Genomic DNA, 144,179 nt, shown 5'->3' with positions numbered 1-144,179 from the left:
CTTCTGGTTGTCTAAAAAACAGTCTCATTCATAAAACAAAAATGTTTTTCTTGGCAGGGTTCTGACTTTATTGAATTGCTGAGCAGAAAAATGAAATGAAGTATGTTAGTAATATTTGCATTTTTTGGTACCAAGCATATGAGCTTCTTCACTACATTTAAAAAGTTTATTTCTTTGTGGTTCTTTTTTTTTCTTTTTTCTTTTTCTTTGTGGTTCTTGTTGGAAAGCTAAGCTCCCTGCACACAGTATAGTAGTTAAAAATGATAGATTTTCACATCCCAAGTCTCCCTAACATCTCTGGTATAAACATGTGACCCACGTGGGCTACACAGGGGCACTAACCCAGGGACCACACACGGTCCCTTTTAAAATTAACATCTAGATGTATTTTTCAGATTTCATTGAAAGGGCACTCAGGATTTATGCATTTAATCGTAAATTAATTTCACCTCAAAAATAACAACAAAAAAGCACTAACGCCAAATATTAAACACTAGTTAATAATATGCATGTTGAAGTTTTTGTGGGAAAATACTGATTTTGTAACTTTGTTTGAAATGCATCAAAAAATGAGATAGTTGAATCGATGATCATGGGGATGTGTAAATGAATATGGATGAATAGATAGATACATGATAAAGCAAATATAGGAACATGTTAATTTCAGCACCAACATAGTGTTAATATGAATTTTTATTGTGAAATTCTTTCAAATTTCTGTATGTTTAAAATTATCCTAATGAAATGCCAGAAAAAAATAAACATCTAGTGAATCAGTACCTCATAATATAAAAAATTTATTCTCAAGTAATATTTCTATGCATTTGAGAATCCAAAAGAATCTCTATTCCTACCACCTCCATGATAGTATTTTTCATTGCTTTAAACTAATTTACCTTTGAGGTTTTCTAAGTTCAATGTGTCCCAGGCTTGCTGTTTACAATGGGTCATCTTAATTATTCCTTTCAAGTTTTTAACTCAGCAATGAATAATTACGTCTTTCAGAAATACGTAAGAGCAAAATCCAGAAATATAAATTATCTGTGTACTCACCACTCAGAGATATTTGGTGTATATTTTTCTAGAATTTGCTTTAATAAATGCCCTTTAAAAAGTTGGAGAGACTAAAGCAAATAGATGGGAAGCATGTATTATCTTTGTCATTTAATAGATCTGGCCAGAAACCTGGCTTCTTAAAATCCAAATTTATCATTTCCCACCTGCACCGTATCATGACAAATATTTGTTTTTATCCTTCAGATTTCTCATTGACCTATTCCATGAGTATTTTATGTTCTATTGATTTTCTCAGCTAGTACAATATTGTACATGTATTTCATAATACAATATTATTGGATTGTACTGTCTCAATAGCTTAGGGACTGAGATGTTTATCAAGTACTGACTAATAGGCACCACCATGAATAGTGCCACAAAAATAATATAAAGGAAATAAAACCCACTTTAAGAAATATTAAACAGGTCATTTTGTTGAATGGTTAAGATAGGTAACTTCTCTGAGTCTTACTTCTTGAACTTTAATGGCTTTAAAAGAAGTAATATAACATGCTTGCAGCATATCATCCAAAACCTGCTGTATGCTTGGTAAATGTAAGAGATAATTTCAATTTGTTTATTACTTTTGAATTCTACTGTTAGCATATTGACAGAATAAAATGTGCAAAAATCATTTGTACTCAAAAGAAGTTTCAACATTTTTCCCACAGTATTTTTTACATTATAGATATTTTTATTATGCCCCTTTTTCATGAATAATGCAGTCCTATCTGTAGCTTAGACAAATTCTGACACCACAAAGTCTGGATATTTTTGAGCCTCGTAAATGAGATTTGGTTATTTAAGAATCTAAGATAATAAACCTCATCTGGTGTTTTGTAGTCTTTGGTAAGACATCATTCTTTCACCCCTATTCGGGACTAGTGACTCTGGTACTCCATTTGTGTGTAATGAGTCATTAAAAAAAATAAAGACTTTGACCCTAAAATTATATAATATTTTTTCTTTTTGAAATAAAAGTTTCCCATTTGTTATGTAATAGCCACTACTAATCTCTTCAAATCATCTATAAAATTCTCACTTTCTATCAATGCTTGCTATAGTTTTTCATTCACAAAGAACAAATGATATATTAATTGTACTAGCTTCCTTATCTAGTGGAATTTCTCTTCCAACCCACCTTATGTGAATCAACTGACATGTGGCAAATACCAGTCTCACAGATGGATCAGTAATGACAATCACACGATTGCTGCATTTTGCAACACAGGTGCTTTGCCTACTGGCCAGCAATTTACAGGTTTTTGGCAGATCCCCATGGTTGTAAAAAGGAGCAAAGAGAGAGCACATACTCATTCGACTGGCACTCATCCTTCTCTGCAATGGGCCCTATGGTTGAGCCAGACTCACTGCTACCATTGTTTCTTAGTCTCCGGATCACTGTCATATTCTTGACCCCCTATCTGCAACTTGCAAGGAAACCATTTTGGTGTAATTACAAATGTGCAGACTTAGTATGGAAATAATGTGTTCCTTCATGCAATATATGCTACAAAAAAAAAAAAAAAAAAAAAAGAGTAGATACTGAGACACTTGAAGACAGTATTTTTTCTTCCCAATCCAAAATGAAACGTTTTTACAGCAAACATAAAAAAACACTTAAAAAGAGATTTTCTTTAATAAAAGGTCATGTACTTGCTATTAATTTTCAAGTTTAACCTTTGATTTTCCAATCATACCTTTGACCTTCAATCTTGAAGCTGTATCTAGACAGAGTGACTGCTATTTATATGTATGTGGGTGAGTATGAAAATAGTACTTGTGAGCCATTTTTCAGCATGAGTGCATATGAAAATTTGTCTTTAGTGAGAATTTATGCACTGGGCTGGTTTCCAGGAATCTTAATATGAATTGGAGTTAGACTCACCCTTGAGGAACTCATGGTAGAGTTGATGAGTATGTCAGTGTGACACCTTTCTCTGAAGGGTATGAATAAAGTGAAGCAGTACTGCTGGGGGAGAGGCAATTGTGCCTGAAGTGGGTCAAGGAAATAATAGAAAGAAGCTGACGTATACTTAGGGCTTACAGGATGTGTAGCTCTTCATTAGGAAAGTATGCAGATGTAGGTAGTTCGAGCAAAAGGAAATGGAGAAGCAGGTTTGTTCTGGAAAATGAGATTTCTGTATGTTGGGAATAGCTAGAGTAGTGGTTGGACAGTCTTGGATGAAGCGTGAAGATCTAGGGATTTATCCTAAGGAGTATATGGGGTTCATTTAAATACAGGCTGTGCAAATGATAAGCATGTCCAGAACAGAACATTTGAATTACACCCTCCACTAATAAACTTGTTCCACTTCCTGAGCTCAACCCTCTCAGCTGTCCCATCTCATTGCGCCACAGTACACTGTGTGAATCTAATCAAAATCTAGAGTCAGGGGATCCCTCGGTGGCTCAGCGGTTTGGCACCTGCCTTTGGCCCAAGGCACAATCCTGGAATCCCTTGATCAAGTCCCACGTCAGGCTCCCGGCATGGAGCCTGCTTCTCCCTCCTCCTGCGTCTCTGCCTCTCTCTTTCTATGTCTATCATAAATAAATAAATCTTTAAAAAAAAAATCTAGAGTCATTCTGAAGTCTCTCTATTCCTTCATACCCCATATAAAAACGTTAAAAAGTTTTGATTTCCTCTTCAAACCATGTTCCATCTTCTTATCTGAACCTTCATTTCCTCTCTGGACTATTATAAGAGCCTCCTTTTTTCAGTCTTCCTGCTTCTGTTTGGATTACCTTTCCTGGAAATCCATTTGTCGCACAACACAATGATCTTCCAAAATTGAAATCAAATCATGTCACTCTGCTTCTTACCTTCCTAATAGTTCTCCATCTAGGAATTTAGAATAAAATGCAAAGTCCTAATGTTCTTAGGAGACCCTGCATGGTTCAACTTCATCTCCTGTAGCTTGTGCTATCTTTTCTTAACTCATAGTCTTTTCCTCAAACACAATAAACTTATTTTTGCCTTCAGGTCTTTGCCCTAGCCTAGAATGTTCTTTCTCAGATATTTTCATGACAGTGCCATTCTTGTTATTTTCATCTCAGATTTAGACATCACTGACTTGTGGGACGATTTTTGACCACACAAACTAAGTCATACTCCAAATGTACCAATCAGTGCTCTTCTAAGTAAAATCTTCTGAAGGTTTGAAATGGGAATAAAGAAACTGCAATAAGATTTCAAATAATGTACTGCTTTTAAAAAAAAGATTTTATTTAATTATTCATGAAAGACACAGAGAGAAAGGCAGAGACATAGGCAGAGGGAGAAGCAAGCTTCAGGCAGGGCGCCTGATGTGGGACTTGTTCCCTAGACCACGGATCACACCCAAGCCAGGGGCAGGTGCTCAACCACTGAGCCACCCAGGCATCCCACTTCTTTTTTTTTTTTTTAACCAGGAAACTTGTGTAGGAGTCATACTTACTTTATTCAGCAACTACAGCCATTATGTTGGAAATTCTAGGAAGAAGTAGCTTTATTTTGAACAGAGAACAGATCTAATGGGGAACAACTGGGTTGTTGGTTAAGTGACTGACTCTTGATTTCAGTTCAGGTCATGGTCTCAGGGTTGTGAGATTGAACTCAGCACTGGGCATGAAGCCTACTTAAGATTGTCTCTCCCCCTCTGTCTGTCTCTTAAAAAAAAAAAAAGACCTGATGATCTGACAAAGAACCCATCTGGGCAGGTATTCTGGTTTTTTTCCTTTGCTACTCTCTTCTAGATGAGGTTATGATACCAAAATGTTGGTGCTACTTTCCTTTATCTTGTGAGAGAAATGGGAAATGGAAGGGGGCAGGCAGGTCTTCCTATTTTTATCTATTCCAACAGCATAGGATGTGGATACATTCTGATATTGATTGAAGGAAACTGTAAGTGCCCATTTAAACATTCTATTATGGAAATTAAAAACTATAAATTGTATTTTTATTTAAAGAGTTCATTGGCTTTTTTTCCCCTGTAGAAGAATCAATACTTTGGTTGAGTCCAGAACTCTGTACCACAGAGCGTGGAAGAGCCATTTTGTCATGGCTCAATTGTGTCATGTCACAATTAAAGTTGTATGTTAAAGGTGGTTGTTACTACTTATTCATAGATATTGAGGACCATTAGTAAATCTCTTGCCTAAAGTAGAATTTTGAATAGCATTGTCTTCATGGGTCCTCCAGGGTTAGCTTGCAGCAAAATGACGTTCTAAGTAGGGGAAGATATTAACAAGTCAGATGGGATTATTTAATATCTTTCATTATATTGCTGAACAATGCCAGCCAAAAGCAACACTATGGGCATTTAATTGTGGTTGCATTCTCTTCCCTGACAGTAATTAAATGACAGGGTTGGCTATGTTTTTAAAAGTACATGTTATTATTTGTTTTCAGTAGCTAATATATGCACATGCTGCAAGGTATAAAAGGCACTCAGAGATAGAAGATACAAACTGATTCTCAGTCCCACATATTTATCACAGCCAGCCAGTTCCCTCCTCAGAGGCATTCACTGATATACTGTTTAGATGTGCTTTCAGAGATAACCTACGTACATTCAAGCAGACATCCCATGCGTATTGTCTTTAGATATAAATCACACTTCATCTATAATATTGTGCATCTTGATTTCTTTCAATTAAAAAAAAAATCTTGGAGGGGTGCCTGGGTAGCTCAGTCAGTTGGGTGTGCCTTCTGCTCAAGTCATTATCCTGAGGTTCTGGGATCGAAGTCTACGTCGGCTCTCTGCTCGGAGGGGTGGGGGTAGTCTGTTTCTCCCTCTGCTTCTGCTCCTCCTTCTCAGACTCTTTCATGCACTCACTCACTCTCAAATAAATAAATAGAGTCTTAAAAAAGTCTTGGAGATTTTTCCATATTCTCACCTAAAAAGTTACTGTTCTGACTGCTAAATGGTATTCCATCTTATGGTTAAACCAAATTAGCTTTAATACTTTCCTTTTATTGGGAATTTAAGTTGTATTCTTATCTGTCTTCTAAGAAATATTTTTTTAAAGTCCTTTAGAATTCCTAGGATATGTGAGCTACTCTTTTTTTGCCCCTGAGAAATAGTGTCCTTTCTCAATTTACACACAAAATGTTGTATTTAACAAACTTCTTGAATTACATTAATTCTCTTTTTCCATCTATTTTCAAGCTTAGCAAGGTGATTGTGTTAGATTTTCTTTTTAAATTTTTCCTGTGGGGATCCCTGGGTGGCGCAGCGGTTTGGCGCCTGCCTTTGGCCCAGGGCGCGATCCTGGAGACCCGGGATCGAATCCCACATCGGGATCCCGGTGCATGGAGCCTGCTTCTTCCTCTGCCTGTGTCTCTGCCTCTCTCTCTCTCTCTCTGTGACTATCATAAATAAATAAAAATTAAAAAAAAAATTTAGAAAAAAAAATAAATAAATTTTTCCTGTGAACCTTTGTCTTTTTTACTTATTTTTATTTGATTTCACTTACTTTTCAATTCCAAATTTTCTTGTGTTTTCAGCTGAGATAGTTTTTTGTTTGTTTGTTTTGTTGTTGTTTTCTGTGTTGCTTCTACTATGGGCTTTATATCTGAGATTTTATTTTTTCCTCCTACTTCTTTCCTGTGCATTGCTAACTTATATGTTATCTTTCTCTGTTATCCACACATCTGCCCTGGATTCTTGTATCTTTGCTTTGAACTATAGCAATAGTTCAATTAGTTTTAATTTAATGGCAATATATTTGATCAAAATTTTTATCTGCTCCATGAGGTCTTTTTTTTTCCCTAGTGTTTTTTTTTTTTTTTGTCCATTTTCCCACTTTTTTCCCTCTTATTCTAGCATTTTCTTTTAAGTGCTGTGTTGGTTTCTTAACTTCAATGAGTTCAGATCTGGGACCAACAATTTGCAGACGTTTTATGTGAGGCAGGAGTTTTTCTTAGGATATTATTAAATTGGAGTAATATTTCCTTAGTTTATCATCAAAATAAATTATTTTCAAAATAAATTTTGATATTTAATGATGGTATTTCAAACCTCTTGGCTTAATGGTCCCACATGTTCATCTTGCCTTTTATAAACAAAGGTCATCCTAAAATATTGGAAAGAAGAAGCATTGGGTGAATTTAAGATGTCTGGGCAAAAAGAGTTGATTTATTCCAGTTCGAGGTTAGCAACACCAGGCCCCCTGACTCTTAATTGAAAAAAGACACCTCAGTGAAAAATAATTGGGGGTCTTTAAATACTACTGAATATATAAGCATATAATATATTGTGTTCTGAGAGCTATGGAAGCCTATTGTGAAGAAAAAAAAATCATTAGTAGAAGTGCTACTCACACTGAAAATTACAGTGCTGTGATTCGGTAAAAATAATTTTATATTCTTACCTGATGGTGTTGATATTCATTTTTTAATAGAACAATTCATATCAATGCTGTGATCACCAGCTGATGTCATTAAAACTGAGTTGCTTTTCTAGGGCTGTCTGCCTCCTTGAGACCCCAATGAAAGGTCTTGATACATTGATCTCCCTATAATTTTTGAGGATGTATCTTTTTTCCTCTTTTTTTAGCATAGGAAATTCTGCTCTGGTGTCACACAGAATTCTAATCTATACTTTTACATTTTCAGGATTTTTAAAAATCTTTATCTCTGTAAGTCAGCAGCATTTGGACTCTATCATTTAAACTAATCATATTTCAAGTACTGAAAACTGAGCCAGGCAAAGAGTAAACAGACCTCTGAAGGAAAATCCTGGGACATCCCAAGCCACAGAAGGCTAAAATAATGGAAAATAAAACAAACAAATAAAATGAAAAATAAATTGGAGTGGGGCATTATTAGTAAGGCAATTTTCTATCACACCTATCTTGGAGAAGAAACTCTCTGGAACCCAGATAAATATCCCTTCTGTGGCAGGTCGCTGCACTAGAATTTCTTCTAGGTGCTACTAGATGTCAGATTTCCACACTGATAAGTTAAAGTTATATTAAATATAATTTGTCTCCTCTTTCTTATCTATCTAAAGGGTTAGACCTGGAATACCTACCTATTTCTGCCAAAATTTATCTCAACATTTATATCACATAATACTGTGTTGGCATAGACTTATGGAAACATAATTCATCTAAAAATGTTTATAACCAAAAATAACCTGCTTTTGAAATTCTGTGAGTAAAAAAATAAGAATTTTTAGGATATTTATGAATATAAAAATCTGTTTTTAAAACACCAAAGGGATTTCTTGCATTTATGAAATTATAACAATGAAAATCATGAAGAAAGAAAATAGGCAAAATAAGAAAAACTATATGGGTTGCAAAACAAAAGTTATAAAATTTAATGAAAATAATGGTGGTAATAAAAATAACCAATTAGCTGTAGAAGACAAATCTGGGAGAAGGAACAAACTGTGGAGGGAAAATGTCCCAAATCAGAGTATTTATAAGGAGAGGAATCAAGAAAAATGAAAGTGAGTCTGCAGTAGGGCAGGTCAGGTCATCAGACCTTTGGGCGACATACTGTGGTTGTGGTTGAGGACAGAGTGCACAGAGTACAAATGACAAGGACACGTGTCTGAAAACTTCCACCAGATAAGATGTATGTCACCTGGAAGGCTGAAAATACCTTTGAAAACCTAGGGCAAACTATGTTAGATAATATTTAGATATATCATGGTGAAATTTTATGGAAATGTGTTTGTTTCTTACAGCTGTTGTAACTGACTAACACTGATTTGCTGGCTTAAATGGTGGAAATGTATAGTCTCAAGAAATAGGAAATATAGTTCAAGAAATAGGAAATATAGTTCAAGAAATAGGAATATAGTTCAAGAAATAGGAAATTTGAGATCAGTTTCACCATGTCAAAACCAAAGTGACAATGGGGCCACCTTCCCTCCAGAGGCTCCAGGGAAGAATTCATTCTTTGTCTTTTCTAGCTTCTGGTGGCTGTTGGCATTCTTGGGCTTGTGGCTGAATCACTCCAGTCTCTGCATGTGTGGCCACACTGCATTTCTTCTCTGTGTCAACTTTCCCTCTGCCTCTCTCTTACAAGGATTCATGTGATTGCATTTAGTGCCCTCCTGGATTATCAATTATCTCTCCCTCTCAAGATTTTCAAGTTTGTCATTTTTGCAAAGTTTCTTCATGCAATATAAGGCAACATTTATAAATTCCAGGGATTAGGAAATGGTTGTCTTTTAGGAGGTCGTTACTGAGCCTGTGAATTATATGTTTGTATGTATATATAAATCTTGCAAGCATCCAAACGCAAGACACAGATTACATGCATGGAAACAAAATTCTCATTGTCCTTAGATTTATTCTGTAGAGAATGGGATGGAGTTGAGAAAGATGTATTTAAATGGTGGTACTACAGATTCAACCAAATATTTGTTCATTTGCAAAGGCAACCAAAAGATTTTCTCTACTATATAAAAAAAAAATCTTGGTTTAGTTTTCCTGGAGAAAAATTTTGTTGAATTACAGATAGATGGGAGAGGATTCAAGGTTAGAAAGTTAAAAAGAGGAAAGTTTTTTTTTTTTTCTTTTATAAAAGTCTGGCAATAAGCACTGTAGCTTAACAGAGACATAAACACCAAATGAAGTCTCCATGCTGGAGTGCTGCTCTGCTCAGGCCAGATTCACACTCAGTTTCTAGGTAGCCTCGTCAGCCCTGTGACTTTGCATCCCATCGGTATGCCGGACACCACCTGATTTCTATTTCAATCTTGGCATCTCCCTGCAAGTCTCCTCTTGCTTAACAATGTCTCCTCTCAAAAACAAAACAAAACAAAACAAAATAAAAAACAAACAAACAAAAAACCAATGTCTCCTCTCTTTCTTAGGTACCTGATGGGCATCTGAAAGCTAACACACCCTGAACCAGACTCTTGTTTCTCTATTTAGAACTGCTGAACCTATAGCTCTCCCTGTCTCAGAATATGATGCATCCACGTGACCAATAATATAAGCAAAAAATCTTATATTCATGGCTTATTCCTCCCTGTATTTTGGCAAATCCTATTGGCTGCTGCCTAGAGATATAAAAACTGAGACACCTCTCACTCCTCTCCAGATCCTACCTAGCTGTGTAAAAGTGTCGGATTTCAGTTTAGAGCATTAAAGTAAAAATTGCATGGACAAAATACAACAGGCAAGCAAGCTCCTATCTCTTGTGCCTTGAATAATTAAACAGCCTGCTTCGCACCCACTCTTGCCTTTGTGTAGTCTAGTCTCCAAGGAACCAGAGTGACCTTCTAAACTAAAGTGTGATCATGACTATGTGATTTATCTGCTCAGAGCTCTACAGACGCTTCCAATCTGCCCCTCTCACTTCCTGACTCGTTTCCTGCCATCCTCTCATTTCCTCAGCAGCTTCGGCTTCCTGGTTGTTGCCTACATACATAACTTAGGAGATGGCCTTCCCTGGGCCTTGGCATTGTTCCTTCTGAATTGTTCTTCCCCCAGATACTCGCAGGGCTGCCTGCGTCACCTGCTTCAGGATGGCCTCACATGCCCATTGTTGTCCTGGCCCCATCATCAATCTCTTTCCTTTCGCTGCCGTATTTTATTCCTGACGCAGGCATTATGCAATTGTATATTTATTTATTGTTTCATTGTGTATCTCACACCACTCAAATGTGAGCTTCATGAGATCAGAGGCTTTTTCTGTTTTGACCACTGCTGTATCCCCTGGGCCTGAAAGTATACATGACAAGTAATAATAATAGCTCTTAATATTTTTGAAAAAACACATTAAGTGAATAAATAGTGAATAAAAATTTATCTCAATATATTCTGAGACTCATTTTGAGATATTTATATTTGTCATGCAAGTATATATACGCTTTTTATATATGTACTATGTAAAAATTCATGAATATATGAATATGGAAGTACACCAAAAATATTATCTTTGGTCAGTATGATCACAGGTTTTTTTACTCTTCCATATTTTCTAAGATTTGTTTTCAATGAACATATATTTTTAAAATTAAGACTTATACTGTTAACATTTTTTACAAGTGAATAAGACAAAAAAAAAGATGATAATTAATTAAGATGTGGATATGCAATCATCAAAATGTTTTGAAGACGAAGATAACGTGCCTTTTTATAGGGCGAGGAATCCACCCCTAAAGCTACCTTTAAAACTTGTCTAGTAAGAATACTTTAAATGGGAAAATGTCCCAAAACATTCCACCATGGAATTTCTTTACTTGAATCCGAGCCAGACTCACTCAAATTGACACTGATGATAGTAATGGGATCAGTCAAATGTTTTGCATTAGGACTTTACCATGTAGTAAATTTTTGCTCTTTTGTCATGGTGTGAAATGGTTAAAAGATAATTAAAAGACATCATAGAAAAAGAATATTTTTCAGATAATGAAAAAATGTATACGGAATAGTGGAATTCCAAATAACCATACCAACCAATGGTCGAGAAACTTAGGTGCTCTGGAATTTGATGAATTTTTTGGTAGCCTTCAATCTATTTTAACATTATTGCTTCTGTAACTGACTGTAATACCAGGTAAACAGAGAGAGGACATGGTACCCATTCTCTTCCTTTAAAAGCTTCACAAATCTTCAAGAAGGAATGGTGTTCTATTAGAATTCTAACTTAATATTTTGCGCATGACTTCAAAGGGACAACTCCAAGGGAGATTATTAAAATTTTATCTTTCATGGTTATGTGAAAATGTTAATTCACTTACCAAAGAGAATATTATACACACATTTGGTTTAAAATTGAAATGCCACAGCAGATGTTAGCATTTGAGTTTTTCACTCACATATTACCTTGCACAAAGATAGTAACTTCAAAATTAGCATATTACAATGTTGTAAAACAAAGATAACACATTTCAGCTAAAGAAAACCAAGGAAATATCTCTAAGAACAGTGGGCGAAGAAGAGTCCTTTTGGACTAAAAAATGTTGTTTTGTGCCTGTGACTATAGACTAAAGGCTCATTTCTGTTGATGGTGAAAAACAAAAGCTAAACTAAGTTTCATTCCTCTCAAAACTCTTATCTTTCTGGCAATCCCTTTAAAAATGATACAAAATTACAAATACAAAATCACATATAGTGCCTTCAAAGGAGTCCTTGCAAGTGAAGATTCCTAAGGTTTAAGTTATATCAGCTTCATGATAAATCTTTCTCTATGAAAATGCTATTTGTTATTTGTTCCCAAAAGTCTAAGAATATAATGGAAATTTGCATTACAGATGTAAATGTAGTCCTTTATATCACTAGTGACTTCTAGACCACAGCACAAAGATCTGTAGTTATTCCTTTGCATTAATGAAGAGGAAAAGGAAAGAGGAAAAAAAAGGAAAAGAAAGTAAATTCTATATACAAAATGAGACAATCCATTTGTTCATGGTCATTCTAACAGGAAAACAGTATGACCATGAAAACTTAAATTTGATATAGAAGGAAAGAAAAATAGCAGAACATTAAGAAGCACTAAAAATGAAAAAAACTCCAAAAACTTGAGATTAACACAGGAATGCAAATTATTATCTGCCTAAGCTTTCAAAGACTTAGGGGAAAAAAAAATCACCAAAACATAGGTACTCAACACGTCATGAAACCAAGTTCTGCTATTATATTCATTAGGTTGTTGGGGGATCACCCTTTCTGAAGGATATCTGCTATAAGAAAATATTTGTGTTTTCCTGATGTGGTCATAGAAAATTGGTGGAAATGTGTGTGGGCTCCAGGCACTTTAAAAAAAGTGTTGGGTTTTGCTTTAGACTATTAGAGTAAAAATTTCACCTATCTAAATATAATAGGTGAGCAAATTTCATTCAAGACTATTGCAATAGTGGAGAGAGCTTGACCTCAACTCTGCTGAAACAAAAGAAGTTAAGGGTTTTGACATGCTGATGTGAACTCACAGAAAAGTACTGGGGAAACATTTAGGAATGGTGGGCCAATGGGAGGCATTCAGCACACTGAATTATTCTGGAATTTGCAAATGTTATTTGTGGTGAAGGCATCTGTGTTTGGTACTTTGTTCTCAGTGAAGTTGAAGAGACTGGGAGATGGAGGCAGTCTGTCCTTTACTGTTGATTTTTAAAGTACTAACTTCCTGGTCCCTCAAAAAGGCACTTCCTGAGAAGCAAAACTGGCAAGAGTAGCAAGATTTGCATATGCTTCAAAAGGGCAGAGAATGAATTTACAGTTGCAAGATTTTTCATGTACATGCTCTAAGAAACAGGAGGTAGGAGGCCTATAGTCAGGAAAAAAAATCTGCCTAAAGTTTAGTCAAGCCGAGGGGAACATTAGGCCATCTTGCTCTAAACAGGGACTTTTAATTTATATTTCAAGTTAGATGAGATATAGTAGTCACATTCCTCTGGTTACCACTGCCCACATTTGCTAAAATTGGGAGTGGTAATTTTAGATGGATGATACATAAACACATAATAGATGATAGATAGATAGATAGATAGATAGATAGATAGATAGATAGATGAAAGATAGATAGAAGATATCATTTTCTTGGCATTTTCATTTCCAAAGATTTTAGAATGCTTACCATTATGAGATACATTTTATAGTTTATTCTCCAGAGATGTTTTTAATAATTTTTCCCCTTTTCTCTCTAAACTGATAAAGGGAATCGACATGATTAGAATGGGAGGTCTCACTTAAGAAAAACAAGGTAATGCAATAATAGCATCCAGCAAAATCTTCTGCAGATTCTTCTGAGAGGAAAAAAAACTCTTAGTACTCACCTACCTAGTTTAATAATCATTAAGTCATTAATCCTAACAACATCTTTTTATGAGTCTGGCAGGAATGAAAACCTACTTGCAGTTTTGAGAGTTCACAAGATCACTGAAATACTTTTTACATGAACAGTGCACTAGAAAATGAGAATCAAAATTTTGATTCCTTATCTTGAATCTAAATTACTGTTATCAGTTATTGTCAAGTGAGCCAAAATGGGTTACCTCAATACAAACAATGATCTTCTGTAATAACTACTATTCTATATACCACCATAAAATATTATATATATTTCTTTTATGCGTCTTATTTTTCAAACATATCTCTCCCCACATTCTGTATTTTTTGGTAAAAATGATGTCTAGTGTAGAGGAAGAAAATATGCCCCCCCTAAATTTATTCCATAAATTCATTAATCTCTGGTAGAGCTCCTTCTTCAGAGAAAAATCTTAGTTTTCAGATGTCACTAGCGGGTACATTCATTTGTTGCATAAAATTGCAAGTTCTACAGTCACCTGCTTCTCAGTACTAAAACAATATGAATATCCTTCCTGTTCTTTAAATTAACCATCTGGAATAGGCCATTGGGTCCTAGCCTTTGCTGTATATTGGTACCAGTCAGGAATCATTATCAGGGGCGCCGGTGGCACAGACAGTTGGGCTCTGATTCTTGGTTTCAGCTCAGGTCGTGATCTAAAGTCATGAGATTGAGCCTCACATGGGGTTCTGCTTTCAGTTAATAGTCTGCTTGGGTTTCTCTCTCCCTCTACCCCTCACACTTGTGCTCTCTCTCTCTCTTTAAAATAAATGAATAGCTAAAATAAATAATAAATAATAAATGGATAAATCGTGGAAGAAGGAAGGAAGGAAGGAAGGAAGGAAGGAAGGAAGGAAGGAAGGAAGGAAGGGAGGAAGGGAAGGAAGGAAGAAAGAACCTGTTTAAAAAAAAAAAAAAGAAATACTAGTTCCTAGCTACCAACCTCACATTGTGATTTAATTGTTATCGGGTGGGACGTAGATACTGGGATTTTTAAAAATAACTTCTGAGGTGAATCTAATATGTAACAATTTGGGGATTACTGACCTAGGACCCATGTTCCCCCCTACCCCTGGAGAAAGCATTGCCCTTAAATCTGTCAAGACAAATAGTGTCATCATAGAAAAATAAATCAGTGTATTTGAACTTGATAAAATCAGAATCACGTAAGAAAATTTTTAAAATATTGATGTCTAGACTCTCAGAAATTCTAGTTCGCTTGATGTGGTGTGTGCAGGCTACAGTTATTGCCAGAGATTCCAATGTGTAGCTGAGGATGAAGGTTGAAAATCATTTAATTAAATACCCTATAAATCAGTGTAAAAATATCTAATAAATTATATCTATCTTCAGCAATTTCTTTTATAGTCTTTTCTGCCTTGAAACTCTCCAGTGTTTAGACAAATCATTTGCATAAATTCAATTTCAAGTGCAGGTTTTCTCATTTTGCTCCTCCTTCTTGTCTTCCATTTTTCTTTTTTCATGCTTTCTCTTGGCTCCCTAAAGATCCTCACTACAATTTTTCTCCTGTGAAGCGGAACTCAACCCTACTGTAACTTATCCTCTTATTCATCCACTCAGTCAACAAGGACCATATACAGTGTGGCAGCATTGTGCAAGCAGTTCCTAGCTGGAAATCCACACACAGATGAATCTCACAATATTGAGGCATTGGCAGTTAATTGCCTTGGAAATTCAGATTTTTCTGCCTTTCAGGGTAGTCATAAAGGGTTAACTAGGCAATGAAAATGGGCTATGCCTAGAAAAGAAACCAGACTTTTCTTGTGAGATAAATGAATTCTGTGTTGTGTGTGTATGGCTATTTGTGTTAAAATTCACCTCTAAAATCACTATGCCACTTCTCTTGCCTTATTATCTCATCAACTGGTAACTCTAATGGTGAGATTTTGGACCAGGGATAAGACAGAGCAAATTAGCTGAACTCTTGGAAGCTAGGGCCTACCTGAGGAAGGGATTTGCTTGCCTGCCTTCCTTCTTTCCTTCCTTCCTTCCTTCTTTCCTTCCTTTCTTCCTTCTTTCCTTCCTTCCTTCCTTCCTTCCTTCCTTCCTTCCTTCCTTCCTTCCTTCCCTTTCTTTCTTTCTTTCTTTCTTTCTTTCTTTCTTTCTTTCTTTCTTTCTTTCTTCTTTCTTTCTTTCTTTCTTTCTTTCTTTCTTTCTTTCTTTCTTTCTTTCTTTCTTTCTTTCTTTCTTTCTTTCTTTCTTTCTTTCTTTCTCTTTAAGGAAAATTGGAATTTTAGATGTTCACATTTTGGATATAGTATTAGACTTGTGCCTTGGCTACATAAAGGTTTTACCTTTTCTGGCCCCTACAACCTGTAATGCCTTCTCTGCATTTTGATTGACAACATTCCTTACTTAGTAACTGGTTTACTATGTGTCTTTTCAATCAATTTATAAGTAAAATACTTTCCAGTTATGGCAGCTCTTGTCAATGACACATCAAAGTGACTGTTGCATTTTTTTTAGAATTGGCCTTAATACAATCTATATTATCTTATATAATTTAATAATGTTCTTATAATTATACATTAATACATAATAAATATATTAATAATATATAGATTCTATTTCACATTAGTGTCTAATGTGTGATTAGATGACCATCATGACTATCATGCATTCTCCTTTTCTAATACTGATCTTTCATGACTTATCATGCATGTGATTGCATCCCAGAAAGCCGATTATAAGTTGAAAATATCATAAGTCAAAAAATGCATTAAATGCACTTAATTACTGGACTTCATAGCTTAGCCTATCCTATTTTAAATGTGCTCAGAACACTTACATTAGCTTACAGTTGGGTATGATAGTTGAACAGAAAGTTTACTTTATAATAAAGTGCTAAATATCTCATGTAGCTTACTGAATACTGTTCTGAAAGTGAAAAAGGGAATGACTGGCTGTACGAGTACAGAATGGTTGCAATGGACAGATTGTTTACCCTCCAGATTGGAGGACTTATTGGGAGCTGGGGGTTCGAGGCCACTGCCTAACGTCACAAGGGAGGATCATACCTATTTTTACATTCACATTAAGTACATTTGTGGTATGTAACTAGCCTGGGAGAAGATCTAAATCCAAAACTTGAGGGATCCCTGGGTGGCTTGGCAGTTTAGCTCCTGCCTTCGGCCCAGGGCGTGATCCTGGAGTACCGGGATGGAGTCCCACGTCAGGCTCCTTGCATGGAGCCTGCTTCTCCCTCTGCCTGTGTCTCTGCCCCTCTCCCTCTCTCTGTGTCTCTCATGAATAAATAAATAAACAAACAAACAAATAAATAAATCTTTAAAAAAATTTCAAAACTTGAGCTATGGTTTCTACTGAATTCCCACTGTTTTCCATACCATTGTAAAGTCAAAAAAATCCTAAGTGGCACTATTGTAAATCAGGGACTGTCTATACTCCAAAGCCCCTGTTTTTCCCCTCTCTTGGAACTCTTTAGTGAATTCTTCAATGTGATCACCTGCTGGACATTAACAGAGTAGTTCTGTGTGTATAAATGCATGTATGTATGCCTGTACTTCTGTGTGTGTGTGTGTGTGTGTGTGTGTGTGTATTTTAAAAACTGGCTTATTCTTTAACAATCTGAAGTTTCCACCAAGATTGTATTAATAAATAGCACTGTGCATTTATATTGACATGAAATACATTTAAAGTATATATATGTCTTATTTTTCTTACCATCCTAATTTTAAAACGAACTCTTTGTAAAGAGAACAACTTTTGTTGAATTCAATAAGGCTGCAGACACAACAGGAAATTTTACTAGCTGCTGAGTTTGTCATCCTTCAGCAATGTCAGAGAGGTTCCATTTATTTGAATATTCTGCTAAAAATGTCACAGTTGCAATTATGTTAAGGTAAATTCATTTACCCATGAATTTTAATTTCTGATTGGCCAGAAATTACTTACCTTGCCTTCACGCTAATAGTTTTCAGCAGCCAATTTATAACTGGTCTTGAAAAACAAGACCAGGTATAATGGCATTTTTTTAAAGGCATGTGACTTGTTACCTGAATCCTTATACATATCAAATGGATATCAAACCATAAATGAGAATCAATTTCCAATAAACTCAATAATGCAAAGTCTTATGGAGAGTGCCACACCACAAGAAATAATGTTTTCACTTAAATAATTGATCAAGCTAAGTGTTGTGATACTGGCTGAACTAATTCCACTTGTTCTATTGTAAATGTAGACCTAATTTTCCCTCCTACTTTTGAGAAATGTGCCTTAAAAATTTACCAGAATTAAGTATGTATGCTAATATCTCCCTATACCCTGCTATCTTGGATAGGTTTCACACCATTTTGACGTTTTAATACTTCCCTACTGCTAGTATCTCAGACAACTGAAAGTTCCTTCATCTATGAGGCTGATGAAAGGCAAATCTCTGAGAAGTATCCAGAGATACTAAATTTCCATCACTTTATGCACAAGTTTCTCTCTTGGCATGAGGTTCCTGAATTAAAGTCTGGCACTAAAACTGCCTCTTAAATGGTAATCATAGTAAGAGAAACTGTGTAGACTGTTATATAGTATTTTCTTGAAAAGCCTTAAGCTATCTTCCTGCAATGGTGCTGGACACGGTGGATTCATAATAATTTATTTACAAAACAAATGCAGAGGGGTTTATGTGCTGGCTGTCACTGCTTGTTGGATTTGGCTAAAAGCTTCAGGGTAAGTCAAGGGCTGTTGCGGTAGAAGTCAAGAACAAACCTACTGGTTGTCCAAGGTGGGACAAAGTCAATCATGGGATCTTTTCAGATGACTGGTGCCTGTCATTTAAGGTAGGTTACAGGTATTCTATAAACATAATCATGTTTTCCTAATTATTGGGCTCATGAAGAGTATCTCTAAGGGGTCTGGAATACTGTTGAAGAGGTATCATCCCGTTTCATATTTCAGAGGGTTCTACATCAAAAGGAGGCTTGAATGATTCAGAAAAACACAGTGGATCCCAGAAGAATGGCTCTTGAAACAAAGATGGTGGTGTAGAATGGGATGTCTGCTCATTCGCCTATCATTTGTGGAGGTTTTTAAATTTTTTTTCGAGGGGGGGAGGGGCCAGATGGCGGAAGAGTAGGGTCTCCAAGTCACCTGTCCTCAACAAATTACCTGGAAAACCTTCCAATCATCCTGAAAATCTACGAATTTGGCCTGAGATTAAAGAGAGACCAGCTGGAACGCTACAGTAAGAGGAGGTCGCGCTTCTATCAAGGTAGGAAGACGGGGAAAAGGAAATAAAGAAACAAAAGGCCTCCAAGGGGGAGGGGCCCCTCGAGGAGCCGGGCTGAGGCCGGGGCGAGTGTCCCCAGGACAGGAGAGCCCCGTCCCGGAGGAGCAGGAGCTGCACCAACCTTCCCGGGCGGAAAGGGGCCTGCAGGGAGGTGGAGCAGGACCCAGGAGGGCGGGGATGCCCTCGGGCTCCCTGGGACACTAACAGGCACCTGCACCCCGGGGAGAGCGCCCCGAGCTCCCTAAGGGCTGCAGCGCGCACGGCGGGACCCGGAGCAGCTCGGAGGGGCTCGGGCGGCGGCTCCGCGGAGGGGGCTGCACCGCCGGGAGCGAATCCAACAGCGCAGGCCCCGGAGCACAGGGCGCCGGGACACAGCCCAGGATCCGGCCTCCCCCCGGGACAGGCAGAGGCCGGGAGGGCCCAGGACAGCGAGGACGCTCCTGCCTGGAACTGAGCAGATCAGCGGCCCCGCCCCACAGCCCCCAGGCCCTGCAGACGGAGAGCCCCGGAGCTACTGCGGGGGCTGACTCCAGGGCTGCAGAGCTGGCCCCGCCACTGCGGTTGTTCCTCCTGGGGCCTCCCGGGGTGAACACCCCCACTGAGCCCTGCAGCAGGCAGGGGCAGAGCAGCTCCCCCAAGTGCTAACACCTGAGAATCAGCACAGCAGGCCCCTCCCCCAGAAGACCAGCGACACGGACCAGTTCCAGGGGAAGTCAAGGGACTTAAAGTATACAGAATCGGAAGATGCTCCCCCGTGTTTTTTTTTTTGTTTGTTTGTTTTGTTTTGTGCTTTTTTTTCTTTCTTTCTTCTTGATTTCTGATTGCTTCCCCCACCCCACCCCCCTTTTTTTCTCCTTTCTTTCTTTTTCTTTCTCTTTTTCTTCTCTTCCCCCCCCCTTTTTTCCCTTCTTTCTTTTTTCTTTTTCTCTTTTCTTTCCTTCTCTCTCTTTTTCTATTTATTTTTTATTTTTTAAATTTTTATTTATTTATGATAGTCACAGAGAGAGAGAGAGAGAGAGGCAGAGATACAGGCAGAGCGAGAAGCAGGCTCCATGCACCGGGAGCCTGACGTGGGATTCGATCCCAGGTCTCCAGGATCGCGCCCTGGGCCAAAGGCAGGCGCCAAACCGCTGCGCCACCCAGGGATCCCTCTTTTTCTCCTTTTCCCAATACAACTTGTTTTTGGCCACTCTGCACTGAACAAAATGACTAGAAGGAAAACCTCACCTCAATAAAAAGAATCAGAAACAGCCCTCTCTCCCACAGAGTTACAAAATCTGGATTACAATTCAATGTCAGAAAGCCAACTCAGAAGCACTATTCTACAGCTACTGGTGGCTCTAGAAAAAACCATAAAGGACTCAAGAGACTTCATGACTGCAGAATTTAGATCCAAAGAGGCAGAAATTAAAAATCAATTAAATGAGATGCAATCCAAGCTAGAAGTCCTAACCACGAGACTTAACGAGGTGGAAGAACGAGTGAGTGACATAGAAGACAAGTTGATGGCAAAGAGGGAAACTGAGGAAAAAAGAGACAGACAATTAAAAGACCATGAGGATAGATTAAGGGAAATAAATGACAGCCTGAGGAAGAAAAACCTACTTTTAATTGGGGTTCCTGAGGGCCCCAAAAGGGACAGAGGGCCAGAATATGTATTTCAACAAATCCTAGCTGAAAACTTTCCTAATCTGGGAAGGGAAACAGGCATTCAGATCCAGGAAATAGAGAAATCCCCCCCTAAAATCAACAAAGACCGTTCAACACCTCGAAATTTAATAGTGAAGCTTGCAAATTCCAAAGATAAGGAGAAGATCCTTAAAGCAGCAAGAGAAAAAAAGTCCCTGACTTTTATGGGGAGGAATATTAGGGTAACAGCAGACCTCTCCACAGAGACCTGGCAGGCCAGAAAGGGCTGGCAGGATATATTCAGGGTCCTAATTGAAAAGAACATGCAACCAAGAATACTTTATCCAGCAAGACTCTCATTCAAAATGGAAGGAGAGATAAAGAGCTTCCAAGACAGGCAGGAACTGAAAGAATATGTGACCTCCAAACCAGCTCTGCAATAAATTTTAAGGGGGACTCTTAAAATTCCCCTTTAAGAAGAAGTTCAGTGGAACAATCCACAAAAACAAGGACTGAATAGATATGATGACACTAAACTCATATCTATCAATAGTAACTCTGAACGTGAACGGGCTTAATGACCCCATCAAAATGTGCAGGGTTTCAGAGTGGATAAAAAATCAGGACCCATCTATTTGCTGTCTACAAGAGACTCATTTTAGACAGAAGGACACATACAACCTGAAAATAAAAGGTTGGAGAACCATTTACCATTCAAATGGTCCTCAAAAGAAAGCAGGGGTAGCCATCCTTATATCAGATAAATTAAAATTTACCCCGAAGACTATAGTGAGAGATGAAGAGGGACACTATCTCATACTCAAAGGATCTATCCAACAAGAGGACTTAACAATCCTCAATATATATGCCCCGAATGTGGGAGCTGCCAAATATTTAAACCAATTAATAACCAAACTGAAGAAATACTTTGATAATAATACACTTATACTTGGTGACTTCAATCTAGCTCTTTCTACCCTGGATAGGTCTTCTAAGCACAACATATCCAAAGAAACGAGAGCTTTAAATGATACACTGGACCAGATGGATTTCACAGATATCTACAGAACTTTACATCCAAACTCAACTGAATACACATTCTTCTCAAGTGCACATGGAACTTTCTCCAGAATAGACCACATACTGGGCCACAAATCGGGTCTGAACCGATACCAAAAGATCGGGATAGTCCCCTGTATATTCTCAGACCATAATGCCTTGAAATTAGAACTTAATCACAACAAGAAGTTTGGAAGGACCACAAACACGTGGAGGTTAAGGACCATCCTGCTAAAAGATGAAAAGGTCAACCAGGAAATTAAGGAAGAATTAAAAAGATTCATGGAAACTAATGAGAATGAAGATACAACCGTTCAAAATCTTTGAGATGCAGCAAAAGCAGTCCTGAGGGGGAAATACATCGCAAAACAAGCATCCATTCAAAAACTGGAAAGAACTCAAATTCAAAAGCTCACCTTACACATAAAGGAACTAGAGAAAAAGCAACAAATAGACCCCACCCCCAGCAGAAGAAGACAGTTAATTAAAATTCGAGCAGAACTAAATGAAATCGAGACCAAAAGAACTGTGGAACAGATCAACAGAACCAGGAGTTGGTTCTTTGAAGGAATTAATAAGATAGATAAACCATTAGCCAACCTCATTAAAAAGAAGAGAGAGAAGACTCAAATTAATAAAATCATGAATGAGAAAGGAGAGATCACTACCAACACCAAGGAAATACAAACGATTTTAAAAACATATTATGAACAGCTGTACGCCAATAAATTAGGAAATCTAGAAGAAATGGACGCATTCCTGGAAACCCACAAACTACCAAAACTGGAACAGGAAGAAATAGAAAACCTGAACAGGCCAATAACCAGGGAGGAAATTGAAGCAGTCATCAAAAACCTCCCAAGACACAAGAGTCCAGGGCCAGATGGCTTCCCAGGGGAATTCTATCAAACGTTTAAAGAAGAAATCATACCTATTCTACTAAAGCTGTTTGGAAAGATAGAAAGAGCTGGAGTACTTCCAAATTCGTTCTATGAGGCCAGCATCACCTTAATTCCGAAACCAGACAAAGATCCCACCAAAAAGGAGAATTACAGACCAATATCCCTGATGAACATGAATGCAAAAATTCTCAACAAGATACTAGCCAATAGGATCCAACAACACATTAAGAAAATTATTCACCATGACCAAGTAGGATTTATCCCCGGGGCACAAGGCTGGTTCAACACTCGTAAAACCATCAATGTGATTCATCATATCAGCAAGAGAAAAACCAAGAACCATATGATCCTCTCATTAGATGCAGAGAAAGCATTTGACAAAATACAGCATCCATTCCTGATCAAAACCCTTCAGAGTGTTGGGATAGAGGGAACTTTCCTCGACATCTTAAAAGCCATTTACGAAAAGCCCACAGCAAATATCATTCTCAATGGGGAAGCACTGGGAGCCTTTCCCCTAAGATCAGGAACAAGACAGGGATGTCCACTCTCACCACTGCTGTTCAACATAGTTCTGGAAGTCCTCGCCTCAGGAATCAGACAACAAAAAGACATTAAAGGCATTCAAATTGGCAAAGAAGAAGTCAAACTCTCCCTCTTCACTGATGACATGATACTCTACATAGAAAACCCAAAAGCCTCCACCCCAAGATTGCTAGAACTCATACAGCAATTTGGTAGCGTGGCAGGATACAAAATCAATGCCCAGAAATCAATGGCATTTCTATACACTAACAATGAGACTGAAGAAAGAGAAATTAAGGAGTCAATCCCATTTACAATTGCACCCAAAAGCATAAGATACCTAGGAATAAACCTAACCAAAGAGGTAAAAGATCTATACCCTAAAAGCTATAGAACACTTCTGAAAGAAATTGAGGAAGACACAAAGAGATGGAAAAATATTCCATGCTCATGGATTGGCAGAATTAATACTGTAAAAATGTCAATGTTACCCAGGGCAATTTACACGTTTAATGCAATCCCTATCAAAATACCATGAACTTTCTTCAGAGAGTTAGAACAAATTATTTTAAGATTTGTGTGGAATCAGAAAAGACCCCGAATAGCCAGGGGAATTTTAAAAAAGAAAACCATAGCTGGGGGCATCACAATGCCAGATTTCAGGTTGTACTACAAAGCTGTGGTCATCAAGACAGTGTGGTACTGGCACAAAAACAGACACATAGATCAATGGAACAGAATAGAGAACCCAGAAGTGGACCCTGAAATGTATGGTCATCTAATATTCGATAAAGGAGGAAAGACTATCCATTGGAAGAAAGACAGTCTCTTCAATAAATGGTGCTGGGAAAATTGGACATCCACATGCAGAAGAATGAAACTGGACCACTCTCTTTCACCATACACAAAGATAAACTCAAAATGGATGAGAGATCTAAATGTGAGACAAGAGTCCATCAAAATCATAGAAGAGAACACAGGCAACACCCTCTTTGAACTCGGCCACAGTAACTTCTTGCAAGATACATCCACAAAGGCAAAAGAAACAAAAGCAAAAATGAACTATTGGGACTTCATCAAGATAAGAAGCTTTTGCACAGCAAAGGATACAGTCAACAAAACTAAAAGACAACCTACAGAATGGGAGAAGATACTTGCAAATGACATATCAGATAAAGGGCTAGTTTCCAAGATCTATAAAGAACTTATTAAACTCAACACCAAAGAAACAAACAATCCAATCATGAAATGGGCAAAAGACATGAACAGAAATCTCACAGAGGAAGACATGGACATGACCAACACGCACATGAGAAAATGCTCTGCATCACTTGCCATCAGGGAAATACAAATCAAAACCACAATGAGATACCACCTCACACCAGTGAGAATGGGGAAAATTAACAAGGAAGGAAACCACAAATGTTGGAGAGGATGCGGAGAAAAGGGAACCCTCTTACACTGTTGGTGGGAATGTGAACTGGTGCAGCCACTCTGGAAAACTGTGTGGAGGTTCCTCAAAGAGTTAAAAATAGACCTGCCCTAGGACCCAGCAATTGCACTGTTGGGGATTTACCCCAAAGATTCAGATGCAATGAAACGCCGGGACACCTGCACCCCAATGTTTCTAGCAGCAATGGCCACAATAGCCAAACTGTGGAAGGAGCCTCGGTGTCCATTGAAAGATGAATGGATAAAGAAGATGTGGTTTATGTATACAATGGAATATTACTCAGCCATTAGAAATGACAAATACCCACCATTTGCTTCAACGTGGACGGAACTGGAGGGTATTATGCTGAGTGAAATAAGTCAATCGGAGAAGGACAAACAGTGTATGTTCTCATTCATTTGGGGAATATAAATAATAGTGAAAGGGAATGTAAAGGAAGGGAAAAGAAATGTTGGGAAATATCAGGAAGGGAGACAGAACATAAAGACTCCTAACTCGGGGAAACGAACTAGGGGTGGTGGAAGGGGAGGAGGGCAGGGGGTGGGGGTGAATGCGTGACGGGGACTGGGGGGGGGGCACTTGACCAGATGAGCACTGGGTGTTATTCTGTATGTTGGTAAATTGAACACCAATAAAAATTAATTTAAAAAAAATGAAAAATAAATTTTTTTTCATCATAGGATGGGGAAAGAACTCTAAAGCAAAAATGTCCATTTATAGCAACATTGAAGTGATATCAAAACTGACTTGATTTGTATAATAAATTCTCTAACTGGCTGAAGCTTGTAAAGTAGCCTGAACCCTGAATGATGTTTGAGTGAGCACAGCAGACCCATACTAGATCTAACTATGAACATCCTTATGACCAATGATCAGTGAGACATGTTTTAACCAACAGTCCACAGACCTATATACTAAATACTTTGTCCTATGCTGGGTGCTGGTTTTCAATATGTAATTAACATATTCAGAATGCACCGCCCTTTTCTGGAACTTGACATCTCTGACTTTGTCTCTTTAATGAACTACACATTTAATTTATTCAATGGAAAAAAAAATAATTTATTCAATGGATGTGTTTAGTTGCCATGCCAGTTAGTAAATTCAGTTTTGTAAATTTTTTAAATTATAAAAATCACATCACTTGTCTGCAGAAAGTATAACAGTTTCTTTCCTGGAGTCAAATGATTTCTTTATCAAAATCCTATATTTCTGGGTCCAGGCAAGAGTTCCCCTATCCCAGATGGTATATGACTTCTGACTTTAGACTTCTGCTCATCTGCACTCTTTATTTTTGAGTTACAGGAAGAGTAATTTACACATGTACACTTTGGGGGTGGGGAGTCAGGGAGTGGGGACGTGAGGAATGGCAAGGGTTGTAAGAATGAGGAATAGAATTTGAGGACCCGAAGCATGCATATTCTAAGAAATAAAACCAGAAATAATTATATACTTTTACATTTTTGTCTCTTGGGAGCAATGTTTTGTTTAGTCATTAGGTGTTGCAAAGTGACCAAGCCTTTTACTTTACAATTCCCTTTTGCCTTCATATAAAAAACAAAAGGAACCAATTATTTTCCATTTTTGTTTTGACAAAGTATGTTGACATTAAATTCATAAATTATTTAAAGGAAATAGTACTGTGAATCAGTGTCCAATGTTTCAAGACCTGGCTCATTTTAAAAAGATACCTTTAAAAAAAAAAAAGATACCTTTTTATGAGTGGCAATGAGAATACACAAATAAAAATAGGATACAGGTATTTTTTAGCAGAAAAAAAATTCATAAATTTACTCAGGAAAGAAAGTTTGAAGCTGCAAAATCATTTTAATATGCATATAATTAATTGTCAAACTTTATATTGTGAAATTTAATTAAACATGTTCTAGCCATTTGGATTTCGAAATGCTAGGTACAATACTAAGTGGAAGATGTGAGGAATCGATATTATCCTTCTGGCATTTTTGTTTCAGCTGTATAATAGCTTTCTTATGAGGTGTGTAAGAGAGCTACTGATATTTTTACCTTGATCTACAGGAAAACGAACATTCTATAAAGGGTAAATCTATTAATTAGAGACCCGCACAGCTTTCTTTCTTGCTAGTATAATCGTTAAATTGATTTTTCCAGTCCATCATGTAATTGTTCCAGCGATAGAATCCTGCTCTCCATTCTCGTTCTGCTTCATCAATATTTCCTGTAAAACATGCAATAAGTTGTATAATCTAAATTTTAATCTGTTTACATTAATTGAAAAATAATTTTGGTTACAGATGCCATTTTCTCCAAGAACATGGCACAGTAATTTTTAATTTTTTATTATTTATTATCAGCTTCTTTCACTACTTGGAAACCTTTTAATAAAATTTTATACATTATATGAAATTGCAAATAATATACATGTATAAATTGCATATATCATAAAAATATGGAAATACATTGATATATCATATCTAACTAGGTTACATAACATGTATTTAGTTTCTAAGAAGATGCGTAGATATTAATACCTTTTCTTGAGCTTTTTTACGTAACAGAAATCTCACTTAATGTCTTATTTACATATGTAATTCTATAGCAAACTATTATTCCCGATGAAAATATTTATATATAGGTATTAATGCATAAGGGTAACTATGTATACCCTCCATATATATTTTTCTCTCACTCTGTATCAGTATACTTTAGTTCTGAAAAATGCCTAGTCATTGAAAGCAGTTTATTGAAATTACTACATGAAAGCAATTTATTAATTGCTTTGCAAATTAGAAAGATGACTAAGACAATCTCTGCTTTCCAGTAGTTTGTAAAGTGTATACATGTGTCAGGGGAGGGGAGTGTTGATGCCAGGAATAATGTGAGGCAATGAACCAAAAATGGTCTATGTGCTACAAGCACCTTGAAATCTTGATTAATTTGAAAATGTGTTACACTAAAGAATAAAGTTTATGAAAAACAGAAACTCTTACATTACAGCCTCTAAAATCATATATTCATGTTCCTAATATAAATACACATGATAAAGCTGGAAGATAGTTTAAATTATTCAAATCTATTAGTATTTTACACACTTGTAGTTCTCACACTTTTAGGATTCTGTGCAATCGTCATTGAATTAAAAAACATTTTGCGGTATTTTGGCTATTCTGAAAATAAGGAATTGACAATTTTTTGAATACATACTTTTCTGTTAGGAATTTTTTAAATTAATTACAACTGTGAGGTATTGATTTGGGGAAGACAGTTCATGTGATCTCACTACATTATACATGAAAATGTGTCTTTTCACTCATACTGTTAACAATGGAGCACACTCAGTGACTGATTTTTAATTTATGAAAATCAAAATGCATAAAATATTTTTATAGCTATTATAATATCCCCTGTAATTTAGGATATATTTAAGTTTAAAATGTTCATACTGCTTGGACTTTGGACAAGTATTTGCAAATATATACAAAAATGTCTTGTTTTAAAAATGTCTTTTAAAAGGTCAATGACTGTACTTATTTTGTGAATAATAGAACTTTTCTAAAAAACATTAGATGTGAAAGACATTAAATATCATACAAATAATCTAGTCTTATGGTGTTTTTTAGAATTAAATGCTTTTTAAAATGTTATGCAAAATAAGGGCTCTAAAGTTCAGAAAGAAAAAAACTTATGTTATAACAAATAAATGATTGGTAATTTACAACTTACACCATGAATTTTAATACTCAGAGAAAACCTTTTAGATTTGATTTTTTTCTTGTTCATAGAATGATATCAAATTCATTGATTCATATAAATAAAAATTTATTTCCTTTTGTACCATAATCAAACACTATACAAGTTAGTGTACTGAAATACTTTGCTTTCTAGTGTACAAATGTTTTGTAATCCTGAGTATTTTTTTCTTCAATAATACTGAACATTGCTTGAGATAATAAAATATAAAACTTGATTGTTTTTAATACAATGTCGACTGAATACACCATAATAAAAAGATAACAAAGATTTTTAGTCCCATGACATAAATAAAAACCAAAATTAGAAGTTTTTATTTCTTCCCACACTTCTCTTCTTCCTCCATACTGGAATACTACTTAGATGGCTAGAGATTTATATTCTGTGAGATGTAGATCTATTATCTATTTGTTTTGCAGTTAGTGAGGTACTACAATGTGAAGTAAAGGACATTATATAGGTTTTGGGGTGACATGGGTTAGATTCCAGTTTGACTACTTATTCTGTTAGTGACATAGAAAAAAATCTTACTTTTGAAACTAGTTTTCCAGCTGTAAATGGGGTCAGTGATCACTATTTTGCCTTGTTACTTACCATGAAGGATAAATCAGTTGGTTTGTACATTATGAAATCAAGCTCTATAGACCTATTGGGAGCTCCACTAACAAATTTACTGCCCTGTTACAAAAATTTATTCTTAACTTTGCTCTTTATTGAATCCATGTATAGCTAGATCAATACCAGTAGTTTATAAACATATTGACACAACTTTTTCAGGACTTTTGTGATGTTTGATTTGTTCACATCGTTGTCTCATTTGGAAAAGAAAAAGTCAGGCTTTCTTCTCTACAGAAAGAGTAATACTAATAAGGCTACTCTTTGACTTGTCAATTAAAAAAGAGTGAGCAATATTTCACCAGTGGAATCTATCAAGTCTGAGGTGTTAAGAAAGAATACAGGAGAGGTGAGTCAACTCAAAATTAGTCATGAAGGTAAGATAGGAGAAAAGATTAAATTGGATATGAATTGTGCTAATCATTATAATAAAAAAAAATCACGTACTTTGAGATTTCATTGAAAATCTCTTTTGTTCCCATTACTTGCTTATTTTCCTGTTATCCAATTATTAAAGCTACCAAGGAATGCATAATTCTTTACGTTCTCTTACGTTCTTACGTTGCAGATCAGAAACGTATTAGTCGTCCTGTTATATCTCTGAGTGTGGGATGACAGTGAACTATGACTAATACTGTCGAGTGAACTACTATAAATTCAGGCAAAACTTTGTGAAGGCTTCACATATAGAGATAATTATTCTATTGCACTTCACTATATTGTGCCTTGCAGATACTGCATGTTTTATAAATTGAAGGTTTGTGGCAACCCTGCATCAAGTAAGTCTATCCACACAACTTTTTCCAAGTGAGCATTTGCTCACTTCTTGTCTCTGTGTCCCATTTTGTTTGGTAATTCTTGCAATGTTTCAGACTTTTCATTATTATTATCTGAATTGCTGCAGTCTCATGATAAAATTTTAAAGGATAAGGAATTGCTTCTTTTGGATGAGCAAAGAAAGTAGTTTCTTGAGCTAGAAGCTACTCCCAGTAAATGCTGTGAAGACTGTTGAAATGACAATAAAGAATTTAAAATATTACATAAACTCTGTTGATAAAGCAGCAGCAGAGTTTGAGAAGATTGACCCCAGTTTTGAAAGAAGTTCTACTGTAGGTCAAATTCTACCAAACAGTAACACATGCTACAGCAAAATCATTCGTGAAAGGAAAAGTCACTCAATTGTGCAACTTCATTGATGTCTTATTTGAAGAAATTGCCACAGCCACCTACCTCAGCCTTCAGCAACCATCAACCCTGAACATTGAAGCAAGACTCTCCACCAACAGCAAAAAGATGATGTCTCATTGAAAATTCAGATGGTGGTTAGCATTTTTAGCCATAAAGTGCCTTTTTTTTAAAAGACTTTTTTATTTATTCATGAAAGACAGAGACATAGGCAGAGGGAGAAGCAAGCTCCCTATTGAGAGCCGATGCAGGACTCAATCCCAGGACCCTGGGATCACGATCTGAGCCAAAGGCAGATGCTCAGCCACTGAGCCACCCAGGCACCCAGCTATCAAGTGTTTTTATTTTATTTATTTTATTTTTTTAAAAAGGTTTTACTTATTCATGAGAGACACCGAACAGAGGCAAAGACATAGGCAAAGGGAGAAGCAGGTTCCCTGTAGAAAGCCCTGTGTAGGACTGACTCCATCTTGGGGCCCAGGGATCAAGACCTTGAGCCCAAAAAACCCAAAAAATCCTGAGCCAAAGGCAGAAGCTCAACCACTGAGCCACCTAGGTGCCCCCATAAAGTGTTTTTAAATTAAGATGTGTTCATTGTTTTTTAAAGATAATGCTCTTAAACACTTAATAGACTATAGCACAGTATAAATATAACTTTTATATGCATTGGGAAACCAAAACATTCATTGACTCACTATATTGCCATAATTGCTTTATTGCTGTGGTCTGGAACCAAACTGGCAATATCTTCCAAGTATGCTTATAGTTTTAAAATAAAACAAAGGAAAAACCACTGAGCTAATATTATTCTTTATTGGGAGGATTTAAAGGTCAAAGTGGTTTTTCCTTTAAGTAAATTTACTCTTCCACTTTTAGCGAAAAATGCTGATATCTTATTGGCATCAAATTGGTCATTTCTCTCTTTTCTTTTTCAAACAATTGTTAAATATTATACAGTTACATTTTTAGGGAAAATTTTGAATTTGGTAATATTTAAAACAAATATCGCACATTTTATTTCTTGCAGGTGCACGCACTAATAGCACAGGCATATGCTGAAGTGTAGTCTGAAAGTTAAGTGCTAGAATTCCTGTGTTTAAACAAGTCTTAAGGATCATTTTATTTGAGAACATTTATTGCTCAAATGTAAACTACTGCTCAAGTGGTACTTATAAAGCTCATTGGGTTTCCATCTTGAGTGAGGTAAACATCTCTCCCTTTCAGAAACCCCGTCAGTAGCTTTTCTTTGAAATGTTCCTTTACATATAGAGTTGCTTTTTTAAAACGTAATATTTCCATAGGAACTTCAGTCCAGGTCATGGGAATAACTCCAATTTTTAAAATACCAAATACTGAAATGTGTGAGGTTTTGCAACTTGAAATACACAAAATATGGTAAGAATGTGTGTTCTTAATCTTTTTTAATCCCCCTACATTATTCATTTATAAAATCCAAAAAACATATAATTTCAAAGTGGTTTTGTTTAAGTGTAAAAAAAAAAGAGGATGTTGATGTTACCACAGTCATATCATGCATTTACTTTACATCTTATAAAGTATATTTTATATAACTTTTACAGGGGAATTATCTGAAAAAAAATGCTAAAGCATAAAATGATGTTTTTAAGGGGCTTTGGAACTATCCCAGAGCACAATACTACCCCGGAGCAAGACCTGCTATGTCCATACAGCTCAATGTTGCTCAAACTAGAAAATCGTTCGGCACTGCACAGGCAGGAGTGGCAGCTAGCCAAAAACTTAGGAGTTTGTTTATTCAACCTGCTTTATGGCAGCTGAGTATTTAGAGACAGAGATTTTGAAGTAACATCTTCAAAAATTGCTGATACTTAAATCGACAAATAAATTGCAGGAGGCCACAGACGCTCGAACCAGAACAAATCAGTTTGGCTTGTAATAATAAGTTAATCATTTAAAATCCTCCCCATTCCCTCTCATTGTCCCTCGATTACGACCTTCACATTTAAAAATATTTTAAGTAAAGATTAAGAATGTGTAGTCTGTGTTATGTTAAATGGTACCTCTTTTGGTCTCTTGGCAGATTAAACATGTTACCTCATTGTTATTCACACCCGGAGGACACAAGGGCAGCACTGTAGCTTTGCCAAGGGATGCAGAAACCCATCTCTGGATATATATTATGTCACAGAACATTTGGTAATACACAGAGCACTGGTATATCAGAAACATCTCCCAAACAGATGGAGTACATAATTATAATTTTGGTGAGTAATGTCTGATCATTAAAAAGCATATTAAACAAGCAAATATAGCTCTGAGATGCCCATGTTTGCCTGAAACTAACCCCCACCTCTCTAAACAGGAAACTAGGGCATCTACTATATTGTGATACTGAACAGGGCCTGAAAAATCACAGAGAGTATTACGATGAACGGAGTGGTAAAGTCTAAGGAAACTGGGCAGCAATCTGTCTGATGGTTGAGATTCGATTACTTTTCCTTTGAAAAATAAAGGCCTGAGGAGTCACAGGAGTTAGAAACAGCTGGGCTTTTAAAAACTGGCAAGTGAGTGAGATATGTATGTCATTTTCCTCACAGAAGAGGCGATCATTCAAGCTGATGGTTCAAGTTGATTTAAATATTTTCTTTCTAATGAAGTTTGAAATAACACAATGATCTGAACCAACTTTCCTAGTGTTTCCTTATATAAGCTTAAGGATTCCCTTCCCAAAGTTAGGTAACTAAATCACTGTCTGGTTATTGTATTGTGTATTATATGTATGTGTTCATGATAAATGTCTCTAAGCTCAGAATATTTAGAAATATCTGGACTGCATCTTTAAATATTCATATTCTGGAGGTTTTTTTTTTTTTTTCCTCTTAGAAATCAAGAGTTCTATTTATCAATAAATTTGTGTTTACCTCTCTTTGAGTATAAATTATATTCATTCTATATTTTAGTAATTATATTTTTAGTTCTATTCACTGCTTATTTTGTATGTGTATTTATTCATTTATCCATTAGTTAATTCCAGAAAGATGAGCTGAAGAGCAAGTAGTGCCCTATTTTAGTTCCCCTACTAGGTTTTATGTTCCTCTGGGGGAAAATTTCTACTTTAGTTTTCTTTATTTAACTACTAAAGTGCTGCTCATATAGCAAGCCCTCAAATATGCCTAAACTTGCTGGAAGAAAGTTGTGAAAGTGATGCACTCACTGCAATCAAGTAATTGTAAACTCATAGATTAACACCATCACTGTGCCTTGGACAATCTAGCGTTTCTTCCTTTTACATAATTCACAACCAATTATTTGACCAAATACTAAAAATACACACACCTGTCATTTCCAAGACTTTGGGAAAAAATAGTGTCCAGAATCGGCATTGTTGAGCACGCAGTTTAGTGTATACTCGTGGTGAATCTGTATTCAAGGTTAAATATTTTTGGTCAGTGTTTTCAAAGGCAGGCCATCTTGTGCTATTGTTCTGGGTTCCATCTGGATGTCTAAAAAAATTAAAAAGAGATGTTATAGTTCTACTGAAATCATTTTTATTTTTAATTTTTTAAAAAGATTTTATTTATTTATTTATTCATGAGAGACACAGAGAGAGGCAGACACATAGGCAGAGGGAGAAGCAGGGAGCCTGATGAGGGTACTCGATCCCAGGACACTGGGATCATACACTGAGCCAAAGGCAGACGCTTAACCACAGAGCCAACTCAGGTGTCCCTGAAATCATTTTTAGATAGAAAGAATATTGTTCTAAAAAACCAACAACAATTTTTAAAAAGTCAGAAAAAATGTGGATTTGTTTTGAAGATGTCAAGTAAAAATGAACTGGGTGGAATGTTTTCAGTAACTCAAAACACTAAATTAAAAGAATAGGAATGAAAATTTAAAGAATAACTTTCACATGCATTTGTGTTTACCATACAGGGAGAAAAAAATATTTCCTATTTCAAGAGTGCTGATGTTTTCTTCACACTTAAACATGCTCGAAGGGCAGTGTTCCTTTTGTTTCCTTTTCTCCCTTTACGTCAGACCCAATCTCACAGCAAACATTAATGCCATCTACTCCATATCTTGCATCCATGTCATTCCATATGTTCTTGCCATTACTGCCTGAGCTTGTGACCGATTACACAACTTATTATGTAATAACCATTACTGTAGGAAACTGCCTTCTGTCTCCCTTTCAAGTTGATCCTACATTCTTACAGATCTGCTCACCAATGAAAATTGTTTCAATAATTCCCCAATGAGTTCAGGTAAATTTACTAAATGTGGTGCCTCCCATATTTCCAAGCTTACTTTCAGATAGTCTTTGTATGAGTCGACCAACAGGAATTAGAGACAGTTCCCTAGGAATTCCCTCCTCTGTTTCACCTCTTTGCCTTTGTGCAGCTATTCTGCTTAGAATCCCTTCTTTTCCCAAAGGTAATTCAGATTCTCTTTTTCATATTCTCTTTTTGTGCTGATATTTCCCATATCTTTCATTGTGATTTTTGTATCAATAACACTTGGTTCTAATTTTTAGAAATGTATAGTTTGGGGTTTGTTTACATCTTTGTGGCACTCAATAATGTCTTACCTAGATCACACAAACATAAACTCAAAGAGTAAACATTTTGCAAGTGGCTCCAGATAGTTTAGTCCCTGGCAATTCTATAGATTTCCCTCTAATCTATTTTTATGCTATGATTATGAGTTAAGCACTGCCCTAGGATTTGGAAATACAAATAAATATGGGAAACATATTTTCCCTCAGAGAATTTACAAGGAAGAACATTCATGAAAACAAAGAACCTGGTAGCCTAAACCAAACATAAACAAAGGGATACAAATTATCAGAAGAGGAAACAATCACTACCTGTTTAAAAGGTAATTACCTGAAGGAAGGAGATTCTAGCTTGAAGGAAGGAGAGTAAATAAGGAACCGAACCAGAAAGAGAAGTTGGGAAAGCTAGAGAAAGGGAACAGAACGAACATCGTTATAAATAATGAGTGTTTATCTCAGGTCAAAACACAATGAAAAAACTAGTTTCCTGGAATATAAGATAGAGGAGATTCTATTAAAGTCATAGATTTAGGACATTAGTGTTATCACATTAAGATCTAACAGCCCAGGAAAATGGTTTAGACTTTAACTGTAGGCATTTACCATTCTTGAGGCATTTTTGACTAAATGGCTTATTTTGAACATAACATTTTAGAAATGTTGACCTGGAGACTATCCAGAATAACCAAGAAGCCTATAAAATAGTCACAGCTTCTTCTATCATAAACGGAAGACTAAAGTGATAAGGATACGTAATTCGTTCCTTTCTTAGATTCATCCTACCTTAAAGTAAAATCATGTAAGAAAAACTCTTGGTTGACCTCTTCTAAAAGTTCAGCACGTGACTTTCTTCATCATTCAGATAGCTCTGTGGATTGGTAACAGAAAGTTGGGAGCAGTGACAGGAGATACAAGATTTCTTTTTGCCACAGGCCTGTGAATCCAGTAGATTTTGGAAAGAGAAGCAAGCATTCACTGAGCATGGTTATCTAGAGCAGGTTTTGCCATCAAGAACTTGTATCGAATAAGCACCACAAATTCATATTTTATCGTAGAAGCAGACACATCCAACCATGAATTCAGGAGCTTTGGAGATAAATAGCTTCTTGATGGACTAGTTGATTTTATGTAGGAATTGGATGATTAAAAAAGAGTTATTAATAACCAGAGCTATTCAAGCTAAACCAATATCATAACAGGATTGAAACCTCCTGCTTTAGGGTATTATTTGAGAGAGGTCATGAAGAAAATTTCTCCAGATCACAGATGGCACACTTGTCTAGGTGAATTATGTCGTCTTTTCCCTTTCTTTTAAAGCTTTAGAAACTAACAAGTACAGCTGCTGGAGGCTGGATATGAAACCAGGAAAACCATTGGTCTGATTCGGTACAGCAATTCTTATGTTCCTAAATTGCCCACTTTCCTTCTAATTCCACTCTAATTAACTTATGGCACCATTTTAACTGCTCATTCATGTCTGGCTTCTGCAAATGGTGACTTGAACAAAGCTGACTCGTACTTGAGTTCAAGAGCAAAGCACTATTGGCACTGCCCGTGTTCATTTGACAAACTTTGTTCTGTGAAGTATCTGATGACATTCCAAAACGCAATTCAGAGATAATAAAATCCCTTTGCCTATGGATGCAGATACAGTTTTCAAAAAGTTATTGAAATAGCTATTGAAGTGATGGAGCATTTTACTGTATAATTTGAAGAAATCTTCAAAGACTTTAAAACTTAACAAGAGTTATAATTCTCTTTCTATCTGCATCAATTAAAGCCTGTGAAATACAACTTATTTCCCAGATACACAATTCTGAAACACTATATGAATTTAATCCCCAAATTATAAGGTATATTTAAACATCTTGGCTGTGTTATTTTTCAAAAATATTTCCTGCTCTTGTCACAAAATAAAGACTTTGAAAGGATAATACCTAAAATTTTCCATGAAACAGAGAAATCTTGCTCTATTTTTACTATGAGATTTTTGTTCTACTTTGTGGTATGCAAAAGTCGTCTAAAGATCATCTACTACACTTTTTCTCTTCAGTAGATTTGAAAAGTTTTCAAATGTAGCTTATTTAACAAAAAAAGGCAGAGTATTTTCCTAACATCCATATTTCAGGAAATTACTTGCTTGTCATCGATATTTGAGCACAGATTTGATCTTATTTCATGAGTAGATTTATAAAAAAAGACATTAATTGACCCAGGATGTCAGATATGAAAAACTCGCATGTATTTAACTCCATATGTTTTCTTGGGGTTATAAATCTCAGGGTTGCCCATCAATTCTAACATAGGAATTAAGATTCTTTTTGAGTAAGAATTCAGAGACAATGATGTCTAGGCAAGCTATACAATGATTTTAAAGTAAATATATTTCAGTGTGCCTTACAATCTAATAAAATAAAGCCAGGATTAGTACTTGTAAATTAAACGGATATCCAAAATTTTCTACCGTCATGAGAGGGCAAAGGGAATACAGATTATATTGGATAATTTCTCAAATATACAAGTATCCATAGATTTATATTTTATGCCAAGTCACACTTTAATAATATTGTATTTTAACTTAAAGAATAGAGGGGCTATAAGAGAATCTGAATTAGAAAAACAAAATTCATCTATTCATTCAACCAATATTAATTGAGTGCATATTATGTCAGGCTTATTTAAATCACAGACAATCAACAAAGACAAAAATGGAAATTCTTGCCCGTTGCAGTTTTCTTTCTTTGAGGAAGATAGACAATAAAAAATATAAATAAGGAAAATATATAATATATTAGATTGTAAGAGTTGCTAGAGAGGGAACAGTGATGAAGGAATATGTAATAATGAATTTCCTTGGCCTTTGCCCATAGTGCCTGTGAGATGACCTCTAAATCTTTGGAATTTTGCACTATATCTAATGGTTTACGCTAACAAAGCAACTCATGGTGAGCACCTTACAGCTTTTAATAAAGGCATGACTCAGGATGGGCCTGCTCACACTGATGATCTTGTGGAAGGAACAGCCATGCCAGGAGACCAACCGTGTGATTAGAAGGGTGGGACTTTGAGTCTGGTGATATCAACCTGACCTCCAGGAAGGGAGGGGGCTGAAGATCGAGTGCAACCACAATGGCTAATGATTTAATTCATTATGCCTATATAATGAAACTACAATGACACTCTGGACCTCAAGCTCAGGTGAGCTTCCTTCCTCCATGCACACATTGACACAGTTAATGCCCTGAAGGTAATGCATCTCTGAGGTGACAGAAGCTTTACCTTTGGAATTCAGTGAGTAGTACCAGATGCTACTTATGTGTTCTTCTTTTGACTGGTTCTGATATATACCCTTTTATTATATAAAAATCAGAATTATAAATATAGCACCCTCTCTGAGTTCTGTGAGTCATTCTAGGGCATGATTAAATCTGAGGAAGTCCTTAGGGATCTCAAATGTATAGCCAGCTAGTCTGAAGTGAGGGTGGCCCTGGTGACCTTGAACTTGCAACTGGTGTCAGAAATCTTGGGCCAACTTGGAAGTCTGAAGGCCTAAGCCCTTAACCTTGATTTTGGCTACCTCTGGGTAGAGAAACTCTGCAATATTTGATAAGAAAGGAACTTTTAAGTGGAGATTTGAAGGAGAGGAGTGAGATATACAGTGTTTTGGAGGAAGAGCATTTCAACAGAAGGAATAGAAAGCAAAGGGTGTAAGACAGATGAGCATCTGGAGTTTAACATGAAAAGTGAGTGAGGGAGTCTGGCTAGAGTGGAGCCAGCTAGGGAGGGAGTAGTCTGAGGCAAGACTGGAGAGGTGACAGGAGGCCACATTATTTAGTGACCTGTAGGTCCTTGTAAGCTTTTTATGTCTACTCTCAAGGAAGAAGTAATTGGAGGTTTTGCACAAAGAAAGGACAAGGTCTCACTTAATATTTTTCAAAAGATCATCTAGCTGGAGTTCTGGGAATAGTCTGCAGAGAATCCAAAGCCAGAGGCAGGAACACCAGCTAGGAGACTACTGGAATAATTTAGGTGAGAGATGATGGTTGCATGAACCAGGGAGGTAGGAGTAGAAATTGAGAGAAGTGTTTAGATCTTGAATGTATTTTGAAGGTATCTAACACCCTTGCAATTAGGCAATGGAGTAGAAATAGAGAGAAGGCAAGGATGACACTAAGGATTCTGGCCAGAGAAATTGGAAGGATGAATGGAGTTGCCATTACTGAGATAGAAACTGCTGCAAGAACATGTTTGAAGGAAAATATTGAGAATTCAGCTCTTCACATATTAAATTTGAGATCCAAATACAGATTGGAATTTAGTAGTAACTTTTATTTTACTGAGGGAATCCCTGCCTTCCAAATGGATTCACAAGCTCTTTAATGTAGTATTTCTCAGGAACACCAAAATTGTGATGCAATTTCCAAATTTCAATATAGAAATGACTTCTAGAAATATGTACATTGCAATATATTAATTCATAGCATACATAGCACGTGTCCCTTCCTGGATCGTAGCTCTTTGTCCTATGCTTATCCTACCATCTCTTTAGATCTTCCCTTGATGACTCCATTAAAATAGCCGATCTTAATTTCCTCATGTTACTTTTTTTTCCCCCAATTTTTATTTAAATTCCAATTAGTTAACATACAGGGTAATATTAGTTTCAAGTGTACAATATAGTGTTTCAACACTTGCATCCAACACCCAGTACTTACTACAGCAAGTGCCCTCCTTAGTCCCTATCACCTATTTTACCCAACACTCCACCCACCTCCTCTCTGGGTTTGTTCTCAGTTTGTTCTCTAGAGTTAAGAGTCTATTTCTTGGTTTGCCTCCCTCTCTTTTTTCTTTTCCTTTTGTTCATTTGTTTGTCTCTTGAATTCCACATATGAATGAAATCATATGGTATTTGTCTTTCTCTGTCTGACTTATTTCACTTAGCATAGTAATTTCTAGCTCCAACCATGTTGTGACCAATGGCAAGATTTCATTATTTTTTATGGCTGAGAAATATTCAAAACTGATTTTAACTGTATTTTTTTTCTCTTCCCTTATTACAGAGTGCTATGGTCTGAATGGTTGTCTGCTCCTGAAATAAGGTGATGGTACTAGGAGCTAGAGACTTTGGGAGATGTTTCAGCTGTAAGGGCAGGCCCTCATGAATGGGATTGGGGCCTTTATCTAAGAGGCTTCAGAAGGACTCTTTGTCCCTTCCACTATATGAGGACACAGTGAGAAGGAGCTGGCTATCCATTGGGTCCTCCCCAGAAGGAGACCATGCTAGTGACTTAATCTTGGACTTCTAGTCTCCAGAACTGTCAACAATAAATTTCTGTCATTTATAAACTAACACATCTATGATATTTTGTTATAGCAGCCCGAATGGATCAAAACAGAGGGTAAGTTCCATGCAGAACATCATTTGGCTGTTTTGTTTACAACCTGGAATTATGCCTGTCTTATAGTATCTAGACAAGAAATATGAATAGAAAAATAAGAAACATCACAACGGATAGTTCAAGTTAGCTCATTTTTGTTTAACTATTGTGAATCTTCACATTTAGAAACTACCACCACATCCCTGGGTGGCGCAGTGGTTTGGCGCCTGCCTTTGGCCCAGGGTGCGATCCTGGAGACCCGGGATCGAATCCCACGTCGGGCTCCCGGTGCATGGAGCCTGCTTCTCCCTCTGCCTGTGTCTCTGCCTCTCTCTCTCTCTCTGTGACTATCATAAGTAAATAATAAAAAAAAAAATTTAGAAACTACCACCACGTGAGAAATTATACTCAAAGATGATCTTTTCTTCAATTTTAGTAAAATCAGTATCTGGATCCAAATAATATCAAATTATTCTTCAAATAAGTTTTTAATATGGCTATAAGAGACCATGGGATAGTTTTAACACATGCCTTACACATAAACTATTTTTATTATGATAGTTTAACATGTAAATAAGATAACTGATAACATAAACTTGTGCCTAGAAGATTGACATTTAACAAGGGAGATGTGCAGATTTAGTATTATTAGAAAAAGAATTAGGAACCAATTGAGCAAAAAGAAAATAAAAAGGAGACATTTATTTGGTATGATTAATAGTCGTAGCAACAATGAAAATTTCACAAGTTGCTTCTATTATTTTGACATATTTATATAAAGAACAGGCAAAGAAATTTTCAAATAGTAAACAAACTTTCATATTTAAGTATATGATGATGAATATGAATCCATAATATAATCTTTCAGAAAAATATGAAGACACTGGTAAAACAGTGGTGCTGACAAATAGCAAAGGATAAAATCCTGTTTCTCTCAAGATCATATTTTTTGCTTCATTTTGTATAGGAAACTCCTTAGGATAAATACAGACATTAAAGACATTTTGAAGTAGTTTTTGATTCCCTCTAGAGGAATTTTATGTGACTATATTATATCTATAAATTTGACCAAGTGCCATTGCTGATTTCATTTAAGTGTTTTAGAATCTCTTCAGTCTTTAAAACTGACCCAACAATAGTTTTCTTAAATGAAAAAAAGTATGTGTACACTTATTCTTAATTATATAACTGACTAAATATCACTGAATTCTATTCAAGGCAACTTAGTATTAATTCATGAATGCATTCTCAATAATTTATTCATATTGGCTCCATTTGATTGGTTTCATAAAACTTATACTGAATTTTCTGGTTTCCGATCAGCTTCTAAGATGAATCTTTAAAGACAAATATAATCATTTAAATAATTTTTTTGCAAAAATAGACACATAACACACAGGCATGCATATTTCCATGTATCTGAATCCCAACATCGCGTGTATATGTGTATGTGTGTCTGTATGGATTCTGCAGCTTGAATATTAGAGGCAAAACAATTGAACAAATATCACTCACATACAAATTTAATTTATATCATCCTATTGAAACTCACAATAGATATACCATGTTATATAAGAGATTCTTTTTCTTTTTTTAAAGATTTTATTTATTTATTCATGAGAGACACAGAGAGAGAGAGGCAGAGACAGAGGCAGAGGGAGAAGCAAGCTCCATGCAGGGAGCCCAATGTGGGACTCCATCCCGGGTCTCCAAGGTCATGCCCTGGACTGAAGGCGGCGCTAAGCCGCTGAGCCACCGGGGCTGCCCTATACCATGTTATATAGATTTTGGGTTTTAGAGCAAATCACATCTTATTTACTTTTGCATATTCAGCATCTGTCATAAGGCTGCACAGAAAGTACATACTCTATAAATGAATGCTAAAATACCTAACTGAATAGCCTTCAGAATTTTGGATATATTTTAGATTAATTCAGTATCAGTTATAAAATACTAATTTTCACTGTATTAGAAGAGAGGAATTAAATTTAATCTCATGAGTTAAGATGACAAAAAAGGCTTGTAAATAATACTATTTTCAGGTTGAAAACTTGAAAACTCATTGATTCTTCAGTGTCGGAAGTAATAATCCATTTGATGTCAAAGTCCTACATCAACTGAAGTGGAGTCACAATATGCTTGAGTTTCTTGTAAGCCTTATTTACAAACTGAAACTCGATTCTTTTCCAAGGCTCATTTATGCCCCTCATCTGCCCTCACTGCAGTTCGTTAGAAAGATTTTTATGATTGTACTGTTTTCCCTCTGTAGGCAATCAGGGCAAAAATATTAGTTACTAAAGCAATATGTAGTGTATAATAATATAATTGTGCATAGAAAGATTTTTATAAGTAGATTATTTGCAATTTATATTTAATGCAAATATTTAAATCTAGTTCACTTTTGTTATTTGCTTCCTTCTGCCTCCTGACATTTCCATTGCAAACTGTGGAGATGAGAGAAGTAATGATTGAAGAACAATTCCCTAGATTCATTGGTTTGTTAAGTTTCCTCCTTACTTCAACAGGTTTGTTTTTCTAGGTAGGAACCTGGGTACCCAGAGGGGCAGGATTGTATTAGTACCAGAGAAGTTGTCCGTGATTCAGAAGTGCTCTAACAAGGACTTCTTGCATCTGCACCTTTTGCGTGGGTAGAGTCCATGGTCAAGTTGGTTATTAAATTTTTATTATTTCATCATCCCTAAGTAGAGGATTGGGATACATTCTCAACCTCACCAAGAAATAGGGATACGGATCTTTATGAGAGAAAGAGACAACGGAAGAAGGGGAAGAGAGAGGAAGAGAAGGGAAGAAAAGAAAAGAATCCTAAAGGAAATATGTAAACTGTATGATCCTGCGACCGAATCTGCTCAAAAGGCAAAACATATCAATGGGGTAAACCTTCTAGGGAAGAAAAAAAAAAAAAGAGATTTATTTTCACTCAACATTAATAAAAAGAAACAGATGACATTTCCTTAAATAAACCCCATTAGGGAAGTGAGATATGTTTAATTGCAGATCATCTTCTAACTTTGAGAATAATTAGCAACTGCTGTAACTGAAGGTATGCAGATTCTAGGCTGAGGTGTCAGTCCCGGCAATAAGCAAAGGCCAATTATGATATAAGGTAGCTAGAAATGTGCTATGAAAGTAGATGCCTGGGAAGTAAGAAAGAAACATCCTATTTAAAGGATAATCCTAAAAAGCCAAGCTGGTGAATATTGCGTATAAAGTGAGAGCTCTTGAGTACGTCCTGGTATCAGGAGCCTTCTCTAAACCTTTTTTTTATTATTATTTTTTTAACTAATACCTAACAAAGAACCTGGCACTGATTATCAATCAGTATTGTTGGACTTAATTATATTTAAGAAAATAATAGAGAGTAAATAAATATCCCAAATACACATAACTTGTTTCTCATTTAAATCCAAATCTAGATCTCCCCACACATCTCCACCTTTGCTGAGGTGTAGTATTTTTTTTTTCTATATTTGTAAGTAGAAAGAAGATGCTCACTTTAAGGCACATTTTCTGTTTCATAAGAACTTCTACACCTTAATTAGTATTTAAAAGTTCCTATTGTACTTAACCTACTTTCCTAAATACTTCACCGGAATAGTTGGATAGAGTCATGCAAATAAATTGTTTCCCAATGCTCAGTTCCCATTTAGCAATTGGGTTGCCCTGCACATCTTCAGTTGTTCATCAGCTGAAAGGGCAAAAGGTTGCCAAACAAAAGATCTCTAAGATCTTTACTATTCTGGCAAAGTATGGTATGATGGATGAACAAAGCTTTCATGGTCTGGAAGATTATTCTTTCTTCTTTCCTCTGCATTGTTTGGACAGAAGGATTTGCTTATCTGGCCAGTTAAAGAGGAATAGCAGACAATGTGTAGTGTCTTCCAAGCCTCCAGAAAATGAAAGAGGCTCCAGAAAATGAACTGGGCTGAGCACTAGACTGATTTATTAACTTATTTAGCATTTTAAAAAGTTTTTATTTAAATTCCAGTTAGTTAACCTACAGGGTAATATAAGCTTCAGGTGCACAATACAGTGATTCAACACTTCCATAGGATCCCCAGTGCTAACCACAGGAAATGCCCTCCTTAATCCCCATCATCTATTGTACCCAACCTCCCACCCATCTGTCTTCTGGTAGCCATCAGTTTGTTCTCTATGGTTAGGAGTCTATTTCTTGGTTGGCCTCCACTTCTCTTTCTTTCCCCCCTTTGTCTATTTCCTGAATTCCATATATGAATGAAATAATATGTATTTGTCTTTCTCTATCTGACTTATTCCTTAGCAGGATAATTTCTAGCTCCATCCACACTGTTGCAAATGACAAGAGTTCATTATTTTTTTATGGCGGAGTAATATTCCATTATATGAATACATCACCACTTCTTTACCCATTTATCAGACAATGGATTTTTGGGCTCTTTCTATAGTTTGGCTATTGTTGTTGCTGCTATAAACATCAGGGTGCATGTGCCCCTTTGAATCAATATTTTTATATCCTCTGGGTAAAGACCTACCAGTGCAATTGCTGGATTCTTTACTGAGGAAACTTCATATTGTTTTCCAGAATGGCTGTGCCAGTTTGCATTCCCATCAACAGTGTAAGAGGGTTCCCCTTTCTCCACATCCTCACCAACCCCTGTTGTGTAGTGTGTTGTTGATTTTAGCCATTCTCACAGGTGTGAAGTGATATCTCATGGTAGCTTTGATTTGTATTTTGTTGATGATCAGTGATGTTGAACATCTTTTCATGTGTTTCATGTATTCATGTTTCCAAGTGTTTTCTTCGGAGAAATGTCTGTTCATGTTCTGCCCATTTTTAAACTGGCTATTCATGTTTGGGTGTTGAGTTTTATAAGTTCTTTGTATGTTTTAGGTAGCAACTCTTTATCAAATATCTTCTTCCAACCTGTAGGTTGCCTTTTAGTTTCATTGACTATTTCCTCCACTGTGCAGAAGCTTAGAGAGAAGCAGAAACCTGTTCTTCCTGTCTTTCTCTCCTCTTCCGTTCTTTTCTTTCTTCTTTTTTATTAGCTTGGCAAGTGCATCCAGATATCTTGCCTAATTTCCAAGCGTCAAAATGCACCATATTGTACCTATTTTGTTTTCTAGTGACAGTAGAGCAACCGTTATCATTTGGATATGCTTACATGATTAGAGGCTACAGTCCAAGGGTCTGTAGAAAGTTCAAAGTCACTTTCACATAATGGCATCAATTACGGATAAGAACATAATCCCAAACTTGAAACAAATTGGCTTCTCTTTTGAGTCTTCAAATTCTACCAGTTTTGCTCTTCTTCGTGTTCATTTGCTCTAGTCTCTGCCATAAAATTAATGGCAGTGAGCCCACAGTTTCAGGAATAAGCCTAGGAAGTGCCAAGAAAAAGTCCTGGAAACTTAGTTTTGTAGTAGCATATATAAGTCTTAAAATAGCTGGATTTTAAGGGAACACTTAAACATTAGAAGGGACTTGGGAAATCAAATGCTCTAAGAAAATTATACAAAATTGTAATTATTGCCATTTTTTTCCTTAATGGGTAGTTTGAGCTTATCAAATAATTCTCCTTGAATTCCAAGTTATTTTCCTTATATCACTATTCACTGGAGGTCCCTATATTTGAGTAATCACTTCCATTAGACTGAAAAGCTCCATGAGAGCAGAGAACGTGACTGTTCATTCCAGTGCCTAATAAAGTCAGTGCTCAGTAAAGCTACTTGGTAAAGGTTTTACCTACTAGAACTTGCTTAAGTAAGCAAACCATTAAACTGATTGTACTGGAACTTGGTGTAATTTTATGTATAGATATGCAAATATAAATTTTTAATGTGCAAAGAAAGATTTAGCTAAATGATGGATATATTGCAAAAGAAAATTTAAAACATATGTGTATGTGATTTTATTTATATACATATACAAGGCATTGTTTCTAGGGAAAATAAAGTAAAAGAAACAAATTGCCACATTAAGGTACATGGAGAGCAATTAATATCATTTTTGGAGAAAACTGTCAGCATGAGAAATAATTTAAGTATAATTTATTGTAATATGCATACATACGGAGCTTCAAAATATGCTTAATGACTTTTCCAAAGTGAGTACCCAAGCATATTGAATTTCAAAAACATTAAAATAGTTATACATACAAAATAGTCTTATTTTATTTTAATGAAAGGTGAAAACATGTGATCTAAGTGATATGAAATCTCTGTGAACATTGGAGAGATAACAGTACTTATGTGTTTGCTACCTACCATATAAAATATGATATTGTTATTCAAGAATTTTTGTATTACCTTAATCATTTACCCAATAATTAGTAAATTAAATTTTTTCCTGTCCACATTTTCCATTATTTAAAACTTTTTTCCTATCCACAGTTTCCATTATTTAAAACTTTTAAAACTTTTAAAACCCCTTTCAGCCTCCAATTATTTCTTATTAAAGTATTACATTTTACTATTTATTAGCATGGAGTTGGAAATATTTCATAATCAATGATTTTGCCATTTTAACTCTTTTCTGGATATTTTTTCTAACTTTTCTGTTACTTAAATATCTTTTTTCTTTTTACTCAAAGAAGAATAAGTTTCTTGAAATAATGCTGTCTAATCTCCTGTGCAGTGTTTGATTTTTTTCTAAATCTGCATAAAGCACTTTCCATAATAGGATGTGCCTCACATTCTGGTGAAGGTCATTCCAATCCCTGAGAATTTTATTCACTATTAACTCTACCTGATAGAACAGAACTGTATTCAGGTTCTACTAGAATTCCAGGCATGGGGGCTATTTTTCAGTCTTTCTCAAAGAGAAATAAGTGTTTTTTTTTAAATACTAAGCTAAAAAATATCTCTATATGAATTTTGCCCAAAGGTTTTCTGCTTTGTGTCTACATAGAATATACCTAAACTGTCTTTAATAATGCAATTTTTATTTTACTTAAAGCCAGATACACTCACCCCGTCAGCAAACACCTTTTTGTTGACCTTCAGAAGAAACATAAGCTTTTCATTTGTGAGACAATGAGGTTATTCTTAATCAAAGATGTATCACATTGATAGTGTTCTGTTGAATTTTTTAATCCACAAAAAATATCAAACTAGTTTTTCTTCAGGAAGCTGTCATTTATTCATTGAATTATATTGCATAGCATGTGCCAGGAACTCCTCTCTAGACAATGGATATGGTAGTGAGTAGGACTGAGAAGGTCCATGATCACAGAGATCCATTATTTTAATTTGTGGAGATAGAGAATATATAAACAAACTGATAGATATTAAAATAGATATTAAACATTCAGATAGTAATATTGTCTATGAAAGAAACAAGTAGTATAACCAACATTTTTGGGAAGCATGTACTAATTCAGAACTGGTTATTTACTGAGTCATAGAAAAGAGTCTGAGGTGAACTGAAGGATATTGTAAGCAAACCTTCCTTTATGTGCTGCATCTTGACTCTAGCTTCCCGGCCTTTCCTTACAAAAGGAAATGTGGGAAGGATGAACAGAGTGGACTGTGCAGTTCTCATAGATGCTAAATACAGCTCAGACAATTCCTTCCAGACTCTTCCTTAGTGACGATGATGAATGTAACTTCTGAATGACTTGCAAATTGCAGTCAAGTCAGTCACAGGATTTTATTTCTTATATCCAAAGCAGATGTACCATAATAAGAGCTAAAAAGATAATTATTTTATACTGGCAAGTAGGGTTTAATAACTTATGAATATAAAGGAAGTGTTCCTTGGACACTTCTTCATGAATTTCATGCAAAAATATCTGAGGTAATGCTGAAGAATTAAAAATATTTTCTCTATTAAATTGTGTACTATTTTATGATTAAAGCTAAAGAAATAATTATCTTGCTATGATCAGATATATTTTTGATATTTTATATGAATATATAATTATGAAGTAAATGTAAATTGTGAAATATAGCATCTAAAATTAATAAATATATGTATTTGAAATGAGAAATCCTAAAATGTCCTTAATCTGAGAGGTGGGATTAGAAGTTTATTTTTTTACATAGAAATAGTAGCTATTTAAGAAGATAAGGAGTATCCCTGCCAACAATATACTTATCTCACCATTTATAGTTTTCTAAACTGTTATTTCAGGTACCATAATTTAGAAACAATTTTAGTATCAAGAAATGAGGCAGAAGAAGTATTTATTGAAAATGTTATAGACTGTGTGACCTTGGGCACTTTGCCTAAACCCTCCAATCATCAACTTATTTGTAAAATAGGAATATGAATGCATTTTGCATAGGTTAGTTGTAAAGAATGCATGAAATTCCTATGCAAGACACTTAAAGTCATATCAGTGTCTTGATAAAATATTTAATAAATGACAAGAGTGATGATGAAGTGGATGACAACAGCAACAGTAAAGATAACAGTGTTCTGCAACCACCAAAACCATTCTGGCTATTTCTTGCAGGCTTTCCACAGTAGGTTACATATGACTCACTGGACAAGTTTTCCCAATAAAGATGTGGTAGGTTTATTAGGGAAACAGAGACCCAGAAGAACTAATCACCTTGGAAACTGTATGGCAAGCATGGACTTCAGTATCAAATGTAACTTCACTAATGACCATATCCTTTCTGGTCCATCATAGTTGAAAACTGAACAACAAAGCCAAAGGTACTTTTTGTTGGAGGTGAGAGAAAAACCAATAAATACGCAGTTCAGCTCTTGTTTGAAATTTCAATTTTTTAAGAAAGATTTTATTTATTTATTCATGAGAGACACAGAGAGAGGAGGCAGAGACATAGGCAGAGGGCGAAGCTGGCTCCCTGTAGTGTGCTTGATGTGGGACTCGATTCCACGACCCCAGAATCACACCCTGAGCTAAAGACAGATGCTCAACCACTGAGCCACCCAGGTGCCCCTAGATTTTCACCTTTTAATGTAATTTATTTCAATATTTTTAAAATTAAAAATTAAATAGCGTTTCATCTTTTAAACGTACTTGTAATTTTAAAAAATCTTCATTCCAGCTTTTTTAGAAAACACAGTCCTTCAGACGTGCATTTCCAGTAATTTATCTTATCTGCTCATCGAAGAGAATATTATTCATGATAGAATTTTTTTAAAGATTTATATATTTATTTATTTGAGAGACAGAGAGGGAGAGAAAGCACGAGTGGGGAGGGTACGCAAGAGGGAGAGGGAAAGGGAGAAAGTCTCCAGCAGACCCCTGCTGAGGGTGGAGTCCCACAGGGTCAATCTCAGGACCCTGAGATCATGACTTCAGCTGAAATCAGGTGTTAGATCTTACCCACTAGCCCTTTCCCCGCCAGCACCCATGTGACATAGCTTTTAATTTAAATACATATCTTTATGCTATGTCTCTTTTCCTACTACCATAATTTTTTTCTTATATTAACCAACTTTTTGTCGGTGTGGCTTGAGAAAATATTTTAAATGTGCTTCCGTTTCCTATGCTGTAAAGCAGTGATTCTTAATGGGCAGAGAAATAAGAGAGGAGAAATCAGTGGTGATAACTCTATTTAAGGGTTGTTCAGATTTATTCGCAGGACTTTTAAAAATTGCCCATGCTCACCTAGAGATTTTTATCAAGGTGTATGTTCTCTTCCCTATCTTTACAGTCACTGTCATTGTGCCCTAATATTCCAGAAGCAAGTTGTTATTCAAATGTTTGCAATAAACTAAAAATCAAACTGCCCTTTGGTTCTGGATTTGCAAGGGATAACTTTGACTCAAAAAAACTTTTTTAAGATTTTGTTTATTTATTCATGAGAAACACAGAGAGAGAGGCAGAGACAGAGGCAGAGGGAGAAACAGACTCCCTGTGGGGTGCCCCATTCAGGACTCGATCTCAGGACCCCAGGATCACCCCCTGAGCTGAAGGGAGATGCTCCACCACTGAGCCACCCCGGAGTCCCAACTTTGACTCAAATTTTCTTTCTGCCTCTGTCTGTTCCCTTGACAAACGTATCCATTCTCAGTCGTAACTATTCTTGTCCATGATGTCTCTCTCCAGATTCAGTTCCTACAAACACTGTGCCGGGCTCTAGTCATGAAATCCCAGCCACCGCATATACACCTACATGCATCATTCTGCTTTTCCTCTAACTCTATGGGACCACACCATATTTAACCTCCACAAAAGCACTTTCTGTGTTCTCAGATTCAATTAATGTCCCCAACTTGCTCCCAGTATCACATTATACCCCGAGGGGCTGCAAAGTACGTGGTTGGAAATCACAAGCTTTGAAAACCAGACACTACTACTAAAAACTGCTTGAACTTGCATGATGTTATACAATGTCTCAGAGCCTGTTTATCCATACATTTTTAATAAGTGATCTCAAGAGGACCACAAGGTTGGCTGGAGCATAGTGAGCAGGGAGAGGATCTTAATAGAGATAGCCAAAGAACATGTCTTATAGGCCCTTTTAGATAATGATAAGAAATTTAGATTTTATTCTAGATAAAATGAGAAATCACTAGAGAGCTATTATCTAGGCAGTGACAAGATCTGGCTAACATTTTAAAAAGATAACAGCAACTATAAAGAAGGAAAATAAACTATAAAGAGACAACGGAGGGACCAGGGAGACTGGCTATTGTACTAAACCAGAAGAGCTACAACGGTGGCATAGAAAAGGCTTATCTCTGAAAACAGTGAGACCTACGTTATATTTAGATCATTTTTGAAGATTGAGCTGATAGAATTTGCTGATATAGAATGGAGGAACTAAGGATTTAAAAAGAGGGAAGGTTTAAGTTCTAAACAACTTATAAATGGATGAAACATTTCCAGACCTATAAGTAGAATTAATGAACATATACAGTGTTTAGCATCATAGAAATAGATAAGATTACTTAGGGAAGAGTATAGAGAACGAAAAGGGAAGAGATCTAAGAACTGAGCTCTGGAGAGCTTTAGACCTAGGGAAGTTGAGAAGAATCCATTTGATTACTTATTTACTCCTTGACTACCTATTATGTGCCCAACAATGTTACATGTCCTGGATATACAGTTCTGAGCCAAATAAACAAAATCTCTATTTTTTCTGGGTCTCATATTTTGATGGAGACTGAGATGATGAATAAGATTAACCTGCTAAATAATACATGTTAAGAGGACAAACATACGTAGAGAAGGAAAATGTTAAACCCATAGAAAATTGAGAGTGTGTTAAGGCAGCCGGGAAAGGCTCCAATGAAAAGGTGACTTTTGAGTGACCTGAAGAAAATGGAGGGGATATTCATGCAAATATCTGGAGAAGGAGGCAAAGAGATCAGTGAGGAACACTCTGCAGAAGTTCTGAGCATAAGTGTGTGAGTGTGCCTTCAAGAAACATCAAGGAAACATCAAGGTGTGGAATGGAGATGCCCTGTTGAGAACAGATGAAAGTTGGAGTGAACCCAAGAAAACAAATACCAGCAGAAAGCTGGTGAAAAAAATACATATGGGACACGATGGTGGTTTGAACCCATGTAGTAGCAGTGAAGGAGTCAAGAGCCTTCCATCAACTCCTTCCACTCATTTATTTGTTTTATGCTGTAGTACAGACACTACATTCTTCACCTAAGTGATTTATTTATTTATTTATTTTTAAAGATTTTATTTATTTATTAATGAGAGACAGAGAGAGACAGAGACAGAGACACAGGCAAGAAGGAGAAGCGCTCCATGCGGTCCCGATGTGGGACTCGATCCCGGGCTCCAAGATCAGGCCCTGGGCCAAAGTCTGCGCTAAACCACTGAGCCACTCGGGCTGCCCCACCTAAGTGATTTAGCATGCATTTCCCTCTCCCTAAAATGGATATATTCCTACTTAGCTAAAACAACACCGTCACACCTAATAAATTTAACAACAATTTCTTAATATCCCTGAATGCCCAGCCTCTCCTGATGACTATTTTAGATTCAAAGATATGTAATGGGCATTAATCATTATAAGCAACACGTACTCTTTAAGAGAATTCTGGCTTGGTTATTTTCTGAAAGGTCAAGTTGACATAATTTACTGACAAACTGGATGTGAAGAAGGTTAAAAAGGGAGACAGCAACATTGTCCTGAGGTTTTGGGCTTAGGCAAATGGAAGAATGGAGTTGTTCTTAACTGAGATGAGAAAGCCTGTGAGGAGAATATGACAAGAAAAGTATGGCTCTTAGTTTACGATACTAACTATCTAAACAGACACAGACGTAAGGTCTGGAGTTCAGGGAGAGATCTGGTCTGCAGATACAACTTTGGGAGTCATTAGTATATTGATGGTAGTTCAAGAGATGAAGCTGGATGGGATCACCTATGGGATGAAAATGAACAGAAAAGAGAACACATCCAAGGACTAAGGTTGGGAATGCTCCAACATGCAGAGGTGAGAAGAGGAGAAACACCGAAGGGGACAAAAGTAATTTTGGAAAGGTTAGACAAAGCCTGGTGATGGCTGGGTTTGTAGGACCCAACGGGAGAGGATGCTTCCAGGGGGAGAGGATGCATGAAGACCAAACACTGGTGACAAGTTAAGCAAGAAGATTGAGAAATGGTTATATAATTTACTGACCATTATGAGCCTGGTCAATTTGGGGTGACTGGGGTAATGGAATAGTTTAAATATACAATGAGTGAAGAAAAGTAGGCAATTGTTAGAGATAACTCAGAGAGTTTTGCTGTCAAAGAAAATAAGAAAATGAGAAAGTACCCATTGAACAATGTGAAGGCTTTTTTTAAAGATAAGAGATATTATATATTAATAAATAATAGGAATGATACGTAGAGAAAAATGATGATGAAAGGGAGAAGGAAAACAATTTAAAACCGAGTTCTTGCATAGTTAGGAGTGGAGGAGCTCTACGGAATCCCACTCACTGTGGGGATGGGAGACAGAATGTTAACTACAGAAGGAGGAAGGGAGGGTGCACAGGCATGAGTTCTGATAGGCTGATTGATTCGGTGAGCTGACTGAGTCTGGGTTTATTTGTTTGTGTGTTCATTTGGTGTTACATGCAAGTTTTTAACTGAAAGTGTGACTGGAGGAGATATTTTTAAGCTTTGAAGGGTGAGAAAAATATACATATTCGCTAGAGAAGCTGGAGAAATAAATTGGCTAGCGACACTAAACACCAGGTGACATTAAAGATCTTGATTTTTAAGGTCTTGAATTTATTAGCTCAGTGTGTGTGTGTGTGTGTGTGTGTGTGTGTGTGTGTTTACAGCCACATTAAACTGTTTGGTTGCAATTATATATTTAGACATAAATAAAGCTGTGTTTCCTGCAGGTGAAAAAGATTGAAAAGTGTCAAATCATTGGATGGATTATTGTTATGAACACTAAGATAATTAAAAATGCTTGCAGGATTTATGGTAGAGAGAGGGCAAGTAGGCTAGATGCTAGAAATCTCCAGTGAATGAGTAGGATTCACCAGGGTTTATGCCGATGACTACGGCAAAAATGGGGGAATGGGTAGCATAGTCTGAGAGTGTTTCATAGACTTTGTTTCAGAATTGACTTATTCCGAGGGAAATGGGAGGAAAGATGTTTTGGAAACGGTGATGAGCACTCAGGTAGATATTTGTACAATTCTGTGCTACATGAATACTGGCATAAAAACACCCTCACTTGAATGGGCTGAAGGCTAAATGAAATCTTCAGGATCAGCCAGGTATCACTGAACACCAAAGAAAAGTTTAAAAACTGAAACTGCCATGAATTTTGTTGCCAGACAGGGGATCCCAGAAGAGAGAGTTGGAGAGGTTTGGAAGCTTAGAAAAAGTGGACATTTGATTAGTGCATATTTCAGTATAGGTTCCAAAAGAACATACAAATATATTTCCAAAGGGATTTTCAGTAAATACAAGATTGTTGCATAGTGGTATAAGATGTTTTATTACATATTTTGAATATTTAACTCGGTGTTTACACACTCATATGTATATAGGCAGAAGAAGAGACATTTATATTTTTTCATAGGATTCTAAGTTACAGCACAGATGAACGACACCAATGGCCTAGATCATTAAATATATAAAGGGCATTTTTGGGTGCTTATTTTGCTCATTTTTTTTACCTTTCTTTAAAAAAAATGTACCCCCATTGTCTTTAGAAATGCCATAAATTTATTTTCCTTTTTCTTTCTAATTTTCTAGCCACTTCTTTCTACTCTGAATTTTAGCTTCCTTTTCCTTTGCTTCCTAACATTGGTTATTGTCAAGTATCATAGGCCCATTAGGCTTCTCACTGTACATAAAATATCTTACTGATTACCCTCATTTTAGTTGATTAAATCACTATTTATATCCAAGTACCTATCAACCTATTTCCTTGGTTGTTTCATAGGCACTAACTCAATGTATGAAGGACTGAACTCATTAATTTTTTTCTATTTTATTTAAATTTAATTTGCCAACATATAGTGTAACACTCAGTGCTCATATCATCATGTGAACTCATTAATTTAGTCCTTTTATCCACATGTACCTAACTCTGGAAGAGGCCCTGACTACTTAAGTCTGAAAACTAGGTAACATTCATTGATTTCCCCTTCTTTTCAAATGCCCGATTTATCTAAGTAATAATCACCAAACCCTATGGCTTATCTCCACTGAACTTCACAAATCCGGTATCTGATTGGTCTTTTCATTCTCACCAGAATCCTTCTAATATAGGTTTATTATTGCTGCCCTGAATGATTGAAACACATCTCTAAATCATATTTCCTGTCACCTCTCTTGCTCATCTCTAGGCCATCCTTTACCCAGCAGACAGGATGATCTTAGTAAAATGCTAATTTATAGTAATTCTACCCAGACTTAAACAAGCAGAGAAACAACAAGACAAAATGTTTCCACATAGTACCCTTCTGATATAATCCCAAGCTACTAGGGTGGACACAATTATGATATCTCTGGTTTCTGTATATCTCTCCAGACTCATGTCCCTCCACATCAGCCTGCCTTCTTTTTTTCACTTCTTTTGCTCTATCATCTTTGGGTCTTTGCAAATACTATTTCATCTTCCCAAAGGACTCTCTCCTTGAGAAAGGTTTCCTTAAGACTCTAGGACAGTCTTGAGGTTCTTCTAAGTTTTATTCCCCAGAAGTCTATTTTTCATACATAGTATAACCCTTATCACTGGGCATGGTAAATTGCTATTTGCTGCTCTCTTTCAGCAGTAAGTGGCGCCTCCTCGATGGTAGGTCTGCATTTTTTTCTGCAGTGTATTTCTACTGACTCTACAGCCTTTAGCAGTGCCTGGCTTATAATTAGTGCTCAATAGTTTCTTCAATGAATAAAATTATAAAATATTATAGAGATGTGGGGTAAAATTTAATACAAAATATTTGATTTTTTATAATCATAATTTTGGTTCATAATATTGCATGAAGCAAAAAGAGACTAGAACCAGATGCCCAAATAATGGTATAATCGTATCTTGACAATCATGATTATGTAGTTTATTTTAATCTGCCTGAATAATAGTCAAAATGGATGAAATATTGTTCTGATTATTTTAATGACCAAACTAGGTTCTTCCCATGGCTGTGTTGCTTGAATATGCAAAACTCATTCGTTAAATCAGAGAAGAATAGTGTGACTAGAACACTGTAGTCTTATAGAAACAACTGTTATTTTATGTGGGCTATTTGGGGAGTTAGATGGATAACATTAAGCCAATATAACTGAAAATAGGTACAAAAAATAACTAAACCCAATTTCTACCTGGTTTTAATTTTAAAAATTTGAATTTTTTTCAACTTTTAGGTTGAGACCAAATTTGAATATTCATAGACCTCTTGTGTGGCATACTAAATACAACTCAAATACAGGACGCTTTTAACATTTTTTTTAATTGTTATATAATAAGAACATATGATGAATGAGTAGATTTTAGAGAATTTTTTTGACATTCAAGAAGCTTTAAATGACATTCAAGAGGTAAGTTACTTCCCTACCTCTGAAACTAATAAGACACTCTATGTTAATTAATTGAATTTAAATAAAATAAAATAAAATAAAAAATAAATACTAATAAAAAATATCTTACTTCCCATTATATATGTATCTATATAATCACACATGCATAACTGTTTAGATCCAATGCTTATATTTAGCATAAGTTTAGCAGGGTTAGGGAAGGCCAATATTTGTTAGGTATATTTTCTTCTATCTCATTCATATTATGATGCATTTTTATAATTCAGGTACACCATACTTTCATATTACAGTATCTTCTAAAGTAAAGTGCGTAATATGATGATGTTAATAGAAGTTCTCTAAGAAAAGTGATATGGTTTTTCTGATAATTATTATTATTATTTTTTTAAATTTTATTTATTTATTCATGATAGTCACAGAGAGAGAGAGAGAGGCAGAGACACAGGCAGAGGGAGAAGCAGGCTCCATGCACCGGGAGCCCGACGTGGGATTCGATCCCGGGTCTCCAGGATCGCGCCCTGGGCCAAAGGCAGGCGCCAAATCGCTGCGCCATCCAGGGATCCCTGGTTTTTCTGATAATTAAATGAATAACAGTAAAGGGTGCCTTTAAGCACGTCTAGTGAGCATGGCCCTTAGTTAAGTTTCCTGAACTGTTAAGCTTTAAAAACAAAAAGTGTTACCAAGCCAATTCTTTTATTATAATTTATTGGAAAATGCTCCCTATTTCTTTGGTATTTTAAAGAAGTCACTAGAGTTTTACATTCCTAGGATGCACTTGTATTTATGATTATCAATAATATTAAAAATTATTGTTCTTAGTCATGCTTACTATATGATAGACATTGTATTAGATGACTTTGAAAAAAATATCTCTATTTTCACATCAATTACAGAAATTGATATTTATTTCAGAGACAAATATAGTAAGTTTCAGGCAGGCTATATTCTTGCATGCTGAGTTTTTAAAAATAAATCTCTGATAATAACAGTTTTATTATCTATAGTTATACTGAGTATGAGTTGAGGATAATATTTTTCTGTTCAAGTTGTGATTTTCTAGCAGCTGATTCCAATTCACAGAGCAAATATGTATGACATTTTGCATACTGATGCTACTAGGAAGATTATGTCCCCCTCAAAATATCCGAATATATTTAGTGTCCTGGGAGCCTGCTGTTTTCTAGTACTTACACCTCCTTTTCTTTATTCTTGTGCTAATGTTGTATTTGGAAGGAGTCTCTGTATACTTTGCATAGCTTTCTCACTTTATAACATTTGTTTCCATTTTTTTCCTTGGGTGTGTTTTTTTGTTGCCGGTTTTTCAGTTTTGAGACGACCCTGTGATATTGTGACAAATACCACTAACCTGTGGGATTAAGGATGCATGGTGCCATCAGCTCTGTCTGGGTAGACATTTGGAGAATCACGTCCCTCCACTTGAAATTGATAGTAAATTGCTGGATATTGGTTTCCTTAGCAGCATTTGAAGCAAGCTGTTATTCCTTTTATCTCTTTTAAGAAGTTTTCTTCTTTAGTATACCATTAAAAGAATTGATGTGGAGCTCTTATCTCAAAGGACAGACTGTGGCAAGATTAGAAGATAAAACTAAGGGGAAATTTTTGGAAGAATAGAAATATCTAACTCAGTGTTAATGCATTAAAACATGCAGTTAGCAAGCACCTCTTTCTTGAAAAAAATTGCTTAAGAGCTATATGTTAAATTGACTAAAATTTACTTCACAGTGGTGATAAAAATAAAGGTACACAATAACCTAAGATACAATAAATCATTAATTTAAAAAATCAGTCATAACAGCCATGATGTTAAATGTTAATTAGTACAATACAGCAACTCAAGAAATGAAACAATCTCGCTCTAAAGTGGAAGAAGACCCAAATTGCAAATGAATCTAAAGTTGAGAGATTTAGAATTCCATTTAATATTTAATATGCAATGAAGAGGTGAAAATTAGAAATGACTCTGCATATATAAATGGAGGTCTAATTCTTCTTTTAACCAAATTTTCTTTTAATACCAAAGGACAACAGTCTGAAATAAAAGTGAAGACATATCTACCTATATATTCATGAATGGATGCCCACCTTGTGCAAACATGCTTAACAGAGGAGTATACGTGTGTGAGGGTGTAGAGAGCAAAATGGAGTCTCTCATGTCAAGCAGGCACCTGGGTCAAGCAGTGATGCAAGCAGTGAAAAGGGACTACGGTTGAGACATCGCCAGGACCAGCCTCAGCTGGCACCCAGAACTGATAACAAGCAGAACCAGAAGAGGTCTGCAGTGACCTAAGACTGATTAAATCCCTTTCAAAAGGGGAGAATTTTGGCAGCAAACTGTCAGACTCTTCAGACTTGACCTCTCTGAATCTGATCACTTAAAAAAAAAAAAAAAAGGCAACTACTGCCAAAGGCTCTGCCCTATTGATCCCCAAACAATTGAGATCCTTCATTGCTTGAACACAAGAAGTAGTAAGTGTGGACAGCTGACCTAGACAGACAGGACCTTATCTCAGCTGAGCCCCCTCAGATGGACTTCGTATTTGGTTTGTTAACTTCCTACACCCTTCTGATACCTTGTTTGTTGTGTGGTTTGTCTTCTGTCCTGCTCTGTGTGCTGAGTAAGAAGTCAAGTTGTGTTTTTTTTTTTTTTTTTAAGATTTTATTTATTTATTTACGAGAGACAGAGAGAGAGAGAGAGAGACAGAGACACAGGCAGAGGGAGAAGCAGGCTCCATGCAGGGAGCCTGACATGGGACTCTATCCCAGGTCTCCAGGATCAGGCCCTGGGCTGAAGGCGGCACTAAACCGTGAGCCACCTGGGCTGCCCAAGAAGCCAAGTTTTATCACATGGTGAAATGTCATTGAGTTTGGAATTCTGAACCTGCTTTGTAATTGTGATCGACTTTATAATTGAATAAAGCTGACATTGTGGAAAGACCCATCTCGTGTGTACGTCTTCAGAGCATGTTCATGATGGGGAGATTCAAGAATGTGGCATAAGGGAAAAAATTACAAAATCATTTTACTGATGAGAGAGAAGTCTTGCATGAACGAACAGATGATGATAATATTTCAGGAATAACTGAATTTTCTGCACCTACCAAAATCAAAACAAAACAAAACTCTTCAACTGACCAAAGACATTAATTTGATTTGCTCTTCAAAAATTCCCTTTTTGTATTTCTACTTTTAACATTAAAATTTTAATTTGTAAATCTGAAATAAAGATAATTTAATCCAATAATTCATACATTATTTCCTCAGTAAGATGGGAGGGCATATAGATAGCCATTGTTTTACCTTCCTATTGCATGGAGTGCCAGTCTCAGCCCAGAATTATAAGTACTGAGCAGAATGGGGGTTAGCAAATCATAGTTAAAATAATAGAATCTAGAGTGATGAGATGGTTAGATGATCTACTGGCAAGAAATGGGCTTCGATGTCAAAACAGCTTCCATAAGCTTTTTATTTCAAATCATGACTTTGCTCAACTTAAGTCACCCTACATCTTCAATTTAATCAGTAGAGACAATAATTTCTTAGCAAATTTGTTATGGAAATTAAGTGGGTTAATATGTGAGTCCAAAGCTAGAAAACCGATAAAGTTTCCTCTTTTCATTTATTTCCTTTCTTCTTTTTCTCATCATTCTCTTTTTAATGCAGATTGGCTCAAGAGTTCAAAGTATCTTCAGGCTGGATCCTGAAGACTGTGAATATTGACTTTCAATAACAGATAAGTGACCACTTCAATTTATCAGGAACAAACAGAAATTTAATAAATAAACAGTTTTGATTTTATCCATTCTCAACACTTTGGTACCACATCTTAAATATGCAACTTTACAATAGTAAAACAGTTGAAAAAGAAAAAAAAAAACAAAACACCAAAATATCCTCATCCCAAGATTTCTTAGATATGAATCCATAACTGGAGAAAAGTTGGATCTCATAAGTCTTTTACTTTTTTGTTCTGCTACAAATCTGAAAATGCAAGCATATTTAACACCATTTATATTTTATGTTCAAGTTTTAGTTATTAATTTGCTCTTATTGGAATGATAATATGGCCACAATTATTTCACATGCTAGACATGAGAAAACTATAAAGCTATTATAGTTTCAAATAAACAGCATGTTCAAATTTTAAACTGTGTTTAGATACACCTTTCTAATTTTGTGGATTATAATACTTTTATTTCTTTTTAATTTATCTCTTGCATTATATTTATAACTCAGCTAATCTAGAGCGCCAGGGAAATAAAAAGAAAATTAAATATTTTCCATATGTATTTGTTTACTAGTTACTAGTAATATAATTGTTACTTATTTGTGCTCTCTTTAATGTGGTATTTTCCCATGATGAAAAATGTTTAACTAATATTCCATAAAAGAAACACGACACCATGAAGGCATACAGTCTAATAGTGTGGGACGGCATGCCCTCTTAAATAGGGATGAATATAATCTAATCATTACAGACTATATGCTCCAAAGCATTAAAAATTAATATTAGTTCCTCCAGATTTCGTCTAGATCTCTTTCTGTATTGTCTGTCATTTCAAGCTATTAAAAACCTTCCAATGTCTTTCATAATGTCATATGATTTCCACAATTCTCTAATTGCCAGACCATCTTTACTTCTCATTCTCAACTATTCAATAGGGATCATCTGCATACATTTTTTGTATGGTTTGGGTACAGTTTTTTTTTTTTTTAAACCAGGAAAAAAAAATGACAGGAAGAGAAACTACTGTGAATTAAACAATACAAACTACAAAATTATAACAAATCAGTGCTCTTTGGCATGTTGATAAATAAGAAATTAAAGTTCATTGTGATGATTTACCAATAGAATTTTAAAGATATTTTGTAGGTAGAATCTTTTTGATGTTGAAATAAGTTTAATATTTTTGTAGGTATTGAATTATCAAATATTTTTGTTGATCATTTTACTACAATTATCCTTTATGGCCTTTGGTTTTCTTCCTTATTAAGTAAATAATTTTCAGTTCCTAATCACTAAAAATTGAAGATCAATTCTGATTTTTCCATCTTATTTTCCATTTGTAGATATCTAATTATATCAAGAGTAGATTCACAATGAAAGAACTTAAATATGTATACCAATATTTGGTAAAGTCAATACTGCTTTACAAAATAAAAATAATTGATCTTTAATCAGGTGGAAAGTTGGTGGAGAGCATATTCTGTTTATAACGTAATTGATTCACCATTTAGATTCACTATTTACACAAAATATCTCCCTAGTCCAAAAGATGAAGAAGAAAAGCATGTTAAAACACAATGTTGAAATAAATTTCTAAGCCCAAAATGGGAGTAGTTTCTGCTTGGGGTGCTAGGTCAGCAAAACAAACTCAGATAACTATTGTGTTCCTGTAAATGCTCCACTTGATCAGAAACATCCAGTCGGCTAATCACCAAATGCCAAGCTAACTCTTTGCTCTATACTTATTTCTTTTGTTCCTTGATCTTTTTAAATAAAGTCAGATACGCAAACCCAGTCAGTAAAGTCCAATCTCCATGTTGCTGTATCTAAAGCTCTAGAAAACTTGCTCTTGTCCAAGCATACCTGGGGAAAAATGCTCCACTGCTTGGTAGGCACTATATACTCCACCAATCTAAGGATTGTTTTCCCCCTAAATAAAGGACATCAAACTTGCTACTACATTGTTTTATTTTTATCATTTGATAATAAATCTAAATTCATAAATTTTAAGCGAATTCTGTAATTGTTTTAACATTAGAAAGGCCAATTGTAAAGACGATGTTCAATTTAATGTTAAAAGTTAATAATTTTTCTCACTGTAACATTATTTATTCATTACATATAAATGCTCTCCATTGTACTAATAGTAGGAAAAGAATGTAATTAAATAGAGAAGCTATAAAACAATCAATGTAGCTCAGTGTAACAATTTAGGTAGAGGTCAAAAAGCCAGTCTTAATTTACACACAGTCTGTCATAAGTCTAAGTAATAGAATATCTGAACCCAAATTTGATGGAGAAGACAAGATTAGGACTTGTACTCCCTTGAGTTTTAATCATTTTTACAACTGTTAGGTTTCTTTGACTTTCACAATGTTTACTTTGCAATAAAACCCTTTATATAATTACAAGGTCTGAATAATTTATTTTCTAATAACTCAAATTTATAAGTAAGCAGAGCATTATAAATAGTTATCTTTAGTAATAAATAACATGAAAATGAAATTTGAGATTGCGAAGTCCAGTGTTACAAGTAGAATTAGTTTGAAAATCCTGCAAATAATGTGCTTTCTGGTTTATGCTATTTTTCCCTCATTCTTTATTTCAGGGTTCATTGATATGATTCAAAAGTCTTCAAAAAAAAAAAAAAAGAAAAAGTCTTCACAAGTACATGTTATGAAACACTCATTTCCCAGAGGTTACCTTTTCTGAGGTGGAAAAGGAGAGTAAAAGATTCAAAAATAATAAAATAAATTCAAATGCATACTCAGAGCTTTGGAGATTTTAGGTTGCAGGCTACAGGAGAAGAAAACCTTACCTCTTTTTAATTTAATTTTATTTATTTATTGTGTAGATGTTATTTAAACTCAATTGGCCAACATATAGTGTGATGCCCAGGGCTCATCTCATCAGGTGCCCTCCTTAACGTCCATCACCCAGTCACCCCCTGCCCCCATCCGCCTCGGCTTCTGTAACTTTTGTTTCCCAGAGTTAGGAGTCTCTCATGATTTGTCTTCCTTTCTAATTTTTTGCCACTGAGTTTCCCCCCTTCCCTCATGGTCCCTTTCACTAATCCTTATTTCTGCTATGATGTTAATATTTAGATGAACTTTTGCCTTTACGATGTTAATCTTTACTTATGTCAGCTCTAGACACTTTAAGTCCTAAACTTGCAAACCAAGCCCCGCCTCGCCCCAGAGCTAATCTTGAGAAATGTAGCCAGACTCCAGAAAAGCAGGGTGTCCCTTGAGAGCCCCATTCTGCAATTCCTGCGAGCCTGATACAGTCCTGAGGGCCAGCTCTCAACTCAATGCTCTGTATTTCCTTCTATTTTTCCTACCGACTTAAGGAGTCGGTACTTTTACCAAACTTTTCTCCTACACCTTGCTCAGCTTTTGCCAAATCCTGCTCCAACTGGGAACACTTTCTGTAGGCCATCTGACTCCCAGTCACACCAGATTTAGCAAAAATGAGAAAAAAAAGCGACAGCAAACAGAACTCCCAGTTAAATATTAATATGTTGTTAAGCTAAACAACACGTAATTTAATTATTTTAGTATAGTATGCCCCATGCAAATTTATGGGATGTATTTAAACTTGGAAAAAATTATTTGCTGTTTAGTTAAAAATCACATTTACCTAGGTATCCTCTAATCTGGCAATGCTACCTGTAGTATGTGTTTGGAAATATGTTCGCTTTTGTGCACAAAGTTTTTTTTTTTTTTTTTAATTTCCATGCCAACTCAGGAGATAGGTATTAGTATTCCCATATTAGAGGAAATATGGGCAAAAGGGATTCAATTATCTGCTCTTTCTCTTTCCCAATGGCACACACAAATTCTAACAGAGAGGGAACAAAGTATAGGGAAGAGAGAGGTACCTGCATTCTCCCATCAGACCCCAGGATTCAAATTGGAGCTCTGGTTTTTATTAATACCTGTAGGATTTGGGGCAGCTGAAGCTCTGTAAGCTTCAGTGCTCCATCATATCCCCTGTTGATGATGCCCATACTTCCTTAGAGAGTTGCACAATGGAAGTGAAGTTCTGAGCAGACAGCTAGTCACATGTTAGCAGGCAATATATTTTAATTGATGCTAGTAATACAAACAATACTATGGACTTCAAATTATTAATCTGGAAGTGAGTCAGTACTTTCTTAAATGGATTCTGACCACACAATACGGATGACTTGTTATTCCTTACAGGTTATGTGCAAAGCACAGTCCTTAAGGCCTCAGTTATTTTAATTATAACCACATTCATCTTATTTTGACAAATTAATTTTCCTAACAAGCATCACGCAATATTTCCTTGAATGTTAAAGGACACCTAGAAGGTACGACATAGCATGTGACTCGGTGTCAGCGTCAATTTTGTGTTACTACTGGCACTAGTTGAATAGGGAAAGGATGGACTTTAGGTAGGGAAAGGTTAGGGGCCCCATCTAGGCTCTGGGGCTATTTCAGGTATACAGATATTGGGACAGAACAAAAATTAAGAGAAGGAAGAAAAATCAGGTGCCCTATCCCAAATGCTAGGGTCAACATGGTTTTCGAATAATCAAATTGTAACCACAGAAAATAGGAAATAAGCACAAAAAAAAAAAAAAATGACCAGGCTTCAAAGGAGAAGTTAACTCTAAAGATTAACCAGACCTAGCAAAACCTATCTCTAGATCATAGATGTCACAGAAACAAAGACTCTCACGCAATGTATAAGCGACATGTCTGGTTCCAGATCACTGACCTAAGCACTGGGAAATTCCTGGTAAGGTTCTAATAAGAGGCCAGACATAATCACCCTTTGGTGATCCCTCTCATTCTTGAGAGCTTTTTCTGTATCTTTGCTTAATAAAACTCCACGCTCTACTCACTCTCCTCTATCCTGGAAACTCGTTTTTGGACTTCGAGAGACAAGAACCTTGCTCCCCTGCTTCCTAGCTAGCATATCAGAGGTTATTCCCCCCCGCCCCAGTTGCTTCTCTTCCTGTTCCCATGATCTCTCAGACTGTTGCAAACTTGCTTGCTTTCTGCCTCAGCTCTCAGAAAACAACTGCCTCTGATTTGTCTCTCATTTTAAAAAAATAAAGGAAGGACTCTTTTAGAATCTAGGGCACATTACAAACCAAAAGATTCCAAATGATGAAATAACCACCTTTCTGGTGGAACAAATCTCAAAGGAATATTTCATGATAGCTTTTTTTTTTTGTTTTTTTTTTTTTGATGTTTAGAATATTTGGGTGGGGGTTTTGTTTATTTTCTCTTTGGTTCTCATCTCTTGGTTCCCTTCCTTTGTGCTCTGCAAAATCCAAGTTAGTGACAGCCTGACTTGGAACTAAGTGGTTTGCCTTATATGGAGATGCATTGTTTTCTAAAACAGAAAATAAATACATGAATACCATTAGGTAGATGATGCTGCTGCTGACGCAAAACCAAATTAGTCACATTAATCACTCACTGTACGAGACCCATCAGCACACAGACATGTTGCATATCGCCCATAAAAAAGCAAAAATGATTGTGGAAAAAATGCACATGACCGGATCCACTTTAAAACAGAGCCTGAGCAGCCACTGCAGAGAAACTGCCTTCTGTGCCTTTCTCTGCACTGGGCCCTAACTTTTGTACTGAGTCGAAAAGCAAGTGTTTAAGGCAATTGTTTCAAAATCAGAGGGACAACAGATACCCGGGTCACAGGACTGAGACTTGTGGACTTTCAGAAGATAAAATCTGCATCTGTTAATGGATAACCCGGAGTAGTTTGTGACTTAACACCCACAGAAAGTTTGTTAACACCCATAGAAAAAGTTTGTCTTTCCTTCAATTCCTGTGATTGCCTCCCTCCCTTTCCTCATATAACTGTCCTGGTTTCACCTGTATTTGAAACACTATTTGGGTCTCCACCTGAGTGTGTGCTTCCCAAATTGCCATTCTTTGATCTCAAATAAATGCTCCTCTGCTTCTCATCCTGGCTTTTTTTTTTTTTTTTTTAAGATTTTTTTTTATTCATGAGAGACACAGAGAGGCAGAGACACAGCAGAGGGAGAAGCAGGCCCCCTGTGCGGAGCCTCATGCGGGACTTGATCCCAAAACCCAGGGATCACAACCTGAGCCAAAGGCAGATGCTCAACCACTGAGCCACCCATGTGCCCCTCTCACCCTGGCTCTTAATTTTAAGTTGACACAGTCCAAAAGGCTCCTGCCCTCTGTTTTTCCCTACATCAATGAATTTGATTTCCCTGCTTCAGCTTCAGAGCAAGCCTCTCACATGTCTTTGCCACCAATATCTTCCACGTTTCCAAACCCACAGGGCTTTGTACACGGTTTCATGTCATTTTCACTGTCCTTCTTCTATATGTGATACTTAGATGACCCCTGCCTTGGGATGTTTACCTCACTTGCTCTTGGGGAGGTAATTTGTTCTCCCAGTTGCCTTTCTAACTCATTGGCTACTCATTGGTTGCTCTTTCCCTCCTGACCCCTGGCCTAGGAGTGTTCAGAAATCTGCTCTGTCCACAACCTCTGTCGCCCTATCTTGTGCCTTTAAGTACCACCCTCATGCTGTTAGATACCAGGTTTATATCTCTAACCCCTACCCTTCCCTTGAGTTCTAGACTGCAGTGTCAGAATTACTATTTTATTGCTCCAAGAGTCTATAAAATAGGCACCCTGCACTTAAAATGTTTAAAATACCACTACTGGTTACCAAATCCACACCACCTCCTCCCAGAGGCATCTCTCTCTCTCAGAAAATGGTACCTCTGGTGGCCTGGGTCAGACACTTTGGGGCATCCTTGCCATCCCTTATTCCCTCATATCCCACATCCAATCTATTAGCAAGTCCTACCAAATCTTCCTTCCCAGCACAAGCATATCTTGTTTTATTACACTTCTCTATATTGGCCTTCACAGATGCTGCAATTTTTACAATTGAAGGTTTGTGGCAACCCTGCCTCGAGCAAGGCTACCGACATATTTTTTCAAATAGCATTTGGTCACTTTGTGTCTCTCTTGTCACATTTTGGTAATTCTCACTATATGGCAATTTTTTTTCACTATTATTATATTTTTTTATGGTGATCTATGATCAGTGACCTTTGACGTTACTATTGGAATCGTTTTGGGCCACCACAAACCATGCTCGCATAAGACAGAGAACTTAATCAACAAATGTATTTATTTTGACTGCTCTATTATTCTTCCAACTTTATAAGAAATGCAGATTTTTATATCAAGGAGTTTTATGAAATGTCTAATTTTCATACCTCCAGAAACATTATGAAACCAGTCAAAGCATGATTTGAATTATGGCTTTTAAACAAAACATGGAATCCAAACACTTGTGACATCATTGGGCTGTTACGTTGGTTTGTACTGGTTTATCAGATAAAATATATCTTTGTAGTTAATATTTTAACTCTAGTCATAAAAACAATTACTTGGGTATCAATCCTTAGGGACGGATACACCAAAAGTAATGTTATTTGTATAAGAAAAAGACTCAATTGCTATTATATAACAGAGGCTATGGACAAGTTAACACTGACATGTCACTCACAATAAATCTACAGATTATCCTACCAGGTTAATAGGAACTGTCATCCAATATGAAGGAGTGTAGGTAAAATATTAACATATAAAAAATAAGGATAGGGTAAAGTTATGCTTTTTAGCACTCATATCTTGAGTGTTATTGACAAGGAAGGAAAATTGGAGCAAGAATGGTTCCTTGGAACTCATAAGTCTGACTAAACACATTTTAGTTATATCTGATGGTGAAACAGTCAGAAAAATAGTATTATATACAGTAAAATATTTAAAATCACATTTCGGCTACAGCATTTTGTTACCTAGTGAAATATGACATATTGTTGTATCTGAAGCCCTTTTGAAGTATTGCATTTGTATGTTACTGAAATAATGACTTTAAATTTTTTTTTTTAAAAAGTGATTCATTCTAATTTCAGAATCAACTTCAGATTTACAAGTTCACTGAATGTTATTTTTTCCAAATACAGAAAACATTTGGAAAAACATACAGAACAAATCACATCGTTATTTCCAAGTAAATGGATCCTATTATGTGATTTTTCCATTTTTTAATGAGCCCCTTTATACTATAAAAGCAAGAGTTTTCCCCTATTTTACTGTATTGAAGTATTTCAAAACAGTCAGATGTATTTTACTTTTATAGCTGCTTCATAGATGCAGCCCCTTGGGGGCATCTGGTTTCTCCTTCTCGTTCCACTGTCATGGAGGGTAAAATATTGCTGCATCCTGAAGTGGTTTTGCAAGTGATCTCATGTACACTTCAAACTGTCCCATAATGTAATTCCTCCTTTTCAAATAGGTTGCACTAATGCATGCACATTTTTTTAAACCTACATTTATATTCTTTCTGTTAAACTCAGGGTACTTTACAGGAACACTGCATCTCCTATTCATTGTTTTATTCCTTACTGGGTAATTTCTCACCTAATTCCTGAAGCGGGGGCAGAATTTGAAGTGAAAGAACACTGATGCTGTCATGATAGCAATAAAATAAATCCAAGGGGATTGGAACCCTGACCCTTTTGCAAAGTCATCAAAATGTTTCAGTTAGGTTAATTATGATAATGTACCACAAATAATTACAGAATCAGAGGGTACGGATTTTTTTCTTCACTCCGGAAACCACATGAACTATTATCTGTCAGAAAATCTAATTATAAGCCTGATAATAATTGCACTAGATGGCCAGATGACAGTCTTTGACAAACTTAAACGTGTCTCTACATCTCATGATGTCTAATTTTAGTCTGTTCTCTGCCCTTACCCCTGTAGCATTAACCAGGCAGGTATCAGCATGCTAACATGTTAAAATTATTAGTTTGCAACCAAATGCATTTCCTAAGGCTGTTTAATGACTGCTTTCAATAATTCATGGTGAAGGCAGCCCGGTGAATGGATAATACAAGGAAATGAAAGTTAATAGTCTTGAGTCATAGTTAATCTTTGTTCTGTCACCTATTAGCTCCAATTCACTTTTCTTCTATGGACCACACTCTTCTCATCTGAAATGTTAGACAGCGTCATCATCTCAGCATTTTTTCATTCTAATAATAGAACCTATATACTTCATACCTTACCAGTGTAACGGTATCATTCACAATAACACAACTGCTATCCTTTTGCTATACTCAAGGCAACGCTTGTTAAGAAACGTGTTTTAATGAAGTCCTAGACTATATATTTGGTTCAGCTGGAACAGAAAATAAAAATAATTCCAAGTGCAATTTGAAAATTATTTTTTTGGTGAAGGGATTCATACAAACTTTACATAACCAGTAGGGACACATATTAATTCCTACACTGAGATTTAGAAAGAAGCAGCACTGGTTCTCTACTTATGCTTTCTCTGATTTTCCTCAGTTTTTCTATTATCTTTTGAAAACAAAACGATGGCAGGAGGTTAAAAAAAAACACACACACTAAGAAAATACACTCACTTGAAAAATAAGGGGGGGTTGAAATATTGTTCTTTCAATCACTTTATTTCCTGTGTCAAATATAAGTAAACAAGATAGAATTCTACCTATTAAACCCTACTATTATTAAATCCACTTCACATTATGAATAGTAGTAAATACATTATTAACATGTGCGTTCTACTAGTATAGTGAAGTTATAGCCATGTATATGAAGGACCCATCCCTAATGTGTGTGTGTGTGTGTATATATATATATTCCAAATCAGAAACAAAGGTCATTGCATTAGAAATCTGGCAAATCTGAAATTTGTAATCATTATAATTACAATTTAGTACATGGAAGCATGCCTATTTTTAAATTGTCTCAATTATTGAAAAAAGTCTTGTGCACTAAGAAATTATGGCTTAGCTTTTAATTTAATCACACCTACTCCCCAGTACAGAAATCAGGAACTGTTCTCATTTTTTTAATAGATTGGTGAATCATGCAACCAAGAGTTTAGTAGTGAATTTTTATTTCCACTTAATAATTGTTTCATCTGTGATAAGGTTTCTTCCAGTGCAAAAGAATAAATAAATAAATAAAATACATGAGAGTAGCAGCAGATAAGCTGCAGTCAAGTTACAAATACTTTGTCAAGTAGTCTTTTTTTGGTTTCATGATGTCAAAATAGGACAAAAGAAAAGTGTGCCATAACATTTATTTCTGGCAAAAAAAAAAAAAATGTTAGGAAATGTTAACCACTTTAGAGGGATTCTGAATACATGGATCATTTCCAAACAAACAGAAGTGAGTTAACTGCCTAAATTTTATTTATTTGAAAACGTGGATCTGGGAAGTCAAACAATTGTACATTTTTGGGGGAAAGGCAAGTTTGATCTTAGATAAGAATAGATTGAAGTGGTTTGTGCCTGGAAGAGGAAAAATAATTTTTTTTTTTAATGGCAGGGAGGAATGCAATTAACTGTAAATAATTAGGTAATATTTAAATATGAGGGATAAGAGGGATATATTTATAGCACCATTTTGCAGAAAGGGAAAAACAGTAGGGAGTTTTAAGTAACTAAAGTGATATAAACATAAGATCTGTAGGAAGATTAACACTGGACCCATCAGAGCTGTCCCATACAATTGGGACACCTGTGTAACTAGGCCATGAATGGCTCCCCTTGAAGCTGTACATGGGAGGAGCTCTGAATATAGCACCTGGAGAGGACAGAGTAAACAAAAGATGATCTGAAATAGTAGGAAGCAACTGGAAAGGTCCTGGAACAATGATCCTCCACTATCTTACATTCTGCTACTAATTATATTTTGGCTATTTACTTTCTTTAGCTGCTCTGGTTTCTCTGATAAATCAAGTTTGATTTCACCAATTTCCTGTATAATTGGAATAGTGCTGAATGGATGTCATTAAATTTTGCTTAATTTAGTTTCTTGGCCATCAAGTTATTGCTTGGATGAATGATTGATGGATATATATGTGAATTTATATTTCAACATGTATTAGTATAGGGTATTGGATGTAATGCATATACGGACCTGTGTGCTATTTGGGTAAGGTTTTAAATTCATTTTCAAAGATGGGATTGAGGGAAAAGCAGGAGTAAGCAAAGTACATACAGGTGGTAATTACAACTAGCAAAAGCTTACATGATATTTTGGCTTCTGTTTTATAAGGAATTTAAAACACTACAACTAAAGATACTAAATTTGATTACAATTTAGTGCTACCACAGAATAACGTTCTCTTACTTTTGCCAAGAAGTCAAACTAAAAAGGCTTTTATATGTCTTGGAAACTAATATGATATTCTAAAGTAACTGCAAAAAAGGAATTTCATATAACTGAATGAGAAATATAAAGGTTAAGGTTCCCTTAAAATACAAACGTGGGGAGTTCGGGCCTTTATGTTCATCTATGATGAAGTGGTTTGAACTGGATTAGCTTTTCCACCATAAACGATTATAAAAGTAGACAAAAACAAACAAAACAAAAACACAAGGCAGTGGGTTTCAGGAACTGGATAACAGGCAGCACAAGTCTGTGTTATTTGAGAGCAGGGAAATCCAAAGTGAGCCCATGTTTACCCTGGTTATCCCATAAGGAGAATTTCTTGTCCAAGATGCAGGGAGCTTGAACCTAAGCAGTGGAGTAGCTCCAGCGAGGTTAAGACAGAAATAAGAGCTCCTGGATACAGAAGCTGGAGTCTGTGGGGCAGGACTTCAGAAAAAGAAGGAGTGAGGCTCAAAGTCTCTGCAGGGATTCCCTACAGATCTTTAGCTGAGTCTTGGGCTGAATATATACAGGGAGAGAGTCTAAAGAGGCTGATCAGAGAAGATGCTGCAGGGCTGAGAGCAGAAGAGAGATGGGGAAAGTTGGAGAGCGAATAACTATCATAATGTTGTCAGCATTCGGGCAGCCCCGGTGGCTCAGTGGTTTAGCGCCACCTTCAGCCCGGGGCGTGATCCTGGAGACCTGGGATCGAGTCCCAAGTCAGACATCCGGCATGGATGGAGCCTGCTTCTCCCTCTGCCTGTGCCTCTCTCTGTGTCTCTCATGAATAAATAAATAAGATCGTAAAAAAAAAATGTTGTCAGCATTCATTTATATCTCACTAATACCTCTTTAATACTTAGTGTCCACCTGGATGGAGGGCCAAGCCTTAGAAGTAAGGAACACAATAAGACCTAGGCTACCCCATCCTAGCAGACCCTTAAACCAAGTACTTGCCATACCCTCAGTGAAGACGACTTTTGTGTTTAAGTTCTGCCAAGTTAGAGGATCTATATAATATCTTGGACCTCCTCTGGATCCACTCTAACAAAATATAAAAACATGCCTGTTACACATTTGAGACAAACTCAAACCTACACACACCCTTTAATTGAATGGCCTGGTAAAATAGAAAAGCATTCTCAAATGCAAGCATACATTCTTCAAAAAATGATACAATAATATAGGATTTTTGCTGCGTATAATCCACAAAGTCCAGTATAAATCCATAAATTACTAACCATGCAAATAAATAGGAAAATGGAAACTGAATCTATGAACAAGATATTCGATGAGCAAACAAAAATTTAAAGCTATTTTAAATATATTCAAGAACTCAAAAAAATAATATCTTTTTAAATAGGAGACAGGAAGGGACTCTTGGCAAATAAATGAAATTATTTTTAAAAAAGAGAAATTTTTATCTGAAAACTAAAATTAAATAAAGAATTCGTTGGATAGTTTCAGCCACAAATTGGAGAAGATTAGAAGGGTAGTGATCTTGCAGAGAAATCAATTAAGAGTATTAATTTGAAAAACAGAAGCAAAACTGAAGAAATGGGAACAGAAATTTAGTGACCTATGAAATTTTAAACAACGTAGTATACATATAATTGGAGTTTTAGAAGGAGATGAGAATGGGAAAGAGGCAGAAAGAATATTCAATGAAATGTTGACCCAAAATATCTCAAATATGACATTAAAAATCAACAAGAAGAATCTAAGTGAACCTCAGACCGAAAAAAAATTACACTTAATGTCATGGACAAACTATTGAAAATTCAAGATAAAGAGAAAAATTTAAAATCAACCCAAAGGGGTGAGAAAAAAAAAAGATATTGCATACAGGGGGAAAGTACTTTGCATCAGTACTAGAGAGACAAGAAGATAATGGAAAAGAAAAAAAATCAACTCAGAATTCTATATTCTTAAAAAATATCCTTCAATGGAAGTAAAAAAAAAAAACAACACAAACAGCATTTCCAGATAATGGAAAGTGATGAATTTGTAACTAGCCAACCTACACAATGAGAAATCCTAAAGAATGTTCCTCAGCATGAAGGGAAGGATAACACATGAAAACTGGAATCCATAGGTAAGAATAAAGGTTAGAAATGGCAATCCTTTGGGTACATAGACCATTTTTTCTTTTATTAATTTACACAAATATAACTGATGGTTCATTTTTAAAAAATTTTCAAAAAGATTTTATTTATTCATGAGATACAAAGAGAGAGAGGAGAGAGAAATGAGAGAGAGAGAGAGAGAGAGGCAGAGACACAGGCAGAGGGAGAAGCAGGCTCCATGCAGGGAGCCCAATGTGGGACTCGATCCCGGGACTCTAGGATCACACCCTAAGCTGAAGGCAGACGCTTTACCTGCTGAGCCACCTAGGCATCCCATAACTGATGGTTTAAAGCAAGTAATATATTAAGAGAGATTTTGTACTACACATTGCCTAAACATACGACAGCAATACAAAAAACATTGAGAATACATGGAACAGTATTGTTAGTTTCTTGCATTTGTGAAGTAGTAAGGGGAACAGGGAAAATGGGAAACGAGAATTGTGAAAAAGTGGGAAATGCCAGTAGCAAAATGCAAAATGTTTCAGTATTAACTCTAGGTTGACTTCACAAGTTAAACAATTGCTAGCCCTAAGCAGCCACTGGAAAAAAATACTAAGGGCAAATTAAAATGTCTTTATACAAATAAAATGGAATAATAAAAAACATTTTAATTAATGCAAAAAAAAAAAAAGAAAGCTGCAAAGGAGCAACAGGAAAAATGAATTTAAAAAAACAGGATGATATACTTAAAATCATATTGAAAAATACATTAAATATTAAGTGAATCAATCATACCAACTCAACTGTAAGGAAGATTTCTTTAAAAATACAAGTGGGATAAAATATGTAAACTCAAGTATGAGAAACTTGGCATGTCTATCTTGATATTACACAAAGCCAACTTTGGGATGAAAAGAGACATTTCATAATGATAAAAATAATCAGGACTAAATAATCCTAAATATGCATGGAAATTAATAGCATGGATTTAAAATTAATACCACAGTTTGAAAATATTAAAAGAAATTAGCAGAGCCAAATGGATAAATGATTAATACCACAATTACAGTTGAAGATGTCAATACCTCTCTCTCAGTATTTGAAACAAAAATATTAGGGAGAATATCAGAAGACCTGAGTGACCATCAACTAATAAATTTACAGAACACACCATACCAGGTAATGGAAGAGCACATAAAATAATCACCGATATAGCTCATATGCTGGGTTATTAAATAGTTTTTAATATATTTCAATGATGAAAATCTTACAGAGTATTGCCTATTACTAAAATGGAATTAATTTAGAAATCAACAACAAAACATCTAGAAATTATCCAAATAATTGGGAGTTAAATAATGGTTTACTAAAGGAGCCACTGGCAAAATAATACAAATCACCAAGAAAAATTCAAAATTATTTTGAATTAAAAATTTTTTTAAAGTAGGCTCCACTCCCAGTGTGGAGCCCAACAGGAGGGGTTTGAACTAATGACCTTAAGGCCAAGACAGGAGCTGAGGCGAAGATTCAGACACTCAATCAACTGAGCCACCCAGGCACCCCTTATTTTGAATTTAATTGCAACAAAAACCACAATGCATACTAGACAGGATTTAAGAAGGAGAATTTGCTAAAACATTTTATGAACCATGAACTTGAAAACTCGTTTTCCTGAGTAATTTATTACAGATCCTAGTTCTGCTTTTTCACTTTCTTAATGTGTCATTTTGGGCTTATGAAGAAGCCGAAACCTGCAGTTTCTCAAGTTTGGTATTACTAACATTTGGAATGAATAATTTTTTGTTGGTGTGGGGGCTATTTTGTGTTTTGAGGAGGTGTAGGAGCATCCCTGGACTCTACCTTGCTAGGATCAGCCTCACTCTCCGTTGTGACGCTCAAATCCAGCTCCAGACATCATTGCATGTTCCCAGGGGTGGGAAGGTGAGGGGCTAGGGGATTAATCTCCCTGCATTGATAACCACGGAGTTAGAATATATCACTTTTGTGGTCAGATAGATGTGGATGGATTTACAAACTGTACATTTACCACCTTTGCTTCCACTGGAGTTTACTCGACCATTCTAAGCTTCTATTTTTATTCACAGTTGTGCTTTGAAGACAGATAATGTATACCAGGAGATTAACATCATGTTTGCCATCAACTCTCAACACATAAGAAGTATTATTATTTCTGTTGGACTATGCAAATATGGACTGTAAAGTAACTTCCCAGCTAAAATGACCTCTTGTGATAACTAAACTGCTTTAAAAAATTTCCCCTAATCTTTATAGTTTATAATCTTATTTATATGAATTTATCATTATAATTGAAATATGTCAACCTCCATGTATTTCCCACGAAAATATGTTAATCACAGAAGTAGATTAGGGTTAGACAATCTATTCTACTAAGTGTCAAAGACTGTCTTCAAAGACATGTAAAATTTAAAGTCTTTTAAAAATTACAGGCATCAATAATTTTAAGAAACATATCTCCTTAAATTCTTTATAATATCTAGAATCGTAAGAATTTAAAACATATTAAAATGATTTAATATAGATCTAGCCTTTAGGGTGAGAACAAAATGAGTTAGAAATAACTCTACCGCTGCTCTAGAAATGATGATCCTTCTTTAGCAGAAATTGAAGCTGATGTGGAGAAGTCATAAGACATTGCACAACTACAGATAAATTAATAGTCTGCATATCTTGAACATAGGTCCATTTTTGCTCATTCTAGCCTTTACTTGTTTTTGTTCAATCATTTGATAACCAGATGTCTGATGAATTTGTCATATGCCTATGCCAGTACTTCCATGAGTTTCCAGTAAAACCAGTTTCTCTTTTCAGAAGCTACTTCATTATAGTCTGGGAGGCTCAGCATACAGTGAGAAAACACACAGAGACAAGTTACAGTCAATAACTTCTGTTGAGAAGGAAAAAGAGGTCCAAAGCAATTACCACTCTAGGAATTAAAGATACACTTGGCGACACGTGGGTGCTCAGGACCTCAAAAAAAGTAGGACTTGTGTCATTAAAAGGGAGAGGGGAACATGTTCTCAGCAGGGTGCAGAGCAAGAGCAGGCTCCAAGGTATATTAAGCTTACAATCTTCGGCTTTCATGAGATCATTGGAAGCCAGGCACTGTTGGGGAAACTGAGCCGCAGTAAGATTATAGAGGTCTCTTAATGACAGACAAAAGAATTTTCGGTTTAGACGCAGTGGATAAGCACTAAAAAACGTTTGAGAAGAATTATATCATACAAGTACTTTGTAGAAGATTTATATAGTGACACGAAGAGATAATGAATTTCAAATGGAGGTTGGAAGAGAAAACCAGAAAGCAATAATATCACTATCAACATTCTTTTCAATTATAAAAGATAATATGACAGATTGGATTAAAGCATCTATCAAGTTGTGAGTTTCTGTCAGGACTCCTTTTAAAAACAGATGTATGTCTGAACTTCTCTTTCTTTTGTTTTTCTCACTGATACAAATGATCCCAATGCATAAAATTATTTTGGGGGTTGCAAAAAAAAAACCCTTATTTTCTCTACCATGCGTTTGTATATTTAAGAGATACAATTTAGAAAATATATTTGAACAGATTATTTTCTTCTGACTCTTGGGGACATAATATCACAATATTTGTGACATAGGAAGAAAAATAGTTTCTTCTAACATACTCCTGATTATCTAATGCCGGCCATATAGCTGTTCAAGGGGGAGGCAGCTTAGCTAATGCGAGAACACTCGTAGCTTCTCCTGTCCAATACACATCACCTGAAAGCTCTGAACAAACCTATTAGGGAAAAAAATCGATAAAATGCGGAATTCTGCATTTGTTTTTGAAGTAATCTGAGGGCCAACTCCACCACCATCCTGTGCTTTGATTTTCCTGAATGGCAATGTTTTTCTACCTATCGGTTACCACTATATCTGCTTATGAGCATGAAAGAAGATATATTCCTACTCTTCCCTAAACTGGAAACTCTATAAACTTTCAAGTTAAAAAGTGTGGTCATAATAAATTTAGTTTTCAAGGCAAACATCTATTAGCATATAAACTTTGGCTAATATTACGAAAGTACTTTGCAGTCCTTTGGAAATGATATCAGAAAATATTTTTCATAATAGTTCTTCGCTGATTTCTTTTAGCACCTTGATGCAAGAAATTGAAATCCATTATATTAATAAAACCCCAAAGTAGCCTATGGTACAAAAAAGAATAAATAATAAAATAGTAAAATAAAATAATAAAACATTTCTGTGCCTTTAATGAAGTCTATACCAGAGAGCAAGCCGAACTAAGCAAAACCAAATAAAAATCAAACAAGAACAATTACAAAAAAGCAGCACTTACCCATATTTTGCAAAAGTTGCCCAGTATTTCATTATGGATCTACTCAAAATTTCCTCAGCTTTTGTGTAATTAGCTCTTCTTTCCAGAGGTAAACCAAAGACAAATTCAATTTCATAACCATGCATCACTCCCATCCATTCTGGCCAAGGAAGTTGGGAGGATCGGTGTTCAAAATAGTAGAAAAAGGCATTATTTCCCAATTCTGAGAACTTTTTGGTGAACTCCAAGGCAGGGCATATGATATTGTAATCGCCAAGAACATCGTCCAATGCGTCACGGTATTTTTCATCCCTCTGATCATCTAACAAGTCTACATAATAAAAAAGGATCGATTCCCTTCCAAATTCACTCACTCCTGGAAAATACATTTTTAAGCCTTCTTGAAATTCTTTTCTAGTTATGATACTGTCGTTATCTTTGCTGAAACCAGGAGCACGATATACTAAAAATGCTGTCCCTTCATCTTTGTTAACACCCACCAAGATCTGGGCTTTTTTGAACTGTCCAAGTTGGAGTAGTGTGTCGGGCATGTCAGTGAGAAAATCCCCATCCACAATTGGACCAAAGTTTACCGACAAAAGAGTATCAGAGGGGACAACCAATACTTCATTCAGTAGAATTTCCTGGGGATCTTTGTTTCGAAGGCATCTGATTATCTCCGTCTCATTTTCTCTAGAGCAACCAATAAATTTAGCCAAGGTCAACGTTCTGTTCCTGGCTTCTTCAAGAGACATTACTGCCCAAGGGGCATTAGAGGATCCACTTTGCAGGATGGCTCTGGTAAACAGCGGTTGGCTTCCAGGAGAAAGTAGGTGAAGGCCAACCGAACCTGCCCCTGCACTTTCTCCAAAGAGAGTTACACTTTTAGGATTTCCACCAAAGGCTGCTATGTTCTTTTGCACCCACTGAAGTGCCAGTTGTTGGTCAAATAAGCCCAGGTTCCCTGGGGCCTCGGGATTTCCTGGTAAAGCTAAGAATCCTAGGGCCCCCACCCTATAGTTCATTGAGACGACAATAACTCTTTCAACCCGAGCCAGAAATTTGCCATCATAAACAGGTAAAGATGATGTTCCTGTTTGAAAACCACCACCATAGATCCATATCATTACAGTGGCGTTTTTTGGTTTAGGTGTTGGAATCCACACATTCAGATATAAACAGTCTTCGCTGAGATCAGTGTTTGGGTTCCACATCTCGGATCCAGGGAAACCTGGGAAACTTTGATCTGTGTTCTGATAGCAAGAATTTGCATATTTTGTGGCATTCCAAATATCGGACCATTTGGTCAAGAATTGCGGCTTTTTGAATCGAAGTCTACCAAGAGGTGGCTGTGCATAGGGAATTCCAAGAAAGGCTGTGACTGTGCCACCAAGAACCGGCAAGTTCATCCCTCGGACTTTTCCATTCTTGGTTGTAATTACGATGTCTTCTTCGGTGTGTGACTTCCCGATAAGCACCCAGAGCAGAAGAAACCACAAGAGAAGTCGGATGCTTAGGATTGTACCCTTGCTCTGCATATTGATTTCTGAAAGAGAGGTAATTAGGAAGTTTTAAAAGCCTCATGCATCAAATATTATATTTTATTTATGATAATTAGCCCAAATACAGTAGTTCTTATTAATCCTACCAATTACGAAAACTAATAAATCTGCTAGTATGAAACAGGTTTTGTAAACATACACACACACACATACACACAGAAAATGCTTGGAAATATTTCACTTTTCAATTTAGAATAGAAATAAGTGGAATGGGAGAGTAGAAATTATTTCATTTTAGAAAGATTCATTATTAAGTCTCTGTAAGGAAGATTAAGTATTTTATTTTATTTTATTTTATTTTATTATTTTATTTTATTTTTTGGAAGATTAAGTATTTTAAAGCAGAAGTTTGTCCCAGGCATGTAGATTTATACTTTTTTTACTGTACACAGACATGCCAAAAGGGGCATTAAGTGGAAGACAACTTATGACAGTTATAATTTCTACCTCAGTTAGAGGAGGAAACATAAGGTCATGTATTGTCGGAAATGTGTGCGGTGCTATTCCTGGTCACCCAGCTCTTGACAGAAGTGTGAAGTAGATTGAGAACCTTTAAGGATCCCCAGACTTGACTTCTGTTACTGGCTTTTTCTGTTTCCATGGTCCCTTCTGTGGTCCTTTTTGCTTCGTGGTTTCTTCCTCTCCACAACCCAGAAGAGAATTTGGATGATCTATTCATAGGATATTAAGTAACAAAAATACAGCAGTGGTCATTTCTCCTAAAAACTGTGAAAATTAACATATCTGCTACCACAAATCTGCTACCACTTTAAAGAACTATGGGGGAAAACTGGAAGAGAGGGCTGTGGGTGTATACCAGACAATTTCTTTGGAAGTGAGTAACAAAGAAAGCCTTCTCCACCTGAATTACAATGTCAGTGGAGAGAAGCAGCAGCTGATAATATGATGTGTGAGAGGAGATACTTTGAAGGAATTTTACACTCAGGGATTACTCAATGTTATTTGTTAATTGATTAAAGTATATGCGACTGGTGAGGTTAAATGTGTCAACATGGTTGGATCACTTGTGTTTTGATAGTGGACAAAATAAGTGAGATTAAGAGGACAAGGCTAAGGAACTACTGGGAAGAGTAGAGGAAGAAAAAGGAATCTTGGAGACCTACCAAATCATAACTTTTGACATTTTATTAAATAATATTTATTGATGACATAAAAAGATTGCTGGTGGAAATCAGTTTTATTAAAAATTCATAATGTGGGGCACCTGGGTGGCTCAGTGGGGTGGGCATTCTACTCTTGGTTTCAGCTCAGGCCATGATTTCATGGGTCCTGTGATCTAGCAGCATGGGGCTCCACGCTCCCTCTCCCTTATCGGCCCCTGTCCCCACTTGCACTAGTGCTTGCTCTCTGTCAAATAAATCAATCCATTGTCTAAAAAATTCATAATGCACACCGAGTTGCCTTAAAGTTGGTAACACTTAAAAATCAGATACTGAAACTTCACATGACACAGAGGGACACAGAAATGTAATGCCCATATTATTTTAAAGAACTAACATCTTTATATAACTGGAATAAAACCTGATTGAAACAGTCAAATACAAACACCGATTCTCCTCCACACAATAATACCAAAGGTCCGCAAATGTACACAACCTTTTCTGTATTATTTTTTCATACTGTAATTGTAAATACAATCTATGTGCCTAAGAAGCTAATCCTGTGAGCTTTGAGAATTTGTATTAGTGGTTTTTTTTTTTTAATTTAGGTTGTCTCAGAAGGTAGAGAAAATAAAGTATTATCCTGAAAACTGTCACAAGATTAGGATTCTCAAATGTTAAATCAACCTCATTTGCCACCGCTAATGATATAGCTAGTGATCAGCCAGTATGTTTTGAGCCCCCAAAAGATCTGGATAAATTGATCAACTGTGTACAGTATTTTGTTAGTGTACTTACAGATATCTCTACCTCTGTTTCTATCTATATATCTAGATTTAATTATATCAATGTCTATATATTTATGCATATATATACACATATATGTCTATCTATAATGATTATTAAGCTAATAAGTTTTTTTAAAAAACTGATTATTTTATACTGTCAATTTTGATACAACTGAACCTGTAAAGACCATTAAAATGTTATTGAAGTATATAATACTTTAATACTATTTCTGTACTCTTATATTTATGATTTCTATACTATTATGATATGCTATAATATTTATGATAAATTATGATAACTCTAATATATGATATCATAACATTGTGATAATGTAGTAATAATGTGAAGCTTCTGGTAGACTTAGCACTTACTACTGAAATTTTATATTTCTGACAGTTCAGGAGTTTTAGAGGCATACCAACCGCAGTCTTACTTTTTAAGTCCTTCTGATAATTTCTAAACCCTTTCTCTTAAATAGATGGAGGGGACATTTGAAGAAAAAAGTGCAGCAATGGATTTTTTTTTCTTTTTTAAAAACCTGCTTTGCAAAGAAAATAGGAATTAAGACGCAAATCGGGTTAACTCTAACCTACATTTCAACAGATTCATTGCAGCATGTCTGGTTGTACTCATTCCTCCCTGTGGCCCCGCTCAAGCAATGTTCTTCTGAGTGTAAAGATTGTCTGTTTTTTTTTTTTTTCTTGGTTTTATATAAACATTATTTTACCTTTATAAACCAAACACTTAATGCTATGTGATTTTTGGTCTCTGATAATTTTCAAATGTTTGTTGTATGCTTTAATAATTATATTGCACAGCAAGTATAATATACTACCGAAACATTTTGGTTTTGTATGTAATTAATAAATGCAATAATTTTCCTTGAATACTAAAAAAAATATCTATTATAACACTTAAAAGGTTATAGTATCATTCCATGTCACTTAGCTTGGTTTACATAGCTGTGTCTTGTATGTTTTTATTTATGCTTGTGCTGAATAGATGTTAATGTTATATAGTATGATTTAGGCAAGTAATTATCTTGCTTTCTCAAGGATGATCTGTGAGTCATCAGCTCACAAATAATGTAATTAGTAACATTCAAAAAAATCATTGTAAGCATGCATTCACTGTGAGAATGGCAATATAATTCCAACTCACCACCATGCTACCTGTTGGAGCGCTTATATACCATATTATTAAGTTTAGACTTTAACATGAAAATATGTATTGCTAGGTTAGTGTAGGCTAATATTTTCATAGTTAGCTGTAGCCCTTATTTAAATAAGCATTATGTTGTCCTTTTCATAATCCAGTATTCTCTATTTTAACAGGTTGCTTCATGTTTTTAGTATATGTTATCACATGATTAAATAATCAAAGGAGGAATAAAGGAGACTGAGAAAATATAATTAGCCTATATATCCAAATCTTTATTAATAATTAAAACATTAACGAAAACTTCATTTGTCTTTCTTCAATAAATTCTGGTGCAAGTTGAATAATGTCACATTAAATAAACAATTTAAACTTCGGGAATATATAATCCATTTATCATAAAGAATGGGGAAATTTTCCATACCAACTACAAGTGAGTATTGGAATTTAATTCACTTACTGCCATAGTTTTTGAAAGAAAGGCAGGAGTCCTCCTTTGGAATTGCAAAAGAAAATGAATGAAGGGAGTGGGAAGAGGGAAAAACCTAAGATAATGAAGACTACAGTATCCCTAGTTTGTCAAGTGCTTCAGGATATCAAAATCTACTGGCAATTTTTGGAAAATATTCCAAACTTTTAACAATGTAACTTTGAAAATTAAAAAAATGCAAAAAAAAAAACCATTATTTTTTCATTTTTGAATTAATTTTGAAAGTAGTATCAATTTTAAGAAATATATGTTATGCCCTAAGATACGGATGTAATAAAATGATTGATAGAGCTACTTATTTGCCATAGCTAATTGTCAACCACCTTTTCAAAATAATTGGCCACCCTAGGACTTCTTAAAAGATGGTCGAGCAAATATTGATAATAGTTTTCTCCGAGTGTAATTTTCCTGTTTTTTTTAAAGTTATAAGATTCATTTCTATATAAAAATAAGCCTTCTTAAAATAGTGGGGCAAGAGCCATCTAGATAATATGATCTAGAACAAGCGCCTATAAATGTATTTGGTCAAAATAAAACAACTAAGCCTTTATACCAAATCTAAAAAGCTTGTTTTGTTGTAGGCTATCTGAAGTGGGGAACTGAGGAAGTCTGTTTATAAATAGACTATAGCACTGTCTTTCAGGGATCCTTCGGGTACCCTAGGCACTGAGAGAATGTGTACAGATATAAGACACTATATTAGGTATGAGAAGCGTAAGATCCGAATCTGCCCTCAATCAGGAAGAAGATAGTTGAAGTAATTCTTTTTTTTTTTTTTTTTTAGTTGAAGTAATTCAAACATTTACTATTAGAGAGATATCTTGGGTCTTTGAAAGTTGAATCTGGTGTTTGATTGATGTCTATTCAATTACGACCCTCTAACAACCTGCAGTGTCTCTAAGAATGAGCAGATTTTGGCATGAAAGCATTAATTTAAATATGTTATTATTAATTATTATCAAAAAACGACTCAAAGCAGAAACTAAATTTATAAACAAGAAGTGACTTGCCAAAACATTATTAGTTTATATTTTAAAAAGTGAAAAAATAAAGTGAAATGTGGATCTCAAGACATTTTCTTACAGTTAAAGAAGCAGGTCATTAAAAATAAACAAGAATAAAAATAAATCTAGGATGCTGAAACAACTTTGCTAATCCAATTAGCAATTTTATTTGTCATTCAAAGGTGATGTTATTTCAAATTCACAGAGAATTCTAAAGATTTTCATTTAAAGTCACTCTTCAAAAACTCATGCTCATCCCCTAATAAGTAACTATTTACATAAGTGAAATACAATTATGTTTATCATAAGTATGAGATAGTTTTTATTATGGAAAGCATAGACAGACTAGTGATGGTAACTCCTCGCTGAGTTTATTATTGTGTAATATATTTATACAAATTTGGAAGGCCTACTTTTGAAATAAAAAATAAATTATAAATAGAGATCCTAAACCATGGAATAATTTGGGTCACATTTCAGTTTAATTTAATCATTCACACATTTTATATTCAATGCTTAATCCTCTGATTAAACAAGAACTGATGTCACTAAAACAAAGGCAGATTTACAAGACTGTAGGATGAGCAGAAAAATCTAAATTTGCTAGTTGTTTCTATAATCACAGAAATAATAGCAAATCCACAATATATTGCTATACTTTAAATGCAAATTTTCTTTTTCCTAAAGGACACACAGGACACAGGGAGAAAAGTTTGCAAACCAAATTAGGAAACAGAATTTTCTTTTAGATACAAGAAACCTAGACCTCATTCTTTGCCAATGATACTGTTAAAGTTTCAGATGACAAAATGATGATTAGGTACAGTGTCAAGCCAGACAGTAAGAGAACTATTCTTTCATGCCACTTAAAGAAAAAAAAAAAAAAGAAAAAGAAAAAGAAAAAAGGAAAAAAAAAAAAATAGAGTAAGACTGGCCAGGGACCACTTTTGTCACTCTTTTCAGGAGAGATTCCCTGCATCATGCATTTAAGGGTAAAACACAGCGCAGAAGTGTCCCCGCGCAGGGAGGGCGCTCAGAGCGCGCATCCCAGGGATTCCACAAGTGCTGCCACGGTCCTTCGCACAGAGCTGAATACATCTCGCTATTTCCTCCGCAGGCAAATGACTCGGTTTAGGTCCCTTGAATAACGGGCAGATGGGATGCATGTGTCCGCTCGCTGGCTGCATCTGTCCCACTTGCAATAACCGTGCTCCACGGAGCACCCAGGGGCACAGCACACAAGTGCAGGGGTGACGCTCCTCCTGCCGGGCGAGCCTCGCCGTAAGGTGCCCCTGGACACCCGCAGCTTACCTGACGCGCTGCGACGCGGCGCAGAAGTTTGCAGGGAGCGGCGAGCGTGCAACTCCTCGGGAGCGCGGTTTGCAGCGGCGGCTCCAGCCTGCAAAGTGGGCTGCCCTGACATCGCGATCCCCTCCCCCGGACAAAGCTCGCGAGAGTTGGCAGCCGCCCCGGCCCTGGACGCAGCCAATCTGGACCTCCCGACATCTGTTCCGAGGCTCAGGGTTCCAGCGCCGTGGGGATCGGTCACCCGAGTAGGACCCGACTCCTGCTTCGGGCGCGGGCGCGGGCGCTGGCTGCGGGGCGGGGGGGGGGGGGGGGGGGGGGGGGGTGCAGAGCCTTCAGCTACCAGCAGCTGAAACGAATAGGAAATGCACGTGTTTTCCCTTTTAAATACTACCAGAACTTTTAAGGTGTTTTCCCCCCTTAAAAAAAAAGGAAAAAAGAAAAAAATATATATTTGAAACTGTTTGAAATATATATAATATTGAAAAATCTATATATTTGAAACTGTTTGAAAAAATATATATTGAAATATATATATATTTGAAACTGAAAAATATATAATATTGAAAAAATATATATTTGAAACTGAAAAATATATATATAATATTGAAAAATATATATTTTTGAAACTGAAAAATACATATAATATTGAAATATATATATATATTTGAAACTGTTTGAAAAATATATATAATATTGAAAAATATATATATTTGAAACTGTTTGAAAAATATATATAATATTGAAAAATATATATATTTGAAACTGAAAAAAATATTGAAATATATATATATTTGAAACTGTTTGAAAAATATATAATATTGAAAATATATATATTTGAAACTGAAAAATATATATATAATATTGAAAAATATATATTTTTGAAACTGGAAAATATATATGATATTGAAATATATATATATTTGAAACTGTTTGAAAAATATATATAATATTAAATATATATATTGAAACTGAAAAAATATATATAATATTGAAAAAATATATATTTGAAACTAAAAAAAATATATTAAAAATATATATATTTGAAACTGAAAAATATATAATATTGATTTGAAACTGAAAAATATATATTATATTGAAAAAAATATATATTTGAAACTGAAAAATATATATATAATATTAAAAATATATATATTTGAGGGATCCCTGGGTGGCGCAGCAGTTTGGCGCCTGCCTTTGGCCCAGGGCGCGATCCTGGAGACCCGGGATCGAATCCCACATCGGGCTCCCGGTGCATGGAGCCTGCTTCTCCCTCTGCCTGTGTCTCTGCCTCTCTCTCTCTCTCTCTCTGTGTGACTACCATAAATAAATAAAAAATTAAAAAAAAATATATATATATTTGAAACTGAAAAATATATATAATACTGAAATAGATATATATTTGAAACTGTTTGAAAAATATATATAATATTGAAATATATATATATATATTGAAACTGTTTGAAATTCTCCCCTCTCTTTCTAAAATAAGTAAATCTTTAAAAAAAAAAGAAAATGTCATTCTGATGACAGTTCCTTGGTTTAATAAGTGTGATTTTGTATGCAAATGTCAAATGTGCTCATTTTAAGATTTAAAGACCTAACGCATAGTTCTAAAGAAATTTGGTATTGAAATTCTTTGCACCTTCAATCTGTGCCTTTCATGTGGTTACAAAGGAGTGTGAAAGAGAAACTTGGAAACAAAGTAACTACTCTGGATAAAGGCCTGCAGATCGCTGCTCAGTTAGGTTAGCTGCCTGCAGGGCTCAGATCCCTGGGCCCTGGCAAGCGCGGTGCCCCGGGGGCATTCCAGGTCTAGGAGGGTCAGCACTGCTGATTTCCGACCAGGAGCCCCGCAGGCAGGCGGTCAAGTGTGATGAGAAGCCACAATTTTCTGGTCAAGACCAAAAAAGTACAATGGACGATCTCCACCAAACTTTTAAAAAGATACACTTGTCAGCTGGAAGAGTGTGAATTCTCAGGGATACATTTATCCCTTTCAGGCTTAGGGTCTTTGAAACCTTATGTTTGGGAAAATGGAAAAAAAAAAAAAAAAAAAAGACTTTTAATGCTTGATCTCTCAACGCAATTGCATTCTTTATCTCTTGCAAATGATAGCTTTCACTTTTAAATCTGTCACTTTTTGGTTCCCTATGGACCAATCATTAGGCATGTAAGTGTAGGTGAACCCATTTTTGTTTTTAATATTGTGCTAAAATTTCAAATAGGCACATATAAGAACTGCCATTTATTATTGATACTACCTTGTGCCAGTCATTATAATTGACAGTTACGTCTATTATTTTACTTTATTCCAAAAATACATTAATTAAATAGTACTAACCATGTTTTTCAGAGGGAGAAGCTAAGACTTATAAAGATAAGAAGCTTATATATTCCACCACTAGTAGTGGTTGGAATCAAAATTTTAACTTACATCTGTCTGATGTCTTTTCATGTTAATTGTTTCCAGGATAATCAATAGCCACTTGGGTCTTAAAAAATATATTTTCCGCAAAGATTGCTACGGAGGAGGTATTGGTACGGAGGGAGATAAAAAACCTCCCAACTACAATGATTTGTAATGTATTTAGAATATAGTTTAGATGATGACAACCTAGTCACATAAAAGTTACAAAATACATGGTCCACCTAAAGGCTTTTTAAAAGGTAGTACAGTGACAATTAAGCAATGCTTTATAAAGTGATAGTATTTCTAATGAAAACGTAGTCATTCTGGGGTGCCTGAGTGGCTCAGTGGGTTGGTTAATCATCTGACTTAGTTTTCGGCTTACATCGTGGTCTCAGGGTGGTGAACTTGGAGCTCTGCCTCAGTTTCCACACTGGGCGTGGAACCTGTTTGAGATTCTCTCTCCCTCTCTTTCTAAAATAAATAAATCTTAAAAAAAAAAAAAAGAAAGAAAATGTCATTCTGATGACAGTTCCTTGGTTTAATAAGTGTGATTTTGTATGCAAATGTCTTAATTCTCTCCAACACAGCTCTGCTGCAGTGTTTTCTGTGCTGGTGTGGCTTATTCTCAAATCCAGCAATTGTCAAGGGATGTGTTTGATGTTAGTGAATTTTGGCAGAGCATTTTGCATACTCCTAATATCAACTGCCCACCAGGTAAAATACATCACATATATACACAGATTTTCTTTTCATCAGTAAATAAGAAGCTAAAGAGTAAAAGTAATCTGCGACAAGTAGATTTTTATTTTAAACACAACATCGTGTTAAATGTGACGTGGCTGGCTGGCAATACCAACTGACTACAACACCTGGCAGTTTTTCCTCAGCTCAGCATTTGTGCCTCAGCGGACCACCTTTCGCTACTACAGCCCCTTTAGTTTGTTCTCTCTGATTTCTCAGCTATGCTACATTACCTGATGCATTATGTCAGTGCATTTCTTTCCTCTCAATTTATTTGAGGGTCTCTTTCTTTGTGGCTTGATATACAACAGCTGTTTTGCTCCTGTGACATCACCATTTAAAAAAAAAAAACAACATATATCCAGCAGACCTTGTAGGTCAAAGGTTGTTTGAGAGTCATGTTTCAGGGTTAGGGAAATGTTATTTTGCTACTAGTCACTCTGGATGATTAAGATCATGCTGTTACCTGTCAAGGATGCCTTGTAAGCGACACTGCTAAAATACCATAAGACTCTTGACACAGCATTAAACTGCTCAGATTTTGCAGCCATCTATGCTGGAGCTCAGGCCACACATGGTCTTATGGTCTCATTATGGTCTGGAGTCTATGCTCATTGTCAGCCTATCACAGTGGCTTTTTGCTTTTAAGCTTTTATTGTGACTTAGTTACCATTGGGCTGGTTGTTTTCTAGACAGCAACATTCAAGGAGATTTGAAAAGAATGAGAAATACTAATCCCATATTACAATTAGTCTTCCTTAGGCTTACTGATGTCACGAGATGCCCTAATCTTTTATTAATCCTTTGGGTTTTCTTGAAAAGAACAAGACCTCCTCCTAAGAAAATATGGATTGACATTTTACATATCACAGAGATGAAAAAGATCATTTGATGTATTTCATCCAGCCTTCTACAAAATATATGTACATAATTACAGTTATGTATAGTAATAGTCAGGAGGTATCATAATTTTGTTTCCTGTTTTAAAATGTATTTCGTTGGGATCCCTGGGTGGCGCAGCGGTTTGGCGCCTGCCTTTGGCCCAGGGCGCGATCCTGGAGACCCGGGATCGAATCCCACGTTGGGCTCCCGGTGCATGGAGCCTGCTTCTCCCTCTGCCTGTGTCTCTGCCTCTCTCTCTCTCTCTATGACTATCATAAATAAAGAATAAAAAAAAATTAAAAAAAAATAAAATGTATTTCGTGATATTAATTTTTACTAAATATTTAATGACTGAGTGATGTATTACAATGAGTATACCATAATTTATTGCACCATTTGTTATTTTTATGATAATTTTAGCTAACAACTACTATTCGCATACATTGTGCCAGGCACTTTAAATATGTTGGCTCATTTAAAACTCAGAACCACCTTTTGAATGAGAACAATTGTTATTCTTATTTTATAGTTGAAGAAATTCAACCACAAATGGTTTAAGTAACTTGCCAAAAATCATACAGGCAATAAAAATACTTTCTATTTTTTTTTTATATAAACACTATGGCAACTGGCATTTTTGTGTATGGATATTTAGGTGTAACTTTTGCTTATTTTCTTAATTTATTTTCCCAGAAGTGGAATAATTGAATATGACTAGTACAAAGTAGATTTTTTATTTTGCAATCTTCTGAGGCCCTCCATAGACCGTTTCCAATACTTCTGGCCAAAAGGGGAAATGTTCTTAATCAGAATAAATCTGATGAAGTCTCTGGAGCTGAGACTGTACATTCACACATGGATGTGACAGGTGTTTAAAAGTGGATTTCTGGACAGATTTTCAAGTGGGCCAGCACTGAATACAATGGAATTAAAGTGTGATGCCAGCTATATGGAAGTGCCTGCGGGTGATTAGAGATGCAACAAAGATCTTTTGAAGTTAAGGAAGACTGAATGATGAGGAGTCTGCAGTAACCCTGTGCTATTTATTTGGATATACAGGTAGTTTGTATAAAGGAGTTCTGGAGAGAAATTTATAGGCACCAACAATTTGGTTAGAGTCTCAAACACCAGACGCCAAGAAGATAATTAAAATCAAGAAAAAAACGTGGCTTCTGATGATATGTGGTACCAAACTGATTTTCATGGAAATCAAAGGAAATACACTCTGAAACTAAATCACACAGTGCTTGAGCAAAGAAAGGAAGAGAAACTCATTGTTTTAAACAGACACACAAAAAAAGAGAGCGAAAAGAAGCAGCACCCTTCTTTGTTTATAATTTCATTTATTGATATGGCTTAAATTTACTCTTGCCAAACATTTGATTAATCTTCTAAGATTAGGAGTAGGACTCTAGTCCTACTTTCAGAAAAGCTGTACATGAACATGTCACAGAATCAATCCAAGTGCTCTTTCAAAATCCTGATTCCTGGACCACATCATGGGCTTTGGCTTGAATAGATCTGCAGTGGGATCTTCTAAACAAGCCTCCTACTATCCATAAGAGACGCTGAACTCTAGGAAACAAAATGAGGATTGCTGGAGGAGGTGGTTTGGGGGGATGGGGTAACTGGGTGATGGGCCTTAAGGAGGGCATGGGATGTAATGAGCCCCGGGTGTTATATATAACTGATGAACCACTAAACTCTACCCCTGAAAGTAATAATACACCATATGTTAACTACGTTGAATTTAAATAAATAATTAAAAAATAATTAAATAAACTAGCCTCCTATATGAGGCTTATTAGGGAAGTTCCCAGGCCACACTCTAAGAGGCAGAGTCCCAGGGCTGGGCTCCTCAGGAAATTGTTATTCTATCATATGTATGGTTTATCTTTTTTTTCTATCTACTCATATGCAATTATACCTTTAAATTTAGGCTAATTTGGAAACATGCCAAATATAATATTTTGTAATATGCTTTCATGTAACTGATGCTATCAAATATTTCTCTTCAACTTCATTTTATTGCCTGTATTTTAATCATTTCTATGGATGGACTATTATTTTATTAACTCGTCTTTGTTGTACAGGTAGCTTGCTTTAAATTTATGATGGGAATAGTCATATAAAAATGGGCATTACAATTGTAACTATTTTTATACATTTCTTATATTTCATAGGATAATTACTTAAATCAGAATTGTTCAAAAGCTATGTAGATGGGAATCCCCAAGTGGCTCAATGGTTTAGCACATGCCTCGGCCCAGGACATGATTCCAGAGTCCCAGGACTGAGTCCCACATCGGGCTCCCTGAATGGAGCCTGCTTCTCCCTCTGCCTGTGTCTCTGCCTCTCTCTCTCTCTCTCTGGTCTTTCATGAATAAATAAATAAAATCTTTTAAAACAAACAAACAAACCACAAAAGCAATGTAGACTTATGACTAAGGCATATATGACCACTTACCTCCACAAAAATATTACCAATTTATATCACAAAATGTATTAATTTATATTTCCACTGCAATTAAGAAAATGTTTCTTTTCTAATGCTCAAAAGAAAATCAATTATTTTCCCTTTTCACTTGATAAAATATTACTATGTTTAATTCATATGCTTATTGCTATGATCAACTGTATATTTTCTTTTTTTTTAAAGATTGATTTGAGATAGAGACTATAGAGAGGGACAGAGCGAGAGGGAGAGAGAGAATTTTGAGCAGACTCCCCATTGAGCGTAGAGTCTGACACTGAGCTCGATTCTGCAACTCTGAGATCATGACCTAAGCTGAAATCAAGAGTTGGATGCTGAACTGACTGAGTCACCCAGATGCCCCACAACTGTATATTTTCATGAGTTTATTAGTTTTCTGAAATGTAACTTTAGATTACTTTCAAATATAGGAAAAGTTTCAAAACTGTGTAACGAACTCTTAGATACCTTTACCCAGATTCACATGTTAGTATTTTGATCCATTTTGAACATCATTTTCCCTTTCTTCATACATATATGAAGAAAGGGAAAATTATATTCATTAAATATATATATATTTATATATATACACGCATACATATATATATGATAATATGCATATATATGTATAGACACATAGGGGCCTATTATTTTTTCTGAATTATTTCAGTATTATTTGCAATCTCACCATTACTTATCCCTAAACACTCCTGTAAGATCTTTGGAAATATACCTGCTCTCTGGCTGTGTATATAACTGAGTTCAATCAGCAGTCTGACAAATAGAACACAGGCTAAACAGCCCTCTTACTGAGAGACAACTCTAACTTTAAAAAGGACAACCAATCAATGTAGAAGGAATCATATTCTAGAAGCAACAAGAGTTTGGCAAACCCTGATGAATATATTGAGTCAGGCACGGATGAACAATTGATATCAAAATCATTAGGTGTATGCTTGATGAAGAACTGGATATTTGATATTCCTGAGAAACCACACGGGTTACATTCAGAATTTCATAATTTAAGCAGGGGGGTCAAATTTAGCATCATGGACGGTGGGATCAATGGAATATGAGGCATAGAACAGTATCTAGTCTACCTAAAAAATAATTAAATTGAGTGTTTTATCAAGTTTTAAGATACGGCTTATAGTTTATATGAAATAAAGAAAATAAATGAAAAAATAAACTATATCACAATGAAGTAACCAGATAATCCCCACAAGTGGGATATTCAGGTCTGGTCATTTCAATAAAACAGTGAAGAAAGCTTGAGTTATGTAAGACTGGGTAACACTTAACTGACTTAATCAGATGCAGTGCATGGTGCATGCTAGGAATGGGTTCGAATATCAGAAACGATATCTGGGAGGTTGGTTTTGAAAATCTGAATAATTACTGGTGTTACATTAGATGAGAAAACTGTGGTGGAAATTCTTGATTGAAAGAAGTGAGTCGGGGCAGCCAGGGTGGCTCAGCGGTTTAGCGCCGCCTTCAGCCCAGGGTGTGATCCTGGAGACCCGGGATCGAGTCTCACGTTGGGCTCCCTGCATGGGGCCTGCTTCTGTCTCTGCCTGTGTCTCTGCCTCTCTCTCTGTGTGTGTGTGTGTCTCATGAATAAATAAATAAAATATTTAAAAAAAGAAGTGAGTAACAGAAGACTATGAAAATATGATGCTATTGTGGTTTGTGCACACACACATACACAAAGATTTGAAAGCCTAAGCATGTGGTGGTTGTTGCTGTATAGTGAGCATATATAATATTTACTTATAAATGTTTGCTTCTCTCTCTTTTCAAGTTTTCTGTAATGCAAAACTATCATTCCTATAATCCTATAATCATTATTTATATATAATCAGAAAGAGAGAGAGAGAGAGTCAAATTCAAATAAATAACAGTTAAAAAAAATTCTGCCCTGGACCTCATGCTCAGGTGATCTAACGAAATTTTAGCTTGCGTTAACTGGTTCAGCATATTGGAAAGGGGAAAGATTCCCATTTGATATTATTAAAATAATATAAACTTTGTGGCAAAATAAGTTAAAGGCAAAAAAAGAGAAAGAAAGAAGCTGCAGTTTGAAGCAAGGAGATTTTAGGGTAGATACAGGGAAAGCGCTAACAAGAGGGGAGCAATTTGGGGAACTGTCCTAGAGAGCACAAGTGCTGGGGAGTTGTGTGCATAAGAAAGACATTAAGGAAGGGATGATGTTTGTAGTGAGGTGTAAATCCCTCCCGAAAATCCTTGAGCTTGTTAGGACAAACTAACATTATTTTTCAATGATTCTGGAACAAATGTGTGTGTGAGTGCGTGTGTGTGTGTGTATGTGTGTGTGTGTGTGAGCAGTAGAGAGACACAGGCTGCAAAATATGCAGAGCGAGACCTGAGATGGAAAAGATAGAGATTTAAATCTCTAGGGTCAAATTGTTACACTTATTGGGGCACCTGGGTGGCTCAGTGGCTGAGCATCTGCCTTCAGCTCAGGTCATGAGCCCAGAGGCCTGGGATCAAGTCCCACATCGGGCTCCCCACAGGAAGCCTGCCTCTCCCTCTGCCTGTCTCTGCCTCTTTCTCTGTGTCTTTCATGAATAAATAAATAAAATCTTTTTTAAAAAAGGAAATGGGGTGGGAAATTGTAACTTTTGTTTTCTTCATTTCCATAATTTGACAAATTCCCTAATTTGCATATAACATGTTTAAATAAAAAATAAACTTCTTAAAGAAATTTGAGAAGCAGGAAGAAAATAAATGGAAGAAATAATGAAATACTACCTTTCTTCAGACTGGCCTAAAGAGATGTGAAAAGGAGTACACTCAAGTTAGTGTTCCTTCTGTACGCCCAGGTGTCCACATCTGCATCGATGTCTCCCCTCCCGGAGGTTGACCATGTGTCTGTGCAGGTGTGGTAAGATCACACCATGGCTCTGGTTCATGTAGAGAAGTGTCCATCTCCTGTTGGCCTCACATGCTGCATGTTCCATTGGTTATAACATGACATTCTCCTGCCTCTCTGGGCTCTGCATTTTCAGTCCTCTGTATTCTATATCTTCAAATCAGTTTGCCCCCACCCCCACACCTGAACTCATCATCCCATTAGTAAAAGAAGTGTTTTTATGAAGCATGACGGGAAATTATCTGGATGACACCAGAAGATTCTTCCTTCCTGTTTGGGGCTCCAAGAATTCACATCCTTTGCCCTGGAAGCCAAAAATGTGTTGGATCATGGAAAACCATAAATAAACAATGAAGGAGGTTTGCTTGGAAGTGCATTGTCCTGGAAGCTTTCATTGGTCAATGGCACCCACCATGTCAAGCAATGGTCCTACTCAAATCCTGCTCAGAGACAAAGTTCACAAAGATTTTATAGCCTGAAATGTTGTGAAGTTTTCCCAATCCCCTCCCATCAGGCTTCTGTTTTGCGTAGGGTTCTTGCCTCTTTTTAACCCATCACTAATGTTGACATCACATTAAAATCCAAAATTATTGTAACATGAGAGACTCCTAACTCTGGGAAATGAACAAGGGGTAGTGGAAAGGGAGGTGGGCGGGGGGGGTTGGGATGATTGGGTGACGAGCACCGAGTGGAGCACTTGACAGGATGAGCACAGGGTGTTATGCTATATGTTGGCAAATAGAACTCCAATAAAAGAGTATACAAAAAACCCCACAAAAAAATAAACTTCTTATAAAATAATTTTGATCATCATTAAAGCACATTTCGTACACTGACCTCTGAGACAATAGTTAGAAGAAAGCAACTGGTGGCACCTTCCCTGGCAGGATCTTCCTTTATTCCCAGGGTAATCTCTCCTCAGTTTTCCCCCCTAACTTCTGTCTCCTATGTCTTCTTTCCCTTCATCCTTTTTGCAATATGTCCCGATTCCTCTTTCTGCTTTTTAGAAAAAAAAAACCTTTATTTTTAATTTTTATCATCTCAGGATGACTTTTCAAGTGCCAGTATTTAAATCTGATTTTTTTGGAGAGAGGAGGGAGAAATAGAGGCGAGAGCCACAATGCAGGAACTGTAAATTGCTGAGATTTACCTTTGTTGTGCAACTGGAGTACGAATGTAATGCCAAAATAGCCTGACATTTAGCAAAGTGCTGGATTGCTGGGCCATTACTGCAGTTACTAAATATACTCAAGCAAACAATAATTAATCTTCCCATGTCTTAGTACCGTCTGCATCTTAATATTGTTTTTCAGTCTGTTCATTTTGGTGATCACATTCACAGAATAATTTGACCATATACAGGAAATGTATTCAGAGTATATTCTTAAATATGAGGGAGCTTATTTTGGCCACGAAGAGGCTTAAGATAATTTGCTGTCTTCCAACAATGGTTCTACCTTTGATTTTTTTCCCCTAAACCCATCAGATGGCACTTTAATTCGTTTCTGTGTAATCATTCCTCTGATGTGAAATTTCTGGCTCTGTTTAAAATAATCAACATGTCATAAAACATAAGTTAGTGCTGCAAATCCCAAAAAACATAATATGAAAGGGTGACCTATTTATAACCTTACAAAATATTCTTCTACAAATAGATTATACATATCTAAATTATCTGTATGCAGTAATTTGTAAATTTAAAGACATAAATTTATGTCCATCTGTATCACTAGGCATAGAAGAGACTTGAAGAGGCCCCAGCGGAGACTGTGTACTTCTGTTTAACTACTTTACTCAATTTTGGGGGGAAAATCACATGAAGTGATGCATAGAAAGCATGTAATAAATTATGTTGTTACATAGCTTCATTTTATAGCTTATACAGGTAAATAACCAGAAAATATTTTTATTTCTATTGCTAATCATACTCTGCTTCCTAAAGCACATAAAATTGTAGCACCAGGCATGATCCAGGCCATTTTTCACACTTGGTCTTACAAAAGTGAGAAATGTCCCTGCCTCTGTTATAGTACCTGCCAGTGGAGGATTTCCAGGAGTTGCCACGTCAAAGTACAAGAAGGAACACAAGCACATTGGAGGGCAGTCACCATGACCTTGAAGAAGGATGGCCATATCACAAGAACATATCACTTTTGGAGCGAGGATGTGAAAATCAAAGGATGGGGCTGGGTCTATTTTTATTTCTCCTCCCTTTGGCATTCTTCAGTCATTTTCGAAGCAAACGTTGTACTCATTGATGACTTCAGTTAAAACATCTGAGTAGGCCAGGGTAAGTGGTCAGAGAAAAAAAGAGAGGGCCTGTTTTTAGAGCAAATACCTTCCTGTAGTTTCTTAATTTCCTTGGGTCACCTTCTTGCATTTGAGTTTATAAAATGGACACAATGTTATCTTTGTATCCTCAGCACCTTGCAAATTCCTTGGCACATGGTAAATACCATATAAAAACGTGGTGGTTGTTTGAATGTATAGATGAATGTATGAAATGTATAGAACAATTTGCTCAAAACCATTTAAACGTACAGGGTGCCTATCTCAGAGTTTCATTGCTAGAAAGAGAAACTACACTTTTTTTTTTTTTTTTTAAGCAAGAAATGTTTCCCATCGCTGGGGATATCTTTGAAACCTTCAACTATTGCAGGTGGTACCTACTACAGGAATTTGTCAGTCCCTTCCCGATGATGATTTCTGAACACCCTCTATTGCGCCTGGATACACTCAATGAAGCAGTTTATTTGAAGGTCAGTCATGTGTCTTTTGTCTAAGGAATCCAATAGGAGATTTGGAATATCAAATTCAGGATGCTCTTGAACTAGCCGTGCATATTCCTAGGGTGGCAGGAATGGTGACTGTGGTATCATGAAACATATTGCAAAGAGAGACTTCCTGGAATGGTATAGGTACAACATGACTATTGATCTTACGTATGAGTAATTATCACTGAAATCAACACCTTACTTATCATTGCTTCGAGGCAGGTGTGTGTAAAATTTCATCAGTCCAAGCTGAAACAACACCTGATTATTTATGATTTTCTGAAAGCAAACCATTAGTAGTATTTTGAAGACATTTTGATAAGAACTGAAGCCTTTACTTGAATGTTACAATATTTAATGGGACTCCATTGCCTCGAATTACAGACTTTTATTACATTTGTCTGGGACACTCCTGGTATATGCCCGTTTTCTCTGCATGCTGTCTTCTACTCTCCGAAGTTTAAAAGAAGTTATATAGGCCCCTACTGATAGGTAAAAAATGGATCAGATATATTAAACATAACTAAGTGGTAAAGAAGCAGGTATGAACTCAGGTTTTCCAGTAACATCTTTTTATGGAGTGATATAAACATTAATAAGTTTTATATATTCAATCCCAAGTAAAGAACAGTATCCTTTCTTAGAGGTCACTCAATAAACAAAGCAAGATCTTCAAAATCTCATTGGAATGATTACTTTTCGTCATATTTTCTGCAATGTATTGCCAAGGCATTTCTTCACTTGGTGGGATAAGCCTGGCATACCAAGGATTTATTGACTGTGGAATCTGGACTGTGATATCGTGATAAACACAAACCCTGCTTCTTGCCACTCACACTTCACCTTACAGTGTTGCAGCTGTGCTTAGCAGCAAAATGCCAGATGGCACGGAGACATCAATTGATTAGTACTCAAGAACAATGTCACCTACCAGAATGGACTACAGACAAATTGACAAAGACAATGCTATGTTTGCAGGCCTGAATGAAGAAGCCATTAAGTAGATTTATGGCTGCATGCTCTCAATGTGTGCTGTTTGGAAATAGTTGTTTGTAGGCTGAGGCTACAATCTTAATTATATAACCATGCAATGCATGTTTTGCTGAAACTTTTTTTTTTTAGTGCCTAATCCTCTTGTCTACACTTTTAGAAGGATAATATAACCTAGTAAAGCTCCTAGTCACCACTGAAAATCCCAAATTATCCACACTCCTTTTAAAATGCATTCCTAGTCACCTTTGTGTGATAATCAGTTAACATTGTAAACTTGGGCCAGAGAGAAGAGCCAATAGAAGTATTGCTTGAAGAATTCTGGAATTCACAAGCTGTTAGCATGGGTTATCTGTCCACAAAGAATGTCTTTTAGGAATAAGTCTTGTTTTTATAGAGGCATTTATTATCATTTTTGGCATCACTTTATATAGCATGTCTTGAATTGTTTGCACTTAAACTTTGGCTATAAGCTATATCTGATGGCCTTAGAATGGATGCCAATATTTGAAAAACACACATGTCAGATTTCTCATCTTAGCTTTGGTAAATAAGCCATATTGATTTTTCAAAAATGTTCCTGGGAAACTTTTCAGTTGCTATAGCTTCTTAAATTTATTTTAAGAGATGTTAACATGACAGTGAAATTCTACTTCAATAAACACAATTAGCTATTATTTAAGATGCATGGGTTGCCTATAATTTTTTTTTTCAGTTAAAGAAAGTGCATTTTTAACTGCAACTATAATACCACTTTGGACATGGAATTGATCTATTTATCTGAGATGTTACCAAAATATCTCACTGGCTGCAAGGGAAGGCTTTACTTGGAAGATCTAAGAAGATTGTTGGAAAAGACAAACCATGAATCCTGGCTCCTGTGTTTAGTTACACATTTTACCTCCGAAGTTAGGACTTTATTATCTGTACCTGAGACCTCTGGTCTCTTGGCGCATATATAAGAGACCTCTGGTCTCTTGGCACATATATTCCTGCTGATGGTGACAAGAGACCTCTGGTCCCTTGGCGCATATATTCCTGCTGATGGTGACAGAGGAGTGGCCCCTTCTTTGCTTATTAAATGTAATCTAATCTCTTCTGCTTTGAAATACTGGCTTTCCTTTAGATATTCAGTCAATAAAATGTTTAAGAACCTATCAGGGGTATTTCCTCCAGAAAGTCCCTTCTCACTATGACTTCCTGTTTTGATAATGTGGTTCAAAGTGAAGCTTTCTAATCTCCACAGAAGGCATTGTCTGTGCATTCCTTCTTGTCCTCCCTGACCTCTGCCCTGATGGTCACCCAAAACGGATGACTGCTCAAGTGCATCTGGTTTGGCCTGGCTTTTGACCATCAGGCTGATACTCACTGATGATGACTGGGTAGCTGTCCATTGCCTCACTTCACGTGGTTACCAGATTCCTCTGCTCCCCTATTCCAACTTGAAGCACCTGGCAGCTCACAAATTCTCAGAATTACCTCATGTTTGCATGCTCAGAGAATGATTGAAGAGCTCTGTAACTCTTCATGCTTCAAGAAAGCTCCGGGATGCATCCCTGTGGCACCATCTCTAGCTCTCCTTCTGCCTACGAATGTCAAGCTGCTACTTCTATTTTCTGTGGTTATAACATGTCCCAGGTTCCAGGTCTTTGCTTTCAGCTTGCTCTGTGCCTTATCTTGTGTCTATTTTATCTTTTCCTCACCCCCAACTGGGGGCTTTGGTCCCTTATCAGAGACCTACTCCATATCTTAACAAGCCTTCTCTTCTATATGTTTATACTCCTGTTACTTCTGCACACATTTATTTCCTTTCAAAGTCACAGTAAAGCTGTCCTGATATCATTTATATACTCTGTTTTCTCTACACTTTGGTTTTGGCAAAAAAACTATGCTCAGACCTCTAAATTTTATATTGATATTTGGAAAGGAGCTCTTAAGATGTAGGAAAAAATTAACAGTAAAGTCTATTATCTTCTGGTAGATTAAAAAAATGTCTAAATTGAAACTCAAAATTAACCTATAAATATTTAGGCTAAATGTAAACTTCCTCTGATACAACGCATAATCAATGCATGTGGAAGCCAGGGGTTATTGGGAATAAGATTCTATTGCTTTTTCTGCCAAAATGTAACCTCGGTTTCATCCTACCCCAGTAAAACACTGTTTCCTTGGAAAAGACACTTAATCTTATGCCATTTTGTACTAGCAGTTGAAAGCGAAGTATTGCCCAAATTGTTTTTCTATCACTTGTCATTTCTCTCTCTGAACACTAGAGGCCATTAGTCTTACCCTAAGAATGGTGATTTTCAGTGATTTTCAACTTGCATCAGAATCACCTGCAGAGCTTAGTGAAAGCAAATTCCTGGGACTTGGTTTCAAAGTTTCTGATTCAGTAGGTCCTCAGTAGGCTCGAGCACATTTATTTCCTTCACTAGTATCCATGCCACCAGCACAAGCAAAGCTTTCTTTGAGTACTTATGCATCATTTTTCAGTTATGAGTCGCAATTGCATCTTATTCAAGAGGAAGGAAGGTGTCTTCATTCTTCTCTGACTTCCCAAGACATCTCCAGAGTGACTTAGTGTCCACCTTACCAGCAGCACATTTCTTTGTATTCCGGTTATAGAGACCAATCATTGCCTACAAAATCCAACCTCTTTAAATATTCTCTTGGCCAAAACATTTAGGGATTGAGCTGTGGAAATTTGTATTCTGTACCTGACTTTTGGGTTCAAATAACTAGGCTATGTTTTTTATTCCCCTCAGGAACTAGTAATGCCTCTGTGGTGCCAACATAAATCCCCACAAGTAACAGGTCTGGGATGTTTACACCTCTATAGTCCAGAAGTAGCTAAGGTCTTTCCCTTCATATCATTCTAACTTCATAAATTCTTTTATGTTATTCAAAAGGCTTACACGAAGTCTGAAAGTAAATACTGGAACACCATGTTGGTCATTTTGGATGGAACTCTGAACAATTGTGCAACATAGTTGAGGATCACTTCCCTGAGATGATTCATGAGCAACCTGCAGGAAATTTTTGATGAAGGCCCTTAACAGGCAATGATAAGAAAGGTAACTACACGACTCCTCAGCCCAACACATTTGAAGCACATGCTCATGGGAACTGATGTGCTTCAAGCATTGATGTGAATCCCATGTAGTTCTATGATGGTGGTGTGACCCATGCTGGCCAGGCTTACGATGCTGTATTTGCTTCTCCGTACATGGCCTCCATTAAGTCTCATCTCTGATAGCAGTGTCTCCTAAACCTCATTCCATGACAGATAAGTTACATCTTCCTGGGGCCAAGTCGTGTCTTCCATCATCTCTTCAATTCTTGTTGTGACATAAGCTAACATTCTATTAAGGTAAGTGCCTTCATTTTTGTTTTTCAAGAATATTTTTTTTCTCTTAACAAAGCCAAGCCTTTATAAATCAAAAGCTTGAACTTTAAAATAAACTCTCAAAAGTCCATATTGTGAGGAGATTTTTCTTTCTTTCTTTCTCTATTCCTGCCATAATAAAGTCTCTCAAGGCGGTGTGTTTAGCCCAGGTGTGGTCTGGATTTTCTGTAACTAAGGCAACATTGCCTTAGGTATAGGAGGGCATGATTCATTGCATAATAATTAATGTAAAAATACAAAAAGCATTAGTCTAAACAATGCTTTATATCAGATGCATGCTACAATTTCACAAGAGGACACCTCTTAGTTGTAAGAACATGATAATCCACAACACAGTTTCCTTCTGTGATAGACATAGGATCTTACTGATCATTCTAGACCTAGTGCTTAGCATCGTGATTTTAATATTAAAAAAAAATCTTAATTTGTTAAAAATTAAGTAAATTACCAGAAAATTAAGTAAATTACCAGAAGAGATAGATTCTAGGGCCACTTTAGTTGTTTACATGTGTGGAAAATGGCAATAATCTCAGGCATTTGAGATTCATTTATGGTAGAGGTTCTTACAGTTTTGGAATTCTGCATTCCTTTATATATTTAAAGATAATTGAAGATTTTAAATAGCTTTTTAAGGTGAGTTATATCTATTAATAGTCACAGTGTTAAAATGTAAAATAGAGAAATGCTTATAATATGTATTCATTTAAAATAGTAATAAATCCATCATATGTTCATTTAAGTACATTCTTAAACAAAATAACTTGACTTTGTAGACTGCGAAACAATTCAGTCAAAAGAGTAGCATTGACATTTTTGAAAATATTTTTAATGTCTGTGTTAATAGAAGACAGTAGGATTCTCACATCTGCTTCAACATTCAATCTGTTGTGACATCATGTGCCATCTAGCTTCTGGAAAACTCCATAGTACACTTAAGAGACAAAGGGTATGAAAAAAATAAATGAAGCCTCAGTGTTAAGAAATAGTTTTGATATTATAAGACCCCTGAGAAAGTCTCCTAGAACCCCAGGAATCCCCAGACCTTATTTTGAAAATGTTGGCCTGGGTATTTCATGATAGTTTTCTTATTTTGTTATAGCCACTAAACACAATATCTGGACATAAGAAGAATAAATAAAAGTAAAGAGTGCAGAGAGGAAAGTTGAGAAAATACAATGAGCTTAAAGAATTAAAAAAATAGCTTCTACATTTTTCTACTGACTCAGTAAGGGACTATTATATTCTTAATCAAAAAATGGCAATTTATCTTCCACATAAGAGATATCAAAATATTGTGAATTTGTAGGTTCCAGTTTTAATACTTTCTCAATGAAAGTCCCTGATACTATTTAAATTTTTTTGTAATAGAGACATAGAGTTATTGCACATCAATCAAATGTATACCCTGTTCAAGAAATTCTCAAGTGTGCCTAGATAAAAAGTGGTCACAATTTAGTCAAGACATACACAACTGAAAGACAGGTGGCACTTAATTTAGCTTGTTTTCATCACAATTGGTTTCTAGATGTAAAGCTCAATAAAGACTGCCAATATGATAAAGATGTGGACATATGAGAATTTCTCATGTATAATTTAGAAGTATCAAGTTTAAAATAAGTTAAAATAATTAGTAATATTGGTGCAAGTTCCTTATGGTCCTGTATCTGATACGTGGAAATCTTAGAAAACATGTTTGTATGTACATGTGGTATGTAAAGGAGAGACACACACAAAGAAAGAAAGACACAGAGACGGAGAGTAAATATAGATAAATGAGGGCCTAGAATATGCTAGGACCCATGTGTTTTTCTCCATATATAAATCAGAGAAAGTCAGAATTTGTGTTTGGAGTTGAGACTCGGCTACTAGAATATTAGCGACTTAAATATTTCAGTAGCAGAGAACCAATGAATAGATTGCTATGATCCGTGTTTCTGCCAGTTATTTGTATTCATATTATGTCAAGTGATTTATCTGTCTTCCTTGGGAATCATCACTCAACATTCCAAGTCACTAGCTCCCTATTAATATCATCTTAAAGTCCTTTACAACTCAAGTTGAGTGGCTCTGTGCCTTTGCAATAAAAGATTTTTTTTTTTCGGAGTAGTTCAGCTAACCTGCTATTCTATGACCTGTATTTCAAGGAGAATTAACATAACATCATAATTCATATATCTTGATAGCAACATTTTATTCTTCACTTGAAACAATATTTTCTCCATATAACAAATTGAAGTTTTTCTCTTGACAGCCTGGAGAGCACTATGGTTGAAAATTAAAATTGTATTGAGATCTGGAAAGCTGGCCTTGTAAACTCCTTTAAGCCAGAGTATTTTCAACCCCTTTTATTAAAATAAATAATGTCTAAATTGATCTTTTCCATCAAAAATTTCTCTTTAAATTATTTGCCTGAAAGATTGAGACCACTAAACATACTTACTTCCTAGGGAACACAACACCCTTAAAGCAAAGCAGCATCACTAAACATTACTGAAAGAAACCTCACCACATAAATGTCTTTCACAACAGAAGGCTCTGTCATTCTCTGAATGTGCAAGTGGTATGCGATCATGAACATCTCATTATAAGCATCTGTGCAAAGCTTCCAGATTCATGCCATGATTTCTACATATCGGAAAATTTATCATAGTGCCATCTGTTTAAAAAACATAGTTGCCAACGTGGATGGATTATCAAGAAAATAAATTATTTTGTGTCTTTATGTAAATGCTCTTGATGATATATGCATGCGAAGTCTGCATAGATCATTAGTTTTTAAAGGCCAAATAACACTGCAAAGATGGAGTAACCGCTGAAAATAAACATCATTTCAATCAAAGCAATAACTCTTAACTAAAATGATAACCAAGTGTTAGTTGGTTTGGTCAGTTCATGAAAAAAAAAACAGTATAAAAAGTAACAAAGTGGTAATATTTTGGGAAAAATCTCTATGTAGCTCTCTCTCTCTTGCATTTGTGCTGGTATCCTATGGGCATGACTGATTTCCTTAGGAACAGGGTATATCCACATGATTATTTAGTTTGTATATAATTATAACTTTTGCTTCTAAGCATATTGTGAAAATAGAATGCAGCTCATCCAAAATCTCATCTGTCACAATTCTTTTAGAATATGACCTCAAATTGTAGCTCATAGAAAGTCTGGCTATACAGAATTTTGAAATCATGTGGTCTGTTTTTTTTCTTTCATGGATGGGGAACTTATTATTCAGGGTGATTAAGTATTCACTGGGACAGAAACAGTTGTATTAATCTAGGTGAGATCAGAGAGAAATGGAGAATCGGAAAATTTATTTTAAGATTTTAGGAAATCAGGGCGGCCCAGGTGGCTCAGCAGTTTAGTGCCACCTTCAGCCCAGGGTGTGATCCTGGATACCCGGGATCGAGTCCCACATCAGGCTCCCTGCATGGATCCTGCTTCTCCCTCTGCCTGTATCTCTGCCTCTCTCTCTCTCTCTCTGTGTCTCTCATTAATAAATAAATAAATAAAAAGGATTTTAAGAAATCAGCTCACATAATTGTGGAGGTGCAAGTCTAGGGTCTGCAGGGTAGGCCAGCATGCCGAGACCCAGGGAGGAACTGCAGCCTCAATCCAAAGGCAATGTACAGAGAGAATTCTTTCTTGCTCAGGAATGGTCAGTCTTTGTTCCTTTAAGTCCTTCATCTGATTGGACCATATCATAAAGTAATCTGCTGTACTCAAAATTTAATGAGTTAAATATTAATCTCATCAAAGAACCACCCCTTCCTGAAACTTCCAGAATAATGTTTGACCAAACATCTAGGCATCATCACCGAAGCAACTTGACACATAAAAATTAACCATCATGCCAATGTATGTGCTGCATCTTCAATGCTTTATTAACAATGATTTGGGAATGGTTTGGGTTTTCACATATTTTCTCCCACAAGTATTTGTGGCAAAACACCCTCCCTTTTGGGAATTCCGTATGAACCTGCCATTGCAAAGTATGTTTTTTAAAAAAGTCCTAATTACATGACTTCCCTATCAACTGGACTAAGATGGCTACTTAAGTTAAATAACCGGTTTTCGGACATTATATAAATACTAGGTAATGCTTTTGTCTAGAAATTTTTACAGTGGTTGTAAATCTGTATGTGATGTTTACTCTAGATCTGTTGTGAAAGAAAGGAGACATTAGTTAATATTAAGTAGAATATTCCTAAAACATTTGCACCATAAATCACAGATGTTGAAAGAAACCTTCTCAAGTAGACTCGGTGAGAACATAGTTTAATTAAAGGTACATGTCAGCCCTTAATAGACCCTCCTTTTCTATTTCTGTGCCTACTTCTGCTATCCCTTCTCTGCTTTTCAACTGAAGCTTATCCTCCAAAACAAAATTTCACCATCTCCTGCTCTTCTATTTTCTGTGGGCCCCTTTTCTCCCTGTTCCCGGGTAGTGATCCTGCCAATCTCCTGTGACATCATTTACAAGTTTAAATGGATCCATATTCTCTCAACAAATAGTTTAACACACTTAGTTCCCTATGAAAAGTATTTATATTATCAAAGTACTAAGGCAACAATGTCTGGAACTAGGAAAGGAAACTTCTCCATCATTTAGGACTGGTCTTGGGGAATTTATTAACTGAAACAGACAATTCAACCTTCTGATGAGAGTTAAGTGTAGATTTCACTATGCCAGCTACATTTGTTCTGTCTCCCTTCCTTCTTTATTAAAAAAGTAATGTTTATCCAATGTTATATTTTGAGATACAATATTAAAGTTTCCCTCACGTTTCTCTCAGTAATAATTGAAACATGTGGTGTTTGATTTCAACAATTTTATTAAGGGTTGAGCAAAACGTGTTTGAAATATATAATGTTTATTATTCTAGGTGTAAAATATTTGATGAAGTGCATTGTGTCTCATTCATCCCTTTCTCAGTGGCACCTGTCATCTGCTATCATTGGCACTACGGAACAGCTGATATTTTAAAAACACTAAAAAATCAGATATACTATGTGACTGCTATTAGGAAGACTTGATTTTGAATTTCTACCAAGACTAACTATAATAAAATTACAAATTTACTTTTCTATACCCTCAGCACTTTTTAAACACTCATTTTTCCACTAGCAATTTTTCATACATCACTAAATTTGGGGGCCCCATGATATTTTTGTTTCTACCCATAAAAAAAGATTCTGATTTAAATATCTCTCACTAGCAAGTGTTTAATTATATAAGTGGATTCATTACCAAGGACTTTTTAAGAATATGTCTAATATAGAAATAGCAACACAAGTTGGTAGAGACAAATGTAAATTTGTATCGATTATGAAGGCTATATTTGACATTTAGTTGCCTCTTACTTTGAAAATTATGAGAATAAAATACCAATATCTTATATGTGGAAGGAACTGCATATTGTAGTACACACATTCACTTATGTTCTCGAATGTATTCCTCCTCCCCAAAATCTATGAGACACTTAGGGTGCTACTTAGTGTTAGCTGTGTGAAGAAAATCTAATAGGCATTGTTCTGTTTTCAAGAAGGATTACCAAAGTTACATCTTTTAGTTTAGGAACTAGTAGTTGGCCAATCCTAGTATGGTAAAATGTGGCTTGGAAAGTAGAGAAAATGGCTAACTTTGGTAAAAATCACAGAAGACTTTGGCATGATGGCAGCCTTTTGTGTTTTACCATGGGTAAATGACCAGGGATTGCAAATTCAGTGTACTAGCTACCTGCTGTGTATCAAATTACCATAAACTTAGGGGCTTATAACAACACGTATTTATCATCTTAAAGTTTCTGTGGGTCAGAAGTCTGGGTCCATCTTAGCTGTCTTATTTGCTTATAAGTTACAAACTATTTGCTTGCAATGATATAATAAGTATCACAGTCTCATAAGGCTGCAAAAAAGGTAAGCTTGAGGTGCAGTCTCATCTGGAGGCTTGATTGGGGAAAATTGTGTTTTCAGACACACACAGGTTTTTGGTAGAATTCATTTCTTTGCAGCTGTAGCATTGAGGGTCCTTCTCATTCTAGCTGGCTAAAGGTTGGAGGTCATTTTGCTAGAGGTTTCTGTAGTTCCTAGAGGTTGCCACAGTTCCTAGTCATGTTGGCTTTCCCAACATGTTGTTTAACTTTGTCAAGCCAAGAGGAAGAGCCTAGAACAAGTGTGCTAGCAAAATGGAGTTTTATTTAATGTAACATAACCACAGGAGTGACATCCATCAGCTACCTTTGCCAGTTTTTATTGATGAGAAGCAAGTCACTGGTCCTATCCACTTTCAGAAGGAGAGATTTCCACAAAAGCATGAACTGTACTTGCCTGGGATCACAGTGCAGGAGCACAGGGCCCTTAGAGAAGGTCAGTTGGATTCCATCGAGATAGGTTTTATCAGCCCCAGATGAAAAGATCTAAAGAGCTGAATATTCTCTCAAGTCTTACACGACCAGCAAATGAAGACTCTAAGATTTAAAAAAATAAATCTTTCTTGTTCCCGGAATGAAAACCTGAGTATGGTGAAAAGTTTATATCTGGATCTTTTCCTCAGCCCTGTGACTTCTAGTCCACATTTTAGCATCATAAGTCTCTTTCACTCTGGCTCTAACCCCCACCGCAGCTTCATCCCTGGCCCCACTCAGTATTCACCCCGGCACCTTGTTGGTGGATGATGTGTTTCAGATGCCTGTACTCCACACCTGCTTCTGAGATTCAACATACAGAGAGGCAAGCTATGGAAAATAGGCCCCTAGGATACTGTCTGGGATGAGAGACCTCAAGGCAAGCAGAAAATAAAATAGCTCAATAGAGAGCAGAGGAAAATTGAAGAACAGAGAAAATAATATGATTAAAAGGAAAAAGAAGGCTCTTTTCCTTATGTTCTGCGTGTTATATCTGGGATTTTAAAAATTACAGACATGGCTATAAGTACAAAATTGTAGGTGGCAAATTACTACCCTGAGGGCTGAATATTTGAAAAATGCAACAATTAAGGAGCTGCTTTCTATTTCTACCCCTTTGTGCAGAATGAGAGATGCCACTGGGTGCAGGTGAGCATGGAAATAATATAAAGATCTGGATGAGAGGGCAAGAAGTCCAACTGAAGCCCAAACCAACTGTCAACATGAAGGGAGCAGAAGCTGAGGTGCAGGCCTGAAGTATGAAGCCAGGGACCAAAAAGACAGGTTCAGAGACGTAGCTAAGCACTAGGTCCTTTGTAGTGTCACCCTGGGAAAATACCTAACCACTGGGTTGTGCTTATGGATGATTCCACCGCTCGAGGGGCCAGCTGCATGCAGCAGGGGTAAAGCAGCATGGCAGACAGAAGATATGTATCCTGTTGCACCAGGGAATCCTGAATGCCCTTTGCTTTTGTCTTCCTACATGTGACTACACATTCATTCATCAGATATAGCGGTGACTAACAGAGACAAAAATATATTCTCTACTGGAGTTTCTACTCCAGTCAGGGGACTCAAACTCTCACATAATAAACATGTACGTTATATAGTGTTGGTGATGCACTCCATGGGAAACAAACAAGTAAGAGGCCAAAGGGTCCAGGAGTATTGAGCTAATTATTAGGCTTCACTGAGAAGGTGACATTTAAAAAAACTCTTGATGGAAGTGAAGGTATGAGCTAAACAGATACACTCTGAAGTGAGGTCCCAGCTGCTGTGTCTGAGGAATAGCAAGGAGGCATGTGTGTCTGGAGTGGAATGAACAACAGGGTAAGTAGTGTTAGATTAGGATAAAAAGGTGATAGGAGGCCTTATCACACAGGATCTTGTAGGCCACTAGCAGGATTTGGGCTTTTACCCTGAGTGAAATGAGAAGCTGTTGGAAAGTTTCAACATGCAACAAGAAGCCCGAAGGTTCCATTAGTCATGTTATACCCAAAGGAGACTTCAGTGAACTCCCCTGTCACTGATTTCTGTCTCTACCCCTTTTGACCTCCAAGTAACCATAATCCTATCAGATATACAGAAGTCTTCTGACCTTGCATTGGCCCTTAATTCCAGCAGCAGATAGCCACAGGTGTCCTTTAAAATGGTTTGAAAAATAATGTACAGCGATTGACAAGAGACCTTTTTAGCCAATCATTACTGGACAAATCGCTTTATGATTTTATTTATTTCTCATGCTGATATTTGGCATTGTAATAACATTTTAAAAGTCTGCCTAAGTCTGCAAAGAACTCTTTTGATGAATCTGTACATCACTGAAATCCAATGAGAGTGATCCAGGGTACGTAAGACTGAAGTCAGCCCTGCCTATAATTCATATCCTGATCTCACATATTTTCTGCTTATGTATTTTATCTCTTTTGAGGGACCCTCTTTGGCACTCCTGATTTCATTGTTCCCTGAATATTTCTATCTTCTTCTTCTCCCACTTTTACTCACACAAGTAGAGCCAGTTGTCTGGTTGCTGGGTGAAAGGCAGTATTTTGAATTTTTTGTTTTGACCTATCAAAAGATAGGGGCCCTGGGAATTTTATCATCTCTCCCATCTTCATCTTCAAACCAGTGTAATACAGACACAGAATGAGGATGTTTCCCTCTACAGACTTTACCCTTTCCCAGCTCGAATTGAGATTGGTCCTTTCAACTCCAAAGTAGCCTTGAAAAGCTGACATATTGACCTTTTTTGGTCTTTTTCTCAATGTTAGCAATGTTGAAGGTTGGTCAGAGATGTTTACTACATTTCTTTGAATCCAAGATACCCTTTTTAGATTAAAATCTTACATTGGTCTCAAGATACAAAATATTTGGAACTATGGTAACTAAAAGAGGATATTTTTGAGAAGCCATGATTTTCCATTATTTGTAGCTATGTGCTGCGATTTTCCTTGTAAATCTCATTTTTGCAATGGTAATATGCTGCTACTGGGTGACAATATTGCCACAGGATCTAGACTTCAATGCTTCATCTCTTTTAATCGAGCTAGAAGAAGTAGGCATGTAATTCATGACACGAAAAAAATAATCAGTGTAGAACTCTATCTTAAAAGGCAAACAAAAGACATCAACACAGATCCTTCTATTTTTAATTGATGAAAATTTATACATGGGAATTTATGCAAATACTTATTTGTGTAACCTGTGAGTTTTTTTACCAATGCATACACCCATAAAGCCGACACCCCAAATGAGATGCATAACATTTCCATCACCTCAGGAATTTTGAGGTAACTTTTACATTATACATTTTTCATATTATCTGATTTTTTAAGGGGCTACAGTATACATGAAAGTGTATTTCTTATTTATATAACCTGAGAATATCCAGTGTTATGTGTAGTTCAAAAAGCATCCCTCCTCACAAATCACATGCAGCGGAGGAGGATTATATTTCCTAGCTCTGCTTGTGTAGTGTCAATTATGAGACTATTGTTGTTCAAATGAATGCTCTGAATGGAAAAAAAATGGATGAAAAAAGTAGAACATTTAATGAAATAATAAGCCTCCAGAAACAATGTGACACTTTGGTGTTTCCCAATGACTATCTCTTGTTGAAACATTAATCTTAAGCACAAATAGACTCTATTTATGGTTTAAAGGGAGAAATCCCCCCTGGGATCTTTAGCCTTGTTGGTAGACCCAACTGCAGGACAGATGCAGTTTGGCTAAGTAACAGGGTGTCTCTCCATCTTATCAGTTGTTTCCCACATGTGGCACAAGTGAGTAAAGAGCTAGCTGTGTGGAAGCATCCTCTCCACAGAAGAGCTTCTACTAGCCTTGGGATATTTGCTCCCCCTCCCAGCTTTTTTGAGATATAAATGACATATAATGTTGTGTAAGTTAAAGGCATAGAAGGTGATGATTTGATACAAGTATATATTGTAAAATGACTACCACAGAATTAGTTAACACCTTTTATCATCTCACATAACTACCATTTGGCGTGTGTGTGTGTGTGTGTGTGATCAGAATATTTAAGATGTATTCTCTTAGCAACTTTCTTGTATATGATATAATATTGTTTACTATAATCAGCATACTATACCTGAGATCCCTAGAACTTACTCATCTTATAATTGGAAGTATGTACCCTCTGACCAACATTCCCTCATTTCTTGCAACTTCCAGTGCCTGGCAACTATTCTGTTCTCTGTTTCTGTGAATTTGTCTTTTTAGATTCCACATATAAGTGATATCATACAGTATTTGTCTTACTCTGTCTGAGTTATTTCACTTAGCATAATGTGTGCTTTCATCAAAAGGAAAGAGATATAAATTCACTCTTGAAGATTAACAAATTACTCTTTCTAGACATTTCAGCTGAATTTTTCCAGCTAGATATATTTTGATATTTATTTTTTGCTCCCCTGAAATGGCTTAGCAATCTGCAATATTTACAAAAATGTAAATTGCTTTCATAAAATAGCTCTAAAGATTTTATATGTTAAGAAAATGATCAACCAAGAAACAAAACAAAACTCAAACAACTCAAACAAACAAAGTTTAAATAATATACTATCAAAAGAAATAGTAAGCATTACGAGAAGCTGCTTCCGAGTATCTTTATTAATATAAAGTGCTATTCTACACCTGTTAGGTGATGATGAGGATGACTGCAGAACTTAATGACACCCTCCTAGTGCCAGACTTTGAGTTAAATACTTTGCATGAATCACCTCATTGCATCCTCACTTAGAAATAGGCACTATTATTATTCCAATTTTGTGGTTAAATAAGCGGAGGGTAGCTGTATTAAATAAGTAATGCCTGAGGTGGCTTAACTGAAAAGTGGCAGACCCAGTAAACAAAACTAACCAGTATGTCTCCAAAGACCTTGATCTCAACTCTCATGGCAATCTTTCTCCATATATGAGCCAAGAACCATTTGCACCAGTGTTAGTGAAAACTGGAGGCGGGGGTGGGGGGGTGGGGGCGGGTTTGGCCTCAAACAAACTCTTCCATGTATATGTTCAAAGCTAACAGTTGAAATTGGCCAAGTTCACAGTAATTCTTAAAACACAATTTCAGTGCATATGCTCTCATAGTAGCCAATGTATCTGCAAAGACGAAGAATGAATAACAGGAACCATTTTATCTATTACATCAGTTTTTCGAAGGGGGTAGAAACGATTTGTGTCTACTTTCCTTATCTCTGAAAATTACCTAACTATGATGCCATTAGAAGAACTGAATTGTTTTTACTCAATATAGACTTCTTTTTAATGTATTTTAATGGTTATCAAATATTTGCCTCCACACACCTAAGTAACAAATGTATTGTTAATAAGAGTGGCTGGCTGAAGCAGGGGGATGGAATACGGTATGTATAAAAAAAGAACACTTTTGGTGTGGGGGAGTCTAATTAATTAAAATGACCTCCCTAGATCATTCTGATATAACCCCTAGTTTGGCTGAGAACCCTTGATGTCATTTTTGTCAATGTCTACTACTGCTAATTTCAATACTGTGATATTTTGAATCTTGGTAAAAAAAAAATCACAGACTGTATCATTGGCAATATTCATAAAAGTATTTATTTGTAAAACAAACATCCTATATGCAGTAACTGAACTGCAAGACTTTCAGAAACTAGCCAAGAGGAGAATTCAATTTATCTTGTTTCATTAAAGGAAGATCAAAAATTATTTGTGATTCAATGACAGGGAAATCTCATGTGTTGCTTCAACACAAAATTGTAGTTAATAAATTTTGTGATGTAAATTATATTTATAAGAAAAAGAGATGTATACAATATTGTCCATGCAGACAGCATATTCTGTGTGATGTGAATATATAATTTGTAAAAAAAAGTTCAATTATTTCACAGATCATATTGTACTCCATCAGTATAACTTCTGAATATTTTGATGCTGAAAAATTAATGATCAGTTCTAGTTCAGAACTGACAGATATCCCCAAATGACATCGTCAGACACTTGAGTTATTTATTCTGAATAAAACCACGATGACAGAGTGTAGAGGAAAGTGTCATATCAACTAAGATGAAATCAGTAATGATCCATATGTTAAAAAGCCATAATTGTCAAAGCTGAGTCATTACTTAGGAACTTGAGTTTTATATGTACATGAATATATCAGTGACATAGTAATTATTTTTGGATGTATAGAGAAGAGTGATACAAAAAAAAAAACAATTACTTTTTTGTCACCAAATTTCAAGCATTTTTTTCAAGCAGTTTTTGAATTAAAAACAAAACTTCTTGCAAATGGATGCCCATCACGTATGTCTCTATAATCATAGCTCTACATTTCCACAGGGATATGGGTATTGTCACACGAGAGTGTCAGAAATCATTTTCTTTGTACCTTTTACATGGCACATTGCCTCTTGAAATCTTGTCTGTGTCGCAGCTCTCTGTGAGCATCTTTTATCAATCCTACGGAAATATAAGCTCTTTGAAGGTAGAGTCATAGTGTTATCTTTGTTTCCATGTTTGTAGCATAGAGACTTGACAGTGGTAGATTCTGAGTAAAAAATTGTGTTTTCCTGTATTTGTTCTTCCCATGAGTGACCTGAGCAGAGAGGTTATGAAAACAACTCTTCCGTTTCCATGATGTAAACCATGGGAGAGCCAGGACCTGTGGTTTCTACAAGCCGTTATCACAGAATGAGGCTATTTATAGTTGTCATAAACACTCATCTCAACAACACAGAAATTTAAAAAGCACTTTCTCATGTGGATATGACTGCATTAAGATTTTTGAAGTTTATTCTTCTCTCTGATACATTGTAAGAATTATTTAATATACTTATTCACCATCTGCTCCATGCCAGGCAGTGAAGAAGCAGGAGAGGAAAATGTAAGCATGTTCCCGCAGCACCTACAGACCTTCCTGAGCATCTCAGAGCTATCCCAATCAGGATTCAGCCTGAGATTTCCCAGTGAGGAGCATTGCAATGTAGGACAGAGGGAGTGAGAAGTGGAGCCCAGACACCCGAGTGAGCCCACTAGAGCTGCAGAAACACAGTGCGTTGTTTCAAAATATGTTTCCAACAGAGGATTCTGGGTCATGCATCTAATAGGAAGTCAGCTCCTCCTTCTTGAACATTTTCAAAGTCTGAATGGGATTTCAGTTTTATTAAGGACCTAATAGGGATTTTATGATCGAGCGTTAGGGTTGATGTGCAAGGTTAGGTGTGATGGGAGGAGAGAAGAAGCTGAAGTAGTGAATCTTCCCATACCTCACCTAACCATGTTTCTATGTCTCTGGAATCAGGTTGCCACACCAAAGTCAGAAAATATGGATAAGATTCACATATCTAAACTCAGGTCAGAGACAAAGGATATGGAAGTACAAAGATGGATTAAGTAAAGTCCTAAGTTAAATAGATATTCTCAAGTATTATTAATTTAGCTCTATAATTATGTTTATTAAACCCAAATTAGACTAACATTTTATATATTAGTGATCTTATATTATAACTTCCATTCTATGTAAATAATTGATAGCACATAAATCATTAATATCTTCCTATATTAATTGAAAATTGTGAATCAAAGTATATCTTCTGTTAGCATTTGTATTTTGATTATTAAACCTCAACAGCTGGAACTTTTGGCTAAATAATTTTTTTCTCTTACTAAAAGAGAGCTGTGAACAAACATATAATAAAAAAGATTTTTAATTCTGAACTAAAACTATTTTTGCATTTAACCAATCCTTCAATACAGAGTGTAATCTTAACAACTGTTCAAGAACGTGAATCTGAGATACTTCTATAATATAAATTACAAACAAATTTTTATTAACTTTTACCTGCAGGCATGGAAATGCAGTTTGATATAATTTAAAAATATATTCAATAAGAGCTAGAACAATAAAGAAAAAAACAACATTTTAATATATTATGTTTCCAGAAAAAAAAAGGAGCAGGAATTATTTTCTTTCATTAGTAGAAAAATGAGAGAATGTTCTAGTGCTGGTTCTTAGGCAGGAGCTTACCTCATTTGTACAGTAAATTTCCTGCATTACTTATCACACATGTTCTATCTGAATACAAGAAAAGATGAACATATTATGGAAGTTTGAAACAAAATTACTACTGTTAAAAAAAATTTCCCATCTACTTAGATTATAATTCATTCCTCCTTTTGTTCCCATGACCTATTTAATTTATTCAACACTTAATACTTTCTGTTTTTTTGCTGAAATAAATCATCCTTTATACTAGTATCTAAATATAATAACATGAGTCGAAAAGTTAGACTAAGAGAATGTCTAATCTTCCCTTATTTTTCCTACATAACCTATTTGGGGCTCACAAAGGACCTCATAATTGTTAACACTAATTCAGTGATTTCCCAATAGTTGGCTGGTGTAGGAAAAAGTGTAGGAAGTAAAGAAAATAATGCTCTTGTGCATTGAATATTGTCATTATCTGAAATGATCCACAATTTTCAAAGAATTAAGAATAAAACAGTTACTAATAAAAAGAAATTGAATGTAATCTTCTCCTTATTCAGAGGCAGAATCTGAGAATCAACTAAACAGAACCTCCTGATTCTGTTAATCTTGCATTAATCATCAGGATGACCTTAGAGAGAAGTTTCTGTGACTCTAGTGGTGAGTCAGACAATTTTACCAATAAAGATTTAGTCGTTCTTTGGACTATTTTAAGGTATTTGCATTGTGGATAAACTTATGCATTCCAGTGTTTCACCAATAGCAGCCCAATCTGCTAGAGTGAAGAAAATGTGTTCAAGCTTTTAGTCACTTCACAAAAGGTTGATTTAAAATTTAGGTGATACCATACACAAAGATAAACTCAAAATGGATGAGAGATCTAAATGTGAGACAAGATTCCATCAAAATCCTAGAGGAGAACACAGGCAACACCCTTTTTGAACTCGGCCACAGTAACTTCTTGCAAGATACATCCACGAAGGCAAAAGAAACAAAAGCAAAAATGAACTATTGGGACTTCATCAAGATAAGAAGCTTTTGCACAGCAAAGGATACAGTCAACAAAACTAAAAGACAACCTGCAGAATGGGAGAAGATATTTGCAAATGACATATCAGATAAAGGGCTAGTTTCCAAAATCTATAAAGAACTTATTAAACTCAACACCAAAGAAACAAACAATCCTATCATGAAATGGGCAAAAGACATGAAGAGAAATCTCACAGAGGAAGACATGGACATGGCCAACAAGCACATGAGAAAATGCTCTGCACCACTTGCCATCAGGGAAATACAAATCAAAACCACAATGAGATACCACCTCACACCAGTGAGAATGGGGAAAATTAACAAGGCAGGAAACCACAAATGTTGGAGAGGATGCGGAGAAAAGGGAACCCTCTTACACTGTTGGTGGGAATGTGAACTGGTGCAGCCACTCTGGAAAACTGTGTGGAGGTTCCTCAAAGAGGTAAAAATAGACCTGCCCTACGACCCAGCAATTGCACTGTTGGGGATTTACCCCAAAGATTCAGATGCAATGAAACGTCGGGACACCTGCACCCCGATGTTTCTATCAGCAATGGCCACAATAGCCAAACTGTGGAAGGAGCCTCGGTGTCCATCGAAAGATGATGGATAAAGAAGATGTGGTCTATGTATACAATGGAATATTACTCAGCAATTAGAAACGACAAATACCCACCATTTGCTTCAAAGTGGATGGAACTGGAGGGTATTATGCTGAGTGAAATAAGTCAATCGGAGAAGGACAAACAGTGTATGTTCTCATTCATTTGGGGAATATGAATAATAGTGAAAGGGAATATAAAGGAAGGGAAAAGAAATGTTGGGAAATATCAGGAAGGGAGACAGAACATAAAGACTCCTAACTCGGGGAAACGAACTAGGGGTGGTGGAAGGGGAGGAGGGCGGGTGTTGGAGGGGAATGGGTGACGGGCACTGAGGTGGACACTTGACGGGATGAGCACTGGGTGTTTTTCTGTATGTTGGTAAATTGAACACCAATAAAAGTTAATTAAAAAAAAAAAAGAAATATAATATGCTTTAGCTTAAAAAATAAATAAATAAATAAAAAAAATAAAATTTAGGTGATAGGGAAGCCTTGGTGGCTCAGTAGTTGAGCATCTGCCTTCTGCTTAGGGTGTGATCCTAGGTCCAGGGACTGAGTCCCACATCGGGTTCCCTGTGAGAAGCCTGCTTCTCCCTCTGCCTATGTCTCTGCCCCTCTCTCTGTGACTTTCATGAATAAATAAGTAAATAAATCTTTAAAAATAAAATAAAATTTAGGTGATAGAATCAGCTAATAACTGGCATAGGTATTTTTCTAAATTTATATATTAAAAAAAAAAAAAAAAAAGATCTCCTGTAGTAAAATGGTAGACTATGAGCACACAGAATCAAAGCAGAGTTCTGCTGAGTCATCTTAAAAGGGATGGTGGCACTAAGGTCTGGTTGACCAGATTCAGCTTCAATAAAGACTCTTTAGTAGAGAATAAAGTAGAAGGATGTTATTGAAGGAAGAACAAGATATCACCAAATCACATTCATTAATTCATCCACATTTTCTATGGTCAAAAGGCTGTGCTAATTTTTGAGAGGGCAGAAGTAAACCCTATCGTATGGTCATGAAATTTAATGGGGACACAAAAAGTAAATAAATAAACATATGATAAACAAATGTGCTTATAAAACAATCATATACATATAAATATAACAGATTTATGTACTGTATGTTCATATATATTCAGATATGTTCCTGTATGTATGTTGTGTGTATGTGCACATGTCTGTACATATAGGCATATCTTGGAGATACTGCAGTTCAGTTCCAGATCACTGTTGTATAGCGAATCTTGTAATAAAACAAGTCAAATAAATTTTTGTGGCTTCCCAGGGCGTATGTAAAAGTGATGTTTAGAGTATACTGTAGTCCATTAAGTGAACAATAGCGTTACGGTTAAAGAAACAATGTACATGCCTTCATTTAAAAATGCTTTATTGCTTAAAAGTGCTAGCCCTCATCTGAATTTTTAGGGAGTCATAATCTTTTTGCAGGTAGAAAGTCTTGCCTTGATGTTGATGGCTGCTGACTGATTAAGTGGTTGCTAAAGGTTGGGGTGGCTGTGGCAATTTTTTTTAAATAATAATGAAGTTTGCCACAGCCATTAACTCTGCCTTTCATGAATGATTTCTCTGGAGCACATGATGCTCTTTGGTAGCATTTTACCCACGATAGAACCGCATTCAAAATCGGAGTCAATCCTGTCAAACCCCACCACTGCTTTCGCAACTACATGTACTTAATATTCTTAATACTTTATTGTCATTTTACCAATCTTCCCAGCATCTTTACCAAGAGTAAATCCATCTCAAGAAACTACATTCTGTGTCCATCCATAAGAAGTAACTCTTCCTCCATTAAAACTTTCCATGAGAATGTGGCAATTCAGGCACATCTTCAGGCTTCACTGCTAATTGTAGTTCTCCTGCTGCCGTCACCAGAGCTGCAATTACTCCCTCCACTGAGGTCCTGAACCTCTCAAGTCTCCCATGAAGTTTGGAATCAACTTCTTCCAAACTCCTGTTCATGTTGATATTTTGACCTCTTCCCATGAATCGTGAATGTTCTTAATGGCATCTGGAATGGGGAATCTGTTCCAGAAGGTTTTCAATTTACTTTGCACAGATCCATCACAGGAATCACTATCTGTGACAGCCATAGCTCTACAAAATGTATTTCTTAATAAGACTTGAAAATCAAAGTTATTCCTTGGTCCGTGGGCTATAGGATGGATATTGTGTTAGCAGGCATGAAAACTCCATTAATCTTATTGTACGCCTCCAACAGAACCCTTGGGTGACCAGGTGCATTGTCAATAAGCAGTCATATTTTGAGAGAAAGCTTTATTTTGAACAGTAGTTCTCAAAGGTAAGCTTAAAATATTTAGGAAACCATGTTGTAAACAAATGTCAACCTGTCAGCCTGTCAACCAGGCTTTGTTTTTCCATTTCTAGAGCAGAGGCAGAGCAGATTTAGCCTAATTCTTAAAGACCCTAGAATTTTCGAAATGGTCAATGAGCATTAGCTTCACCTTAAAGTCACCAGCTACATTAGCCTCTAACAAGAGTGCCAGCCTGTCCTTTGAAGTTTTGAAGCCAGGCATTGACTTCCTAGATGAAAGTCCTAGATGGCATTGTCTTCCAATATAAGGCCGTTTTGTCTACATTGAAAATCTGTTGTTTAGTGTGGCCACTTCCATGAATTACCTGAGTTAGATCTTCTTATAAGTTGCTGCAGCTTCTACATCAGCACTTGCTGCTTCCCCTTGCATTTTTTGGTTATGGAGATGGCTTCTTTCCTTCAACTTCATGAACCAACCTCTGTCAGCTTCCACCTTTTCTTCTGCAGCTTCCTCAGCTCTCTCAGCCTTCACAGATTGAAAAGAGTTAGGGCCTTGCTCTGAATCAGGCTTTGGCCTAAGGGGATGTTGTGGCTGGTCGGATCTTCTATCCAGACCACTCAAACTTTCTCCATCCCAGCAATAAGGCTGTTTCACTTTCTTATCATTTGTGTGTTCACTGAAATAGCAGTTTTTATTTCCTTCAAGGACTTTTCCTTTGCGTTCACAGCTTGACTAACTGTTTGGTGCAAGGGCCTAGCCTTCGGCCTATCTCAGCTTTCGACATGCCTTCCTCACTAAGCTTAGTTATTTCTAGCTTTTGATTTGAAGTGGGAGACAGTGCGATTCTTTCTCTCACTCGAATACTTATAGGGTTCTTTTTTTAAATAATAAATTTATTTTTTATTGGTGTTCAACTTGCCAACATACAGAATAACACCCAGTGCTCATCCCATCAAGTGCCCCCCTCAGTGCCCGTCACCCGTTCACCCCCACCCCCGCCCTCCTCCCCTTCCACCACCCCTAGTTCATTTCCCAGAGTTAGGAGTTTTCATGTTCTGTCTCCCTTCCTGATATTTCCCACACATTTCTTCTCCCTTCCCTTATATTCCCTTTCACTATTATTTATATTCCCCAAATGAATGAGACCATATATTCCATTGTATACATAGACCACATCTTCTTTATCCATCATCTTTCTATGGACACCGAGGCTCCTTGCAGTTTGGCTATTGTGGCCATTGCTGCTAGAAACATCGGGGTGCAGGTGTCCCGGCGTTTCATTGCATCTGAATCTTTGGGGTAAATCCCCAGCAGTGCAATTGCTGGGTCGTAGGGCAGGTCTATTTTTAACTCTTTGAGGAACCTCCACACAGTTTTCCAGAGTGGCTGCACCAGTTCACATTCCCACCAACAGGGTAAGAGGGTTCCCCTTTCTCCACATCCTCTCCAACATTTGTTGTTTCCTGCCTTGTTAATTTTCCCCATTCTCACTGGTGTGAGGAGTGATGCAGAGCATTTTCTCATGTGCTTTTTGGCCATGTCTATGTCTTCCTCTGTGAGATTTCTCTTCATGTCTTTTACCTATTTCATGATTGGGTTGTTTGGTTTTTTTTTTTTTTTTGCTGTTGAGTTTAATAAGTTCTTTATAGATCTTGGAACTTATAGGGTTCTTAATTGACCTAATTTCACCAGTGTTATGGCTCAGGGAATACGGAGGTCTGAGCAGAGGAAGAGAGATGGGTAAATAGTCAGGACACATGTAACATTCCTTGATTAAGTTCGCCATCTTACCTCAGCCTGTTTTGTGGTGCCCCCAAACAATTCCAATAGTAACATCAGAGATCACTGATCACAGATCACCACAACAAATTTAATAAGAAGGAGACATTTTGAAATATTGTGAGAATTACCAAAATGTGACATAGAGACATGAAGCAGGCAAATTCTTTTGGAAAAATGGCGGCGATAGACTTTCTGAACACAGGGTTGCCAACAAACCATCAATTTGTAAAAAACACAATATCTGTGAGGTTCAATCAAGCAAAACACAATGGAATGATGTATGCTTGTACTATAAGGCAAAGTAGGTGAGTTAACAGATATCAGAATGTTCTACTTTAGATTGGGCCATCAGGGAACAAAGCTCTTGGGAGTTAATAGTCATGCTAACACCTGAGGGGCGAGCAAAAGCTAGCTAACGGAAAAGGAGGAGCGTTTCAGACAACTGAACAGTAAGTTCAAAAGCCCTGAGGTAAGATAGAGCTGCATCTGTTGGATAAAAAGAAAGCAGGTCAGTGTGACTGGAACCTAACAAGGGAGAGACCACTGAAAGATAATTCTGAGCTTTTTGTGAAAGCGATTTTATCCTTCCAATTACTTGGGTGCAAAAACAGTGTTATCGTTGGCTCTTCTCTCACACTTCATATAAGCTCTAAGCAATTCTTGCAGGAGACATCTTTTAAATATTTCCAGTTTCTGCCCACTTTTCCCACCTGTCCCAGCTATCATCATCTTTCACGTGGATTATTGCAAGAGCTTCTCGGTGATCACTTCATGCATGTTCTGCTTCAGTCTCTTCCCAGGGCAGCAGCCACTGCTCTGACCTTATCTTTACCTCTGCGGTCCCTCCTCTTGCTCACGCAGCTGGCTCCAGGCATATCACAAAGCCAGAAACGTACACAAAGTTGTCTAAACCTTGGTTTCTCAGATCGATTTTATAAAGTTATTTAAAGAACTTTTTGATAATATACACGTGAATGTTTATTATAATGATTCCTAAGTTCTAATTAAATATTAGCAACTATTAACACTATGATAGCTGATTATAAAGTTGACCAGTCAAGGGAAACAAAACGTGCCATTTACGGGGACTTTTATCATTCCATTTCTAGTTGTTGCCACGAGTTTATACAATACCATCAGAATTTAAACAGTGCATTTTCTTTTATAAAACACCTAGTCGAAGGAGTTCTTATTCTTGTCCTATGTTTTTAGTAAATCTGGAATGAGTAGACAAATACTACTTTTTAAAAATCGAAGTGTAGTTGACACACCATGTTACATTAGTTTCAGGCATGCAACATAGTGAGCCAACAACTCCATGGGCTATGCTGTGCTCACCACAAGTGTAGCTACCACTTGTCACCAAACCACACCATTCCAATACCATTGACTGTGCTCCCTAGGCTGTTCCTTTTATTCCATGACTTAATCATCCCGTAACTGGAGGCCTGTATCACTCACTCCCCTTCACCCATTTTGCCCATCCCCTCGGCCCCTCCTGTCTGGCAACCACCAGGTAGACAAATATCACTGAGACTCACTTTTTAAATGTTAAGTGACTGAAAAGCTACAAAATCAGCACCCCCTAAGGAAAACTGCACTATAAGCCAGGGGCATGGGGACTTTAGGTGGCATGTGGCTCCTATATACTTAGAGAATGAGTGAAAGTGACACGAGATAACCCCCACAGACACCGAAGCTGAAGACTGTAATCAAGAGGATATCGCAACAAGTGTATAGGCTTCTGTTTTACTCGTTTGCCATTTTTCACTTTCAGTTTCTTATTCTTGTACCAGGTAGCTGAGAGGAAGTTAAAAAAGGGTCTTGAAGAAAACAACTCCAGAGTGACTCTCCGTATGTTATTTTCATACTGTTTGTTGCTTTTTAGATTTTTTTTGTAGTATTTTTATTCTTACTTCTTAAAGAATGAATAGAAGGCACTTCAGGATAGGGACCAATCATGTTTAAAAAAATAATATTTTGTGTACAATAGTGAGAACACTACCAATTTAACTCTCTGCACTACTTACTTGAAAGAAGCATTATGAGGCTGATTGCCTCCTCTGGTTCATTCTAAGGCCGGTGAGCTATCTCCAGTCTCTATGCATTTAAAAAAAAATGAGACATCTCTTATGTTCTATATTCTAATTAATCAATTATTTATGAAGTGATAGCACAAGAGGGAAATATGAATAACAAGGTTCCTAAACTCCTTTCAGGAAGAATTTCCTGCCAAGAAAGAATTTAACTGTGTGTATGACTATAAAATATGATATTCTGAACTGGTATTTGAGCTCTACAAGAGGAAAAGTGCATTCCTGATAAATAATAATAGAAATACATTGTCATTTAAAACTCTCCATAATAGGGCATTCCTAATGGGTACTTCATGTGAATTCATGCTCCTTTTCTAGCAAAAAAAAAATGTAATTTGCTAGACAAAATCTAAACTTCATTATATATGAACGTAAAATATGTCTATTGTAAAGCAGGTTATTTTTCTCCAGTGTGTTTCACAAAATTTACCATGGCAAAAGTACAATTCTTAGTTTGTCCTGGAGTTTGTTTCTCATTTTTAAATAAGGCTTATATTTAAGCATATAAATTGAACTAGCTATATTCACTGTTTGGGAAACTATGATCATCATCTTCTAGAGACATGGAAAATATATAATGGGACCTTATAGAACATGAGTAAAGTATAAAAATATAGAGCAAAAATAAAGTCCATATTTATATCAACATTATCATGTTACATGACTTTCTATAGTGTTACACATGTCATCAATTTAAAAGAAATATGAGCATAGGACAATGTGTAAACTTAATTAGGGATAGATTTCTTGTACACTATAAGAAAAGTGCATAAAATTCTTATCCTCTAATAACATGGATACTTTTAAGTTACAATTCTCTTTAAATTTTTTTAAAAAAGTTTTTATTTATTCGAGAGAGATAGGAAGAGAACATGAGTGGAGGAGAGGGGCAGAGGAAAAGGAAGAAACAGACTTCCCACTGAGCAGTGAGCCTGATGTGGGGTTGGATTCCAGGACCCCAGGGTCATGACCTGAGCGAAGACTGATGCTCAATTGACTGAGCCACCTAAGATTCCCTTAAGTTAAAATTCTTAATGCATCACTGATTGATTAGATATTTTAATTGGAAAGTCAGTGAGAATAAACATATCTGTTCAGTTTGTAACATTATAAATGAACCAGAGAACGTATTTTCATTTATATGTACATATAAACATATATTTCCAATTATTTACCTATAAACTTGTATATATTTAATATTTACACACGTGCATGTTTATTGTATGTTACATATATATCTGAAAAACGATGACAATATTTAAGAACGAAGTTTGTGGTACACATCATCTACCTCACATTGAAGAAATGGCAGCCTTGGCAAATATGTATTTTGTCATTTTCTCATTCATTAATAGGGTTGATGGCAATAATTTCAATCTTAGTCAATTGACAAAACAGCTAATTAGAACCTGGGTCGTCTGGGCCCTAAATAAGGTGGTTTGAACACAGTATATTTGGTCCTAGATATCAAAGTTCTTGTAATCAGGCTTTACAAACAAAGATAAACCTCCATATAGTGAACTGAAAGTCACATATGTGCCAGAGCAAGGCCAACCAGGCAGTAATTGTTGGCCAGCTACAGCTCATAAAGAGACTTGATACGAAAGCTGAATCCAAATAGAAGTGCCAAGTACTACCTGGACCACTTTTATTCTCTTCCTCCAGGTATTGACCTGGAGATGTGGAGACAGGAACAGGCATCTGGAAGCAGGAGTGCCAGGTAAGCAGAATGCCAGTAGATAGACTTGTGCGTCAAAACCACAGGGAAGTAGGGCAAGGGATGCATAAACAGAAGCTAAAATCAAGCAAAAGCCACGAAGTGCAGGATAGGGGTGCAGACTAAAAGGTGAAGAGTTACTAGTAGTCATCGGAAGGGTGTAGTCCAGACAAAAAGAACTGACTCAATTTTAATGATAAAACATAACATATTTCCGCTATTGTGGAGAGGCTTGAAATACATTCAGGAGTCCAGGAGACAGCTTAAATTCAAGCTGTGGAGGCTGGCCACGTTCCCGGATCCCATGACATGAAATAGAGCTGTGTGGCTGCCACACCTGCCCCTTTTATTCCATGTGCATCTTTACAGTGAAGCACCCATCTCATTATTAGACGTGCTTAGCTCAGGTATTATTTTCCGATTGCTGTTGCAACAAATTACCACAAACGTAGTGGTTTAAAACAACACAAGTGCATGACTTAGAGTCAGGAGGGCAAAAGCCCTAAGCGGGCCTTGCCGTGGGAAAATCTAGGTGTTGGAAGGGCAGCATTTCTTCACAGAGGAATGCTCTAGGGGAGACTACATTCCCTTGTCTTCTCCAGCTTCTCGCCTCCTCATTTCTTCTTCTTTTTTAATTGAATGATAAGAGACACATAATATCCTGTTAGTTTCAGGTATACATCACAGTGATTTAATATTTTTATATGTTACAAAACGATCCCTGTGATGTCCAGTTACCATCTTCTGCCATACAAAGTTATTACAACATTACTGCCTATATTTGCTGGGTTCTACATATCCATGGCTTATGTATTTTATAACTGAAACTTTGACCTTTTAACACCCTTGTTCAACTTTTTCCACCCCCCTACCCTCTCCCTCTTCTGGTAACCAACAGATTTTTTTTTTTTCCTGTGAAAAAGGAAACATGAGCCTGTTTCTGTTTTGTTTTGTTTGTTCATTTGTTGTTTCTTTAGATTCCACGTATATGTGTAATCAAACAGTATTTGTCTTTCTCTGTAAGGCTCAGCATAATACTTTCTGGATCTATCCATGTTGTCACAAAAGACAAGATTTCTTTCCTTTTTATGGCAAAATGATACTCCAGTATATATGTATGAGTGTATATATCACATCTATTTTAGCCATTCATCTACCAGAGGATACTTAGGTTGCTTCCATATCTTGGTTATTGTAAATAATGCTGCAATAAACATGGAGGTGCACATATCTCTTCAAATTATTGTTCTTATTTCTTTATAAAAATATCTGAAGTGGAACTGCTAGATCTAATGCAATCACAAGAGCCTTGTGACACTGTTTTTAGTCAATGGTTATGTGCTAAGACAAAAACATTTTTATTAGCTTTTCATAAGATTCCACATTGTTTTCCAAATCTAACTTTTCCAGCTACCTTATAATTTGGTAGCCTGGGCTCAGAATTTGGGAGAATTTCTTAAAATTCTCCCAATCTCAAGAAAATTTAAACACATCTGCAAAGTCCCTTTTGACATGTAAGATAACATATTTAAAGATCTCACAAGTTAGGAGGTGAATATTTTGAGAGGGCCTTTGTTCTTCCAACCATACCTCACATGATGCACATTCCAGGGGCTGGTTGACAAACAGTGTTTCGGAAGGCTGTGCTATGAGGCTTTATTAGTAGGAGAAAACCTTTGGGTTTGGCTCACCAGAGAAGTCATTACAGAAGAGAAGCAAGCAGGGTAGGATTATGAAGGTTAGATGAGTTTTTACTGTGAAAGAAGAGGATGAAATCAAGTCCAGGGTGTAGAGAAAAAAGATGAAAGAAGAAACAAATTCAACAGAGGCATTATCAGCAGGCTGATGGGGATAGAATATTTGTGGAGGAGAATGGATGGAAGGTAGCTGGAAAAGTTAGATTTGGAAAACAATGTGGAATCTTATGAAAAGCTAATAAAAATGTTTTTGTCTTAGCACATAACCATTGACTAAAAACAGTGTCAAATAGAGAATTCCAGGTAGCTGTTGCAGTGTCAAGTCCTGAAGCATACCTACCTGAGCTCGGGAGTAACAAATACAATGGAAATTGAAGGGAAAATATAAAGAAAAACATTTGTTTGTTCAATACATATATAGAACATTTACTTGCGGAATGCAGACAGATGCCATTAAAACACATTTTATTTTTATTTTTTTATGTATCAACATTTATTGTCAATTGGTATGAAGTAATGGTATGAAGAAATCATAGCGACAAATATAAAGTAATATTTATATCAAATTATAATTTATACTGAGGCATAAATATACGTTTATATCTTTCATTCTTACATGTGAACATGAGTAATATTGCTGATAGTCAAGGTAAAAACTTAAGTCTCAAGAAAAGAAGAGAACTGTTTTGCTTTTACATTTTGATTCTACTTAGAGGGCTTTCTGTTTCTTCTTGGCTTCACACTTTTAGCTTCATCTTCACATATAGGCTAAATCAGAGTTGGCTCTATTGCTACTAGATTGGTGTACCATATTCTCACAGGAAAGAAAGGGGGTGGAGGAAGGAAGGAAGGAAGGAAGGAAGGAAGGAAGGAAGGAAGGAGAGAAGGAAGGAAAGACAGAAGGAGGGAGGCAGGGAGGAAAGAAGGAAGAGAAAAATCTGTTTGGTTTATGAAGCCTTGTTTTGGAAACATTCTTGTTCTAGTAATGCAGAAGTGACATTTGTTCATGCCAACCAAAGCTACCTAACCTCTAATATAGGAAAATAACAATATCTGAAAACAAGATCTATCTCGAATACTATTGTGTTTGAAACTAGACAGTAGATGACAAGGTACTCACAGTAAAAAAATGATGGGGACCAGTTCAAAGAATGATTCCATGTGTCAGATCCTTGACGTGGTTTAATTGCATGACAATACCACATTCTCCTGTGAGGATAGTGGGATTCAGAGAGATTAAATGTTTGTGGTCACGTAGCTAGAAATTGGTGGTTGGTGTGTGGAGGATCAGCCATGGTATTTTCACCCCTGCTATCCCATCTCTGAAACTCTTTATTATTTATTTATTTATTAAGAAAGATTTAATTGATTTATTTAAAAGAGAGGGAAAGAGTGAGAAAGAGAGAGATAAAGAGAGAGAGCAAGAGCACTAATGGGGTGAAGGGCAGAGGGAGAAGCAGAGTCTCTGCTGCAAAGGGAGCTGGATGCAGGGCTCAATCTGAGGACTCTGGGATCATGACCTGACCCGAAGACAGATGCTTAACTGAGCCACCCTAGCACCCTTGAAACTCTTTATATTAAATAGCATTGCCGCTCTGAAACTTAAAAGTTTGAATAGTACTTAATGGCAAGAGCCATTGGGTGTTATACTGTATGTTTGAAAATTGAATTTTAATTTAAACAGTGTAAAAAAATAATAAACCTAATCTCAATCCTCCTTTCCTTAAAAAGAAAGAAGAAAGAGAGAAAGAAAGAGAGAAAGAAATAAAAAGAAAGAAAGAAGAAAGAAAGAAAGAAAGAAAGAAAGAAAGAAAGAAAGAAAGAAAGAGATAGAAAGAAGGAAAGAAAGAAGTTTGAGTAACATGTTCTCCAGTGTCCACCCCAGAGCCAGTATTTTATAACTACTAGTGTCGCTGGGATAGGAAATGGACTCTTATTTTTCTCGCCATAGTATAAAGGATCTTTTATAACAGTTGTTTTTTATTTGACTTAACTTGATTTAGTCTGCTTGATTCAAGAACAGGCGAGTACAAGCCATGGGGTAAAGCACAATTCGTAGTAGCTAAATTATTTAAGTAGTTGCATTGATGCACGTCATTTAGTGTTTTTGACTGAGTTGTTAATGATTTGTATTTAAAATTGAAACACCCAATAAGTCTTATGGTATTCAGAAAAGCTTACGAGTCTGAAAGGAAATAATGGTTTTCTGTACCCCAATCAGCACTTAAAAAAAGCAAACAACAACAGAAATGAAGCTGTCCGACAGTCAGATTGTTGGTCTGTGTAAGTGGTTCTCAAACCTGTCTGCACATATGAATGATCTAGGGTATTTTTTTTAAAAGACCAATATCTGGACTCCTTTACCCTGAAATTCAGATTTAATTGGCCTATTGCAAGTATGGATGGTCTACATTTTTAAAACCTCATTATAAACAGTAAGGAAAGAATGTTCTCCCTGCTCGGCAGCACCCCAATACTTATTTCTGTTACAGTAAGCTATTAAGTTAAGAAGGGATTTTTCAACGGACTGTAGACATACTAGACATTTCAGAACATGAGAGGTTCTTACTGTTTGCCAAAATAAAGCTCTGGGACCATATGATAAAAACACAAGCATGGGTTATTTTGTCTAAGGGCCATAGAAACCAATGCCACTTAAATAATGTGTTTTTTCATTCCTCGAATGTCTGTTTGTCAGTTTTGCTTTGTTTTTCCATAGTGGATGAAAATGTTTTCAGATTTCACGTTTCCAAATGGGCAACACTGAAAACATTGAATCTACTTGGCCGTTTGATACAAGGTGAGAGGCCTGAGGGAAGGAACGGGTACAAGGAACTTTTTGACTCTGTTATGAGGATTTACAATTATAGAAGGGTCACGTCCGGGTTGTGTTTTCTTAGATGGCTTTATATTTTTATGTGCTCCTTCCAGGCTTTGCAGAAGGCTGTTACTCATCCTGTTAAACAGACAAAGGGAAAGCCAGAAAGGATGTAATTGTTCTTGGACTGGTTTCTTCTAAATGGCGTTCGGTTGGGGTTTTGGTTTATAATTTAAATGTTAGCATCACTATCGCACCAACCATTGTAAAGGCCTGTAGAGAAATACTTAAAATATTGCAGCATGCGTAGGTTTCCCCTACAAGCCAGCATTTCCAAATCTGTGGTTTTATTTGGGAATTTACTAGCTCATGTGGTTAACACACTTAGATGAGCGATGTACGTTTGAACAAATCGTTGTTCCGAGTTCAAAACTACCACCCACTGCCTCAGAAAACAAAGTGAAAACAAAAATTGAAGCTGGAAAGCAAATGTTTTTACTGGTAATGCTGGGTAAATAAGGGTGGAGAGTTTCGAGCCTTCTCCAGACCAACTAAATCAGGAAGAATAAAAAGAAAAAGGAGTATATCTTATGAGTCATATGTGAAGTTAATAGGGATCCATCTGTACTTGTTTGGTTTTGACCTTTTTTCACATAAAATGGGAACTAGAAAGCTACTATTTTATAAAAGAATTTGCTGTTCTACAGAATGGAAACAGTATTTTAAAGCATGCTGGACACGAGACATCTCAAGACTGTCCTCTGCTGAGGGCCGGACTCTTAGGAATAAGAATTGTCAAATTAGTGGGTGAGCTCTCTGGCCCCCTTGTCCTTTCATCCCACCATTATGGGAAAACATCAGTCTTCAGATGGAATCCCCCAACCACAACTATGTCCTGGCTATTGGACCAATGTTGCAGGAGGGCTGATTGGCACTCACTGTTCTCGATGCTTTTTGGCAATTTTACATTGGTATCTCACTGTAAGCTCACATGCCCATCTTTCATAATCATTTCAGTTTCCCCCATTATTCTTAAACTGGCATTAACTTCATCTCACTCATCCATTTCCAGAACTGACCCATCTTCATTTCCCCTCCCCACCTCTTATAATAGAAAGGTGTGGTTCCCCCTCAGAGCTGTCCTTACACCTGTGTTCTGATTCCACCTTCAGTGCTATCACATAGAACACCTGGTATCATCAATGCTGATGTATAGGTTGGCTAATCCACGGGCCTCTTTGACAGAAATACTGGTTCTTTACGATTAACGGTAGCGCTTCACAGTTAATACAAAGAAGCAAATTATATTAGGGTATTGGGAAGAAGTGATGATTTTACCAACAATTTTGATGGGAATTGAAGTATAGCTTTATGTCAGATGCTGAGTAGAACTTCACTCGAAAACCCAGTTTAAGATGTTTATTATCTATGCCTCAGCCTCTTTAGATTTTTGCCAGTACTAGGTCCCTTTTCTTTCCTTTGTACAAAAAGAGCCCAGCCGTTCTGGTTCTACTTTTTTCCACTCCCAGGTGTTCCCCATTGGGTCTCAATCTTTCTTTTTTATTTCATTCAAGTAAAGTGAGCTAAGTCAGATTTCTTTTAAATGCATACTTGCTTCATTTCTTAAAACTCGTTTCAGCGGGAAAGCAACTATATTGACAATAACAACTCGTACTCCATAGATTAAGAATTCTCTACTAAGAATTTTCTGCTTACCAGAAACCAGTCTTCTTAGGATGAGTGGATAATTACAAATACTCCCAAGATTGTTCAGCTACAGAATTATTTCTTTTTAGTTCTACACTAAAGTCTTGCCTTTGTTTGTTCTCTTCCAACCACTGTTAAACATGCTTTAACTGCTTCTACATTAAGGGATAAAACAAATAGTCACACATTTGAACTCATACCCATATGCACGGATCCAGTCCACAGGCTCAAATACCACCTATCAACAGATAGTTCCCTAATTCCATTCTCTATATGCTCAATGGACAGCTCATTATACCTCGAACTCAGACCATCCAGCATCAGATTTATCAATTTTTCTCAACTTTTCCTTCTCTGCATTTCTCTATCTCATTAAATAACCTGGAATTGCTCAATCTTGGAAATACCTGTGATTCTATTTTTCTGTGCCCCATTGTCTTTAACAATCACCAAATCCAGCTGATCAACTGTACCTCTGCAAGGTCTCTTAAGGCACATACTGTTTCCGTGTACTGCCCCTGGCATGTTACCGCATCTTTGTCCTGACCGTTGCACTAATCTCCTGTTGGTCTCCCTGCATCCACTTGCCCTGATCTAAAACATTATTTTCAAATTAAAATTCAGCTGTGTTAGTTGGGCTCTAAGATTTCCGATGAATTCCTATTGCTCTTCTGATAGAATCTGTAACATTTAATGAAATGTAATGTCAGCTTAAAAGGGTCTCCACATGAAGTCTTAACTTCCTTCCCAGACCCATTTCACCAGACTCTACATCCAGATAATATTCTAGACTCTTTTACAGTGCTTCAAAGATGACACATTCTATGCTAGTCCAGGGCTTTGCCTGTGCCATATCTGCTGTTTAGGTTGAGCCAATCCATCCAAATACGTAGTCTCATTTTAATACAGTCTATTTTCCTTACTATCTGAGCAAAATGTCTTTTTTTTTTTTTTTCAGAAAATCTTCCCTAATCCCATAGACTAGGCTAAGGTGCCCTGATTTATGCTCTCATATCACAATGCTTCTCTCTGTACATTATATATGCAATTATCCTATCTCTATAATCTACTCCATGAGGACAGCTACTCTCTCTGTCTTTTTCTTGACTGCATTCCAGTGATTAGGACAATGCATGAGTTACAGAATTACTTTTATAGCTGGCCATAAGGTCTAAACACATAGATAACAATTATACAGCTTTTTACAGATCAGATCCCTTCAGGGGTATATTAAAGGTCTGCATCAATTTAGTAAAAATCAGAGACACAAAGCATCTGAGGCAACCCAGGGATTGAAGGGAATGCAGTGTTAATGAACTGAGTTTGCTGCAGCTTTGCACAGTGCGTTGTATTATGCGTTGAAAATAAGAGACAACACATCAAACATATTGTGTAATGTCATTGGCCACGTTATGTATTGCAACGCGATGGTGATCAATATTTTGCTATCTATATTCACTCATGTTTTCAGACTCTGGCCATGCTGTAGAATGAACATTTTTGTCCTGAAAATTGTATACTTGCTTATAGTCTTCACTTGAACAAACACTGGTTCACTGCTTTTTTTTTTTTTTCACCCTAATAAACTTTCAGGACTAAGTGCTGGGAAGACTGGTCTCCTTGGACGAATAGATCAGTGAGGCATAAAGACAGAAAGGTAAGCATTTGACAAGTTGTATTTGGAATAAAAGAGGTGTACAAGAGGGGGTTTTGGCTTCCAGATACCTTAAAACGAAGTATTAAAAAGTATATGGAGAGAAATGCCCTTCCAGAGATCACATTTATGGTTCCTTTTTTTTTTTTTTCCCCTGAGACATACTGAGATGAGATTTTGTTTTAAACAGGGATTCATTTACAGTGTTTATTAAATGTGACTTTTTTTGGTAACTTGCACCTTGTCCTGAAGTTTGTAACAAAGGAAGGAGAGGAAAGAGTGATCAGTCATTTCAGAGACTGAAGAAGCCACAATAAATGTTCTTCCCGAGATACTGATAGTTACTGCAGAAAAATAAATAAATAAATAAATAAATAAATAAATAAATAAATAAATAAAATATATAGTTACAATTAAAAGTTTAGTTTAAGTAGAGGGGAGAGAAATATTTTTTAAAGGTTTTATTTATTTGTTAATGAGAGACACAGACACAGAGGCAGAGACATAGAGAGAGAAGCAGGCTCCCTGCAAGGAGCCGGATGCAGGACTCAATGCTGAGCCACCCAGGTGTCCCAAGGGGAGGGAAATATTAACACTCTTTTATAAGCCCTTGAGTTAAGTTCCAGTATAAATAATGTTTGTATCCTTTAATGGCAATGCTGGCCATTGTCATTTGGCAGAAATGCAAATATCTATGATAAGAGAGATATTTGGGTGTGGGAGGGCTTCCCCTGGGCAAGTCACAAATGTCAGAGAGGTCCCAGGCATTCACTGTTCCTGGGTCCCACCTGAGTACACATGCCTGCCAAATTTGCTTCAGAGGTCCCAATCCTTTGGAGTTGAGGAGGCCAAAACAGTGAAGTGGTGCACGTAGAAGCGCTAGGCAATGTAGCGATGGTGAGGAGTGGGTTGCAGGTGCTATATATTCAAATTACTTTTCTGAAAAGCACTTCCTATGGCAATTATTGATCAGCTCATCTCCTCGAAGCTCAAATACTGAAGCCTATCCTCACTTTAGAGACACGGTGGCTCTAAGATGAGTAAGCTTCTGCTATGTCCAGCCAAAGGGCTCATGCAGGGGATACTAGACATGATTAGGACATGCTCCAACTTTTAAGAAGTACTGTCCAAGGTCTTCAGGCAGCTGGAAGTCATTCCCATCTACATTCTACGGATAGAAGATGTCAGAAAGTGAAAGTGTAACAAAGAAAAACAACACTATCGCTGCCCTTCTCCTAGGTTTCCACCAAACAATCATCCCCAAAGTCCCCAATCTAGAGAAATTTATTTTTCAGAATACTCTAAAAAGGAGAGGTCACAGAAGGCTTTTTCATATCTTGAATGTGCTCAGAGAAAGTGACATAAAATAAGGCTGCAAGATGTTTGACTCTGTAGGGAAACATTATGCTTTTTGAGATCAATAATTTGTGAGCACACAGAAAACATACTGATCTAGTGTGTATTCCCTGAGTTCCATGGCCTTGTGCCTTCTCATCATGGAAGTGCATTAAAAAAAAAAAGTTGTGTGGCTGTGAGTAGATTATGGTAGTCTGAATAGGCTCATTATTAATAAATTGTCACAATATATCCTGAATTCAGAGTGCCCTAGGGTGTTTAGGGGGAAGCAGATGATTTTCAGTACAGGATTTGAAGAAGAGATAGTTAAATACTTATGGCTAACAAGACTGAAGAAAAATGCCTTTGTTATCTCACAGGGTTTTATTATTTTGACAGGATTCTCAAAGGCAGTGCTTCCCAATCTTCCTGGCATAGTATGCGTAGAGAATAACACTGGTTGGGGACACAAGAATAATTGAGAAGAATGCTTTGGGCAAGAAGGTTGCCAGACCAGATGGCCCCAGAAGCCACAGGCCCCAGCCTCAAAAGTGCTGAGAAGAAATGCATCAGGGCCCCCTGGGTGGCTCAGCAGTCAAGGGTCTGCCTTTGGCTCAGGTCGTGATCCTGGGGTCCTGGGATCGAGTCCCGCATCGGGCTCCCCACAGGGAGTCTGCTTCTCCCTCTGCCTATGTCTCTGCCTCTCTGTCTCTCATGAATAAATAAGTAAAAAAAAATCTTAAAAAAAAAAAAAAGAAATGCATCAGCGCTTGAAAAGAAAACAAAACAAAACCCTCTTTATTGAGATAAGGTTGACATACAAAAAGCTGAATGAACGTACTTAACGCATATGATTCGATGAGTTTGACAATAAATATACACTATGAAACCATCACTACAATCAAGGCCATAAGCTTATTCATCACCTTCAAACGTTTCCTCCTGGCACCTTTAGTATTATTTTTTAATTAATTTTCTTTTCTTTTGTGGAAAGGGCACTTAACGGATCTACTCTCTTAGCAAAATTTTAAGGATGGGATATGGCATTGTTAGTTATAGGCTCTGTGTTATAGAGTAGTCTCCAGAAGTTATTCATCTGGCACACTGAAACTTTGTACCCTTTGATCGACACCTCCCTGCTGTCCCCTTCTCACAGCCCCTGGTAACCACTATTCTACTTCCTAGTTCTATGTGTTTGACTATTTTAGGTTTCTCATAAAAGTGGGATCATACAGTATTTGTCCTCATGAGTCTGGCTTATTTCACTGAGCTTAGCGTCCTCCAACACATAACCTTCACTGCACGCAGCCCACACTGGCGCAGACTGGGGAGGTCCATCCCCAGATGTTTCAGGGCAGTTGTTACTTTATCTCGACAGACCAGCTCCTTGGGATCACAATTTCACTGGAAGGCTAGTTCAAGTATGTTTTCAAATTTATTATAGCATATTAGTTTATGTTGCTTGTGATATTTTTCTTGAAATATTAATTTTTCCTGCTCTCCACAAGAGATTATCTACAACTTCTGTTTGTCTTGGTTCAACTTGCCAGATTGTGTATCTAAATTAACTAATCTTTTTTTTTTTTTTAAAGATCCAGCTTTTGGTTTATTTAATTTTCTCTAGTTTGTTTTTTGTTCTCACTGTCTCATTGATTTCTGCCATTACCTTTATTCCATTTCTTTTGGTAGACTCTGGCCTCTTGATTTGATTGATTTATTGATCTTGGCACTCTTTTGAAAGTCTTGCTCATTTAAGAATATTTATTATGAATATGGAATAGTCTATATGTAATAAATTGCCCTTATTTGTGTAAAATTCTGTAAGTTTTGTTAAACACATATAATTGTCTAACAACCACAATCATTACAATATGGAATGTTCCATACTCAATTTCTCATGTGTCTCTTTGTAGTTGACAATTTCCCTGTTCCCAGTCTCTAGCAACCACTGATGTGCTTTCTGTCTCTATTGTTTTATCTTTTCCGGAATGTAACATAAATGGAATCATATAGTACGTAAGCTTTGGATATGGCTTCTTTCACTTGGCATGATGAAAATAAGGCATATACGTGTTACTTCATGCATCAGTGTTTATTTCTCCCTATTGCTGAATATTCTATTGTACAGATATGCCACAATCTGTTTATCTAAGTAAGAGATTTTGTCTCCCCAAGTGAGATACTTCGTGTTGTTTTCAGGTTTTGCTGATCATTTAACAAGCCGTCAAGATCACCCTTGTACAGGTTTTTGTACTTGTCTAAGTTTTCATTTCACTTGAATAAGTTCTAATTGTGAAATTGCTGAGTTGTATGTTAAGCATATGTTTATTTGTATTTTATTTTTTAAACAACTATTTGTTTATTTATTTATTTATTTATTTGATAGAAACAGAGAGAGAGACAGAGACAGTAAGCAGTGGGGAGGGGCAGAGGAAGAGGGAGAGAGAGTTGCAAGCAGACTCCAAATGGAGTGTGGAGCAGAGGGGAGTCTGGATCCCACAGCCCTGAGATCACAACCTGAGTCAAAATCGTCAGATTGCACCACCAAGGTACCCTGAGTATGTTTGCTTTTAAGAGAAACTGTCAAATTGATATCCAAAATGTCTAGAATATTTTTCTATTAGCAATGTGTGAGAATTCCAGGTGCTCTGCATCCTTCTCAGCACTGAGTATTGTCAGATATTTTTTGTTTCTATTTTTAGAACTATTCTCATCAGTAAGTAGAGGTATCTTATTATAGTGGTGTGTGAAGTTTTCTTATTTTTTAAGAATGCGAGACGTATCATATCATTTGTTGGGCCAGAGGAAAGTCAGAAGTTGGTTCTACAGGCAAAAATGGGGGAAATGCAGTTGTAGTGTCTTTAAATAGAATAAAATTTAGCTCACAAATAAAAAGATTGGCTTTGAGTTAGTTCATTTGTGGTGAAAACATGAACAGACATATGTGTGGTTTGAGATGTACACATGCAAGTAAATTTATTGAGACCTTGTGGAAATTCTCTTCTGATTGTTAACTTTTCTTAATAAACCTGCATGTGATACTCTGAGCTGAAAGTAAATGAATGTAAGAGGTTGGTTAGTCTGAGAGAAGAGGTGATGGTGATTAATTGTGATAGAGTAGAATCAAAATGAGTAGATATTGGAAAACTTTTTGTAAAGGAACAGGTAGTGAATACTTTATATCTTGCAGGTCATGTGGTCTTCTGCTGCAACTATTGAACTCTGCCTTGTAATGTGACATCTAGCATAGATAACAGAAAAAGGATAAATGTGGCTATGTTCCAATATATATTTATAGATACTACATTGAATTTCATGTCATTTCACATGTGACAAAATACTATTACTATTTTGATTTTAATAATCAATAACTGTTAATGTAAATTTTTAGCTTACAGACCATACATATTATGATAGTTACCAATTATTTGCCATTGTCAAAGTTCTGAACCTTACACATTAAAGGCATACATTTCATTGAATGTAAATTATGCTTCTAACAACTGATTTTTAAATAATGTCACAAAATGTCTAGTAACTACTTTTCCAAATCACGTAAGACCCTCTTGGAGAAAAGTTTGTAAGTGTGATAAAGTATATAAAAGATTACCTACAGAAACATAATCTATGTTCTTGGAGGTAATGACATGATAACATAAATAAGCTCAATTCTTTTCAAATTAATCTATAAATTCAACACAATTAGCATTAGAATTCAACTTTTTTTTCCCCCAGAAACCTGATTTTTTTTTCTAAAATTTATGGAGGAAAAAGTGAGCAAGAATTGTTAGCTCAACGTTAAAAAGTAGAATAAAGAGAAGTTATTTGACTAGCATAAGACATGTTACAAAGACATAATAATAGAAAAGCAGCATAAAGAGAAAAAAGAGCTTGAAAACATTTTATTCATAAGGTAGCTAGTAAATAATGAAGGCAACACAAGTCAATGGAGGAAGAGGTAAATTCTAGGTAGATAGTATAGAAAACTAAGTTAATGCATCAGATGGCGAACAGACACATGAAAAGATGCTCGACATCATTCATTATCATACAAATGCAAATCAAACCACAATGAGATACCACGTCACTCCTATCAGAATGGCTAAAATCAGTAACACAAGAAACAACCAGCAATGGTGAGGATGTAGAGACAAAGGAACATTTCATGTACTGCTGATAGGAATGGAAACTTGTACAGCCATTGTAGAAAATAGTATGATGTTTCCTCCAAAAGTTAAAAATAGAACTATCCTATCATTCAGTAATTGTATTACTAGATATTTATCCCCAAAATACAAAAACACTAATTCAAAGGGATACAGTTGTAATAGTCAAGATATGGAAGCAGCTCAAGTGTCTATCTATATAGATGAATGGATAAAGAAGATGTGAAATATATGATATATACATATATATGTATATAAAATAGAATATTATTCAGACATAAAAAAGAATGAAATCTTGTCATTTGCAAGATGGAGCTAGGAGCACAATGTTAAATGAAATAAGTTACGGAAAGAGAAATACCATAGGATCTCACTCCTATGTAGAATTTAAGAAACAAAACAAATAAGCAAAGTAAAAGAGAGAGAGAGAGAGAGAGAGAGAGAGAGAGAGAAGAATGTAAACCAAAAAACACTCTTTACTATAGAGAACAAACTGATGATTACCAGAGGGGAGGTGGGCTGGGGGATGGGTGAAATAGGTGATGAGGATTAAGCAGGGTGCTTGTCCTGATGAGTACTAGGTGGTGTACAGAATTGTTGAATGACTATATTTTACAGCTGAAACTAATATTACAGTGTAAACTATACTGGAATTAAAAATAATTCTCAAAGAAAACTCTAAATACATCCTAAAACCATGTACAAAGGTGAACTCTACCTGGATTATAAACCTAAATTTGAAAGAGGAAACTATAGGAAAATTACTTGAAAAATCTAAATGGAAGAAAAAACTATAATTTTTCAAAAGCACAGAACAGGAAGCAAAATATTGTGAATCTGATTATATCATTTCTTGTCCGTGGAAGGCCATATAGAAAAGTTAATGTATAGCTGAAAGAATGTGAGAATTTATGTATAATGCCCCAAACAAAAAGGGAATATTTAACACATAGAAGGAGCTTCTGTGAGTTAACAAAGAAATGCATGATCCCAAGCCATAAAATGGATTATGAGCAGGTCATTCCCAAACAGGGAAACCTCAAATCTAGAAAGCCTATAAAGGGAGATTTAAAATAGTTAATATCTGGAAAAATGCATATTAATGCAATAATAATAAAGCCGTGAACCTATTTTACTGGGAAAAAATGTAGTTAGATAATGCCAAAAATTGGCAATGTGAGGATATATGGAAAATGCTGGAAAAGCTAATGACTGGTGAAGCTATATTATAGAAAGCAAACTGGTGCCATTTGGTCAAATTAAATATTTTCATATAACTCAGCAAATCTCCTGGAAATGTAGTCTGTTAGCAAATATAAACTAAAAGTTTTTTCCCGTGTTTCCTGTGATGTCAGGCAATTAGAGTCAACCTGGAACTCTAACCCTGGGAAAGTGAATGGCATTTTGTAGGTCTGAAATGAGATACAGAAAGATTGTATTTTTTTAAAGAGATTGTGTGATTATGATTAATAAGAGGAAAATAAATCCAGAGAAATGTGACATGCCCAAGATCAAAGAGCTGATAGCAGTAGGAACCAGAAGCCAAGCTTTTCAGTTTCCTTTTCTTGATCTTTTCCCAGTGCTGTGTGGCTTCCCATGATAGGCAACTTCAAACCAATTAAACCGATTCGCCTGGGCCTTTATGTCTCATGAATATTGGGCCGTGACCCAGGAATAGCCGTGTAAGTGGGGTTTCCTTCTCATGTGCCCAGCAATCCATCTCCCCCCATTTTCTCCCCCTTCCTTTCAAAATCCCCACTTCTCTCTTTGCTCTGGGACAAGAGAACAGTGGGGTTGATGTTGCAGATTTGGAAGATCATGCTGAGGAAAGAGATAAAAATAAATCCACAATTTTGTCTTAACATGATGAATTCAGGTATGTTATCATTATTGTACTGTTCTTAGCTATTTCCATTTTGTCTGCCTGCCTTTTCAGTTCTTTCTTGGTGTCCCCTCTCTCCCTATCTTTCACCCTCTCTCTCTCTTTTCTCCTCTCTGAGATCATGCTCTTAGCTCTTGAGAGGCTCTTCAGAGGAAGGTCAAATAAAGCAGAGTTAATATTACTATATTCTACAATATCTGTTATTAATGCCTGTGCAAATATTTTGTAACCAAGATAACTATGTGGCTACATGTCACAAAGAGAGGAAGAAATAAAGGAGTAACTTGGGAGAAAATTTTAATGTGTTTTACTGTGACCTTTTTGATTACAGGATCTTCATCCTAGTTGGCTTAGAGAACACATCTGGCGGGGAACAGAATCACTATCTCTTTGCAGAATGAATAAAGTGCATACGAGTTCGTGATTTAATATGGTGATTAATTACATGAGTTAATAGTTGTAAAGAGCTTAGAACTACGTCTGCACATAGTGACACATAACATAGTGCATTATAAGTATTATTATTATTATCAAGTGTTATTATTATTATCATTAATATTACTGGGGGAGTCACAATGTAATTTGCCCTCATATTACAATGGCAAAGACACTTCTGCCTCAGTTCTTGAGATCATAAGGTCTACTTCACTGTGGCTGAAGTGTAGATAATATTAGGGGATGACAAAAAAAATTTTAGGATGGAAAACAAGAGATGGAGGCAGGGACATAAGCTGGTAGCAACCAGAACATTCAACGCACAAAGTACCATGGACTCCCATTGCTTTCCTACCAGCAATATGTTGGCCACAACTTCCTTCAGAAATAGTCTTGGGAGGAAAGCTGGGAAGAGCAAGGCTATTTGAGAGACATAGTATTTTTTCTAGAGGCTAAATATTAACTGAAAGGACTGTTTAAATGCATAGGCAGCAGAGAGACTTCCTGCAGTTATTCCTTTTCTATCATGTTGTATTTGTAGTTTTCTTCTGAGCATCCATCATGCATTCTTCCTACAACTGATCACCTCACTTGGCGATTCATCTTCTCACATTCTCAATCCATGTGGATAGACTGACTGGGGAGAGTCTATATTGTATCCTAACAAATCAACTCAACTCTTTCCCCTAAGGGCATAAAGATTAGTTGTAGGCCTATGATGTAAACCATATGTGAATGATAGTAATTCAAGGATAGGATGATAGTATTGTTACTAGAAAAGTAATTGCACTTGTAATTTGCTTTGTATTTATTGAATGTGAGTGGATCTTGGATTTAGGGAATTCACTAAACTGCATGTATGGTTTCATTTCTGTGGTTCCACTTAACTATATCTAAGTGTTTTATCTAGAACTATAATTCTATTTTGTAGCATTGATAGCAGATATTTTTTTTCTGATAGAATCCAATGCAAAAAGACTTAATTTAACTTGACACCTATTTCCAATTAACCCAACAGTGCCAAGGATAATTCTGAAGCAGTGCATTTGAACTCACAAAATCTTTTCATATGCAACTACTTTTTTTAGTAGTTATATACCTAAGAGTAATATACCCTTCTAGATCATAAGCACCTTGTGGATAGACATACACTGTGTTCTGCATTTTGTATCCCATGCTATGGGTTAAAATCAATTTTCCCTCTCGGATATTTAATAGATTGTATGATCCCCCACTTCTTGCACTGAAAATATCAGTTGCCTTTGATATAAATGTCAAATGAACAATGTTAAGGAAATTCAAATGACTGTTGAAATAAATTTCTAGGCCCAAGATAGAGCCTTTCCTGCTTAGAGGAATCACATCAGCAAATCAAAACTTGGATAATTTTCATGTTCTTGTTAATGTTTCACTTGACCAGAAATAGAAACAGATTATCTAGCCAGCCAATCTCCAACTGACAAGAATCTGTAATAATTTCCTTTTTCCAATATCAGTTCAAATATACATCCCCATCCAATCAACTTAACCTAAATACTCTTTTATTCCCTGATTGTCTCCTAAAGCCTTTCCTTACATTGCAGTTCTCTGAATTCTTGAGAGTGGAGATGGTCCACTTCATGAGGTGTGAAATAACATTTGCTTAGCTAAATTGTTCTCTTTGATTATTTTAACACGGTACGTTATATAATCTTGCCTCGGCATAGCTTTTACTAATAATATATGTCCAAAGGTTTCATATCACTTATGATTTTGTGTTGTAAAATGTACGATGGAGGTTTTCTTATGAAAGAGCAAGTAGAAAGAGAATCAGTAGGTAGAGAATCTCAGGAAGTGATGTATTAGGGACTATAGGCTCCATCTCCCCCCCACCATTACATATATATATAAAATAGAGCAACATGAAATAGCTGTCATCAGGATCCTTTGACATTTCTAGAGACACTCCACTGAGTCGGGAACTGAGGTCTGCCCTAACCAGACACACAGTAATGGGTAGGGTGATGTAAAACAGTGCTGAGAAAGTTCATTTAATCTCATCCACTACTTTGTTTCTGGATTTAGAATTTCTACAACCTAGCAGAGAAAATATTCAGAGAATTAGGTGGTAGAAAGATAATTTGATAATAGTAAAGAGTTGTAGTTATTGTTTACTATTGCTCATTCATCTCGAAATGAATGAATGAATGAATGAATGGCTATAATTTACAAAAGCATGAACATCAAGATTGCTTAATTTGGCTGACCTCATAGTGAAGAATGGAATTAGAAATCATAGAAAATACCAGAGGCTATAAGCTTCATCAGTGATTGGACTTCAGGGATCATCTATTTATAATATCTAAAATAGGGATGCTTATAAAGGAGGTACTCAAGTATTAATGATGCCAATTAGTGAATGAATATTTGAGATCGTGCCAAAGACATTATAGCAGTGTATATCTAAAGGAGTACTTGCCAGTGGTCATTTGTAGAAGCAAAGTTATTAAACTTTAATTATGAGGAAGGGAGTAGGGGACTTAAAGATTTGCAGGGTCAATTATTATCCCCTTTTGTATGAATTCAATTCATTTTGTATTTGAGAAGAACTTGGATATGGAAAACAGGATTCTACTCAAAGGGCATCTGCAGTAGACGCATTCAGAAGGAGACTCCAGTGGAAATTCAGCTCAATGGAAAGTCTACTTAGTTCAGTGGTCCCCACGTTTGGAATGTGCATATTCTAATTTCTAACTGTCATAGGAACAAGTCCTTTAATAGTAGAAAGTTTTAATACCATGGAAGGGAATGTAGAGTGGCCAAAACTATTTTTTTTTTAATTTTTGTTTGTTTTAGACAGTGTGAGAGAGAGCATGAGTGGAGAAAAGGGCAGAGAGAGAGAGAGAGAGAGGGAGAGAGAGAGAGAGAGACTCCTCAAGCTAACTCCCCAATGAGTATGGAATCTGAGGCAGGGCACCATCCGGGCCCTGATATCACAACCTGAGCTGAAGTTGAAAGCCAGACATTTAACCAACTGAGCCACCCAGATCCCCCCAAAACTATTTTTTTAAACTCAGAGGTTTACATGTTATCCCACAATAAAATACTGAAAAAGAGATTTAAAATGATTATTCAGTCATATTGATTTCAATAAAAATGTAATAGTATCTCTGGAGAAGGACTGTTTCTGTGCTGTTAAAGAAAATCTCTTAAATTATTTATTTCATCTTTTTTTGCTTCCTTGTAAATTTTTCAATTTTTGTGTTGTTTAATACAGTAGTACATAGATATAATTCTTAAAGAAATGCATGTGCATTTATTAGAATTCACATTCAAGTCTTTAGGTGATGAAAATACATGTCAGAAATGTTTGGAGACCATACATTGATTGTCCTACCCAGTGTTCGCCTCAGGTACACGGATCTCTAAAGCAGCAAGAGGCAGTCCACACGATAAACATTTCTGGGACCAAGAAAGATTGAGGGAAACTGCAGATAAATTGAAACAGCAGCTTGACATTTTTCTGTTGTCATCTCCATCCCCTTCCCTCTGAGTATGCAAATATTTATGTCTTTCAAAACATAAATGTCACATGTTTTTAACCAGCATTTGGTGAGAGCAGAAGTTAGGATTCTAATAAGAAAATATGACTCCAGAGCCAGTATT

At 36.2% G+C, this 144,179-nt stretch overlaps 1 protein-coding gene across 1 annotated transcript; it reads right to left on the bottom strand.

Moving 5' to 3' along the window:
• Window positions 1-26,450: 26,450 nt before the first annotated feature.
• Window positions 26,451-85,122, bottom strand: BCHE (butyrylcholinesterase). Its single transcript, XM_041732066.1, has 4 exons — window positions 84,862-85,122; window positions 77,448-78,972; window positions 33,486-33,652; window positions 26,451-26,838 (listed from the first exon to the last, which is right to left on the bottom strand). The coding sequence occupies exons 1-4, from the start codon at window positions 84,971-84,973 to the stop codon at window positions 26,714-26,716; spliced, it is 1,929 nt and encodes a 642-aa protein (XP_041588000.1). The 5' UTR covers window positions 84,974-85,122; the 3' UTR covers window positions 26,451-26,713.
• Window positions 85,123-144,179: the final 59,057 nt, after the last annotated feature.

This window comes from Vulpes lagopus, chromosome 17, assembly GCF_018345385.1.
Source record: "Vulpes lagopus strain Blue_001 chromosome 17, ASM1834538v1, whole genome shotgun sequence".
Taxonomy (NCBI): domain Eukaryota; kingdom Metazoa; phylum Chordata; class Mammalia; order Carnivora; family Canidae; genus Vulpes; species Vulpes lagopus.
The sequence above is the reverse complement of the archived record's forward strand: the minus strand, read 5'-3'. Positions and strand labels throughout refer to the sequence as shown.

Bases quoted from the DNA above. Each gene is read 5' to 3' on its own strand.
- BCHE (XM_041732066.1), bottom strand. From the start codon at position 84,973: ATGTCAGGGCAGCCCACTTTGCAGGCTGGAGCCGCCGCTGCAAACCGC. The intron at 78,973-84,861 runs GTAAGCTGCGGG...CCTCTCTTTCAG, and splicing joins GCCGCGTCGCAGCGCGTCAG to AAATCAATATGCAGAGCAAG. The intron at 26,839-33,485 runs GTGTGTGTATTT...CATGTTTTACAG, and splicing joins CAAAGTCTTGGAAATGACAG to GAAATATTGATGAAGCAGAA.